Source organism: Anastrepha obliqua, chromosome 4, assembly GCF_027943255.1.
Source record: "Anastrepha obliqua isolate idAnaObli1 chromosome 4, idAnaObli1_1.0, whole genome shotgun sequence".
In the NCBI taxonomy this organism is placed as follows: domain Eukaryota; kingdom Metazoa; phylum Arthropoda; class Insecta; order Diptera; family Tephritidae; genus Anastrepha; species Anastrepha obliqua.
Window position 1 is genome coordinate 94,803,217 of NC_072895.1, and position 144,179 is coordinate 94,947,395.

General features: G+C 35.1%; 1 protein-coding gene and 1 non-coding gene across 3 annotated transcripts; both read left to right on the forward strand.

The window, feature by feature from the left end:
- Positions 1-8,384: 8,384 nt before the first annotated feature.
- LOC129245751 (rho guanine nucleotide exchange factor 25) lies at positions 8,385-105,805 on the forward strand. Of its 2 annotated transcripts, XM_054884117.1 has the most exons (7): positions 8,385-8,908; positions 19,031-19,183; positions 19,561-19,894; positions 101,322-101,408; positions 104,747-104,851; positions 104,931-105,062; positions 105,135-105,805. In XM_054884117.1, the coding sequence occupies exons 1-7, from the start codon at positions 8,637-8,639 to the stop codon at positions 105,561-105,563; spliced, it is 1,512 nt and encodes a 503-aa protein (XP_054740092.1). In that variant the 5' UTR covers positions 8,385-8,636; the 3' UTR covers positions 105,564-105,805. The 2 variants fall into 2 exon arrangements, with proteins under 2 accessions (XP_054740092.1, XP_054740093.1); XM_054884118.1 differs by lacking the exon at positions 19,031-19,183.
- On the forward strand, positions 69,842-70,055 carry LOC129246611 (small nucleolar RNA U3). Its single transcript, XR_008582486.1, has one exon. It is a non-coding gene; the product is annotated as a small nucleolar RNA U3 (small nucleolar RNA).
- Positions 105,806-144,179: the final 38,374 nt, after the last annotated feature.

A 144,179-nucleotide genomic window follows, 5' to 3' on the forward strand; every position in this document is an offset into this window, starting at 1 on the left:
CAATTTTCATCTCTGTAAGGAAGAGCTCGAGCTCATCTGGCATGAAAGAAAATAAAGGAAATTGCAGGAATGGTTACAAATTTTGCACAAAGTTTGAAATTTGGATTTGTGTGCTTTTTGCTATAGAAAACATGCACACATATATTGTTATAGAATATAAAAATAATAAAAATTAATTTAATAAAATATATATTTTTATAGTAAAAACTTCTCAAACTGGGTTTAGTGGTCATTCGATACTACCTCAGTATCGATACTTTTACTTTTCTTGGTATCGAAATGAAGTATCCAGTAGCGAATAAACAGCGGAAAAAATATCGCATATATTCAAATATTAAATGAAAAAAATTAAGTTATAAAAATCTATTACTTTTTTCGACGGGCAGCTAACAGGTACAGCACTCAAACCCAATTAAGTCCATTGTACTGCACTCGGGTTCCCTTTTTAATTTTCTTTAAGCCTTTCCGACCGAAGATGGTCGCTTCTTAACACATCAGCGCCAAAGCCCTCAAACCTGATTCGAGCGAAGGTCGTGTAGATGCACAGAAAGTGGTCCGCCGTCTCATCCTCCTTTCCACATGCTGGGCAGATTGCACTGTCTGAGATGCCTACCTTTTCCATATACCTCGCCCATGGAAAGTGGCCCATCATCAGTCCAACCAGCTGCCTATAGTCACTTCTGGTTAATGACAGAAGGATCTGCGACAGTCGGTCGGGCATGACAGGTAACATCAGTTTTGTCTACCTGTAGCCTCTCTCAGCCTGCCAGGCTTGCTGGTGGGTTCTGATGGCTGCAGAAGGGAGTGGCAGAACGGGCTCCGGGCCAAAGAAGTTTAGAGCCCATCCAAGCTAAAGAGATCTCGTAGCATAACTTATTAAGCATTTAAATCATTCTCACTAACTGAGGCGCAAACGGGCAAATTCTGTAAATATTTGCTTGCTTGGCTATTCCTAGCCTATGTAATTAAATATCCTGCTTTCGATAAGGTAATTCGCGAGGGACAGAAAATTTCAGTCTTTTATTACATATTTGGCGCACTGCCATTTTATTGGAGTAAATTTTTTCGAAGTTTTTCCAAGCAAGAAAGGTATTGGAGGCTTTATAAAATCTCAACTTTTCAAAATCAATTACGCACTGAAGTTAGAAGAAAAGTAAGCCTGAAAAAATTGTGGAAAATTGAAATTTACATCACATACAAGTGCAGGTATCGAGAAATCATGTGGTGATCTTATCCTTATGTCACTCCCTATTTTTTTAGAAACATCTAGCGAACTACAAATTAAACTCTGCATATTTACAAACGCTTCTGGCGTCATAGTCTGGTGGAACTCAATAGAGAGGACGAAATTGGTTAAGAAGCTGGAAAGAGTTCAGAGGTCGGCACTTATTGGAATCAGTGAGGCGCCTCGAACGACTCCAACTCCGGCGCTCAACGCAATGTTAAATGTGGTATAAGTAGACATCGCAGGCAGTATTGCCATTACACGTACCGCAATCAGACTGAGGAGCTCGGGCCATAAGCTCAACTTCACTTATGAGCACTCAAGCATCCTTAGAAACTTCGAGTTCGTCCCCCCTGTCAACAGATCAGTGTATACCCTCGCTTAGTCCTACCGGAACATTCTCCACTCATATTCCATCAAGGGAAGAGTGGACGGGAGGCAACACTTGGGGACAGGATCTGGTGAATCGAAGTTGGAAGGAAAGGTTGGCAGAGTAGTTTTTTGCGAAGAGCTCCCCATCAGACTCAAATTCAGGTTACCGGTTACCACTGCAGTGCGTTCCAGGCAGAGGTAGCCGCAATCAAGGAGGCAGCTGATTAGCTGCTCACATGCGTACTAACAGTCAGGAAAGTAAATATTTACTCCGACAGCCAAGCTGCAATAAGGGCTTTCGGGTCATTGACGGTGCATTCGAAACTCGTCAGGGAATGCCTGACCTCACTTTCGACTGCGTCCGCATTCTTTGACATAATGCGCGAGGAATGCATGCTGTGAGACTTGGAATTACCTAAAGTCCTTTTTGCGATGGATATATGGAGCATGAGGGGGAATCATCTCAGCACCTTCTCCTTAGCTGACCTGCTCTGGCGGAGCTAAGATCCAGGCATCTTGGCTCTTACTTCTTTGCTAAGCCTGCTGATATAGCTGGCGTGCAGATTAAAAATCTGATGAATTTCATCAGCAGCACAACGCGGTTGACGCAAACGCAGCACAGCCATCGTTCGTAATCCGCACGCTCGTAACCATACCAGCACCACCTCTCCCCGCCCTCTCCCTGCATCACATCGGTCTTCCTCTTTCACCTCACCTCCTTCATAATGGTACCACAAGGGACGAAACCGTTTTTCCTCGTCCAAGTGTGCTCATTCCTTGGGCAACCATACCAACCTAACCTACAAACGCTTCTCTTGTTTCGATAAACATAGAAAAGGAACACTTCACCTCGATACTTCACCTAAGTGCTCCTGAAATTGTAGACTTGTAGTTGGAGTGATATCGTGACGCTTAGCTCGTAAAAAAGTTAGTGCCTTACAGCTCTGGGCGCGGCTTCTTTGGTTCATTAGTCTTTTCTACATTGAGGGATATTGCGTACCGAAGGTTCAACTATTTAATAAAACTCACGAAAGAGTGCAATAGCAGTATTAAGTCGCAGGCTTCGGCTTACGGTTCCATATCATAGCATAGCAACACTAAGGACGAGTTCTGGTCTAAGTGCGATCACTTGATCTCTCGGTAACATAGGATTAAATCTTACATTCCAGGTTTTAAAGATAGTGTGGACTCTTGGCAGTACCAGAGATAAATTACAGTCGCAGAGAATTTAAGGAAATTCTTCCCATGAATCCTAGGATTCCATACAACCACTTGGCGTCAACCTGGTGCCTGTTTTGTTCTTAGTGATGTCAATGAATCATCTGGAATATTCTTTGCTCTCTTTGCAACACTATCGATCAGTACTACTTTACATAAGTCCAATGCTGATCAGTAAATCTAACCTAGTCTAACCGCTGGTCCCAATTATCGAGAACGCACTGTAACTCTAAAAGCAATATTTGCCATGAAGACGAATCCAATCTAAATAAACAAACAAAACAAATCAAAAATTGCTAGGCATTTTGATTGCCTGAAGATTTCAAGCTGTGACAACGAATGTAAACAAATATGTACGGGATCACGATCACCCCCAACTGTATGCCCCCCTTCGTTGTCACTTGCTCTTGTGCAGTCACGCGCCACTCACAGCAATCAGTGTGCGCTTAAATGTTTCTAAAAGTTGCTGCGGATCGCTTATGCCAGCGGGGCATACTAGCGATCGTGCCGCGATCACTTGTTGCACGCCGCCAAATTTGCAGTCCGGCTATTGTTTGTGGACGCATGACATCATTGCCAGGAATTAATGGATACACAAATTGAGAAAATACTCACAAATAGTGGGAACTATTTTTTTTTTTCTGCAAATGATCAGTCTAGATTGCTATTAAAATGAAAATAAAATATTTGGGTACTTCCTTGAATTCTAGCAAAAGTTTGTCGCCACACATTCTTCACTAATATTCAGGCTTCTCTTATTGTTGTGTAGCTCGTTAACAGCATCTGTCGCTCGGCTGATCGTGTGTGTGTATATGCGTGTGTATTTGACAGCCCCGCCCTCGCTCACTACATAAAATTTGTATAAATGTGTCAACACTTGATGGCAATAATTTGTTGCAAGTGTTTTGTTTTTTCGCTTTTGCTGCCTTTCTCGTTAAATTTTCGATTGCGCTGAGATCATTTCGCTTACGAGTATTTAATGCCATGCGTTAAGTGTTGGCGCAAATGTTTTGGCTCCACTTTTACTCGTAGTATTTACCCACATCCCTCAATATTTTGTGCCGCGGTGATCAAGGTTAGTAAGATAGGTTTATTTCTTATTTAGATAAATGTACAGCTAACACCTTGGAGGTACATAGTTTGACACATAAGCTTTTGAAGTATCCATATCTTCCAGTTATATCGGATGTTTTTTAAGCGCTTGAGAATTTAAAATGATAATACAAAACAGAAATATTGCTGGAATGATTTTTTTATAATCTGGTAGATAATTTCATAGCATTTATATAATATTTTGAATATAATATCTGGCATATTTCCTCCGCGGCTATGCGTTGCATCGTCCATTCGTTCAGTTTTAGGGGGGAGCCTGGTTTATAAGGTCAAAAAAATCAATTTTTTTTTTCATTTTAAGCGATTCCTAATACATTTCAGAATATTCACACAAAGCTACAGAGCCTAATTCTCAATATTTCCGTAGATACAAAGCCAAAGGTAGGCGAGCGCTAGGTAGTTACGCTGTGACCGGACAGCTATAGTACAAACTTTATATTCTTTTCTCGACTTTTCATTTTTATGATTTCTTTGAATTGGCGTACATGAATGAAAAAAAAAACTAATGAACCTTTTGAAATGAATCATAGCTTGTTCCCTTCAGTATTAAATTCTCTTCTATTTGAACTAACAAAATAGATTAAAAAATTTTTTTCAAGATTTTTATACCAAGTTGAAGTGAATTTTTTTTTTATAATATAGAAAGGAATTTTTTTCTTTAAAACCTCCAAAAAATTTTGGAATTTCTCTCAGTTTTCTTAGTTCATCTAGAATAAAAAATCATGATAATTAGAAATCCATTTGAATTTTTTGCTTTAGATAATAATTACGAGCTGTATCTTGTACGCCAGTTGGAAACTCCAGCGTTGCAGCGCTCTTCTAATTTCTATGTTAAAAATTTTTTTCAACTTATTTTAACCAGTACAAAAATTTTTTATGCTTTTAAAATGTTCATTAAAAGATAGAAAAAACTTTGCAGTGCTAAATTAATTTTTTCCTTAAAAAAAAAAATCGCAAAGAGATGCAATTTTTAAACCTCTTAAACCAGGCTCCCCCCTTAATTTTTGTCTACTTTTTCCAATAAGTCTGGCCATGTGGTGCCAATGGTGGCTTGTGTACTGCAATAAATCGATTATTAAGCGCGCTGTATGGCAAGTTGCGCCATGTTGTTGGAACCAAATGTCGTCGCTGCTTAACTGATTAATTTTTGAAAACGAAGATTCGGTCAGCATAGCTCGATAGCTGGCGCCATACACTGTAACAGCAGCTGCTTCTTAATTTCAAAAGAAATATTTTCATCTCAATCCCCTAATCGCTTTTCGCTGAATTCAAAAAAGGCATTCCTTCTTTCGCGCGCTAACTGGCTTCTAGTAGAAACACAAATTGAACCAAGTTCCTCTCCACATAGCCTTTCCAGCGCAGCGAAGGCCGTTGGTTACCTCTGCTACAAACGCATAGAATAATTTTAGTTCTGGAACATTTGCAGCTCTTCAGCGGAACCAGTGGTTCTACAAGGTGAACTCCAAAATAAACAAGACTGGCGTCATAAAAATGTTCTTGATGGCATCATCTTTTCCTAGCTGACTTCCAGTGAAAGCGTGGAGACATTCGGCTCAGTGGAAGCGAAGTTATTGCATCTAAAGTGTCAGTATGTTTGTGTCATCGGTACAAAAATGAGTTTCGAACAAAGAGCTCATATCAACTTTTGTTTTCAAATCGGTAAAACATTTACCGAAACATTTGAATTGATGAAAAAAGTGTATGGCGATGATTGTCTATATCGTGCAAGATTTCATGAGTGGCTTACACGCTTTAGAGAGGGTTGTGAGAACATAAATGACAATGAATATACGGTAAAAATCAGTAATTACCCAAAACTCCATCGAAATTGTTCGTAAATTAATCAAAAATGAACCGAAATCATCGTTTAAATTCGTGGAATCGGAGTTGAATATCTCCAAAACATCGATTTATCGCATTTTAACTGATAATTTGGGCTTACGAAAGGTCTGTGCTCGTTTCATTTCGCCCAAGTCAACTGAGGACCAAAAATTACTCAGAATTCAACATTCGAAAGACCTCATTAAAGAAGCTAGAAAAGACGAGAACTTCCTTTACAACATTGTAACTGGTGATGAAACGTGGTGTCTCCAATATGAACCTGAAACTAAGCGTCAAAGTGCCGAATGGATAGTCCCAGACGACCACCAACCAAAAAATCGCGTTTGGCGAAGTCAAAATCAGGTCGATGCTCATTTGTTTTTACGTTTCCAAGGAAATTGTCAACAAGAAGTTCGTGCCAACGGTCCAAACCGTCAATGCAATTTTCTATCTTGGCGTTTTGAAGCGTTTGTTGCACCGCATTCATCGAATTCGCACTGAATACCGCGAAGGAGGAATCTGGCGCTTATTGCATGATAATGCACCATCTCATCCATCCATTCTTGTGACTGATTTTTCGACTAGAAATCGCATTTTAACCATCGAAAACTCATCGTATTCGCCCGATATGACTCGCTGTGACTTCTACCTATTCGGAATATTGCATTTGGCCATGAAAGGAAAACGTTTTGCGTCCGTAGGGCCATCTAAAAGATTTGTACCGACATCCTGAAGTATATTTCGGTCAATGAATTGAAACACTTTTTCGAAAAGCTTTTCGCGCTAAACAGTGTATCGAGGCCAGAGGGGACTATTACGAATAAATAAACTCGAAGTTATCAGAACAAAGCTCCTGTCTTTTCTATTTTAGCTCAGTCTTACTTATTTTGGACTTCACCTTGTAAGTATCACACATGTCCGTATAAAGTATCGTTCATATCATAGCCAACAGACGAAGGTCCGTAAATAATACGTAAAATCTTACTTTTGAACACTTCGAAGGATAGGTCGGTTCCATAGCAAAATTTTGGTTGGAAACCGGCGTAGCTCTCACTGTGCCACTCTAACTGTTGGATGGAAGGATGTTTTCTAAATACAAGGGCCGCCTTTTATATTTTGCGCCTTTACAACACTATGTGTGCTGAGCAGGAAACAAAACAGCAATTGACAGTAGGGTTATTCCAAGATGGGCTTAATCTAATAAAAGAAGCACCTCAATGCAAACGGTCGCCTGCTTCGGAAGTGTTCGGAAAATCTGGTCATGTCGACACTGTACCACTAAAGAAATTTAAAACAGTCAATTCTGAATGGTACACAACCATTTCTTTGCCCGAAGTTTTTTGGAGGAAAACCAAGCGCCGAAGACAAATCATCCTTCAACAAGGCAATGCGAGGCTCACACCAGAGAGTTTTTGAGCATTCGAAATATAAAACTAATGGGCCATCCGTCTTACATCCCCGATTTGGCAACTAATGATTTATTTTTGCTCCCAAATATTTAAAATAAAATGCATGGCTAATATTTTGCAAAGCCTGGATAAGCTGTTGAAGCTTTCAAACAGCTCGTTTTGGAGGTATCCACTTTTGAGGGGCAAAAGTGCTTTGTAAATTGGTTCAAGCGAATGCAGAGGTGTATTGACTTCCAAGGAGGATATTTTGAAAAACAATGAAACTTACAGTGTCTTCATTATTAGGAGAAAAGTATAAATGGCATAAATATAGGGCATCGAGAGAATAATAGTTTCTGCCGGCTGGTTGGGAACTCACTTGGAAAACTTTTGCAATCTATCTAACTATTAGTCCTGCTTAGATGAAAACTTGTGAAATATTGATGCTTTCAAAACTAATTTTTTCCTTCACTAGCTTGAGAAAATCTTGCAACCTCAAACTTATGTATCTATATAGCGTCAGGCTAGGGCACCAGTTTGTTTCGACGGCGTCTGTCGAATCTGCTGTTTATTAATCATTCACTGATGGCAAATCAACATCAATTGGTGACGGCTGTAGTCTTTTTAAGCGCATACCGCCCAACGTAACCTATGCCAATGTAAAGGCATTTTTTTTATTCGCATCACCTTTAAAGTGTTCCGGGCATTATTAGCTAATGAATCTACTTGATACAAATATGAGCATAACAGATGTACACAAACAAACACCAAAGAAATAAAAGAAATGGCATAGCGGTAAATACTTGACTGTGTTGATTGATATAATTGTTTATAAACAAAATGAAACAACAATAAACATTTCGCTCGTTTCACCGGCTGATAATAAAGTCGCTATAAAAATAGAGAGCGAGCAACAGGTTAAGCGAGTAGCAAATGCAGAGAGTGAGAGTGAGAAATTGTATGTTATGGAGCGCATATTTCGTAATGAAAGGTGGCACTGTTGCGATCTCGCTTATAACTGCTCCATTCATGATTAGTGCTCTGAGCAAATTAACAGATACATATTTATGGATTTCTGTTTTGGCATTTTCCTCTCTGTTGTAGAAAGCTCAAATGTGCAATTGATTTGTCAGCAGTAGCCATAAGCACAGACCTACAAACATATGAAAACTTTATGATTGTTATGGCAAAAATTAATTAAAATAAAAATTTATAGCACAGCAAGCATTCAGTTGAGTTTGCGATCTCGTGTTGACGGTATCGATGTTGGCAAGAGCGCGATGTGACGCGTGCGGTTATTGTCACATTGTATTTTTTTGTCGAAAGAAGCGCAAATAATATACCTATCAACCAGCTTGAATAGAAGTGCTTAAGTGAAGATCAATTTTTTCAAAAATAAAAATAAAAAAATTGTTTAAGTATTTGAGTAAACTCTTCGACTACGAAATCGCGATCGACACTACTACTTACGCCTACTCTTTAACCGACGCGTTCCGAAAATGTTATACGGCCTAATACAGTTGTCGTGGTTTGATGCCACCACTGCCGCGTTGCCCTTTATCACCGTCGCTTTGTTACAGCTTTTGAATGCGTTTTTAACAGATCAAACAACGCGTCAAGTGAAGGCCGCTAGTGAGTTAACAACTGCCGCTAATTTGATAGCCGAAGATGGCACAACAACAGCAGCAGCAATAAATGGCAAAACACCAGCAGCCAGTAACAGTGCAGTGAATGGAAAATTGCAAAAACAAAAGAGTGAACATTGTGAAGAGTAGGTGTCTGGGTGGGGAGGAAAAAAAATTTGAATAAATAAATAAAAAAATTTTAATTATTTAGAATGAAATATTTATTTAGTGCTTACGATTCAAATTACATATTAATATTCATGTTTAAAAGAATATACAAAATTTTTTTTTAAATAAAAAAAAATTAATGGCGGCACTACTGCTGCTCAAACGTGACCCTTTAATTTGCGCCGTGGAATTTACAGCCTCTTATAATAAACTGAAATCAACCAGACAAAAATGTTTCACTAAAATAAGTTACTCCGCTTTGCACGAAAAATCGAAAAAAAATGAAAATTTGAAGTGAAAAAGAAAAGAATTGTACTTTTTCTTTATAAACAAGTTGATCAATACAATATTTTTAGTGATAATTATTAAAAAAATTGAGGTATATAGTATGCTAAGGCCAATATATTAAAGAACATTCCAGTAAAATTTTAAGCTGATATCTTGATTACTTTTTGAGTTATATTCGACAGCGCGGAAAAAAAACGTATTTCGAGAAAAACACGGTTAAAGTTTTCGTTCTTACTCATCTCTCGTTCGACGCTCATCACTTCACTGACTTTATAGGGTCTTTATAGACTTTATGTTAAGCATAAAACATTGAAAAATTATTTTTTAGATTATAAATGAATTTTTAATGCAAAAAAAGGGAGTTTTGAAAGTGAAGGAGCTGCCCCCACCCCTTATATGCAGAACTATATGCGAAAATATGAATTTTTATGAGCAAATTGAAAAATTGTTTTTCAATGCGAAAATGTAATAAAGGTCAAATGAAATGGAATTCGATTTTGTCTAATAATTTTATTTTTGTTTCTATTGTCGCTCAGAAAACCTCTTAGGCAGATGAAATGTTGAAAAAATTAAAAGAATATGAAAAAAACTGCGTTTTGGAATTAAAAATTAAATTTTTATTAAATATAATTTAAAAATGTAGTAATAAATTTAATTTATGATTTAAAAATTTAGTAATAAATTTAATTAAATTAAAAATAATTTTAATCAAATGAAATTGTTACCAAAAAATCTAAAGCTGCAAAAATCGTTTTGAAAAATTTTTGTACCGAAAGAGATTCATGCAATACTTTTTTTTTAATTCTCAAAAATTGCTACTTTTATATTAAAGATTAAATGAGCTAGAGCGTTAAAGAAGGTGGCTCAAAATTAGTCATCAATTTTGTTTTTAAATAATTTTATTAAATAAAAAAAACATGATTTTGAGTGACGAAAATCTCTATTTTGACCTTTACGCGCTCCTTTCCCGCTCTGTTTGTAGGCGTATTTCAGCTGTCTAATTCATAAGTGTCAAATATGACTGACGTACGCCGCTGCAAAAATTAAAAATCTTTCGATACGGTGATTAATTTTGCGCCCACCTCGTTGAAATACATTTTATCAACTAATTTTATTTTTAATAAAAATGCGCTCAGTGGCTTTGGAGCTTTTAGCTGAGTTAACTTATTAAAAGGCCAAACCTGCGGTGAAATGGCTTTTTTTAATGGAATATTTTTATGAATTTTCTATCATGAATAAGTTTCAATAAAAAAGCTTTAAAAATATATAAAAAAAGGAGTTTTTTTCTGAAATAAATTTAATGCAAATGAAAAAAGTTTGCACAACCACATAAAATATCAAAAACTTATAAACTATTATATTGCATTAATATCGTTTTTCATTAAAACAATTTTTTGCTTACTGTTTTTTTTCTTGCAAAAAAATCATATTACTAAAATGATCTTAAATTTCTTTTATTATTTCAAAATGGCACTTTTTAATTTTATTTTCTTAAAAAACTTGAACAAAAGCTTAAAATATTACACTTAATTGGATTTAAAGATTAAAATTTTACAAAAAATAAAAAAAAAAATTGTTTAAAAATAGCGACATATTTCAAAAGCTTTGGAGCCAAAAATCTAATTTCTCAAGTTCTTATGTCCCAGTTTTATAAAAATTAAAAGATTTATTTTCATAAAAGGTTTTTAAATCATCTTATTAAAATGATCTTAAATTTTCTTTAGTTATTTCAAAATGGCACTCTTTAATGTATTAAATTTGAACTTTTCCTGGAATTAAAAATTTAAAAATCCAAAAAATTTAATTATTTAAAAAGTATAAAACTGTATGTTGCAATGTTTAGATTTTAAAATTTTTTTAAATTAAATTTTGAATTATATTTTAGTGAAACTCTGTTAGAAAAATTGGAAAGTTAAAATTATAAAACATTAAAATCGATGATTAATTAACTTAAAAATTCTAAAATTTAAAGTTTTAGGTTCCAAATTTTTTACTTCTTTGTAAATCACGTTTTGAGTTATGTTTAACTCTGGAACAAGCAAATACTAAATTTAAGGGGGGCGGGGGCTGCTTTAGAGGCTTCAAGAAATCGATTTTTTCGTGAATTTTTTTTTTTTGGGAAGGAAAGAAATATTCGATTGAAACGAAACTTTCTGGTTTTATTGTTGTATTTTTCAACAGTCTTCTCAAATTTTTTCTTTAAAATATATGTCATATTATGCCTGGTACAAGCAGTTTGCCGAGGCGGCTCGAGTGTGCATGTCTCGTGCAGGTCGCAATTTTCATCTGAAACCAAAAACCCAAAAAGTTTTTTAATTTGGTATAGTATAGCTTATAGTTAAACCAAGAAAATTAAACAAACGTAAGAAATTCAACAATTTTCCGCTAATTAAAAAAAAAAATTAATTTTTTTGGAAAAACAAATTCACTTCAGATTGTTTAAAAAGTGGGTTAATTATAACTTAACTTAAGGTTTTTTAGGTTCAACTAGAAGAGAATTTAATTCCGAATACAATTAATGTTCTCTCGTTTCGATAGAACTTTTAACTTTTTCCCTATCTTTTCCGCCAATTAGGAAAAATCGTAAAAATAAAGAACCGAGAAATCGCACTTCGAGCGATCCGGCCGCTCGCATACCTGCTAGACGCTTGCTCATAATTTCTTCTGTAACTCCGAAAATATTTTGAATTTGCTTCTGAAATTTTGAGGACACATTCTTGGATAGTTTGGGAAGACATTTATGCAAAACAAAAAAAATCGATTTTTTGAAGCCTCTAAAGCAGCCCCCTTAAATACGTTTCATATTTTTTGATATTTCAATATGTATTCAATCAATATTCGGTATGGCACATTTTAATTGATTAAAGTTTAATTTTTAATGAAACTTTGAATATGGGATATAAATAATGTAAAAAAAATTGTAATATATATTCTAAATTTTGAACTGAATTAGAAATTTTCCAATTTTTTTAATTTTTTATATGGTTTTATTCTAGTGAAATTAGAAATTTGAAATTTAATATGAACGTTTGAAAACTTCAAAATCAAGATATTAATTGCTTAAAAATTCTAAAATTTAAAGTTTGAATTTTGAAATTTTTTAAATGCATTATTTTTTTAGACTAAATTACAGAGACTATGGGGCACAAAAGGCCAAGAGGTCGATGTACAAGCCTCAAATCTATCTATCTAAGGACGTTTTAAGAAAAGTTGATATCAGTTCCATGTTATGTTATGTTAAAAAATATGTTATGGCGCTTTCGAATAACATTTTAAGGGGACAGATACCCGTAAACGGCCATATTTTCCCTGATTTTTATTAAAACTATTTAAAGTGAAGAAATCAATATATTTTTTTCAAAATTGGCATACAGTTCATTTATACATTAAGATAATATAACATTTTTTTTTTATTTTAATCATTTAAAATTGCGGATGCACACTCAATTCTTCCAGGAAGGTCGCAGCGGGGCTTCTCAATCGGCGGGCATTGTAGCATCGACGTCAGTGACCTGAATACAAAAAACCAAAATTTTTTTTGTTTATTAATGTCATAATTTCTATATGAATTGAACAAAAATGAAAAAAAATCGCGTAATAAAATGCTTTAAAAAAATTAATTTATGGGCGAATTTTCTTACTATTTTTGCTTCGAAAGCTTGTAAATTCACATAGAAAGTAATATCATAAAAAAGATGTGTGCAAAACTTCAGGGAGATCGGTCAATAACTTTTCGAGTTATCGTGTACGCCAATTCGAAAAATATAGTTTTGAGAAAAACGCGCCTAACGTTTAAATACATGAAAATTCAATGATTTTTGTGACTTACCGACTAATCAGCAATTCCAGCGCCATATAATTGTCCTTCTGAAGCCCCGTAGAACTCATTCTGTTTTTATTTGTTGCTGTTGACGCGCTTTACGACCTTCTTTGGTGGCTAATGAGCTGAGCCGATTTCCTTGAATCACTCTCTTTTTATCCAGTTTTTCGGCGTAAGATTTATATTGTCGGCCAATTGTTATATTTGAGGAGTTCCTTTTTTCTAAAATCGATGTATATCCTTCATTGAATAATCCAGCAGCAATGTATGAGACCATTTCAATAATTTTTGACCTCGAATGTAGGTATTTTGGAGCGAGACCCCAAACGGTAGAGTTGAAACTCTCATTTGCGTTTTGCGTGTGACCAGCCAAACATCTTTCGAGCAATTCAGCTCGTGATAAATCTAGAAATATTAGCTCTACGTGCTGCTGAATATCTGGATGTATGATAGTGGTGCTGGGTGATTCAAATTTTCTCCAGAGGCTTTAGCTTTTTGCCATTTGCACCAGCTGTCAGGACCAGGTGGACAGTACTCATGGTTTGGCTTGTCATCTGTGGAGCACAAATGATAATAAGTGCCATTACAGTTTTTTTCATATTCTCTGCTCATACGAGTTTTCAATAATGGACAGGTAGAAAGGTGAAGAGATTCAAGAGGCAGGTAAAAAGTCGGCAACGTGACCATACCTCTCCCAGCGCTCGAAAGCAAAGAATAGAGTCGTCACGGTTGACGATCTATAATATAAGAAATACTTAAATTTACGTTCTAAAAATTGGCTGACATATTCTTAAATGATTGTATTAACATTTTATGAAAAAAAATGTTTTTTCGAAATTTTACAGGTATCTGTGTTAAACACACGAAGGAACTTTTATTGGAAAACATTTTTTTTTGAAAACAAATTTTTTTGAAATATTTTCTTTTGTTTTTCATAGTTTAAAAATTATAGACAGAAATGCTCAAAATAATCTGGAAACTAATTGCTTCACGAAAATGAAAATATTCAACTCCTATTGCTCAAAAAAACTCACAATTTGAACTGAAAAGAGAAATCGTAAATCATGACTTGACTCAGATGTGGTTTAAGCAAAACAGCGAAGAAAAGAAAAAAGGAGTTCTGATTAAAACAAAAATAAAATCCAAAACTATAATAATTGCAATTCAAGTGAATCGTGTTTAGGCATTTTTAAATAATAAATAAATAAACGTGAAATTTAAATTTGTTACAACAAAAGTTTAAGTGGAATGAAAATTGAATCGAAATGTGCTAAAAAATAAGCGAAGTGAAAATTTAACTATAAAGAAAACAGAAATGTTTAAAATCATATATTTTTAATGAATATACGCAACAATTAAAAAACAATAAAAAAACTCTTTTAATTGAACAAAAATTCAAATTCGTACTCAAATGAAAAAAATTGAAATTGACAGAAAGTTATGTTATAAGTTAATGTAGGTTGGAAGAGTAGAAAATTTGGAGTAAATTGAACAAGTAAAAAATGTTAAAATAATAAATTTAAATAATTAATAAATTTACATAAATTCTTGCATTAAAACTAATGAATCCACATTTTATATAACAATAAAAATTAAAAAAACCAAAACTGGTATGAGTGCCGGTGAGAAGTGAGAATAAATTGTAATAATATATAATAGAAATAAAAAAATCGTGAAAATTCAAATTCTTTATACATTTTGTTAAATAAAAAATAAATTAACAAAAGATTTTTTTTCGCCAGTTAAAAAACAATATTTGAAAAAATAATAAAATAGCATTTAAAAAAGCATCAGTAACGGCCAGCTTAAATATAAACACCCTAGCTCTTGAAATATGACTCCTTTTTCGCTTTAACAGGAACCACGAGCACAAGGAAGAAGTGAGAGTAAGAGTGGAATTAGAGTGAGGTTAAAGTGAAAGTGAGAACAAAACAGTTGGCTGTGGTCTCAGCTGTTGAATAACTAAACAATAACAAAGTTTTGCTGTTAAAGAGACATCCAAACTAAAAGAACCGTATAACTCCCTCCCTTCTATGTAAATTCTCCTTAAGAAGTGTTAAAGTGCAGCGCAAAGTGCGATTAAGCGAAATTTTTTAACAACTGAGTCATAGATTTATTGTTCTTTGCTGTTAAGTGTATAATTATGACTTTCAGCTGATAAGATAACTTTTTTTCTGTGTATGTCTAATCTTTTTTCTCCCCTTGCATAACGACAGTGTTTTTAATTGTTTTGGTTGAAAGTAAACCTGCATTTTCTTATTGTATACATTCGTGCTTTCTTCTTGCGTTTCGCAATTCATGGTTTGATAATCAGTTGTGTACACCTCGCCGTGCATTGATTATGGAATATCGTTCATTACCGACATGCCTATATTTTCATACATACATATGCATGCATATTTTTAATTTTATAAAACCTTGTGATAACTTTTATTTTTTTATTTGTTTATTTATTTATTTATTTGTTTAAGTCTATGATTATACGAATCTTGAAAAATTAGATTTCTCCCTTCTAAAGCTTTTGAAATATGTCGCTTTTTTATGAAAATAAATTTTTTAATTTTTAGAAACTGGGACATGAGAGCCTGAGAAATTAGATTCTTGCCTTCAAAGCTTTTGAAATACGTCGTGTTTTTTGAACATTTTTTTTTGGTAATTTTATCTTTGAATCTAATTATGTAGAATTTTTTAAGTTTTTTAAGAAAATACATATCATATTTTGCATATGAATGTATGCACGTGTGTATGTATTTATGTATTTTAGTCTACTTGCAAAAAAGTTTAAACGAATTTAAATTTTTTCTTCGAAGAAAAGTTTGAGCACTATTTTTCAGCATTTTTTCTTCTATTTCTTCCTATTTCAAAAAAAAAATAATATTTGGCAACAAATTATTTTATATTTTTATAAAAAAAATATCTTGAATTTTAAATTATTAAAATTATAATTGAAAATTAAAATTTTTTTTTTATTTACTATAAAAGTTGTTTACAAACTTTCAAGAAAAAAGTGCTTAATTTTTTTATTTTGGCATGAAAATTAAGTTGGTAAGTAACCTATGAATTTCTTTTCACTCAAAATATTTTAATATACTTTTGTTTTTTATAATTCACAAAATCAAAGTAATATTTATTAATAATTTTGGGTTCGACCCTTTAGTTTTTTGTTTACTTTTTTGACGAAAATTAAAATTAAAATTAATTTAAAAATTTAAATTTTCTGCGCATAAAAGTGATAGTTTTCTTTTCGAAAATCAGGGTTTTGAGCTAAATTATTGTATTTAATTTTAATTTTGAAACTTTTCATATATAATTTAAAATGTTTTTTTTTTTTCATTCAAAAGAATTCCTTTTCCTCATACATACTTCCCATCTTTCGATTAGGTTAGGTTAGTCAGGTTGCTTGTCCAAGACAAGAAAATATAATTTTTTTCTAATTTTCAACCTTTTTTGTATATCTTTACATTTTTTAAACCAGGCTTTTAATGAAACTGATTTCTTTTTTGTTTAGTTTTACATAATTGTATTTTTTTTACATTTTTTTTTAATTTTTACCTATTAAAAAGTTTTTCTAAAAATATATAATATTTTAAATATAATACAATATATAAAATGTACGTTTTTTTCGAATTTATGTAAAAGTAACTGAAATTTACATTGCAATAATGGAAGACTGTAAACTAATTTTAATAATTAAGCAAACTTTGAAATAAATTTTTTTTAAATTAAACTTAAAATTAATTTCAAAAATTCAAAAAAAAGAACATTATTACAGTATTTGGTTGGTTATTTCTTTTAAAAGGGAAATATTTTAATACAAAAAATTGTTTAATTAAAAGTTCTTAAAAAATAAACATTTTTTAATACAATTTTTTATAATGTTTTTCTTTATTCATATAATTTCTAAATTATTTGGCATAAACCCATCGTTTGCTTTCTAATAAATTTTTTTAATTTTTATGAATTTTTCTGAATTTTTTTTTTATTAAAATCCATATTTTTTAATTGGAACAAATATTAAAATTAATTTTATGAAATTGAAAACATGTCCATTTAAATTTGTATAAAGATATTTTTTTTCTGCGAGATGTGACAACTTGTTTTTCTTTAAGAAATTTGTATAAAATTTTATTTCAATTTTTATAAAAAATTTTTTTTATTCATTTAATTTTGTATAAATTTTATATTTTATATTTCAATTTTAAATCAATTTTTTTTATGAAAATATTTTTTATTTTAATTTCAGATTCATAAATTCATAACCTTAATATTTTATATTTCAATTTTAAATAAATTTTTTATGATTTATTTTAGATTCATTTTTTTCCTAATGAAAATATTTCGCATAATTTTGTATAAATTGTATATATAGGGTTGTTCAATAGGTGCGCTTCAACTTTTTTCCGATAGAGAGGGCGAACGACGCAATATCTTTAATTTTTCGCTTGTCATTTGTAAACTTCATTAGTATACATTTCATCATGGAACGCTACACACTTGAGCAACGATTGCAAATCGTGCAAATTTTTTATGAAAATAATCGTTCTGTTGCTGCTACTTTAAGAGCATTACGGCCATTTTACGGTCCATTTAACAAGCCGTCCCGTTTTGGGGTTATGTGAAGTCATTGGTCTACAGTAACAAACCGGTGACGATTTGTGAGCTCAGAGCCAATATTGAACGCGAAATTGCTGGAATTTCGGCCGATTTATGCAAAAGAGTGGTCGAAAATTGGGTTCAACGATTGGACTTCGTAAAACGTGCACGCGATGGTCATACAAAAGAAATCGAATTTCATACTTAAATGTATATGTTCAAACTCGATAATAAAAAAAAAATTAGTTAAAAAAGTCAAACCGTTTGTGTTTTATTCAAAAAAGATCAAAAGTTGAAGCGCTCTTACTGAAAAACCCTATATTATATTTAAATTTTAAATCAATTTTTTTATGAAAATATTTTTTTTCAATTTTAGTTTCATTTTTTTCCTTACGAAAGTATTTTGTATACCTTTTATATTTTATATTTTAATTTTAAATAAATTTTTTGTGAATTTTTTTTTAATTTTAGATTCATTTTTTTTCCTTATGAAAATATTTAGTATAAATTTTATATTCTATGTTTTAATTTTAAATAAATTTTTTTATGAAAATATTTTTTTTTTCAATTTTAGACTCATTTTTTTCTTACGAAAATATTTTGTACACATTTTATAATTAATATTTCCATTTTAAATCAATTTTTTTATGAAAATATGTTTTTTTTAATTTTAGACTCATTTTTAAATTTAGATTCATTTCTTTCTATTTTATAAGCCAAGGTTAACTCATTTCTGTTAATATAAAATTCATTTTTTTTTTTTGTAAATTTTTTTTTTATTTTATATTAATTTTTTCTTCTGATAATAATTTTTAATAATTATTAGAGCATTAAATATCTGTATATTGCATTTTTTTAACTAATTTCATAAAATTAAAAGAATTTTTCTCTAACATTTTGAAAATTAATTTTTTTCTTTAAATTTCTTAATTTTTTATGCATATTTTATTTATTTAATTTTTTTTTATTTTTATTTATCATATTTTCTAAATTTTAAATACAGTTTTTTTCTTTGAAGTTTAAGTTATCAAAAAACTTGAGCCCCATGAGAAATAGTTGAGCTTAAACTCACATCTAATGTATATTCCTTAGCTGTTTACCCTTTTTTTTTACAAGTTATCAATTTTTTTTTGCAATTTCAATATTATTAGGAAAGCCCCAGGCGATAATTCTTATCACGGATTATTACTATTTACTTTCTAAGATTTTTCTGCCAAAAAGATTTTCCCCACAAATTTAAATAATAATATATACTAATACATACATGCATATACACATATACATATACTACACATATACATAAACGCATACATAAATCCATACATCTCTTCTTTTCCCCAATCTGTTGTTTTTTAATATTTCTTGTGCCTATGTCGTGTGCCTTTGTTTTGTATTCCAGCTCTATAACAGTTATACCCTCAGCGCCGGTGTGTTCACCATCGCCTCCCTCATCTGCACGTAATTCCATCAATCTATTATACAACAACAATGGCAACAATCACACCATCATTCCACATACGCCCTTTCTGCCCGAAATACTCAGCGATGAATAGTAAGTGTTTGTTTGTTTGTGTTTGTATTTGTATTTGTTGTTATTCGCATTAGTCAGTGTGGGTGTGTTTGTCTAGCTTCATTTTGTTTTTTTACATTCAAATATTAAATGTTATAAATTAATTGAATTGATTTGAATCATTACATAATTGCCTTGTTTGGGGGTAAATACAATTTTATTAATTGGAATGTGTGAAGAATTCAAAATACGAGGATCAATAAATTCAAAAAATAAATATCGTTCTTAGATGCTAGATAAAAATCGGCGCACATTTAATTTAGTGCAGAATTAAAGCAAAAAAAAAAAATACCAGAAGTTTATTCGAATAAAATTGCCTTTAACCGGTCAAACATTTCTCTCCCTTCCGCTTTCAACAGTCACGAGGATGAAGACACACTTTCGCTGGAGAATCTCTTTCCCTGCGATCAGAGTGAAATTTACGCTTCGAAGAAGATCAGTTTCATCATTGATGAGCTGATACAGACTGAGGTGAATTATGTGAATAATTTGCGCAAAGGTCTTAAGAATTATGGCGAGGCGCATGCGCGTACGGATGCACCCGAGGCATTGAAAGGTGCCGACAATCGGCTGCGACTACTCGGCAATGTTGAGGATATTCTGAAGCTACATGAGGAACAGATTTTACCGCTAATGTTGCGCAATCAACGAGACTTGAAGTCGATGTTCGATGAGTTTGCGGCGTACTTTGATGTGAGTATGAATTTTTGAAATCAATTTGCTTTAATCAAGAATGCAGGCACGTATGAATTTGTATATAAATAATATACATATATGGAAATTTTATATTAATATTAAATTTGAAGTTAGTGGGAAATACATAATTACAGTATGGGTTAAAGAACCGATCTGGCGCTATTTTCGAAATTTCGAGTTTGAATATTTTTTTTAAATGCCTCTACCGCTTATAGAACGTTAGGATATATTTGTATATTAACCGGCAGCACCACATAATTTTATTATTACTATTGAATGTGTAGCAAGTACTAGTATTGCGACCTAAGCAGCTTTTTTACGCTGTACTTTAAAAATAAACTCACCTAAAAATCTGAGGCTACCAGATAACTGAGTACTTTGGAGGCGGTCGTCGTCTAAAAATTGTGAAGCATTTCTCCACCCTTAGCTTATTTAGAGAGCCAAGTACTTTGAGGGGTATCATGTTCCAAATTCGGGTGGAGAGTATTGACATGGAGACATTAGTCTCTCCCCAATGTGTATGAGTATATGGCTTGTGATACGTGAGCACACACATAAGATACGTTCTCGCATTTGCTAATCTGCAGCGTCTAGTCAGAGTGCTAAGAGTCGTTATATTACTGCAACTAAATTCTAGAAATTGTTGAGCTACCCTCCGATAAAGAGTCATGAAACTCTTTGTTTGCATTTTTTTTCTTTTTTTGGTTGCGTAGCTGGGGACAAATTTACTCAAAAAAGGTATAGACCATTTAGACGTTGCTGAAGAGTAAGTTTTGTTGGCCATAACTGCCTTATGCTTACAATAGATTCAAAATAATTTTGCAGTCATCCACAAAAATTGTAGTCATTTTATGTAATACTAAGGCCTTTCTAATAGCGATCGCATCTCGGTAGGCAACGACAAACCTCTGAGTGTATTTCTGCTATGAAAAAGCTACTCATTAAAAAAATATCTGCCGTTCGGAGTTGGCTTAAAAACAGTAGCTCTCTCCCTTTGTGGAACACCATCAAAACGCACACCACAAATAGGAAGACGAGCTCGACCAAACACCCAATAAAGAGTGTAGACCTTCATTATATACTCAGATTCCTTTTGCTCTTCTATGCAGATGCTCGATAGCACAGATCTCGATTGCAAACAATTTTCCCTGGAGTGAATATGATTGATCCTATTAGCGGGATTTTTTGAAACTAATATACGAATAATTTTTCTTCGAGTACTCCCATCCAAACTTCGGATTCTTATCGCTTTACAGCTATTCATTTCAAAAATTATTAGCTTCATTGGCTTTCTGCAGGAGAAATCTGATAGTTTGATATCCAAGCATCTGATAATACAATTTTTGAAGACTAGAAATACATTTTAATGAGAACATAAATATTGTGGGCTATACTGATAAATTAGGACAAAATTGGAGCTGTTCTATATAGGTATATGTTGAGTGCTTTCTAGTCCCGGAAATACGAGCGTTTATTGCACCTTTCGTATGGTCTTATCGCTCACCAGAGAATAGAGGCTTCAACAAAGTGCTTCATAGTATATTCTTTATAATATTTATGCACTTTGAGTAAGTTCGAATTGTGAATTCACTTGCGATCGAGCGCCTAGAAAAAAAGGTGTAAGATATGCAAGCTTTGGTGATGATAAGGTAGGAAGAGAAATAAGGAAATGGCAGTAGTTATATAAAGGAATACTTTGGTACTTGGCGATGCCTAACATCAGAATTTTTGCAATAAAGTAGAAAACCATAAAAAACTAATTTTTTATATTATTCATATCTGTTCTCATTGATCCCTTTAAGGCAATCTCTAAGTTAACCGAGACACATATTCCCTCCACTTTCCTTTGGATAAGCACTTTCTGCACTTTCAGCCCCTTCTGAGAATTCTCCTTTATCGCCTTAAAAATCCCAAAATGCTTTCTGCAAAGTGGCAACTTCAGTTGGGGAAATGGTAAAAAGTTCCATTACCATTTCAGGGGACTACTGAGAAAGCGGAATGGTAGTCCTTTTTTTTTTTAAATAGCTGCGTTCAAAATGAGATGTGTGAGCCAATGAAAAATCGTGAATCCTCAGTGTTTGATTTTACATTCTGTTTTATATATTAAGAAAAAAAAAGGAGGTTTATGAAGTCGATGTGCGACCCTGAAGTTTCTGGTTTACACTACCATAGTTTAGAATGCACTCCGCGGTATTCGCTTATCCATTTGACCGTCTTAATATGTGTATACCAGGCCACGTCATTAACAAAAGTTGTAGTTTTTCACTCGAGTTATAAAACGTATTATATTATTATACAATATTTTTATTATTATTTTACGACCTCCGCCAAAATTTTTGCGAAAAATATTAAGATTTACGTTAGCTGGCGTGATTCGAGGAGTTTTTAAAAATAGTTTTTCTAAAAAATCATTTCAATTGGTAGAAAATTCTGAGCTTCATCATCGTTATCATCGGTTCCTTTTTCTCCCAACACTGAAGCATAGGCCCTCGAAATTTAAGTCTAAAAGGGATTTTTGTGCCAAGATATTTTAAAATTGTATCAACTGATTCAAAATAATGAGATTTTTGATTTTATTTTTGCCTTTTTTTTAGAAGTCTGGTGCACGAAAAACTTGAATAACTCAGCAAAATCTCAACCGATTTAAACTTGTAGGGTACCACTAGGGTATTTTTTTCTCGCTTTTCGTTTTTATGAAAATTAACTCACTCACTTTATCCCGAAAGTATCATAATTCTGATTCTGTTTATAAAATTTTCAAATATTTGTATGCAGAACTTTTAAGCTTAAACTCCTCTATCATCTGAGATGATTTTTTGGGAAACATCTTAGGTGCGCAACTTAGTTGTCGCTGTTTTTTTTGATGAAAATACAAGTTTATTCTGAAAAAATGGTTATAAGTGAATCATTAAAAGTATTGCCCATAGCTGGCTACTACCTTTTCCCATCTTTCTGGTAGTTCTTGTATACCGTCGCGGTAAAACCGTTCATCTTTTGAGGCTATCGACGGATCAAGCCATTTTTTGATGTCTTCATATGAATGGAACTGCTGGTCAGCTAGGCCATGTGCCATCGATCGGAACATGTCGTCCCCTTAGTATTAAAATAGCCTATACATTTTTTGATGTTTTGAGAAAATGAATTTCAAACTTTTTGTCGAAAGTAACTCTCACTCAAATCTCGTTATGTCTGTAAATATTTATTATTTTTTGACTGACGTTTTGACCCACTTTGTGGAACTAGAATTTGACAAAATTTTGACCACATATAAAATCGACGATGGAGAATCCAAAAATTCAATAAAAAAATAATAGCCTATGAGCACATAGGCTATTGTTATACTAAGGGGACGATGTGATAATCGGACGGCGCAATATTTTGAGAATATGGCGGGTGGGGCAGGATTTCCCATTTCAGTGTTTCCAGGGAGGTTTTAACGGGCTTCGCAACGTGAGGCCGAGCGTTGTCATGCGGTAGAATCACTTTTTCATGCCTCTCCGCGTATTGCGGCCGCTCAATCGCATCAATTGAAGTCGATACCGATCCCCAGTGAGGGGTTCGCTTGGTTTTAACAGTTCATAATAAATAACACCAACTGAATCCCACCAAATACATAGCGCAACCTTCGCAGCGTGAATATTCGGCCGAGGTGACGACGTAGACGCATGACCGGGCAGTCCCCATAACTTTATTTTCTTTGGATTGCTGTAATGAATCCATTTTTCATTACCCGTCCCGATGCAATGAAGAAAACCCTTCCTTTCTTGCCGTTGGAGCAATTGTTCACACTCGAAAAAAGTTGAACGTCGTTTTTCGCCTGTGCACAACTGCTCCATCCCTTGGTTTTAACTCATAAGGAACCCAAGTCCCCTGTTTCTGAACCATTCCCAAATCATGAAATTGCTTGGAAATGGATTGGCGGGTCAGCGGGTAACTCCTAATACTGAAGCAAGCTCGTCTTGCGTTTGACACGGATAGTCATTGAGCCCCCAATTCAGCGTCTGCGAAGGTTTTTGGTCTTCCTTCACGGGGACGGGACAGTCGTCAACATTAAAATCACGGTCTTTGAAGCGACGTAACCAATCTCGGCACGTTGTTTCACTTAAAGCAGCATCTCCATAAATTTTTTGTAGCTCTCGATACGCTTCAACCGCCGTTTTTTCGAATAAAAGAGGAAAATCAACACTTCCCGCAAATGACGATTATTCGGCACAAAATCAGACATTTTCACAAAACCAAAAGTATATGACACCAAAACAAATACACTAATGTGTGGGAGCAGTTTGTTTACCTTGGTTTATGACGTTTAGGTTATGTTAGAATCGACTAGCACCAGGCCCGACGAGAAGGGGGGGGATCGGGTACTTTTTCCCCCGGGCGCAAAGTTTTCAAAGGGGCCCGGACTCGAGGGTAATTCCAAGAAATTTCCTGCTTGAAAAAATATAGTAAATAATACTTCTACCAGAGTTCCGTCACAGACTTTTGATAAAGAATTAAATGTAGAGATAGCAATAATACTTTTTATAGACTAGAAATTTTTGATTTTTCACTGGGTATGTTATTATATAAATAATTTTTTTAATTCGTTTCCCCAGTCAATCTCACACTTTTATTTTATTTTTTTATGTTTCGGCAACTAATGCGTAGCCCCTTTCAAGAAAAGTTTGCTGTGTGAAATAACGTTACATTCTGGTAATCTTGTCAATTATTTTGAGTTTAAAACATATACGTTCTGAACAAGTGAACACTTTTCGCATTTTAGATACTTCATAAAACAAGTTATTTTGAATATTTATGACAATCCAGTGTACATAAATATTCAACATGACTAGTTTCAATTTTGCTAAAAAATACCCTTCTGATGTGTCGGAAGAAATCTCAATTGAGATGTGTCACTTGAAGAGTGTATATAAGGCGAATTTTACTGGAAATTCGGAATGTTGCATGCCTCCGTTCGACTTGTTGAATGCCATCACAGCTAAAATCTTGGATACTCTGTTCCCGAACATCTGCATTGCTTTGCGAATATTCTGCACCCTGCCAGCATCGGTTGCCGGCGCCGAAAGATCGTTCAGCGCTTTATCAAGGATCAAAGACTACCATCGTTCTTGTTCAACTCAGAGTCGAGTAACAGGATTGGCAACTTTGTATTTGGAATCTGAGTTAGCAAGGAAACTCGACTTCGATGATATTATAAGAGCTTTTGCCTCAGCTAAAGCAAGAAAAGCAAAATTCTAAGCATCGTGGCAGTCATTTTCAAATATTTGTAAGGCTCACAAAATGAATAAAAAATTTTAACTTTTTTCAGCTGCGTTTTTTATTTCAGATCTGCTGAAGAGTTATCTAAAATTCATTTTAATCAATATTTCATAATTAATTCTATCAAAAATTTTATCAATGAGTTTTTTAATGTTTAAATGTTATATCACTATAACATAATACGCATTTTGATAAATAAAAAAAATTTGAAGGGGCCCGCATCTCAAGTTTTCCCCGGGGCCCGAATACTCTCTCCACGGCCCTGACTAGCACACATTGCTGCCGGCATCTATTGACAAGCAGAGGGAGCTTAGCTGCGCACCTAATATTTTTAAAAACTAATTTTAATTCAATTAAAAAAAACTCAGTTTGCGGAAGTATTTTTAAATCAATCCACTCAAATAAGTCTTAATATTTTTCCGAAAAAATTTTGCGAAAGTTTTAAAGTATAATAAATTTAAAAATTCCACTGAATAAACAGTGTCGATTTTTTTTATGTATGTATCTTTGTGTCCCTTAATGTAAACATATCTACTCGTACGTTGAGCTTCGACCGTCCACTCAGTCGAACAAACACACCTCTTAATTCGCCACATCTAAGCAAATAATCTTTGGCAGTCAATCAAAATAGTTTGTTCCTCACACAGAAGGCAAATTTCGCCAGTAAGAAGTAAAGAGGTTTTACGCGAAAAAAAGCTTTTTTAATAACCCGTATTATACATACTTATGCACGTATATATTCGTATGTATGTTCACCCATTTACATGTTATTTCGCAACGAAATATAATCAACACTCTTAATACGCCTAAAGAATTAACAGACAGCAGATGTCAATAAGAGACATGAAACGAAAATCCTTGAACTAATCAAGCAAAGTCAAACCGACAAAAGCTGGCTGAGCCGAAAAAAGGCAAAAAGACGAGAAGAATTAAATCAAAATAAAGCCAAAATAAAAAATTGTTTGTTTGTTTATGTTTTTTTGGTTAAAAAACGAAAAGGGAAATTACTCACAAAAAATCCATTTCAATGTTACATCTGAATAGAATGAAAACTTTATGAATGCACCATTCTTAGATTCCTGGAACATAAATGAAATGCATTTAAAAAGTACTTAAAATAAGGAGTGTAAAAAATGAATAAAACATTAGAAAATAATGAATATACTTTTACAGCACTTATTGAAAAGTAAAAGCGGCTCATCATGACGTCTCTGGCATATTTTATGAAGCCACGCGTATTTTATTTAATTTTATTCATTGAAGTGCTACGCGCGTACTGAGTACTTTGTATGTATTAGTAAAGAGTCTCAGACTTTCACTTATATGGAATGGAGGATATGTTTCTTTGGTTAATAAAAAAAAATTAAAGAAAAAAATTACGTAAAATAAATAAATGGGCAATTCCATCATAACTGATCCATGTACTTTGGACATTGTCGTCAATTCTTCTGAAAATATGTTTATTTGTAAAGCTTTAGGGATACCCACATGGAGAGGACGATGAGGTAGCGCCTATCGCGGTGCCGTTACTTTGCTCTCAGCAAATTTGACAACACAAGCTGATTTGCGCGACATTATACTATCCACCATCTGCTGATCCAGCAAAATACCGCTTGCTTGAGCTTGACACACAAGCTCTTGACGAAAATTATCGCTAATCGAATATATGAAGACTGTGAAATCAACTGCATTTTATGTGAAAAACAGAAAGGTTGCAGGAAGCGCTCTATGGGCTGTAAAGATCAGCTTATGATAGTCACTGTAATCACACAATCACGGCCGCCGTAGCCGAATGGGTTGGTGCGTGATTACCATTCGGGATTCACAGAGAGGTCGTTGGTTCGAATCTCGGTGAAAGCAAAATTAATAAAAACATTTTTCTAATAGCGATCGTCCCTCGGCAGGCAATGGCAAACCTCCGAGTGTATTTCTGCCATGAAAAAGCTCCTCATAAAAATATCTGCCGTTCGGAGTCGGCTTGAAACTGTAGGTCCCTCCATTTGTGGAACAACATCAAGACGCACACCACAAATAGGAGGAGGAGCTCGGCCAAACACCTAACAGAAGTCAACGCGCCAATTATTTATTTATTTATTTAATCACAGGAGTAGCTCTAAGAAGAAGGTAGAATTTAAGCGTCGCGTTTATTGACTACAAAAAAGATTTTGATTCAATGCCGCATGACTACCTATTAGAAATATTATGCTGCATGCCGTTTAAGCTGCACCAATGAAATCGCCATCCGCAGTGACATTTTCCAAGGCGATTCGTTTAGCCCTCTGTGGTTCATAATAAGTATGAACCCACTCAGCGAAATACTTAAGAAAACGGGCTATGGTTATGGATTAAAATACGGTGATGCCGGAAAGTTTTAATCAACCATCTCTTTTACGAAGATGACCTAAAGCAATATGCTGGCAAAGAAAAACACTAGGAAAAATTTATAGAATGATTAAATAGCTTCTCTAAAGATATCTAAATGCCGATAGGATTTGATAAATGCTGAAAAATAAAAATTGCAAAGGGCAAAGTCATAAATACTGAACCGGGTGCAGAGGACATCACCACAGTGAACATTAAGGAAATGGAAAAGGTGAAGTTTATACGTTGGTGTATTACAAAACAACAATGTTGAAACAATGCAAATGAGGAAAAAGCTTATAGCCGAGTACAAAAGACGCTTCCACGTACTTTGCAAAACAAACCTGAATGGCAATAACCAGATCAGAGCTATCAACTCATTTGCAGTACCTGTAATTTCGTATAGTTTTGGCATAGTAAAATGGTTAACAACTGAACTGAACAACTTGGATGCGGACAATAATGACTAAACATAAATGTCATCATTCTAAAAGCTCTGTATTGAGATTTGCACTGCCTAAGAAAGAAGGAGGTAGAGGTGCAATTGACGTGGGAGCACTGCACGACAAGCTGATCCTGAAACTTAGAAATGACTTCTATGGAAACGCCGGAAGCTCTGCACTTCACCATGCCGTCAGTGCAGCTGGTGATAAATTTACACCTCTTAGAATGATGCACGAGTTTAACAGCAGGAACACTACAACAAAAATGGACAAAGTTGAATAATGGTCACGAATGCCCATACATGGCGTATATAACAACGAATTGAAAAACCCGCATGCCGACGCGAAACTATCGCACTTATGGCTAATCAATAAAGGAATTTTCGCGGGAACAGAAAGTGCTATATTTGCTATGCAAGATGGAGTAGTACCCACGCGAAATTATGTAAAGTACGTCATCAGAGAGCCCAATGCCCCGGCAGACATATGTCGTAGATGTTTCGATCACGGCGAAGCTCTAAGCCATGTTTTAGCTGGGTGTACGCTATTAACAAACTCGTTCTACCTTGAACGGCACAACGATGTTGCAAAAATTATACACCTACGACTTGCTCAAATGTACGATTTTCACCGTGAGAAGACACCCTATTACAGATATGTTCCAGAACCAGTGCATGAAGATAAGGACATGCTTCTCTATTATGACAGAACAATCCTTACGAATACGAGGGGTGCCTTTTATTTGGCAGGGTTTGGCAACCCTGGTGTTGCAATCTGGCAACTGACAGCTGTATCGCAAAGTTTGACATTTTTTGGCTTTTACGTACTCAGAACGTTTTGAAATACCAGCACTATTTGTGTTGTTTACAGTAACTTAAAAGATTCATCTCGGTCCAAAAATGGAATTAAATCGTGAACATTTTCGTGCTATTATTTTTTACAACTTTCGACGTGGATTAACTCAGCAACATTGCATGGATGGACTTAATTCATTTTTTGGCGATGAAGCTCCATCAAGGACCAGTGTTTATCGATGGTATGGTGAATTCAATCGTGGTCGTAGTTCACTCCAAGACGAATTTCGTGAAGGTCGTCCAAAATCAGTTGTTGTTCCGAAAACCATTGATGCTGTGCGCGAACTGATATTGCAAGATCGTCATGTGACCTATCGTGAGATTGAGACAATCTTAGGCATTAGTGGGACCAGCATACATTAAATATTGCATAAACATTTGACTGTCAAAAAAAATTTGTTCGCGTTGGATCCCACACAATTTGTCAATCGCTCAAAATAAGGCTCGTGTCGATTGGTCGAAGGAAATGCTCAAAAAATACGATCGCGGGGCTTCGAAACACGTCTATGACATCGTGACAGGTGATGAATCATGGATTTACGTGTATGAGCCCGACAGTAAACAGCAGTCGACTGTATGGGTGTTTCAAGATGAGCTAAATCCAACAAAATCCAACAAAAGTTGTTCCCGCACGAAGCACTTCCAAGCAAATGGACGCCTGTTTTTTCGGAAAAACTGGACATGTCGCAACCGTACTACTAGAACAACGCAGAACAGTAAATTCTGAGTGGTACACAACCATTTGTTTGCCAGTTGTCTTCCAAAAAATTAGGAAAACCAATGGCCAAAGACGGATAACTCTTCACCAGGACAATGCGACCTCTCACACATCGGCTCAAACAACTGCATTTATGAGCACCCAAAACATCAAATTAATGGGTCATCGGCCGTATAGTCCTGACTTGGCACCGAATGACTTCTTTTTATTCTCGTACGTAAAAAACAAACTGAGAGGTCAATGTTTTTCGACACCTGAAGAAGCGGTTGCGGCATTCAGAATGCATGTTTTGGAGGTACCTCATTCAGAGTGGCAAAAGTGCTTCGACAATTGGTTCAAACGCATGCAAAAGTGTAAAGATCTTCATGGAGAATATTTTGAAAAACAATAAAGTGATTTTCGATGATTAAAATTTGTTTTTGTTCTCTAATCCCGACATATAAAAGGCACCCCTCGTACCACAAGAACTCATAATAGACCTGACATAATTGTGGTAAATAAAAATGACAACACTACGTTTGTCACAGACGTTGGTGTCGCATTGAACAAAAATATCCATACAACGTACATAGAGAAAATCAGCAAATACTCCGTTTTGGGGACTGACATCAAGCGGCAGTGGAAACTCAGACAGGTCCTTATATTGCCACTGATCATTTCGACCCACGGACTCGTTCACGTAAATCTGACGGAAAACCTCAAGAAGCTCAAATTGGAGAAGCACCTTATCTATGACCTTCAAAAAGCGGTTCTGCTGAATTCTTGTCACATAATAAGAAATTTCCTTCAGTAAATTAGTATATATTTATTGCTGCAATATTCACACCTGTGCCTCTTAGTTCTATTTTAATTTAGAGTACGATAGTTAAAAACTTATTAAAACAGTGTAAGCATCTGAATTGCAGCTAAGCTGTCGCCAAGTTGTGTAAGTGCCTCCCGAAGAATGGGATGTTTGAACAACAAAAAAAAAAAAATAATAATAATAAAATAAAATTTAAAAAAATTCAAAAAAAATACAAAAACAAAATTAAATAAAAAAAAAAATAAAAAAATAAAAAAAACCTAGACGGCATATAGGCATAGGCATATAGGCGAGGTTTAGAAACAAAGTTGTTAATTTTTTTATTTTGAGCTTTAAAAAATTATATTCGCGGTGCCCAAGGTCCTAATTGGCTACTTTAAGTCTGCAATGCAAAAAAAAAAACAAATTAAAGAGCTCATGCGGCTGAAAAAAATTTCCCACTGCTTTGCACTGTATAAAAGTGTTTAAGCTATCAGAACAGAGCATCAGGTGCAATAGCTATAGATTTTTAAAAGCAACAAATATGACTCATATACAAAAAAAAAATAATATAATATATGTAATGACAAAAGATTAAAGAAATGAAAATGTATAATAAGCAATCGGGATTAACACAAAACGTTTAAACGGAAAATCAACAAAAACAAAAATGTGCACATTTTATACGCCCCGCGTCAAAATGATGGGAGGCCAACATTTGACCAATTTTCACTATTTTTCTTTTTTTCTGATTTTTTTTTTTAATTTTTTTTTCATACGATTTCTATTAGAAAAGCTCTACTTTAACATTTTCTAATAGAAATCGTATGAATAGAATTTGCACATTTCGTACAAAAATTAGAAAAATTCCACAAACTCTTCATCCCAATTCCTTGGTTTTTAGTAAGAATTTCTGGAATTTGTAAAATTTTTATTTTTTTCTAGAAAGTTTTTTGGTATGCAATTTTATAGCTAATTAAATTTTATTAAAAGAAAATGCAAGTTTGAAGTTACTGTCGAAGTTGAAGTCGCGCTGATTTTTTATAATTTGTTCGCCTGGTTTTTAATTAGAATTTCTATATTTCTTAAATTTCTAAATTTATTTTCCAGAAAGATTTTAGGTATGCAATTTTACAGCTTATTAAATTTCATAACTATTTTATAATAAAATGCAAAGTTTAAAGTTGCTAAAGAATTGCCCGATTTTTTAAATTTCTTTTTCAGACGGTCTTGCGCATTTTCTCTATATAAAAAAAATGTTACAGATTTTAATTTTTAGAGAATTACTATAACGTGAGACTCAGAGAATTCAAACTTACGGTTTTTATGCTAAAATGTAATAACCTATAAAACTGCATAACAAAAAATTTTCTTGAAACAATTTTTCTTTAATAAAAAACTGTGTAATTGGGTTGAAAAGTTTGTAGAATTTTTCTAATTTTTGCATAAAACTACCAAATTGAATTTGCATGGTTTTTGTTAGACAAAGAGCTATACTTTAATACAAAAATAGCTAAAACTCAAAAAACAAAGAAAAAAAATTGTCAAAATTAGTGAAAATATTGAAGTGCTACCATTTTGTCGCGGGGTGTATATATTTACTTGCAGATTTTCATGAGTCAATAATATATGTGAAAATATATTATACAATATGTGATACATGACAAACACATATACATATATACATGAGAGGGCATCAATGAGAATATTTTTTGTACTATGTTTTGCCAAGCTTCTCCTCCGATTCTAGTCCGGCGCCTTGCTGTTGCCATATAAATAGAGTGACCTCTAGTTTTATGCCGCCTCACAACGGCAAAGAGCTTATGTGAGAGCTTCTCATCTAGAGGTTCTTCACAGAAATGCACTCAGGGGTATGAGAAAAGAAATTTAGCTTTTTCCTATCTACAGTGGCATAGAACCCAGTACCAATTGAATGCTAGTCGTGACCAAAATCACTCAGCTATGGCAGCTGGTGTACACCATAGATGATTACAGAACAGAAAAAAGTTGAAATAAAGAAATTAAAATATTAAAAAATTAGCTGTCTGAAGTGTTGCCAATTTTGTTGCTGATTTGTTATTTTATATATTTTCATATTTTTATTTTTTTTTTGCTTCAAATACACATACACACTTACATACATATGAACATAAATTCATATGCATTCTCGCAAATTAGCAAGTTTTCCCCTACCCTTCAACCTGTGGTTCTATTATTCGTTTTTAATTTTTTTATCTGTGATTTTTCTTGACTTGTGTCTTTTAATCTTTTGTATGCCGTGCTTTGAAAATTTATGCATTTGTTAATAGTTTAAAATTAGGCACTTACGTACGTGCATAGTTGCATTTTTGCAAATAAATTTATTTCGAAAATAAAGTGAAAATAAAAAATAAATATAATTTAGATGATGAGGTACTTTGCAAATAAGCAGAACAAGCGATAAGTGTAGTAGAACACTTCGACTATTTAAGATTTGGCATAACCAACCAAATTAATCATACAGAGTAGCAAGAGATTTTAAGTGAGCAAAATTTTTTGCTTCACTTCATAGTCTCCCCATACATAAATCCCTACCTAACATGTGTAGAAAATCTGTCAGGATGAGAACATTTGATGAGAGGTGAGGATCAGCGATAATTCAATAAATCTCGTTTGCTGAGAGAGCAGCACTTGGTGGAGAGAAGCTTAACTCATTCCGATACGTAGACCTCAAGCGTGTGGAACTTCATAGCCGCCAACCATGATTCAATCATTAAAGGTTTGCTCACTAGTGACATTCGATTTTTGACTCTCCCTTACAAAAGGTTTTATTTAAGAAGGTAAATAAGTGGAAAATATTAAATCCTTTTAGGTAAAAGTGGTAAAAATGTATTTTCTTACTTAAATGGAAAGAAACTGCGAAAGGTTTAAAAAATAAATTTTAATTAATATTTCAAAGTAAAGAATGGTTCAAATAGAATTTATTAGCGGAAATTGCCAAGTCTAATATTAAAACAAGAAATTATTTCACTTAATCCAAGAATTTATTTTGTGAATTAATTTTTAAATTTAAAACAGATGGCGAAGTTTCGCCAATATGAAACTATTTTGTTAAAAATAAATAAATAATTGGCACGTACAATTCTGTTAGGTGTTTGGCCGAGATCCTCTTCCTATTTGTAGTGCGTTCCACAAATGGAAGGACCTACAGTTTTAAACCGATTCCGGTAGATGGTTTTTTATTAGAAGCTTTTTCATGCTGGCACTGTGCTTTGCTAAGCCTCTTCTGGACACTTCATCCATCCATGGGAAAGTGGCTCATTGGAATTAAGTTCCGTTAATCCCAACTTTTTATAATGAGGTATGCAATGTTATCGATCGCGTCGGGACTACCCAACTATTCTCCCTGTCGTAACTCTTTGGGAAATGCTAGCTCTTTGCCAAACATGAATTCCGTCTAAATCACCACATCATAAGAAATAAAACTTTGTAAATTCACCACTCATCGATCTCAAATTGCGTCAATGTCCTGACTTAAGTGGTATGTATTCCATGTCATACTACCATGGTCCTGAACATACCGATGAAAACTATTTAGCGAGTTGTTGCTCGTAAGCAGACCATTTTGAAAATGAAATGTTTTTGTACACATTTTACTTTTCCTCTACTTTTACTCAAAATTTCTAGAGCTAGCAACCCAGTGTCTTGCTAAGGGAGCCGATTTGTCAAGAGAGAACGAGAAAGCTGCTTACTGAGCACACCTTTTATTATTGAATCATGGGCGCCAACAACAAAAACTAGCAGCCTACGAACTGCCTCTTTGGCACTTCTGAGAGAGTGCCGATAATGGGGAGGTGTGTAGTTGGTATTTGTCGATAAGGCTGCAAGTCGCGCATGCTGTTACGCCGCTATAGCAGAACTCATGAGAGTTTCCCCTTCACGATTTGAGAGAACGACTTATGAACTCACTAGAATAGAATGGAATAGAATTGTCTGGAAACAAAAGTAGCCAAGTACAAACAATCAATATCTGAATATCTTTTCCTAAAAATTTAAGTTATTGATTGTATTCACTTATTATTTTACTCGATAGAAGTTCCATTTATATGTACAAATTTGACTATATGCCTATATACAGTCTGCGAAAAAACTATAGCACGAGCTTTAACTATTTGCCTTTGGTTGGCTTAGGTTAGGTTAGGTTGATCTGGGTCATTTGCAGTCATCCATAGACAGGTTCGGTCCATAGGGATACCAAATGGAGTTGAATAGTTATGCGTTTTGAAGTAGTTCAGCCGCATGGTGCCTGATTCTATTGCGAATTTATTGCTGAGATGTCTTCCATTGTCCAGCTGTGGTACACCCAAATATTTTAAGTGTGTTTTGAATAACGCAGGATATCCGCAAAGGAGTTGCTCTACATACCAATACAATACAATACCATCCAATTCTGGCCATAAAAAATCGTTAATCATCTCTCGATAGCGCACTCCATTCACCGTAACTGTTGCTATAGCTTCATTTTCGAAAAAGTAAGGTCCAATGACTCCGACGCACCGTAAACCACACCAAACAGTCACACGTTGAGGATATAGAGGCTTTTTAACAATAACACTTGGATTTTCTGAGTCCAAGATCCGACAATTTTGATTGTCGACGATGATGATTTTTCGATGGAATTCCGGATCATTTTAATGCATTTCAACGACCCAATCAGCAAAGACACGACAATGTTGATGATCGGCCGGCTTAAGTTCTTGTGTTAACTGGACTTTATAAGACTTAAGAGCCTAATCCTTAATGAAAATACAGTGTTATGACGATTGTGGAATGCCTGATTCCAAAGAACGATGAGTAAAGGACAAACTTGAGTTTTCTTCAACTCTTTCGGCTACAATAGCAATATTTTGCACGGATTTTATTCTTCACATCACTAACTTGCCCCAACAGCTCGAATTTTTTCACCAATTTCTGTTCTGTGGTCCGACAAGGTGCTTCACGCTGACCCAAAAATGTTCGAGTTTTCCTAACCGATTCTGCCAAATTTTCATCATTTTTATAGTGAATTTTAATCATTTCAATGCGTTGTTTAAGCGTGGTTCGTTCCATTTTTATTAATGGCGTAGTTTCTACTTGTCAAATATAAAAGAATGACAGCTTCAAAAGCGACATCTACCGAAATAGCAGGCTATTCAAAATAACACCTGTTGGAAAACCCTTTATTACGCAGTTGCTTTAATGGGTGTCTGTCCGTCTATGTAAAAGTTAACCTTGGAGTTGGCCCCAGTAGAATCACAAGCTAAATCTGCAATCTTTCCAACTGCGAAAACCTCAGTCTGGAATACACTGCAGTAGTCTGGCAGCTTATACGACCTCCTTAGGTCTAACTCTGTACAGTATATCCCAGCGCCTACTCCACTAGTCATTTTGGAATCGTCCGTATAACAATTAAGGGTATTGGCTTTGAAGGTAAAGCCCTTACGCCATTCTTTTTTTCGATAGTGATCTTAAACATTTTTCCCCTTTACAAACCGGAGCCATAGGTATATTCCATTTTGACTATATTTTTCACGCTTATTGAGTTATGTCCATAGGTCCTGTATGAGAGTTCGATTAGGGCGTTTAGTCTTCCTGCAAATTTCGCTGCGAGGTTTTCGGCAAAGAGATCTATCGGTGATAAGTCAAGTATGTATTCGAGGGCAGCTAGTCTTTGAGCCTTCGTTTTAGGCGCAATATTTAAGGCCAGACCAGAGTACCATAGCGAAATAGTTCAGTTGACTTAATAGATGGTACTTTTTTTTAATAAATTACAGCTATGTAACCAAAACCATATAAATCCATATTTTGAACTTTGAAAATAAATTAGAAAAATCAACAAAACTCAATTATTGGAATTTGTACAAACATGTTTGGTATGCAGTTTTTTTTATAGCTCATTAGATTTTATTATAACAAAGTGCAAATTTGAAGTTACTAAAAAATTACCTTGATTTTTTATAATTTCTTTCCTTGGCGGTATTGCGCATTTTCGCTATATAGCAAAAAAATATCGAGCATTTCGCGGGCTGTAGTATTTTTCATTTATTCATAAATAAATATCCCATAATACTTCGAAAGGCAAATTAACTGTTTAAAAGCATTATTTTCTCCTGATTTGTCATTTTTGGCAAGCTAATCTATGTACAAATAATATATAATCTTTTAACAAATCTACATGGGATAGATGTATGTGTTCTATGAGTATACAGTGGCGGTAAAAAAAATAGAGGTGATTATACATCAGAGGCAAACAGTGGAAGCGTGGCTATTAAGTAACATGAAAAATGTTGCTATAGAAGAGTTAAGCAGGCGCCAAGTAAAAACGACCGCCAAGCCTACTTTTTGAAGGCAGTGTCACTCGCTTCGGTACAGAAATCTGTGCTGGTAATAGTCATCTTCCGCAGTAGAACGATGTTTGGATTGATAGAGTAATAAATTATAAAATTTCCCAAAAAATTTCTGGAAACAGAAACTAACTTTGATGGTCAATCTAACTGCCATCATTACTAGCTTCACATTTTTGTCAACCCTGTGAAATAATAAAAAAATAATCACTTCATTTGTGGATGACCAAGCCATGCGTTCTCTATTAAAACAATGTTGCGGCTCATTGCTTTTTGTCTGCCAAGAGTTTTCAAATAAATGAAAAAAGTATGTTTTATTTGCCGGATCTTCAGCCGTGTGGCCTCTATGTATTTCCTAAGCAGAAAACTACATTAAAAGAAATAAAATTTAAGTCAATTAAAATTATAAAAAAGACGTGTCGAAAATGCTGACTTTTCCACAAACACAACATCGCATTGCTGCCGCGTAAAGTAATATTCCATAGGGCAAAATATTATTGAAGGCCTCGCTACCTGTGGCAAGACTTGACAAAGAAAGATCGTCGTATGAGCATCAGAAGGTTTTTGAAAATGAGACGAATTGAAGCGTGACTGACTCATGACTGACTCATGACTGCTGATCCTTTCACAAACACTGCATGACATTGTTTTCGTTAAAGTAATATTCCTTAGGGCAAAACATTATTCCAGGCTTCATTACCTGTGGCAATACATGAGCCTATGAAAAGTACTTGGAAACGAACCAACATTTACAAGAATAACACTTGTGGGACGAGTCCAACTGCGAGACACTGCACTAAGTTGATTCTAAATCAAAGTTTTCTTGATTACATCCTTTGAGCTGCCGAACTCCTCCCGTTTGATCAAAAAGTAAATAACGAGTATTATTTGAGTGTACCCTGACACAGTGCGCCCAGTGATCGGTGCGATAGCAATTAATCATCATTAAGACCACTTGAATATACTGAAGCCTTTAAGGGGTTACATGGGTTTCGTCGAATAAAAAATGCCTATTTTCAATATTTTTGAAGTGAAAACTTCTTTAGAATCGTTGGGAGTGATTTGAGAAAAAGTGAAACGAAAAAAGCGACACTCTTGGCTACGAATATTACATATACACGTAGCGACGAACTAAATAACTTTTAGGCCAGCGCCGACAGCATGGCGCGATAGCCGAGCGGCTAGCAATGTGAGCTTCCGATCCAAAATCCTTGGTTCGAATCACAAGAAAAAAATTTTTTTTATACAGTTATTTTATTTTATTTTATTTTATGATATGTTTATGAGGAGCTTTTTTTCATGGCAGAAATACACTCGGTGTTTTGCCATTGCCTGCTGAGGGGTGAGCGCTATTAGAAAAATAGTTTTCCTTAATTTTGGTGTTTTCACCGAGATTCGAACTGACGTTCTCTCTGTGAATTCTGAATAGTAGTCACGCACCAACCCATTCGGCTACGGCGTTTGTTTAATTTTACTGATGCAAAAATGAGGAAAAATATATGAATAAAGTTTGCTTACTGTTTACACATTTTCCAAAGGTGACGGAGAACCAAAAAAAAAGTCGATTTTCAAACAAATACGAGTACATATGTGTAATTGTGTTAGAGTTTCGGTCACGCCCCAGCAAAACCTGCGTGCATATGTGTTTGTAACATTCAAAAAAATGTAATTGTGTTAGAGTTTCGGTCACGCAGGTTTTGCTGGGGACGCTCATAATAGCAACCGCGTGTGTATTTTTATATTCGTAAATATTTTCATTTTTAAATATTTACCGCAATTATGCCGAAAAATAATGCAGAAAAGTGTCGTGAATATCGACAGAAAAAAAAATCAATAAATAGCATCACGGAATTCATTCACGAAAATTTAATAAAGTATACACCAGAAGTATCGCGGATACTTAGAAAAGATTACGATAAAGTTCCAATGATTTTAAGTGGCGATTTTAACGTAAATTTTGCATTGGACACAGCGGTTCCTTCAATTGACTTTCTCAATACAACATTCAATTTAAAAATGTGTAACAATCGCACTGAATCGACAACACGATCAAAAACAACCATTGACGCGGTATTTCAAAGACATGTTGACAACATCGAAACCAAAGCATTTGTATCATATTTTAGCTATCATAAGCCACTCGTACCGTTTGTTGAAATTGAAAACATTGAGGATGAATAATAATAAAATGAAGAAAATAAAATATGAACTTTATAGCAATATTATAATGAACCTATAATTATCCCGCCCCTAATGCTGCTTGCGTCTCATTCTCTCTCAGTTTGTTTTACGGAAGGTTTCACTTCTATCGCGTCTAACCGTTAGACTGGTGTTTTTTTTTTATTTATGTAAAAAATTATTTATTGAATTCAAACTTTTTTCTGTCTTATAGATACATATTAAAAGAATAATTTCTGAAATTTCCACAAAAAAAAAAATGAAAACTCCTACATTGTGACGTCATTTCCGGTGACCTCTCGAAAAAAGGTGCGTCCGCGTTGTCAGCATAACTCCTGACAGGATCTCAAAAATGAAAAAAAACAAAAATAAATGTTTTAGTTAAGACCATAAGCTCGTGCTTGAACGAAGGAAAGAATACAAAAGTAAAAATTGAAATTTTGGCAGACATTTTCCAAAAAATTAAAATTTCGGTCAAATTTGCTTGACATTTTTTTTTTTTTAATAATTGTAATTGAAAAAAAAGAACGAAATCCTTCGGTCAAGCACGAGTAAATTGTATCTTGAACACCTGTGTAAAATTTCATCAAGATCGGTTGAGAACATTTGACAATCGACTTTGAAAACACGGTTCCGAGAAAAACGCGTTTAAGGTTTTGAGTAACAATAAAAGTGGCTTGGAGCGCACACATTACAAAGGCTGTATCTCCGAAACTATTACTCAGATGAACTTAAACTTTTCTTGAGATGTTGTAAAAATTAATAAACCAAAAAAACAAATCAATTTTGTGAACCCACGAAACCCATGTAAACCCTTAAGGGAAGCGATAAAGGGAAAATATTCGCAGTAAGAAGCCGGATAGTGAGGCAGATAACTCGTGGTGTCTTTACTGTGAAAAATCATCTGTTCTTGTACTCGACTGTTTTGACCAAGAACAAGTTTGATGCCATTCCGCAGGATTATAGTAGGTTTCTGTGAAAAACTAAATGTTTTCTCGGAATGAGCTGCTTGAAATTTTCACAGTCCCTACCAAAGTAAACTCTAAAAATAGATCTATGTAATCCATCTTTCATTATTAGTTCTTTTTCTGTCAACGTTGCACTTTAGATGCTTGCAAGTTTTTGATAGCCCCCTGCAGTTTATTAAGATATCTACTTTTTGAATTTTACCGCCCCTAAAAATATGCCGCCCTAACCAGTTGCTTGTGCATGTCGCCTACTTGTAGATACGCCCCTGTATCTACATACACTTAGTTACTCAGTGAAAGCAAAGAAGTGCGTGAATCAAGCGCCAAAAAATTAAAATACCACCAGATGATACGTCATGAATATATAAAACTTGTCAAAAATACTAAAGCACCAACTAATGCAACAGATAAAACAAGGGGAAACCGATGTGCACATACTACACAAGTGTGACTAAACAAGTATTGGGTGCTTCATTAAGGTCGTATATTTTGAAATAAAAAATTAAAAATGACATAGTGTTTATTTTAAAAGCTCATATGCTTTTATTGCAATAAAGCCAAAAAGGTAAAAACAAAATAGGTATTTTCTTACAAGGTCAATGCCCTTAGCTGTTATTGCCTAATGGGATTTATTGAATTTATTTATTGAATTAATTTATGACCTTAATACAATAAATAAATAAAAATGCATTTTTTTAAAGATCTGTCAATAGCGTTAAACCAGCAAGAAATAGAGGTGTGGTGGTGGTTGATTTTTTGATTGGTAGTAAAGGCTGTTATAGATTTGTGGGGATTTTTCCTCTACTCGATAAAGAAAAAAATATTCCCATTACTCTTCTAAATTCCATATCTTCCTTTTTTAAATTTTATGCATATGAATGGAACTCTTGATCTTGCCTTCCCACGCTTAAGGGGGCCTCTTATCAGTGGCTTCAAAAAAAGGTGTTTCTTCTCAATTTTTTTTCGAGGCGAAAAAAGCGGCACACAGGAATAATCTTTCATATTTATTTTAACATAAATAAAAAAACAAAATGGTGGACATATGAGGGATCACGCACAGCTTCTCGTTGGGCGCTAGTAAAACGGCGTGTAAGATTGCGGTCGTAGTTTTCACCTGAAACACAAAAGAAAATATTGTCTTATTCAGAAGGCTTTCCCGCATATAATAGACTACTCTTGTATAAAAATATGAAAAAATGAGAGAATGAGAAGAAGTATTGTTGCCAATCCAAAAAGGAAGCCGTAAGAAGCTCTCGGCAGAAAAATAAAAGATTTTTTTAAGCTACTAGCAAATACCCGCCATACATTGATTTGCCTCTAAGGTGAACAACGTCCATAGTCTAATGATTTCCAGCATAAGTATTAAAAAAATAAAATAAATAATTGGTGCGTACACTTCTGTTAGGTGTTTGGCCGAGCTCCTCCTCCTATTTGTGGTGTGCGTTTTGATGTTGTTCCACAAATGGAGGGACATACAGTTTCAAGCCGACTCCGAACGGCAGATATTTTTATGAGGAGCTTTTTCATGGCAGAAATACACTCGGAGGTTTGCCATTGCCTGCCGAGGGGCGACCGCTATTAGAAAAATGTTTTTATTAATTTTGCTTTCACCGAGATTCGAACCAACGACCTCTCTGTGAATTCCGAATGGTAATCACGCACCAACCCATTCCGCTACGGCATTGTTATATATTTTTTATTTCACAACGATTTGTTTGCTGTTTGGCAAAGGTTAAGTATTCATGCGATAGAAATCTTTCTGCTCTACAAAACTATGTTAATTGTATTTTTGAGTTATTTAACTTTTCAATATTGGGTATGGGAATAAGTTTCCGTCCGTTCTTAGCCAAAGTTAGGAATTATTTAAACAATTAAATAATAAACGATATTATGTGAAGTATCTACCATTGGATGCTACACCTTTACTCCATCTTTCAGGCAGCGAACGAATTCCTCTGATGAAAAATTCGAGTTCTTTTGACTTGCTCCATTCATTGAGCCAGTTTGCGATGCTCTCGTAAGAAGTGAACCGCTCTCCAATAAGGGCAGACTACATTGTTCGGTACACATGGTAATCCGAAGGTGCAATGTGAAGGGAATACGGCGGGTGGGGCAAGATTTTCCAATTCAGTGCCTCTAAATATTTCTGGACCGATTTAGCAAGGTGTGGTCTGGCGTTGTCATGCAGCAAAATCAGTTTGTCATGTCTACCGTCCCATGCTGGCCGCTTTGCGCTGAGAGCTCGATTCAAACGCATTAGCTGCAGTCGGTAAAGATCGCCAGATCGCCAGATCGCCAGTGATGGTTTCAGATGGTTTAAGGAGATGACACCCTTCTGATCCCACCAGATACACAGCATAGCCATTGAAACATGAATATTTTTTTTCGCTGTCGATGGACCTGGCTCACCTGGTAGGCTCCAACATTATCGATGCTTATTGTTGTCGCCAGTAACGATGCGATGCAGAAAATCTTTTCTTTTCTGCCATTCCAGAAACATCTCACACGTCACTAAACGTCTTTCTTTATCCCTCTCCTTCAATCGATGTGGCACCCAGTTACCTGCTTTCTGGACCATTACCAACGCATGCAAACGTTTACCGACGGTTGATCTGTCAACATCCAACTCTTTGGACATACATATCATCAAGGGTTCGACATGCGACTTCATCCAATAATTGTTGTAGTTGAGTATCTTCGAAGCTTTTCGGTACCCCCTCACGATCTTTATCATTCACGTCGAAATTGCCACTTTGGAAGCGTCGACAAGTTGTATTTGATGGAACGAGATTACCGTAAATATTGATCAATATACGACACGTTTCAGCTGCACTTTTCTTTAAAACGTAATAATGAAGCATTGATTCCCGCAAATGCTGTTTTTTCGGGACTAACGTAGAAACTTTTGACGTGAGATAAGAAAGGATTTTACGCTTCAAACGAATGTCCACTACTGCGATCGAGACTTGACATACCTATACATCTTCACATCACCAGTATATTACTAGAGCGAACACAAAAATAGTATCAACAGCTCTTTTACGAGGGCGGAAACTTATTCCCATACCCATAGTTTTGAGGCTTTTGGGTAGGAGGAAAAAATCAACATTTTCGACACCTGTTCTTCTTTATTTTTGATCGTATTGGTAAAGTGTCATAGGCGAGTCTACAGCACGGAAATGCTTTGCAAAGTTCAATAGAATAGTTTGCAATAGAAATAAAGCCACCGCTGCCAAATCTCACGATCTTGCATAACTCCACAAGCTGACAAGCTCCACAAAACTCTGACAATTTCGATAGTAGATTTTCAAAAGATTTTTGTGTAATGCGTTCTTGAAATTCTCTTCGACTAAACTTGAGTGCTCATAAGCCTGACAGCTGTCAAGAAGCAATGCACAACTAAAAACAAAATTTGGCCAAATTTATTAGGCAACTTTAAAGAAACACCCTTCATCAGAATACCAACCAAATAAATCAATTTTTAAAGCATCACTGTCGTTCATTATTTTCGAAAATTCAAACTAACAGCACAAAAGAAATTAGAATATATGGAAATTCTGGCAGCGGTTTGTGGCTAAAGTGTTAATGGATCCCCACTATTTCGTCAAAGCACTTTTGTTTGTGAGGATGCTGCCATTTGGAATGAAATGAAAACTGCGTGCCAACTAAATTTTTTGCTATTTCTGCTTGCTAGAATTTTTTTTGTTTTGCTTGTGCTTCGTTTTTGGCTTTTTTTATTTTGGTTATTTTGTTTTTTTTATGTTTCGTTTTTTGGTTTTTTATTTTGATTATTTTTTTTTTTTGCTTTATTTTGGCAAGATGTAAGAAAATTCGCTTTTTGAGGAGCTAATACACTTTTTACGAAAAACATACATACTCGTGCATATATGTATATGTATGTAAAACAGGTTGAGAAATACTATAGAATAATGGAGCGTAATCTAGGCAGCAAAGCAAAAAGTTTTCGATAATACGTGCATGTGCATATGTATGTCTATATGTATGTATATACCTATTGCTGTATTACTAATTTCACTAGCCTTGACGTGAAGGGCCGCAGAAGAATATTTTTCATTCAAAAGTGTGAGAAGATATAACATCATATGAACAATGGAACGCACAAGAATACACATTAGGGATGTCAATCCCGACATCCCGGAATACATTTTTTTATTTTTACTTTTTTTGCATCGCGCTTTTTTTTCGTCTAGTGGAAGCCAGACCGGCAAAATTAAAAAAACAAAAATTAAAAAAAGGTAATTCTGCTAAATGGAAGTATTCTTTTGTGCAATTGCGTTGTGCAATTTGTTTAAGTTTTGTGAGAAATTTAAAAAGCGTACGTTGCTTTCAGAAACTAAGTTACGCGCATGAAAAACCATTTGAAGCAGCGTTTTTATGTACACACCATAAAGGTCCAAAAATATGGCGTGGATCTGCAGCAAAATATTTGAAGTATTTAGTCGAAAACGTGCATAAATAAATAGGTGAAATGATATACCGAAGTTAAAAAGGTTGACGACTTCGTCGAGTGCGCTCCAAAGAAATATACTTCACCAACATGAGATCAGCAGATCATTGAGCCAACTTATCGTTGTGTGAAGCTGAAGCAGTTTTATGGAAAAGTAGAAACAGTTAATGTATCCGAAGTCACGATTCGAGGATGATTACATGCAGAAGACTTAAAACTCCCGAGCACATTGAAAAACCCGCTGCTCTCATTAACACTCATTAGACTCATTAGAAAAAGACTTGCAAGGGCCAAGCCACATACAGAACGGAATTAAGCAAACGTAATATTCACGCGTGCATACTTCGCTCCTGGTTTTCCGCTGCTTCGGTACTGTCAAGGCATTGTTGAAATTCTGTGTCCGTAAACAATTTCTTTATCTGTGGACCGACGAATATACCCGCTTTGATTTTCTCTGTTAACAATCTTGGGAACTTGGTTTTCAAGTATTTAAGGGCTGTGTTTTCCGGTTTTTTGCCAAAGCTTTCACAAAATTCTTCATTAGCCCTCTGTCGTCGTGCACAAATTTATACTTGCAGAAATATGGCGCCACCGAAAAATATACACAGACGTACAATGTTCATACCTAGCTCTTATTTAGCTGGAATTGGTACAATGGGCAAATAAGCCTATTCTGCGACACATATATATATATATTTATTTGTATGAAATAAATAATTTTTTTAATTATAGTGAGCCTAAGAACAGTTATTTTGCGTGACTCAATACGCAGACTGGCATGATTTACTTTTGTTCGAAACCGTATTGTATGCATCAAAAGGATATACGACAGACGATGAAATGGTCTTCATTCACATAATACGTTACAACTTCTACAATTTTTCGCCGATTCAGACAAACTTAGGCTTAAAATGTAGGTGACAAAATTGTCTTTCAGAAAACCTATCTTATGCCGATATAAAAAATTGTTTGTTCCAGAAAAAACTTAATAAACTTTGATAATTTAGTAAAAACGTCAAAAATGCCTTTTTTAACTTTCAACAGCTATTTTGCGAAAACTACCACTTCCATTGACACGAATTATATATTGCCATGTAGGTTATATGTGTGCCTTTCGAAATTTATGCACTTCAAAGAAATGGCGCGCACTGTTTTCGAGATTGCAGGTAATAAGTGCACTATTGCCCAAAAAACAGGTTTTTTGGGAATATCTCGGAAACCGTTCTTTGAAAAAAAAATAGTTAAAAAAAAAAATCAAAATAGTTTAAAAAACGCTTTTTGGTCGAGGACCATTTTTGGTGTAAACTAGTGTAATCGACATCTGCAAAGAACTGTTAAACATTCAGTTAAGGTTCGTATTTGGAGAATTTTCTCAGAAAAGTTATTTGATAATATATTTTGTTTACCGCTAATTTGAATGCTGTTTTGTCAAAAAAATAAAATTTATCAAATGTTATTAAAATGTTTGGAAGAACCTGCTAATGTAGGATTTTACAAGAGCACAACAATTCCAAGTATCGAAGCTAAGAGGTGTGAGAGTGGAAACAGAAAAAATGTTGCTGGCATCTTTTAAGGGGACAGATACCTGTAAACGGCCATATCTTCCCTAATTTTCATTAAAATTATTTAAAATGAAGAAGTCAATATATTTTTCTCAAAATTGGCATACAGTTTATTTATCCATTCAAATAATAAAAAATTATTTTTATTTTATTTTATTTTAATCATTTTAAATGGCGGATGTACACATGACCTTCTTCCAGGAAGGTCGCAGCGGGGCTACTCAATCGGCGGGCATTGTAACATCGTCGTCAGTGACCTGAATACAAAAAACCAAAAATTTTTTTGTTTATTAAAGTCACAATTTCTATATGAATTAAATAAAAATGGAAAAAAAATTCGCGTAATAAAATGCTTAAAAAAATGAGTTTTGGGAGCAAATTTTCCTACTAAAAAATAAATAATTTTTTCGAAAAATTTTCGAAAACTTGTAAATTCACATAGAAAGTAATATCATAAAAAAGATGTGTGGAAAATTTCAGAGAGATCGGTTAATAACTTTTCGAGTTATCGTGTACGCCAATTCGAAAAATATAGTTTTGAGAAAAACGCGTCTAAAGTTTAATACAGCCTAACTATGGTATACCTCTCCCAGCGCTCGAACGCAAAGAATAGAGTCGCCACGGTTGACGATCTATAGGTGCGACGATCAATAGGTGCGCTTCAACTTTTTTCCGATAGGGAGGGCGAACGACGCAATATTTTTTATTTTTCGCTTGTTATTTGTAATCTTCATTAGTATACATTTCATCATGGAACGCTACACACTTGAGCAACGATTGCAAATCGTGCAAATTTTTTATGAAAATAATCGTTCTGTTGCTGCTACTTTAAGAGCATTACGGCCATTTTACGGTCCATTCAACAAGCCGTCCCGTTTTGGGGTTATGTGAAGTCATTGGTCTACAGTAACAAGCCGGTGACGATTTGTGAGCTCAGAGCCAATATTGAACGCGAAATTGCTGGAATTTCGGCCGATTTATGCAAAAGAGTGGTCGAAAATTGGGTTCAACGATTGGACTTCGTAAAACGTGCACGCGGTGGTCATGCAAAAGAAATCGAGTTTCATACTTAAATGTATGTGTTCAAACTCGATAATAAAAAAAAAATTAGTTAAAAAAGTCAAACCGTTAGTGTTTTATTCAAAAAAGTTCAAAAGTTGAAGCGCTCTTACTGAAAAACCCTATATAAGAAATACTTAAATTTGCGTTCTAAAAATTTTTTGACTTATTCTTAAAGGATTATATTAACATTTTATGAAAAAAAATTTTCGAAATTTTACAGGCGTCTGTCCGCTTAACGGCATGCCGCGTGGGTACTATGTAGTTTGCCATGAGATACATACGAAATTTCACGCATATTTCACGGCAATGCAATTTGTACAGATTTTGAAGGCCATTTCACGTAAAAGGTGAAATTAGAAGCAGGCTTTACTGAAGAAATAATTTTCGCTTTACATAAATGAAAAGATATATTTATTTATTTATTTTAATAATCTGTAGTACAAATCCTCTTACAGACTAGACACAAATGTAAAGAAAAGCAAGCCAAATGTGGCAACTGTAATACTAATATAAATACAATATAAATAACTAAATTTAAGTTTTTTTAAAAATGAAATATTTAAAAGCCATTTATTTTTTATTTACTATATTATGTACTTATATGGTAGGCGAACTGCTCAAGCAATATTGATGAAATTTTTTTAAGTACAAAATATACAAATCTTGGGACTAATCCTGAAATCCCGAAATTTTCGGGATCGAAAAAATTAAACAAATTGGCATCCTTAGTGCATTTGTAAGTATACATATTTATGTTGGCAGGTGTGAAAGTCAAGGGTTTTCTACAATTTTTGCTGTGCGTCTTCATCATTTTGTCCTACAAATAGATGCCCTTAGAATAGTAAATTGTTTTTAAAATAAAATTTCATTGGCGAAAATTCACTTGTATGGTGGTCATTGCACTTCGCGTGTTGGCCGTTGTCTGAAAAAACTTTTTTTTCACATTAAAAATAATATTTAGTATCGAAACGGCGACTTTTGACGGCATGTCACCTATGAATCATACAAATTCGCATACAAATGGCAAATAAGTCGAATGTGTTCACTATTTTTAAAACAATATTCTTAATTGTTAATTAACTTAAAAAACTTCTTAAAAAACCTCTCAAAAAATTCTTAATAGACTTCTACGTCTATTCTATTTCTTTACGTTAGTTACAAGACCCTTAAATTTTTTACGAAAGTAACCCATCTTGGTTTTGTTATTAACTCTAGCCTTACTTGGGAGGTCCATGCAAATACTGTCATATCCAAGTGCATTCAATCTGAAATATCCCGAAATAGTCGACAGTCGATTGAATGCTCAATCTGCTCATTTTTTCTCCTTATGTCTGTAGACTAGCGAAATATGAGCATACCTCCAGCTAAAGATCTGAGTTACTTGGGTGTGAAATATCTGAATACTTCTTTTGTTTTTATCTGTATAAATACTTTATTTCTCCATTCCGATTTATTTTGTATAAGACATCTGGATGATTTTTTTTGGTAAATTCTATCCATATTTGGAACTTTGTTCCAGCTTCAATTCACAGCAACTTAAGTAGGAGCAACTTCAAGAATGTTCTGTATGAGTATTTTCATTAAGTCATATAAAGTGTGTTCCAATAAGAGGTGTTATGAAAAATGCTATTTTTAATATAAATGATCGAATGTTTACTTCATTATAAAGAGGGAGGTATGCCTTTAATAGTGGAAAATAACATCAGGCAAGTGACCACCACGACCACGCTTACAGGACAATATCGCTTTCATGAAATTTTCCATAACTGAATGGCAAAGTGGCTGCCCTATGTCCTCGATAGCCTCACGAATTCCATCTTTGAGGTCTTGAATCGACCTTGGGCTGTTGGCGTAGACCTTCTCTTTCACGTGGCCCCAAAGAAAAAAGTCACAAGGCGTCAAGTTATAAGATCTCGGTGGCCAATTGTGATCACCTCTTCGAGACATAACACGGCCGGAAACTTTTCCCGTAAAAGATCAATGGTTACGTTGTTTGTGTGGCAAGTAGCGCCGTCTTGTTGAAAATAAACGTTGTCCAGATCAATACAATCCAATTCCGGCCATAAAAAATCGTTAATCATCTCTCGATAGCGAGAGATAACACCTGTTATTGGAAAACAAGGTGGCGCAAAATTCATCACACTGCCGAAAGACTTATAATAAGACAAAATAATTGTTTTATTTAGTTAAAAAAGTATTGAACAAAAAATTGGATGACTAATTTTTTTTAATTTTTTATTTTATGTATATATAAAGGGTGGTTAAATTTCAAGGGCCGATGTTGAATGTGAACCACAACTAAACGTCAACGACACCGTTGGACTTCTTTATTTGGGGTTATTTGAAAGAAAAGGTGTACGTCGATAAGCCAGCAACAATTCAAGAGCTAAAGGATGAGATAATTCGGCACATTAACGGCATAGAACCTCAATTATGCCTCAGCGTCATCGAAAATTTGGACCATCGGATGGAAGTGTGCCGCCGAGGCCGATATGGCCGATATTTTGTTCCATACGTAATTGAGCCATACCAATATTATCATAATAAAGAGAAATGACAACAATTTCTTAAAAAAAATGTATTTTATTAAAAATCAACACCGGCCCTTGAAACTTAACCACCCTTTATAAATTTTATTTTATTTATTTTTTTGTTTTTGGGTTTTACTTTATTTTTTTCATGGATTTTACTATAATAATAATTTTTTAAATAAATTAATTAAATAAATGGAAGTTATTACCAATCCCTTAGATACTTTAGAAATAGAGAGTGGTTAGGTTAGGTAAGTCAGGTTGCTTGTTTAAGACAAGACCCTAAGGCCTATTGTAGGCTGGTAGTTGATCTGTTGAATCCAAGCAGACATTTTGTCCTTTTAAGATTCAGAGCGCTTTGGAGATCCTACAGTTAGTAGTCAGAGACCACTTCCCATTGGTTTCCGTGATTACGCTCAGGTAAATCGTAGTGTATAACTCTTTTAGAGGAATGCCTATGTCCTCTACCACTCGCTGAAGTTCAACCTCAGAGCCTTACTTTCCGCTCACTCACACTCAGCCGCTCTTTCATTTCCCTCCGCTCCAGAGTGGCCGGGGACCCAACCTATAAAGTTTGGTGTTGTGTTGTTGGATGAACTTTTCATAAGAAACAAAAGGCTCATAAACTTTGGACTACAGCTTTTCTTCTCAAAATTCGCTCAGCAGGATTTGAATTTTCGCGAGTAAAGGATGTGGTAGGTATTCTGTGACAAAATTGTTGTTGCGATCTTTCACAAGTTTCACCAAGGACATCCCAAAATCGCCGTTCTCAGCAGTTGGGCATTGCTCGGACCACTTTACAACGAATTATCCGCATTGATTTGCATTTATTCCCGTATAAGATTCAATTGACGCAAAGATTCTTGCCTTCGGACAAGCCTCGTCGATTGGAATGGGCCCAAAGAGTCATCGAAATGGCTGAAGATGACGAGCAATTTTGGAACAAAATCATCATGTTCGATGAGGCTCATTTCTTATTGAATGGGACGTTAAACAAGCAAAATTTCCGTATATACGCCTCTGAAAATCCTCACGAAATTCAAGAGGTACCTCTTTACAACGAAAAAGTCACTGTTTGGTGCGGCGTTAGTGCGAAAACGATTATTGGGCCGTTTTTCTTCGAAAATGAAGATGGTCAAGCTGTTACCGTCAATCAGGAGCGTTATCGCGATATGATAACCACTTTTGTGATGCCAATTTTTTTTTTTTTTGTTTTTTTATTGACAATTGTATTTATAGTTAACTACAATATAAAATACAAAAAAGCTTATATTATTCTTCGAAAGCGTGTGAGCCAGTGCTGGTTTCAACAAGACGGCGCTCCATCACACACAGCTCGCACCACAATCAATTTTTTGAAGAAATTTTTTCCTCGTCGTTTGATGTCGAAAAATGCCGATTTTGACTGGTCACCGCGTTCGCCCGATTTAACGCCATCTGACTTCTTCTTGTGGGGATATTTAAAATCAAAGGTTTATATTAATAAGCCAAAGGCCATAGAAGAGCTCAAGAACAACATTTGTGAGGAAATAGCCGCTATTCCAGCCGAAATGTTAGTTAAAACTATGGAAAATGTTGAAAACGGGCACAATACGACGTACAGGCTCAAGGCGGCCATTTCAGAGATATCATATTTAAAAAGTAATGCCAACAAATCAACTCGAACCAAATAAAATGATTATTATCGTCAACATCAAAAAAATTGTGTTTTTGGGTCCGTCTAATATGGGCAAGCCAGTATTAGCATACGAGGGTCGTTTGAAAAGTACGTGAAAAAATAAAAAAGATATTTAATTATTTGGGGCAAACCTTTTTGATTTTCAACATAGTCTCCTCTTAAGCTTATACACTTCGTCACGCGCTGTTCTAGTTTGTTGATTCCTTCCGAATAAAAGAATTTGTTCATGAAAAATAGCCATTCGTTTTTGCGCTCACTTCCTCGTTTAAATAAAATGTTTTTCTCGTCAACCATTTCTTCGAATTGGGAACAAATAGTAGTCCGAGGGACCCGAGGGAGCCAAGTCTTGTGAAAAGGGGAATGTGAAACGAGTTGGAAATTTCATGACCACAACTGGCGCGTTGCCGTGGTGGAAAAGGAAAATCACTCGACTTCCTCGGTTCAAACGAACGTCAAACGCAAAGAAGTAGGCCGATCTGGCTGAAACTCGGTGTGTATTCTTCCAAGAGACACTACTAGCTAAACATAATCTCGATACACGCCAATAGTACCATCTCTTTGGCTTTGCATGCACTTTTCAAACGACCCTCGTAATTGTTAATTTAATTGTATTTATATTATTTATTATTAGTTATTATTATTATAAATATTTTATTTACTTAATTATTACTGTAATGCCGCTAAAAATATTTCTGAATACATTTTATCCATCATCTATTGACATCTTCATTGTCAACGCATAAATAATTCCAGTCTCACGGTTGTCTCGCAGTCTTTGCAGCACAAAAGCTTCACACCTTCAAGCAATCCGTTTTGGACTTTTAGTTGTATTTACTTCCACTTTATTATTTATATTTGTATTTGTTTAAATTAATGATAGTTTATTCTTCCGTGACGTTTTGTGTATGTGCTGCGCAAACGCCACTTTAGTCAGACATATCTTGGTCAAGTGCATAATGACTTTTGAAGCGAACATAATTTATGAGCGAAGCGCACTTGGGAAAAATTTGAATTTACATTTTTACTTTTTATTTTTTTTTTGTTTTTTTAGTAATGAATTTCGGTTTTTTTTCTGTTTAATACAATGCTGTTTATATACAATTTTTTGCATGTGAGCTGTGAGCATGACGGATTTCTACATTTAGTATGTAAATTCAGAGATAAGAAATTATTGGCTGTAAGCTACAGCTGCTTTTATTGTTCGCAATATTTCGAAGGGAAAACTTTGGAATTCATAAATAGAAAGAAATTAGTTATTTTTATTTAAATAATATTTTACTTAAAAAATATTTTATTTAAAATATGTTTTTATTTATTTTATTTTATTTAAAAAAGAATTTATTAAAAAAAAAATTTATTTAAGAGAAATTTTATTAAAAAAAAATTATTTAAAAAATTTTAATTTTTATTTAAGAAAAATTTTATCTAAAAAAAATTATTTAAAAAATATTTAATATTTCATTTATATTAAAAAATTTTATTTTAGTTTATTTAAAATATATTTTAATTTATTGTAGTTAAAAAATATATTTTATTAAAAAAAATTTATTTAAAAAAAATTTTTAATTTATTTTATTTACAAAATTTTATTTGATTTTATTTTATTCAAAAAATATTTTTATTTAAAAAATTATGATAATTTGTGATATTGAAGACCACTGCGTCCCATTATTAGAATGCGCTAAATAATTTCAGATTCTCTGTTTAAGACGACTGGGAATCGAATCGCCTGTGACTTGCTAAGTAATTAGTAAAAAATCGTATATCAATTCTATGCAATTTCTGTTTAAAGCATCAAAAAAACTCGTTTGCGTGCATCTCTGTAGCCCTAATACTAATTTTACTGTTAGTCTATTCACTCACTAGTTAATTTATTCGACAAAAACCAGTTGAGTGCATAAAATATTTTTGGCCAAAATATTGCAAGCCCTCCGATAAGAACTAAAATATTTGGAATTTAATCTGGATCGAGGTTGGATACAAAATGTACAGGGTGAACGATATGAAGTGTTACCTATTCAAAACACCATAACTTTTTTGTGTGAAATTAGTTTTTATTGATTTGAAAGACAAAATTGTTCAAAAATAATTACAATTTTAACATACATACATTCACTTTAGCTCGATATGACCACCTTTTGCCTTGACTATAGCCTTCAAACGGTCAAAAAATGAGTTGCATGCTGCACGAATGTGATCTTGAGGTATTTTGGTCCATTCTCGTATAATCTATTTTTTCAGCGCATTCTATACTGGCATATTTCTTAGTCCACACCTTGCTCTCCAAAATGGACCAGATGGAATAATCCATCGAATTTGCGTCTGGCGAATTCGAAAGCCATTGTGTGGACGAAATGAAGTGTGGAACATGATTTTTTAACCATTCTTGGTTCACACGAGCTTTATGAGACGGTGCCGAGTCCTGTTGGAACGTCCATGGTATACGACCGAAATGTTTGGGTGTCTACGGCTCTAAAGCAGCTTCTAAACCATTTTCCCGATAATAAGTCGCATTCACTTTGACACCAGGCTCGACAAAAACTATTGGAGAGCATCCATCAGCGGTCACTGCGGCCCAAACCATTACTTGCGATGGGAAATTGCTTCGAGTGGCCATACGTAGGCTCAAATTCTCGTATGAGCGTTCGGTCAAGTAAACACGATCGTTTTGAGTGCTCAATTGGGAAATTTTTTTCATCTGAAAACACAATGTTAGGAAATTCGCCACGTTCGTGTACGCGCAACAACTCCTTTACTCTTTCGCACCGAACTTGTTTTTGCTGGGGCTTTTTGGAACTTGTAACCTTGAGCTCATTTTTCAATATGCGTCGAATGCTGTCTTGCGATATTTTCAGTTCTTTGGCCATTTTTCTGCCACTTCGACATAGATTTCGTTCAAGTCGAGCCTTCTCTTTCCGAACCATTTCTGGCGTTGTTGCGGTTTTTTTTGGTCCACCCCAAAGCGTTTTGCAATGCTATCAGTAACATTGTAACGTTTTATAGTGCGACACACAAACATTTTTTTTGCTTTGAAGTGACTGAGCTCAGGAACAATGGCTGGTTGTGATTTTCCAGCCAAATATAACGCAATCACACTATTACGTTTGAATTACAGAAAAAAAAAATTCAACAAAACTGAGACGCAAATGCTTTTGATGGCTTATAAACAATATATTGAACTGTCATTAGAACAATTTTGACGTTGATGTCATGAGCTGTTTTACAGGTACAAGCAGTGTAAAGTTAGTATCATATCGTTCACCCTGTATATACAGATGTCTTGTTGTTGACTTCTAGACAAAGTCAGAATTATAAACCTGTTCAGAGAAATTGGAATTCTGAACGACTGTGACTGGCTAATGACAGATTTTTATAGTTCTCACCAAGAGTTAAAACTCGTTCAAAGACCTTATTGCCACAGCCGAATATGCAGATGTTTAAACGCTAACTCGGATTACGTCACGGAAGGGACAACTTTCAACGCACAGTTCCAAAATGGAAGAGGGTATTGGAGCCGCAGTATTCTGTTCGAAATTGGGTTATCAACAGTCATACAAATTACCAGACTACTGCAGTGTGTTTCAAACTGAGATCTACTCAGCAACGTAAGCAGCAGACTTAACTATAAGGAACACTCCTTCAAACTTTCAAACAAACTTTTACATTGACAGCCCGCAACGCAATAGAAGCTGTAATGTCAAACTCACACTGTGTGCGACAATGCCGGAACAGGATGGATGAACTAGGAACTGAGAAACAAGCCACCACCATCTACTTTGTTCCAGGACACAAAGGAATTGTAGGGATCGAAAAAGTGAAATACTAGCCCTAATCTTCCAGTAGCTAGCCCGGCCGGTATACAACCACCTCTCCGCAAACAATTACTAGATATAAATATAGTAATGATTCAAGAAGTGAATTCAAGATGGGAAAGAACCGGCTCATGTAGGATCGCGAAAATCATGCTAGGCAAGCACAACGTCAGGTCTACAAACTATAATTTATCTCCTCACAGGAAAGAACGTAAACTTGTAGTGGGGATATTGAGTTTACTAACTAAGAGTTAAATGTAATATCTAGGGTAGAGCGTAATGATTCAGGTGCTATTAAGTGAATGCTTAAAATCACTGTTTATAAATACAGGGTGGGCCATGTAAAATTTGCTTTTTGAATCGACTATAAAAAAAAAACTAATCAATATTTTTTTGAACCTTTTTTTTAATTTTGAAGATTGAACATTGTCATTTATGAATAAAAAATAATATCGTTCAAATGACTGCCACGACTGGCTTTACAGTAGGCCATTCGATCAACCCAATTTTTAAGCACATTTTCGATTGTTTGGGTTCCAATTTCATGAATGGCAATTTCGATTTCGTATTTTAAAGCATCAATCGTCTCTGAATGGTTCGCATAGCATTTGCCGTTAACGGCTCCCTACAAAAAATAGTCCAACGGGCTTAAATCACAGCTCCGAGGCGGCCAATTGATATCGGAATTTCGGCTGATTATTATTATTATTATTTTCAAAAACGGTAGCCAAAAGTTCGGGTGTAATTTTGGCAGTATGACAAAAACTCGTTGAGAATGTCACGGTAACGCTCGCCATTTACTGTAACCGCGGCTCCTCGCTCATTTTCGAAAAAAAAAAAATGGCCCGATGATGCCGCCAGACCAAAAACCGCACCAAACAGTGACTCGTTGTGGATGCATTTGCTTCTCTACAGCAACGAGTGGATTTTCTGAGCCCCAAATCCGACAATTTTGCTTATTGACGTAGCCAAACTTTTTGGTTACCTTTTAGTAGGAATTATGTAAGCTGGTTGAATAGGGTCGACTCGCAGGTTCCTTCACAGATTACCCGACCAGTTATCTCACCGGTTACATCACTGGTTACCTCACAGGTTACCTCACTGGTTACTTCACCGTTTATAATCGCCTGCACTTGCGTCAGCATCGTATGGGACTATCTGCTGAGACAGAATGCCAACAATGTCTCTGCGAGAATGCGTTGTTTGAATACAATTTACGTGAATGTGCGGTCTTTGCTAGAAACAGATTAATATATTTAGGAGCTGATCGTATAACTATTGAGAATGTGGATGCCGAGCATCACTTAAACTTCATTTTAGAGTACAAATGTGGATATTTAGATATTTAGACAGATTCCTTTATACAGGGTCTGCCAAATAAGACCTACCAATGTTAAACACAAGTAACGTTTGCAATAATCATTTATCTTGTTTAATTGTTTTTATACATTTAATATATTTTATGGAAATTATGTATGAAATAATACATCAGACAAATGTCCACCATTTTTCTCGATAAAAAGATTGGCTATTTTTAACGCGTTTCCCATTACACTACATAATGTTTCTGGTTGAAGGCTCAGTATTTCGTCTCGAATATTTTGCTTCAGCTGTCTAATAGTCTCTGGTTTATTAATATACACTTTTTCTTTTAAATATCCCCATAAAAATAAGTCGGGCGCAGTCAAATCTGGCGAACGAGGTGGCCAAGAGAAATCTGAATTTTTGGAAATCAGACGTTCGCCAAAAATTGCACGCAGCAGGTCCATAGTTTGCCTGGTAGTATGCGCAGTTGCTCCATCTTGTTGAAACCACAAATTAGGATACTGCTCCGCCACTGGCCGCAAACAGTTTTCAATCAATGTTCTGTAAGAAGCTCCTGAAATCGATTCAGGCGTTTCATCCTCATTTTCGAAGAAATATGGACCGATAACTCTAGTGGCTATAACACCGCACCAAACAGTACATTTAGATGGGTGCAACTGATGTTGGTGTGTTGCCCTAGGATTTTCAGAGCCGGGTATTTAAAGTTAGTTGTGCACTCGCTATGTGGAGAAAACGCGCAGCACCGTCAAGGAAAAAAATTATAAAAAATCAACAAGAATGTTGACCAAGTTGGAACTTGCACTTTTTTATACTAAAATTAAATAGGCTATAAAACTGTGTACTCACAAATTTTCTGGAAATTCTTAATAAAAAATGTTGATTAAAATTTGAAACTTGGATTCAAATGGTTTATCTCATGGAATCCAACATAGTTTTACCGGACTATGAATAAGTTCGTGCGGTTTTACAACAGATGGCGTAACTTGATTATTATTCCATCGATCCACATTTCCAAACATTCATTGGAGAGCTACTGTCGTAAGGCACAAACGTCAGTATAAGTTTTTTATTTGAAGCGTAAACAACAATATTTTTACCACACTTGAAAATGTCGAATTTCGTGCCAAATAATGTGTTTTTGCGGGGAATTCTTTAATATGAAGAAAAAAGCAGCCGAAAGTCATCGTATCTTGGTGGAAGTTTATGGTGAGCATGCTCTAGCTGAGCGAACGTGCCAGAAGTGGTTTGCACGCTCGGAAGGAATTGCTCGATCAAGATCCGGCTCAAACGCAAGAAGAGGTTGCAAAAACTTTGGGAGTTGATCAATCAACCATTTCCAAACGTTTAAAAGCCATGGGAATGATCCGAAATTCAAATTTCGAAAAAAAACCGCACGAACTTATTCATAGACCTATTAAAAGAAATAATTATAATTAACTTGTAAAAAACATATAGCCAAAACTTATTTTACAAAAACGTAGTTTTACAGCTTAAAACTGTAGGTCCCTCCATTTGCGGAACAACATCAAGACGCACACCAGCCAAATACCCAACAGAAGTGTACGCGCCAATTATTTATTAATTTATTTTTATTAAATTTACAATTTTTATCAGGAATTCATTACTTCGTTTATGTTATCTTTATTTAATCTTCGTGTTTGTTCTGCGCGCAGGCTCAAAGGCTGGGCATATATGAGAGCGCACTTGCTATAGAGTGTTAAAATAATGCTCATCATACTCAAATCACAATTTTTTTTTTCAAATATTTTTTTTTATAAATTTTGGGAGTTAAAATTTTTACACTCTACATTACATAAATAGCTCACCATTATTTTTTCCTCAATTCCACACAAACCCCTTTCAGTCAGTTAGACAGTTCTGATTATTCGAAGGGCTCACAGTTTGTAATAAAATATTGAACACTTGAAATTTCGTGTTATCGAGGTTCTACTCTATTTGATTACATCATAATTATCTAACTGTGCATTTTAAATTTGTTTTAGTTGTATTCACACTCATACATGTTTCGTGTTCTTTTTTGTTTCTATTGTAAAAAAAAAGTCTATAAATTTTAGTTTTTCAACAATTTGCGCGTCCACCATAAATGAAATGCTGCTGATGCAAAGTATTGTATTAACATCAAATACAAAAGGCTTGTATGTATGTATGTTTTGCATAAGCAGGCGCGTACTTTAATTGTTTATTGTTCACAAAGTGCGGAAAGCTTGATTGAGATCAGCGTCGACTGATTAGTCAAACAACCCAACAATGGCGCATCAGCAGGGGAACATCACCGGAAAAGGAGAAACAAATATTACTAGAGAGACATGTGCACATACCTACTCGTATGCTAATAACAGAGATGAGCACTCGAATAGGTTTTTAAATTCCGAAACAATGCCGCTAAGCCACAACAAAAAATAAACGTTAAATTTCTAAACTTATTAGAGTTATAAAGGGTAACTAATGTCGGAGTTTAAAATGTAGTGTATAATGTATGTGTGTACGTAAGTATCCATATTAGGGTATGTATGTGCGAGTATGCATGCCATTAGAAGCTGGGGTTATTCCATTGGTATTATTCAACTCGGTATATTTTAAGACATTTTTTTTTTTAATTGAAAGGCATTTTGCTTTACATAAAATGCGTTAGAGAAGGACTTTAAATGTCGTTGATTCTCTTTGATCTCCTCTATCGACTGAAATCTCCTTCCACGAAGTGGTAACTTTGAATTGGGAAACAAAAAGAAGTCGCATGGGGTCATATCAGGCGAATACGGCGCTTGCACGATGGTATTTACTTGGTGTTTGGTCAAATAATCCAGCACATTTTGGGCTCTGTGCGATGATGCGTTATCTTCTTGCAAAATCCAAGAATTGTTTGTCCACATTTTCGACCGTTTGCGACGTATAGCATCTCTAAAACGCTTCAAAACGGATAAATAATATTCTTTATTGACTGCTTTGCCCCCATGGAAGGTACTAATTGGTGCAGTACGCCTTGCTGATCGAAGAAAATAGTGAATTAAACATTCCCGATACTTTTTGATCATAGGGTAAAAACTATATAAATAACAAAAAATATAAAAAAAAAACAAAAAACAAATTGCATATATATCCAATATATAATAAAACAACAACCAAAAATTGTATGCATAAAAAAATGTATAAACAGAAATGGAAGGTAGGTAGGTAACATGGCAAGAGTACCCCAGGCACACTTCAAGTAGCATTTCCATGCTGTTTTGATACCATAATGTGGACCACTACCTGGGAAGAGAAAAATTTTGGGTAGGGAAAGCCTTCTACAGCCAACCAATGCTGTTGATGTAGTGAAGGAGAGAAAAGGGATATAGGCTAGAGAATTTCTTCAAGTCATGCCCAAAGGGCACGCTAAGGATTCTCAAGCGCCTAGCCGCCAAAGCCGGACATTTGCAGAGAAAGTGTGCAACAGTCTCTTTCTTTGCACGATCCCCACAGCTTCTGCAATAGGGGTTGTACGGAATTCCAAGCTTCTCGGCATGAGTACCGATCAATCAGTTACCAGTGAAAACTGCACTGAGTTTGAAAATTGAATGGCGGGGGGTTCCCATCACCTTAAGCGTTCTGTTTATATCGTATTGAGGCCATAGTGTTTTCGAAATAGCACACGATGAGACAGACTTCCATCTGTCTTGCGCTTTTTTTAGAAAGAAATTGTTTAGTTTCCCATTAACGACGGCCAAGGGGACACCGATGTCTGAGCGGTGAACAGCTGAAACCGGCTCTGTCGATCCCTTCCTGGCAAGCTCGTCGGCAATTCTATTTCCCTCTATATTCCTGTGCACAAGAACCCAGATAAGGGAAATGTTTCCTGCACGTTCCGACGTATGAGTTCCTCCTTGCAGGAATTCACCAGAAGAGAACAGCAATACGGCGACGACAGGGCTTTGATCGCAGCTTGACTATCGGAAAAAATATTAATATCTCCCTTCCAGCAGCGATCCTGAAGCATTTCGCATGCTTGCAGGATCGCGAAGACCTCTGCTTGAAAAACGATGCTCGTTTCCGGCAGTTTAAAGGAGACCGATATGCTGGCTGATTTAGAGAAAATCCCCGCTCCCACTCCAGATTCCATCTTAGATCCGTCAGGGAAAACATAGGTACCTATATCCGTGGCGACTCTGCCCTCTTTCCAATCTTGCCTGCTTGGAAAGATAGCCCTAACACAACCCTCAAAACCCAGTTTGCGGATGGAGAGATCAGTGCGAAGAACAGAGAAGGAAGGGGAGATCTGCTTCAAGATGCTACTATGTACTACAGGAAGTTGTCTCCAAAGTTCAATCCCCTTCGACCTAATAGCGCTCTGAGCAGCAATGGATTTAACTTGCAGATCCACAGAAAGTAAGTGCAGAATAACGTTGAGCAGCAGGAATAGAGACAAAAAAAAATAAAAATATTTTGGAAAAATCTTAAGATTTACATGAACGAGTCCGTTTTGAAAATACCTTAAAAATCATGCTTTTATTATAAATAATTTTTTTTTAATTTTTTCTAAGAAAACAGTTTTTCCAAGAAATCACCTCAGATAATATACAAGTTTATTCCTAAAATGTTTGTATAAAAATTTTTAAACATTTTATCAACGGAATCGATTTAAACGAATTTCACGTGAATCGTAATATTTTGGCGGGCGTCTTGAAATATAATAACTAGATTTCATAATTCCGATGAAAAACAGTACCGATTTATTTTTGACTTCGTTAGGAAAGCGATGCACCCTAATGTGCGTACATAAATACATACCATATATGTATATGAAATTGAGTATTTCAATCGCACATTTGTTTGATACAAATTTTACGAGTTTTGGATTAGGGAAGCAGTTAAGGTATTTTATAATTATTTTTATAATATCACTGAATAAAAAATTTAAGTTTTTTAAGTATTTTGGTTCATCACTTATGATTCTATGGACTACCAACCTTGACGGTTTTAATTGGTTGTGGTAAACTTTTTTTTATTCGACATATTCACATTTTAGGCTTATACACTTCGTTCGACGCTGTTCTAGTTTATTGAGCCCTTCTGAATAATAGGATTTGTCCAAGTCTGAAAAATAGCCATTCATTTCTGCAATCACTTCGGCCAGCCATTTCTTAAAATTGGGGAACAAAATCAAGACGCGCACCACTAATTGCAGGGAGAACTCGATCAAGCATCTAACGTATATAATATCTATATATGTATATAATATAATATATATGGACGTGGGTCCGTGGAAAAGTCCATGCAAGTTAACATTTGGGTTTGATTTGATTAAAGAACTTTCTCACAAAAAAATGTACTTGGATATGGTATAAAAAGTTGTTTAGTTCATTTTTACTTCAAAGAGCACAGAATTTAGCAGTGAAGAGAACGACGTACGATTCATTCGAAATTATTTATAATTTTTTTTTTGTTTTTTTTTTTTATTGCGCCCGCCAATTCAGAGAAACCAAAAAAAAAAAAAGGAAACCAGCTACAAATTTATAGTCTAGCAGTTCGGTCACACTATAACTAACTGACGCTCAAAGGCAAAAGTATTGTATCTACGGAAACATTGAGAGGTTCTTTAAAAAGTCCGTGAAAAATCAGCTCCTCTGGAACTCGAGGAACAACTGTATATGTTTTTCAAGTGTTATTCAAGAAATTTATTTCACTGGTGGTTCCAAGCTCTATTGCTAGCAATTCGTTTTTGCTTGTGGCTTTATACAGATCCCTTTCACTAAATCTTGATGAACCTGCATCAGCTGTATCAGGCGCGCAAGTTTTTTTTTTATTGATTCCCGCTTTAGTTCTGTAATACACAAATTCATTTAATTAATCTTCATAATTTTTTTACGATTTTAAACACAAATCGCCTAGTTCTCGCATTATTTTACTACTTCCTTTGCGCATTAACTTTCAACAAAAAAGAAATTCGGTGTGATTGTTTATAGAGTTCGACATTAGAGAGGCCAAAAGCAAACTGTTGATAAGTCTATTTTTGGCAATTGAACTTTGACAAGACTTTGCAAGAATTTTTGCTTGAGAGCAAAGAAATTTTGGTTTTAATTTTTTCAATCAAATTCGTCATCATCATCATCAAGCCATTACAGTCTTGTGCAGGCCGTTGCTTCCACTCTTCCAATCTAATTATTCTAAAGAAAATCAATTATTCGAACTATTGCAACTGTGAATTAGCCAGTTCATACAGATAAAATATAAAAATCATCATACAGATAAAATATGAACAGGTAAAGCGTCAAAGTTGTGCGTAATTAACTGTAAGCTTTTTCGTCAATTTACCATTTTCATCACTTTTACTACTTTTGCCGCTTTTTATGAATACCTGCATCGTTTAACTGAGGAGGTTGTTCAAAAATTCTTGTCCTCCCTCAAGCCTTCTCATATACCTACTTACATATAGGTATACATAAATTTTGCTTTGCCATTTTTTGGTACACATTTCTTTTTTATTAGTTTTTAAACATCCATTAATTATAGCATTCGCTTGTTGACAGGCAATTTTTGTGTGGGTTCAAGTGCCACTGAACCATTGACAAACTCAGCGAAATTCAATATGGCTTGTTGGCGGCTTTTGGTATAATGGAGTGGAATTTCAAGGTAGAAACAAAAAAATTCTGTTCGTAAAAATTAAAAAGAAAAAAATTCTAAAATATTTAATCACGACATGCATAAAATTATAATAAATTAAAAAAAACAAAAAAAAATTAATATATAATAAAAAAAAGATTTTTTTTTTGTTTTTTTAATAAAATAATATATAATATATATATAATATAATAATAAAAAAATTTAAATAATACAAAAAAAAACAACAAAACTAAAAAACAAACAAAAAAAACAATCTTTTTTTTATTAAAAAAAATTTAAAACAGTCAGTTTTTTTGTTGTTATTGTATTATTTATTTATTTTTTTTTATTAAAAAACAAAACAAACAAAAAATAATTTTTTTTTATTAAAAATATTGTTTTTTTTTATAAAAAAAATTGGCCCAAAGCTCAGACACATTACTATTAGTGTCAGTCGAAATGTTTTCTGGTGACAAAAATCTTTACTCACTGGCTAAGAAATTGTATAGGCTGCAGCTGTTTTGATAACCATTCGTATGAAACAAAATTTTTTTATTTAAAAAGTATGTATTTTGATATTTGACGTAATATACATATTTATATTGCATTATTTATCGAGTAAACTAAACGAATATCAGTTGCTAATGAAATTCCCGCTCAATGCAACGCTGAAACTCAAGTAATTGCTAAACAACTACATATATGTACATACATATGTATGTGTATACAAACTACATATATGTACCTTACATATATATGCACATTTGTGTATTAACTTTAATGCCGTTTCATTTACTTAATAGTTTATTTAAATTCAGCAGCGTGCATTTGACGTGCGGTCAAGCGTTTCGTTTGCATTCGATAGTCGGCACTTGAGCCGCTTCTGGCGATTGCCGCATCAAATATTAAATCATTTTCACATTTATATTTAGACAAAAATTAGCAATGCTTGTGAGGTGCTCTAAAAACGAGAGCAATAAAATAAAATAAAAAACAGAAATTAAATATATTAAAATAATCAAAAATTCACTCAGCCAAATATCGAGTAATAAATCAGCAAGCGAGCAAACGCTGATAATTATAATTGGCAAATAAATGCAAATGGCACACACACACACACACCAACGACATCATCATCAATGATAATTTATAAATATTACGAGTTCGCACTCTACTCGTGTAGAGCGGAAAAAATTTGGAGGTTAGAGTTCAGCGTGGTTAATAAATTTCTACGATGATGTCAGTTTGCTTTGATGCTAAATTCTGCGTATTATTACGCAATTAGCAGGAATATTTAAAGCTCTCCGTTGATTGCATCTGAGATTTACCCCTCAATTTTATGCGCTTGACAGTTTTGCTCTCACTTATTTGGGATTGCCACGAAATGGGATGAAATTGTGCATAGCGGGAATTTTCGAAGCACTATGGTATTACTCCGGGCGCCAGAGGTCGATTTTGGACTGCGTTTTTATACCGTTAAATTCTTGACGTGATTTAGCTTTCATGAATAACGAAAGTGAACGTCAGCTGGCGCACCCGCGGTGAGTGTGATTGTGGAAGAGTACGAAACGTGTCGAAAAAAAATGTCTACCAACTCATTTTATACCGGCTGAAATTTTTTTCATGTATTGTTGACATTTAGTAGAATAAAAAAAACGTAGTCAGCTGCGCCGTAGAGGGGGGAAAATACGTCAGCTGAACGCAATGATACATTCTTGCTCCGGCTGACGGTCTTCCCACCGCTATAAACGCAGCTAACCATCATTATTATATTTTCATATGTGTCCAAAATTATGTAAAAAAATTTCAATCGGTATAAGTAGTTTTACTTTTTAACTTATTTTAGAAGTTCGCCTGTTCAGCTGACGTATTTTTCCGTCTCTACGGCGCAGCTGACTATTTTTTTTTTATTCTACTAAATGTCAACAATACACAAGAAAAAATTTCAGCCGGTATTAAATGAGTTGTTAAAAATTTTTTTTCGACACGTTTCGCAGCATCCCACGCATGTACCCACCGCTACTGGACCAGGCGACGGTTGGTTTCGTCATCCATTGGATGGCGTCTGCCTTTAGTATTGAAATCAGTCGGCACTATATTTAATATTGCCCGTTGTACTTCAGAGTAGTGAAAGAGAGACGATTGGTGAGAGTACAGAATGGTATCTGAGGTTACCGTAGACCTTTCAGCTTATAAAATACTTTCGTACCTTAAAGAAATGCGCCGCCTACAAATACAGGTAGGTTTTTTTTTTTTGGAAGCATACAAAATAGGAAATACATTTTTAAATGTAAGTGGACGGTTTATACGATTGCTGGTAGGATATTTTATATTTTACTATCTAACACCAGTACTTTCGTACTTAACACAGAACTTTCTTACTAACTATACCAAAATTGCACAGTTTTCTGCTGCATGAGAACTATCGAAATCGATAACTTTGTCTTGCTGAGAAGGGCAAGCTGTGTTGACAATTCTGTTTAGTAAGGTTTTCATCATGAATTGTTTGACGCCAGAACAACGCTTCCAAATTGTGGAACTTTGCTTTGAGAAAATGACTTCGCGTATAAAGCATCATGTCGGCATAATTGACCCTTATTTTTTTACGGTGAATGGCGAGCTCTATTGAGTCATCTTGACTGATTTTTGGTTTCAAAAAATTAATCAGCTAAACCTCGAAGACATTTGGTTCTAAAAAGATGAAGACGGCGCAACTTGCCAAATAGGCCGCTTAACAATCGATTTATTGCAATATTCAAGTCACCATTGAGGCCGTACGGCCAGATTTATTGGAAAAAATAGTCAAAAATTGGACTAAGCGAATGGAGCATGTAACTCACAGCCGCGGCGGACTCATGTCGGATATTATATTCAAAACATAAATGCCATGAAATTAGCTCCCAGATTATAAAAAAAAGAATTATTCCAACAATATTTCTGGTTTGTATTATAATTTTAAGTTCTCATGTTCTTAAAAAACACCCGTTATCTAATAGTTACTTTAAAAGTAATTTAACAGAACCCTGCTCAATATCCCTCCAGAAATAAAGTTTTATACAGGGTTTGATTGAAAAGGAATGAGCCTTCCCGCGGAGCGTCTGCCAAGCGATCAACCGAATCGGCTGGTGGGGGAAAATGATCGTTGGACCTTCCCCTGGCAACAGCGGTGCAGTCAACATCGTTCCGCGCGTGAAATCTGTTTTAAAAGTGTGTTAGGATTTTGCAGTGGCGAAAATGTAGCAATCGTTGGAGCAACGTTACTCGATCAAATTTTGCGTAAAGCTAAACAAAACGAGTACCGAAACCATTGGGCTACTCAAGGAGGCTTACGGGAACCAATCTCTGGTTTAATAAAACCGCTTAAAAAAGTAAGGCTCATTACTTTTCAATCAAACCCTGTAAGAGCTCGGCTGATGGGTGCATTGATGGCATAATTTGATTTGGCTCTGAAAAAGTAGAATAAGTCAAGGTGACGCAAGTTCTTAGTAGGAACGCCGAAGTGAAAAGCTCTAAACTTTTTTTCGCTTAATTCGAAAACGTTTTTTTTTTTGTTCTTTATATCGATAACGAAATTATTATAATTATCTCTATGCAAATCGTTCCAAACAGTTTTCTAACTTTTCTTCAACTCCTGTGCAATGGAATTAGCTCAGGCTCCGGCTCGACTCTATGACTTCTATGATTTTATCAACATTTTTGTTGATTGGGTTAACAGAGTTTCAATGCCTTAGCTTCGACGTCTATATTACCAGAAAAGATTCACCAGAAGCATCATTTTGCATTCGGTCTATAAACAGCATACATTTTCTTGGCCGCCTGCTTCCGCTTTTCATCTTGATCGTAGCGGTACTGAAGAATGTATCGAATTTTCTCTTTATCATCTGCATTTTGGAATGCCTTAACACAAAACAGACTTCAGAAAGCACAAACCTCTCAAATAAATTTTTTGAAGTTTAATTTCTCCTTTGAAGCTCTCTATAGTAAGACCCTGTTTGGCTCACTAAAGAAACGGCGGAAAATTCACAAAACTTGTTATTTCATCTAATACTTGAATGTAGTCGGTGTGCTTGAGAGATGCTATCCTGCTTCGTGGTGAAAGAAAAGGTGAAACATTTTTAAACGGCGGGGAGTTGCCTAACTGAAATTTATATGAAACTTTTGCAATATCTTGTGGGGTGATCATCTGAGCTTTCCAATAAAATACAATTTACTCTATTCTATTCTTAAGCCGGTTAGATTTTAAGAGTGATTTATCCTGCATGAATTGCAATATGTGCACATTAGGGTGGATCACTTTCGTATAAAAAAATGGGTACTATGTACTATTATATTTATTTCAAGTCTACCACCAAATTGTGTCTAAAAAATGTAAAGATTTATGTGAGCTGAGTCGATTTGCATGCACTAGAGAAATTTGCATTATTTTTATTCCGTTGATACAATTTTTATATATTTTTATGGAGACATTTGGAGAATCAACTTTTTTAAGCTGATTCAAACTTCAACTTTTTTATGCTGATTGTTATTATAAATTGAGTTTTTGGAAACAATTTTTATAGAAACTGATTCTCAGATCGGTAAAATTCGCGTAAATTTTAATATTTTCCAAAATATATTTGGCCAAAAGTCTTAAAACATATAAATAAATTAAAATAACGGTGTGACACTCTAATGTAGATATTTCCTTAAAAAAAGGACAACTTTTAATGTGAGTAATACTTAAACAGCCCGTCCTAACGTATGGCGCAGAAGCGTGGACGATGACAACATCCGATAAAGCGACGCTTGGAGTGTTTGAGAGAAAGATTCTGCGTAAGATTTTTGGACCTTTTCACGTTGGCAGCGGCGAATATCGCACGCGATGGAACGATGAGCTGTATGAGCTTTACGACGACATAGACATAGCGCAGCGAATAAAGATCCAGCGGCTACGCTGGCTGGGTCATGTTGTCTGAATGGATACAAACGCTCCGGCTCTGAAAGTATTCGATGCGGTACCACCTGGTGGTAGCAGAGGAAGAGGAAGGCCTTCTCTGCGTTGGAAAGATCAGGTGGAGAAGGACTTGGCTTCACTTGGGGTGTCCAACTTGCGCCGATTAGCACGACAAAGAAACGACTGGCGCGCTTTGTTAAACTCGGCCTAAATCGCGTAAGCGGTTATAGCGCCAATTAAGAAGAAGAAGAATACTTAAACAGATATGATAAATATTCTGCTTTATTTCCAATTATTCTATTTGGTATGAAATTTAAATAAAATAATTAAAATATTTTTCTATTAAATTTTTAATGCTGTCTATTCTAAAACACAACAAAAAACACTTAAAAGTGTTTCCGTTGAAGCTTCTGCGGAAAGTTATCAGAAACGTACAATATTTTTGTGTAATAAATCAACTGTATTTTAATGAGCACCTGAAATGCCATTTGTGGACGCAAACACTCTAACGAGTTGCTTTTTTGAGAGCATTGCATAACTAATTGGTATTAAAAAGTTAAACAAACCAAAAATTTGCATGAATCAAACACAAAAACATGTGATTAAAAAAAATTAAAAAAAACAGTAAAAAACGAAACATTTAAATGAAAAAATATAATAATTTTTGAAAGTAAATACCGCTAAAAGAAATAACGCATACAAAACTGAAATTCTTTTGAGAATAAAAAACTGGATTGACCAGAGTGAGCACAGGGTACGCAATCAGTTAACAGCAAGCACTCTCTCCTTGAATATGGAAGCTATCGTTAGAAAGAGAGCGAGCATTTTTCGCTAACAGACAGCTATGGGCTACCTATGGGTGGACTAAGCTCATGGTGATCTCAATACTTGATTAGGAAAAAGTTTTTTGTTGGGTACCAAATCTCATTTAACATATTGTTTGGCTTGTAGTTGAAACTTAACTGTTCGAAACTCATAAGTATGATTGGCATGCCTATGTATAGGATATATGGACATGCTTAGAGAACAAGAATGGCAATGCTTAGAGAAGTATGAGTAGTCTGTGTAAATAGCCAGCATAGCAGTATACCGTAGGGGAAAGCGATATTGACTGGCGAGCTCTCTTAAAGCTCTCCGACTGTGCCCAATGCCGCTGATCGAGGCCCAATCGACATTTCTTTTGAAAAAAATTCCACTACTTGAGACTGAATTTATTATTTTTTATCACATTTATTTGTGTTTAATTCATGCAAATTTTTGGTTGGTTTAACTTAGCTCAATTTCTTTTTAATACCAATTAGTTATGCAATGCTGAGATCAAAATATTTACATATAAAAGTGGTGTTTATTTGATAGATTTGATATCTATTGGTAAAATATTCTGGTTATATAAGAAATATTTTTAGCCTGGAAAGAATCATCAAAAATTGGACAGACCGTTTAACGTAGCGGATATTTGAATGTTGTGCTATTGCATGCATAATGGCATGAATGCAGCTTCAAAAAAGCCGGAATCAATTTGATATCTCATACGATTTTTATTTGCTTTAAATTTCTTTACCTTCATTCTTATGTGGTCACTCAACTTTTCTCAACACGTCGGCAAAAGTTAATCCATTTTCAAAACTGTATTTAATCATTTCCATTTACACATTTGGCCTACAAATTGTCAGTCTTTGTTTATAGATTTTGACATTTTAGAGGCCAAAAGCAAAAGCAAAATATGTTGCTTTTGTGTTTTTGTTTTTTCCTCCACTGCCACTAATTCTTCATTGTGCCTTGGCTATTAGTTAGGCTGTGCGTAGCTATGTACGTACCCAAACGCTACTGCGCACACTTGTACGGGTTTGTATGTGTGTAAATATTTCTACCTACACAAGCATTTAGCCAGCAACGCAGATAACATCCCTCATTTTTGCATTTGTTTATATTCTTTTGTTTAACAATAATATTTACCTTTGCCTTCTTCGCCTAGCAGTTTTCGCCTTTGACTTCTCATCCACTTTATGTGGTTTTCAGTTGAAATGTTGGTTTGTTGGTTGTGTTAAGTTAAGACTATACTTCACAGGATCATTTCTGTAGTCAGTCTTCATTTACTTTCAATGCAAAGTGAAAAATTTCTCACCCGCGATGAGGAGATATATCGTTTTATCTGGTAGCGTGAGGTTTATGAACATTATTTCTAATTTTGTCCTATGGCATATTTGAGATTTTGTTTCTTCGATGATCGCTCGGTTCAAACGGATAAAACGACTTCTGAGTGGTGTTTTTTAATTAAATAAATTCTAAGGTATAAATAAACGAGAAAATTATATTATAAAATGTAGTAGAGTAATTGGTTAAAATTAGCCCGATTTTATGGAAGATGTGTGAAGCACAATTGCCACACATTTTCAATTGGTGAACAAAATTGGTAACTTTCTTTCTTTAGTCAGTAACTTTAAAATCATAGTTGCCAATTTGGTGGTTTTAAGATATAGATTTAGTCATTTTTGAAAATAAAACGCCAAAAAATGGTTTCGGTCCCTTGAGCATGGCGCATGATCCTTTTTGAGTCATGAGCACGGTGTACAGAATGCACAGAGGATGTGGTCAACAGCAGACCGTTAATCGGCTCTCAGCGATTTTCAAGGGATCAGCTGATTGGTTGACGTAGTCGGGGTAACGATAGCATTTTGAGGCCGAGATTTGTGTAGGTGATATACGAAAGAAGCACAACGCAGTCGTTACCCATTTTACAGCAGACCGTTAATCGGCTCTCAGCGATTTTGAAGGGATCAGCTGATTGGTTAACGTAGTCGGGGTAACGATAGCATTTTGAGACCGAGATTTGTGTAGGTGATATACGAAAGAAGCACAACGCAGTCGTTACCCATTTTACAGCAGACCGTTAATCGGCTCTCAGCGATTTTGAAGGGATCAGCTGATTGGTTAACGTAGTCGGGGTAACGATAGCATTTTGAGACCGAGATTTATGTAGGTGATATACGAAAGAAGCAACGCAGTCGTTACCCATTTTACAGCAGACCGTTAATCGGCTCTCAGGGATTTTGAAGGGATCAGCTGATTGGTTGACGTAGTCGGAGTAACGATAGCATTTTGAGACCGAGATTTGTGTAGGTGATATAAGAAAAAATCAACTTAATTGCCGTTTGAGCAACGGCTGATTGGACGAGTGTGTGAAATGAGAGCGTAGGTTCTGTTACTACTCGCTGACGTAGGAGCCGGAGTTACTCTCACAATTTTACTTTGGATGGCTAAACCTGGTAATCTTTTTTAGCCTTGGAGCCATTATGCTACTACTAATGCCTCTGAAACCGAAAAATTCAATTCGTTAATTAATAATGACCAATTACTTTTTATGAGGTAAAGCAAATATTTTCTACAAGTTTCGATTGTGTAGCTAAAAATTGAACGCTTGTCACCGCCATGCACTGAAATTAGCATTTCAAAAATCGATTAGAAATCCAGCTTACACGAAATTTTTGCACTCAATGCGAAATAGCAACAATAATAACAGCAATAACTCGCCGAATCGGCATTCAAATCAATTTTAGCGACAAAAGTCACGTTGACGAAAATTGTGTAGCACACCTTCACACATGCATACATACATACATATTAGGGTGGTCCAAAAATGCATGGGAAAAAATTTATATTAAAATTTTTATGCTGCCGCCCCCCATAATGGTAAAGAATGAAAAATAAAAAGACCCGTATTTTTTTTTTTTTAATCAGACCATATTTAATGGTGCCGCCGGGGCTTTGAAATATCCCATGTATTTTGCATGGGAAAAAAATACTTTTTCGTAGATTTCATGTAAAAACCTGGAAAATGAATATATTTTAACCGGATACCTCAGTTTCTCTTCATAGTTGGTCACGGAATAACAACCAATTATGAAATAATTAATTTTTTTGTATTAACTATTTTTTATAGAACCCCAAAAAGCCCCCATAAAACGAAAATCTAAGAAAAAATCGAAAAACAATATTTTATATTACTTTTATGAAAATAGTTAATACAAAAAAAATTAATTATTTCATAATTGGTTGTTATTACCTGACCAATTATGAAGAGAAACTGAGTTATCCGGTTAAAATATATTCATTTTCCAGGTTTTTACATGAAATCTACGAAAAAGTATTTTTTTCCCATGCAAAATACATGGGATATTTCAAAGCCCCGGCGGCACCATTAAATATGGTCTGATTAAAAAAAAAAAAATACGGGTCTTTTTATTTTTCATTCTTTACCATTATGGGGGGCGGCAGCATACAAATTTTTTTTGGACCACCCTAATACATATGTACATAATATGATGGATAATACATGCACCGCTATGTACTTAAATGTTCACCTACCTGCATATTTACACTGAAACTTGAGGAATGTGTACAAAGTCAATAGACGCTCAAAAATAACCGGCACGCTACGCTTGCTGCCGAGCCAAAACAACTCGAAGCGTAGTGCAATGACAACAGGCAAACAAGCAAACGCGTTGTAGTTAATGATGATGGAGTATGTAGATACTTACATACGTACAAACACATACATGCACACATACGTTCTATACATACATATGGGTATTCTCGAAAAACGCTTTGGGTTAGATGACGTCACTTTAGTTGATAATCGTAGAGCGGTTGACTGGCTCCGCATTGTTCGGTTGGTTGGTTGGCGCGCGTGCAAAGCTACCGCCACGAAATGGAAGAATGTGAGAAAGGCATGAAATGAAACAATGGATTTAAATACATAATAAAAAAGCACACACTTAAGTAGGCACTCATGAAAATGTACGAACTGAGCAAATTGTACTTGAAAATACATTTCCTTTTGAGGAAAAAATATTTAATAATCAACAGAAAAAATTGACTAGCAGAAGAAATTTTTTTTTTCAATAAATGAATATGCACATGAGCCCTGTATACAGTGTTGTGCAAATAAATGTGTGTAGCACTACTTGCATTTTGCTATTCTCATATTTAAAACGTCGCTTATTTTTCAACCAGCCTCTTACAATACAGCTCAGCTTTATAATGCCGATAAACAATTTTTCGCTCTCAACAAAACTTAAAAAAAACAGGTTGTCTGTAAAGTCGGTTTACTGACGATAGTTTAACGTGACGTCATAAGAAAATACTGATGGAATGGTTGCATTTTTCAAAAGAAAATTTTAATTTTTTTTGTTTGATAGATATTTTGTATGGATATATAGAAGGAGGTAAATGGAATCACAATGGAATTACTCAACACATTTACACAAACGTGAAAAATGACGAAACATTTATCAAATTCATGAAAGATATCTTCAATTTCGATTGTGCATCTGACGTTAATAAGTCAACAACACTAAGAGGCAACATCATCGATTTGCCTTTTTCAAAACACTTTACACTCGAAACACTCCCTTTCATTTCCTACTTTTCCTATCATCGTCCTATTCCCAACAGAGAAATGCTTCATTACCATGCACACAGGAAGAAGGTATATGCAAATACAAAAATGTGAATTTATATACATATGCGCATATACATACATATACATACATATATATGCTTACTCAAGTAGGACAGAGCCAGATGTCGAACGTTGCCGAACGCGGGGGCCGATTGTTCCTCTTTGTCGTTCGTTCCGCGCTCTCGCTTGCAGTTCAAGCAAGGTAACGGCGCATGAGCAAGATAACGACGCATTTTTTGGTGCGTGCAGCCGGCTACATCGAATTATAAGACATTATCACGTCAAAAATGCCATTGCCAAGTTAAATATAAGGCGCTTTTGAGCCTGTTGTGTTCTATTCTCTTGACGAAAAATTAACATGTGAAAGCAATAACAAAGTTTTCGAGCAAGATTCATTGCTAGCGGTAGAACTCACTACTTTTAAAGCTGCCAACTCTCTTTTCTGTTATTAGACAAGTCGCATTAGAGTATGTAAAAGATATTACATACTAAACATAACAGATTTCCCCTCACTTGGCTCTTAGCTTAAAGGGGCATCATCTTCCTTCCTTTAACTGTCCGAAGAAATGGGAACGAAAAATATAAAAAAATGTGTACACCCTGTAAAGGAATTTATATGTACATATAAACCTCAGCTAAACTAACTAAGTCCAATATGAAAGAATGGGTTATCATCTTCTCAGTAACTGTACCACTCCTGTAAAAAGCATTTGGGGACTTTAGATGTGCTAAAGAAAAACTACAATCGGAAATCGTTGAAGCGTCGCTTGCTGAACTTTCGAATGAATTTAAAAATTATTTGGATAAAAAAAAAACATTGACCCAATCAAATATGCGCGAGGCGATGTTAAAACTGTTACAAATCGAGGATTCCGATACAATTCAGGAGTATTCGAGTCTGCTGCAGCGTAACGTTAAATTGCGAAAATATGGAGGCGAATATATTGTTAAGGTGAGAAATTGTAATATGTTTTATGATAATTCCGTACTTGATGTCGACGTTGATAAGATAAGATTTAGCTTAAGAATAGGGTCATGCGATATTCAGTTTTTAACTACTCTCAGTAGAAGTAGTAGTTGTTATTGTTCTATTATGTATTAGTTTTTGTATTCGGCTGGCGGAAATCGGATCGCATGCAGCAAGCCCTTTCAATAATAAACAAATGGTGCACGGAAAAAGGGCTCTCCATTAACCCATCCAAAACAACACTTGTACCGTTTACTAGGAGAAGGAACATAAATCTCAAATGTCCGACCCTTAATGGAACAACACTTCAACTCTCGACAGAAGCGAACTATCTTGGCGTCAGTCTTGACAAAACGCTTACATGGAATTCCCATATTGAGAGAGTTACTTCAAAAGCCACAAGGGTATTCTTTGCCTGTACAAGGCTTTTTGGTAAGACATGGGGTCTGAACCCTAGAATGACCTTCTGGACATTCACCACAGTTGTGAAACCCATAGTCACTTATGCATCCTTAGCATGGTGGCCCAAGGTCAAGCAAAGAAAGGCAGCAAACGAGTTAAACAAACTGCATCGCCTGATATGTGCATTGGGTGTGCTCCTGAACATACCACCGCTTCCAATTCTAATTGAAAGGGAAGCTCGCTCGAGTGCCTTAAGATTAAAAGGTATATCTGAACTTAAAAGTGGGGATATGAAAGGGCATTTAAAGATCTTGGAAGACTTCCTACATAGTCCCATTCTTCATGGGATGATATACTATCACCCAAACCAATACTCTTCAGGAACTTCCAAGTTATAATTAATGAACGAACAGACTGGAGAACTAACTCTATCACTTTCAAACCTGGCTCCCAGCTATGGTTTACTGATGGGTCCAAATTGGAAAATGGTAGAACAGGGGCAGGAATTAATGGGCCTAAATTCAAAAAATCGATTCCGATGGGATTCTACCCAACAATATTCCAGGCAGAAATACATGCCATTGAAATATGTATGAGAGAATGCCTTAGCAGGAAAATTAGAGGTACTCACATCTACATACTTTCAGATAGCCAAGCGGCTCTAAAAGCCCTTCTATCAACAACTATCACCTCTAAATTGGTAAATGATTACCTAAACCTTCTCAACATAGTAACACTATGCTGGATTCTGGGACATAAAGGACATGAGGGAAATGAAATGGCTGATGACCTTGCAAAACAAGGAGCAAATATGCAACTTACTGGTCCTGAGCCTTTCTGTGGACTCACAAAAGGCCACATTAATGAATTCCTTAGGAAATGGGAAGAAAGAAAACTTGCCGCACACTGGCTAAACTGTGTCGGTCAGCGTCAAGCCAAACTATTCCTAAGTCCCAACAAAGGAATATCTGACAAACTTCTCTCACTAAACAGAGTAGATCTGCGTCTTTTAACAGGATATCTTATAGGTCACTGCAGCCTGAGGTATCATCTAAATAATATTGGTCTATCTGAGACCAATGCCTGCCGCTTTTGCGAAATGGACATAGAAAGCTCAGAACATGTGCTTTGTGAATGTCCTGCGTTGGGCAGACAGAGACTTCATCACCTTGGTGGTATCGTAGTATCTCCATGCAATCTTTGGAACAACAAACCCAAAATTGTGTTAAAATTTTTAAAAAGCCTAAAACTCTAGGGTTACAAAATAGGCCTTTCACAATAGATCTGTTCTGGTCGCAGTGTGTAATGGCCTTCTAATAATAATAATAATATTGTTCTAGCAGCAGTAATAAATCTTACCATAAGGTTTCGTCGCCGAATTGGCTATTCGAAGTAAACCATTTGCCAATTATTGACACTGACAAATCATAGACAGTGATAGAACGGAATTTCTTATTTTACTCCTTTTCAAACGGTCTCCCGTGATTTATTGTTGTTATATGATATTAGTGTGCTTCTAAGTTCGTTGCGCTCTCTATAGCGGTTACTGTAGTAACAACATAAAATATGCCCCATAAGTTTTTGCCGAAGTCGCGGTGGAGAAAATACAAACGATGGCGACATCTGCGAACCGTTATACCGTTCTCAATGAGAGTTTGTTCGAGGCATGCAATATAAAAGTGGCAGCATTGCAGCTCTCTTAGCCGTTTGCATATTTTGTACATTTTGTTAGAAGGTAAAAACGTAAATAAAAATAATAAAGTTTTTTGTAAATATTTTTCAAGGCGCATTCATTCAAGGTGGTGGCACTAGACCAACAACAATGCTCTGTAGGTTTGATTGTCAAAGCAAAGTATTGAGAAACTAGAAAACAAATAATGAATTCGCCTTGTTTACAAAAAAAAATATTTTTTTTTTTTTAATTTGAACTTCCTAAAATTTATAAGTTTGAGCAGCTTTGCTATTAGCTATTCCACTTCATTGGGTGGCAATGTTCACACGTTTATAGGCTTATATCTGGATTTAGTTTGAAAGTGATTAGTAAATCTAAACGAATTTTGCATATTTTCTCAACTTTTATGAATTAATCAGAATTTATTAACAAATTAACTAAAATTACATAACACAAAATGCAAATATTCTTCGTAGATTTTCTCGTTGAACAAAAAATAATATATTCAGGAATGTAAACAAATTATTTAAAGCATTTTTGATTGATATTCTTAACATTTCGGATGATTTTATCTGTGCGCCCATTAAGTTTTTATTACTTTTTTCATTGCGAAACTGTGAATAAAAATATCCATGAGGAAATGTAGAGAACTAAATTGCCCAATCAGGCGCTTGTGAAGAACTTTTGCAAGATTTAAACTTCTGACACTAATAAAATTAGAAATAAATAAAGAAGAACGAAATTCTGTAGAGACGCTGTAGAAACAATTAACATTTTTACGGACATCTGTGTGCAAAGTTTAACATTTCTGTTATAAAAATGGTAAGAATTTGTTGTAGTCCATGATATTCTACAAATCCACTACTTGCACCTAGTGACCTGGAACACATGTATTTGCCTGCATAACCACTACAACTGCGCAGGCATTCATCAGTTATTACATTTATGGTGAGATTTTATGGTTAGTTTTTTTATAGCTGTGCCAATTAATATTTTTTGCCGCCATAATTATTCGCAGTCGAATTTGGTACGATTTGCTTAGTGAACCGCAGATATGCAGGACAAACACCCTACAATGAAAAATGAAACTATTCAGCAAACTTTCTAGTTCATGAACTGGTATTTGGTGGAAGAAGTCATACTAGTCCGTGCGTGACTAGAATTGCACTAGTTGCAAAATGACCAATTAGAGATGTAAACAAAAAAATATATGCTTCGATTACGTTTTATTTTTATTTGTATTGCTGTTGTGTTTTTAAACTGCAATATTATTCTTATTTACTCAAAGTTACTGAATTTTAATTTGAGTTTGCTTTTATTTAGTTCTGAAATAAAGAAGATATTGAAGTATAAAATTTTGAAAAATGAAATCATGTCAAGTTGAACAACAAATTTAAAACACGAAATTTTTTTTATAAAATTTTTAATTCCAAAAAACACTTGTGAAACGTTGATTTGTATTCAATTTTTCAACTAGTCCCAAACTGGTGATATTCGTCTAAAATTGGTGTAGACCTTTTTTCGGCTCTTACGAACTAGTTCAACTTTCATTTTTTTAATCATTTTTTTTTTTTAATTTCCATCATTCAATTTTTTAACCATTTTTTTTTATTTTTAATTCCCAAAAACCCTTTTGAAACGCTGATTTTTTAATTTTTATTCACTTTTTCAACTAGTCGTAAAGTAGTGATTTTCGTCTCAAATTGGTCTAGACCTTTTTTCGTCTTTTACGAACTAGTTCATGATTCACTTTTTTAATCTTTTTTTTTTAATTCCCAAAAACAGTTTTGGAAACAGCGTTTCATTTTTATTCACTTTTTCAACTAGTCCCAAACTGGTGATTTCGTCTAAAATTGGTTTATACCTTTTTTCGGCTTTAACGAACTAGTTTATCTTTCATTTTTTTAATCATTTTTTTTTTAATTTCCATCATTCATTTTTTTAATCATTTCTTTTTTTTTTAATTTTTAATTCCCAAAAACACTTTTGAAACGCTGATTTTTTAATTTTTATTCACTTTTTCAACTAGTCGTAAAATAGTGATTTTCGTCTCAAATTGGTCTAGACCTTTTTCGTCTTTTACGAACTAATTCATTATTCATTTTTTAATTATTTTTTTTTTTAATTTTTAATTCCCAAAAACAGTTTTGGAAACAGCGTTTCATTTTTGTTCACTTTTTCAACTAGTCCCAAACTGGTGATATTCGTCTAAAATTGGCTTAGACCCTTTTTCGGCTTTAACGAACTAGTTCATCTTTCATTTTTTTTATCATTTTTTTTTTTAATTTCCATCATTCATTTTTTTAATCATTTCTTTTTTTTTAATTTCCATCATTCAATTTTTTTAACCATTTTCTTTTTATTTTTAATTCCCAAAAACACTTTTGAAACGCTGATTTTTAAATTTTTATTCACTTTTTCAACTAGTCGTAAAGTATTGGTTTTCGTCTCAAATTAATTTAGACCTTTTTTCGTCTTTTACGAACTAGCTCATGATTCATTTTTTTAATCACTTTGTTTTTAATTTTTAATTCCCAAAAACAGTTTTGAAACGCTGTTTTATACATTTTTATTCACTTTTCAATTAGTCCCAAACTGGTGATTTTCCTCTCATATGGGACCAGACCATTTTTTGTCTCTCACGAACTAGTTCCTCATTAATTTGTTTTTTTCATATAAATTTTGTGTATAAAATACGCTTCTTACAGCCTATCGGCAAAAAAAAGTCTATTACTAAAAGTAGTAAAAATTAATTACAAAAACTTGGGAAAAGAGAGTAAGTAAGTAAGAGATTAAAAATAAGAGTTTAAAGTATTAGCAAATTCATATTTCTCTGAAGAAAGATCAATTCATATAGAACCCGAGATCATTAAGTGTTATATTGCTGATGTAGACGCTAAGCAACTCGTTGATTCGTACAAGAGTGATGGAAACAGTGCCAACTAACATCTCGTAGGGCCTTGCCTTGTTAAAAATACCAGTTGGTAGCATTGAAAAAAGATAGATGACAAACTACTTCTGCTGCAAAGCAAACTGCTTCAGTTCAGAGCCAGCTGGTTTAACTGCAGGGCATGAAAACATGCATATCGATACGTTACACATAGAGGGGTTTCGGTAATTGATAGCGTTGGACTTTGCAATGCCAGCGAAACAGTGTTTTATGGCATTAACATACATATGAACACACACATTCATACATACATACATATATTATATGTGTAAATATTCACTTTCGCTCGATCATATCGCATAATTAGCAACTTCAAATCTGTGTGGGCTGCGTGGCTTACTAACCGAGGAGCGCCAGCTTTATGCGATAGTAATTGCACACTGATAATAAAGATATTTTGCTAATTCTATACAGCATACAGCCCTAAGCGGCGATAAATACGTTTTGATATCAATATAAAAATAACTAAAGCCAAAATATGCAATTTTTTGTCACGTTTAACTGATTTTTATCTTTTTATGGAAAAACCGCGCCACGCCTGAGATGTAGTAATTAGAGTCAATTAAATCCTTAATATTGCAGACTGAAATTTTTCGTGCATTTATTTTGCCGCTTTTAATATTATTTTTATTTTTACTGCTTATGTATGAATGTGTATGTGCGGTCACTTATTCAAATTGGCTGCCTGCCTCCCACATAAAGTTGTGTTCATAACAAAACAGCTGGCTAAAATTTCAGCTGGCTTTCAATTTGTTTGTGAATTGAATGACGACAGCTTATGACCTCTCAAATTACTTGAGCAGAAATGGAATCTCAATTTTCGTTAAGAGCAATAAAATTCAAAATTATTGAACAAATAAAAAACTTAAAAGCAAGTCATAATAAAAAAGCTATAAAAGAGTATTTGGGTACGGCGGCAATAGGAATTCACCCAATGCAACTATTTTATATGCGCAAGGCGGTCTTTTGTCAACTCAATTAAGGCCTTGTGCCTCTTCTCTAACTAAATTATGTTAGAGGTGTGAATTTATTCACTAATAACACCATAGTTTGTCGTTCCTCTGGCAGTCGGTTCTACCTTATCGAAACGAGCCGGATTCACTAAATACATACATATATATCCGACCAAGGACTATCGCTGCAGCAGCACTCCCCGTGCCTGTGTGGGGAATGTTTATGCTGCTACAACAACAACAACAACAACAACAGACTTTTTTTTAAGTGGAGTGAATAGATGAAATAACTGGCATAAATAAACAGCTGCCGAAAATCACATTGTGCCGCGCAGAGCTTGAAATTGCTCTGTTACTTCTTAGTTCTTAATTTTTACTCTCGCTACTACTCTGAACAGATGAGTACTGGAACAAGCAGGGATCAATTTCCCCGCTCCAAGCTACGTTTAGTTATTACTTGTCGCTCAAAGTAGTAGTAAAACAACATTTTCAGTACTCTCTGTAGAGGGGAGTAGCAAAAAACTTGCAATCGGCCGGAGCGCTACTTGCGAAATTATTCACAATACTCCAACTACCGTTACTACTCTCACTTCTGTTACGCTACGACTACTTTCAGAGCTGCTATTTGAGCAGTGTTCGTTTTTGTTGTGAATGTGCTTTTGCGGGGGTACAAGGAAAATAAAACCGACAATTAAGCACGGCAGTATAAGTAGGTTCTAGGCATAGTTGAATACAACTTAAAATAATAATTTTTATAGTCCTTGAACCATGCAAAGTTCTATGTAAAAAAATTCCCGATATGATGCACTAATCTCTTGATATCGTGACTATTTTTTTAACGATCTATTTATTTATATGTACATATCTAAAATTTGGAATATGGCGCTATATTATATTCTACGTCAAATCATAAATTATGTGTAAAAATATGTAGAAACGCAAACAAACAGAGGAATATTTCTGCTTGAGAATTTTATTTGAACATTTTTTTATTTAAATATTGAGTAAGCAGCAACGGTTTGCAAACAAGCTGGATATTTCCAGGAATACATATCACACATCAAGTCATTAATATTTATTTACTACAAATAAAGGTTCCCTTTTAGAACACGAAAGTACAGGCAGAGAGATGGGGCCCATTTACACACGGAGACATTTGGAAAGGAAACATTTTGTTCGTTGAAGAAGGACAGACGGGGAAAAGAGAGGTTATTTTATCTCCCGAGCTGCGCTCCATGATGGAAAGAATAATGAGGTGGCGCCTATCGTGGTCCCGTTACTTTGCGCTCAGCGAATTTGACAACTAGTTACGTGATTTTAGCTCCAGTATGGCCAGATTACCATTTTCGTAACTTCATTTATCATTTTTTTTTTTGTTGTTTTTATTATTTTGTGTCTCGGAGTTTTAGTTCTTTCTTCATGACATTTTTCTAGTTGTTCTAATTAAAATGTCATGTTTATAATTTTGTAAAATATACATTTTTTAATAATTATTTAAATAATTCACTCAGTGTTATTTAGCTTTACTTTTTTTTAACATCTGGTGGCATTTCCCGCGATTGCAGGTGTTGTTGGTGTTCTTCTGCTTTCGGCAGTCAAATCTCTCTCTCGCTACTGCAGTGTTGCCTAGCTTAGGATATAAAAACGTACTAAAATGCCCATTCAAAGAAAATAACCCAACAAATTTCTATTGAATCACTTAAAGAACTTTGTATGCGTGACAAATTGTCTTTAAAATGTGCGTTTTCTTAAATAAATGTGTTATGCTTATGTATAATTTAATTTATGAGTTTTTTTTTTAAGCGAGACTCTTTTGTTAAGGGAACGACTTTTTTGCTATATTTGAAGTTATATAACTAGATAAGGTACTCTTTTTGTAAAAATGTCAGTATGGTTTCTTTAGTATTTTCTGGTATTTTGTTGTTTATTTTTATAATGAATATAACTCTTAATGTCCTATGTCTCACTAAGGATTGATGACCGGAAGAAACGATTAATATTTTTGCATAACCTTAAATGGAGCCAAAAATTAAATTCACACTTTCAAAATATCAAATTTTATAAAAACCAACTAATTTTCATTAGCACTAAAATCTTCTCAGAGTGACCTTTTTTAACCTTTTTTGTTTAATAATATAGTTTGTTTTTTAACCTAAAGTTTCGGTAGCTTTAAATTAAAAAAAAGAAACAAACACGAAACTTCAAAATTTTCGCATTTTCGGTATAAAAAAGCACTAAATTTATTGCGAAGAGCAAATGGTTGGCAATACTGCACAACTCAGCAAACGTGACGTCACGTACGCTCTGATGGGCGCAATCTTCTTTCTATCATTCTTGCATTAGCAGCAGCAGCTGGAATCGGGCTTTGCGAGAAATGAGAATTGTGTTGTTAGGATTCTAGACGTTGAGGTGCTTAAGGGGTTCGAAGAAACGGTATGGGAGAACTCACTTGAGTACTACAACAGAAACAAATATGTAGCAGCGCGATATCTAAACATTTTTTTTATTGTATTCAAACACAAAATCGTTATGCCCCTATAGAAAACCTCATTATACGAAACTGCAAATATGTATTTACTATATTTTCATACACTTAATCGCATGTAAATATTAAGCTGAATAACCAATAAATTATGACATACACCCAGGGGAACCACATTTTAAAGAAGCCTAGACTTTAAATCTACTGAGCAGAGGGCAGAGCTAAAATTCTCTATGTATTTACATGCGCTCGTATGTCAAGTATTTCTGTAAATGCTGGCACATTTACGACTATGTAATAAAAAATATGAAACTAAGAACGAATTGCACTGGATTTTATACGTAGCCTTTAAGCAGTTGGTTCACGTAAGTAAATATGGATATCAGAAATTAAATAAATATAGTACATACATACATACATACATACAACGGTACAAGTAGCTACATATATACACAGCTGCTCTTTTCTCCATTCTTCTTTGCCTGCCTGCCTAATACTTACAAATATGGGATAGCGTTAATACCCTGCTGTTAACCTACCAGTTCTGAACTAACATATCATACTTTTCCACTAATTTGCTTTGCAACTGAAGTAGTCCTTGCAACTGTAGTAGTCAATGCTAGCAACTATTATTTTTAACACGGCGATGTTCGAAATGTCCATCGTCAGCTTATGCATCAGCATTATACTAGTTACCGCACTGGTTCATAATAGACCCGAAAGGTACTAGTCTTATTTGTCGCGAAAATCATAGTTTCGGACTAGTTGGAGAAGTAAAAAAAAATTTTTAAACGAATGTGTCAAAAGTATTTTATTGTGCATCACCAGTTAATGAACTAGTCAGTCCATGCAACAGTCTTGTACCAATTCACTCTTCAGTTCCCGCTCTCACTCACAGATGACAGGAGTTAAATAAATAAATTTTTTTTATACAAATTGTTACTAGAGTAACAAAAAAGTTGGGCATACCTTCTATGCGCCTTTGTCTTATAACTATTTTTTAATATAAAAATTTTTATTCGTCTATTAATTTTAATCAAAACAGTATTGCTTAAAATTATTTCAAAGCGTATTTTCAAATGACGCAAAAACAACACATATAAAGAAAAATATTTCTTTTACATACAACTCTAATTGGAAATCTTGTAACTAGTACACTTCTAGTCACTCTAGAACTAGTACGATTTCTACCACCAAGTACCACTTCATGAACTGGAATGTTTGCGTTGGTCGGTAGTAGTTTGACTTGTGATTGCAGGTTATGCTATTACATATTTAGCCACATGCATCTGTTGCGTCTGTTGGATGTCCTGTGCTATTATCCCACACACTGCATATTGCATGTAAGTATAATTTTAATAAAGTCATTCATTTTGCGACAGGCAGGCTGCATCAAATATTTGCTTTTCGATTTAAATTCCTCAACTGACTGCCCATAACCCGCACAATTGTACGGAATTATTTGAATACCCAGCTGGAAATTTTGGTGTTTGGAGAAGAGGTCTCGAAATAACGGCATTTGAAATTTTCCCTTGGGCCACTCAGTGAGTAAATGGAATCACTGCAGAGCGATAGAATGAAAATTGGCAAAATCATCCATCTAAAATGAAGCAAATCCATAAAATTATATTGATTTGAATGGAAAATCTAAGATTTTGAGTAATAAACTAAAATTAAAGACAAAAATCCAAATCCAAGAATCAGACTACCCTACGGTTTCTGACCTGCTGTATCCGAATCTAAACTCCCATTAGCCCCAGCAGGTCACGCATAAAGAAATTCGTCAAATAGTCTTAACTTAGCTTGCAATTTCACTGCACTTCGAGACACTGTTGCGATATTTAAAAAACATTTTATTATTTTACATAACCTCAAATATAACCACTCTTCTTAACACAATTAAGGGGTTAGATACACCTGTAAACGGCCATATTTTCCCTGATTTTCATTAAAATTATTTAAAATGAAGAAATCAATATTTTTTTTTCAAAATTGGCGTACAGTTTATTTATACATTAAAATAATATAAATTTTTTTTATTTGAATCATTTAAAATGGCGGTTGTACACTCAATTCTTCCAGGAAGGTCGCAGCGGGGCTTTTCAATCGGCGGGCATTGTAGCATCGGCGTCAGTGACTTGAATACAAAAAAACTAAAATTTTGTTGTTTATTAATGTCATAATTTCTATACGAATTAAAAAAAAAAAATACAGGAAAAAAAATTCGCGGAATAAATAAAAAAATAAAAATAATTTTGGGGCGAATTTTCCTACTATTTGTGCTTCGAAAAAATAATTTTTTCGGAAAATTTTCGAAAACTTGTAAATTCACATAGAAAGTAATATCATAAAAAAGATGTGTGCAAAATTTCAGGGAGATCCTTCATTAACTTATCGAGTTATCGTGTATGCCAATTCGAAAAATATAGTTTTGAGAAAAACGCGTCTAAAGTTTGAATACAACGTAACTATACCTCTCCCAGCGCTCGAACGCAAAGAATAGAGTCGTAACGATTGACGATCTATAATATAAGAAACACTTAAATTTACGTGCTAAAATTTTTTTGACATATTCTTAAAGGATTATATTAACATTTCATGAAAAAAAACTTGATTTTTTCGAAATTTTACAGGTCCCCTTAAGGGGTTTCGAGTTTAGGTTCGGATTTTGCTCATCAAAAACTCCAAAAGCCCGATATCAAATATACATGACAATCCAATGAATTGCGCATATAGACGCTGCAATAGATAAAGTTTTCATAGACACAATGTCCTACTGGATATGCGCATGTTAAAAAATTGTTAAGCTCTATTTTCCTATGGTGTTAGAAAACTCCTTACCCGCCCTCTGCTTTCCGACCGCCTTCCCAGAGATTGTCTACTCCTAATAATTAAATGGTAGGAGGAACATTTATAAATCCATTATCTCAATTGTCGTTTGTCGTTTCTCGTTTTATAACATTTTATCATCATAATTTCACACACACACACGCACACACCCACAAACCATAAAATGGCCAGCACAACTGTAATTTGCATACAACAAACTCTGTGACTCTATTGCTTTCAAGCTACAGCCACTTACTCACTGCTCCTCACTCATTGCCTCTCAGTTCCACCCACTTTCCCCTTTCGACACCAGAGTGCTGTACTGTGATCTATGTGTATTTGCAGAACGATTGAAAGAATGTAGATGAGAGAGTGTGCACTTTGGATATAGGCATAGCTCTACACACGCACATCCTTCTTTTGTTTACTTTGTATTTGACGCCTAATACACAATGCAAAATTGCAATGCAAATACACAGTGCTTTGTGGTTGGCCGAATGAGACTTGCGGATTTTCTCGATTTGCTATGAAGCGTAGTAGGGGTAAACATCTATATAGATAGGTACATATGTATGTATGTATTTGCATATAAAATTATGCGGACTGAGTCTGATTTAATGTGAAATAATTTGCAAATATTTAAGTGCTATGATGTAAAACATGCGCAAAAAGTAATATGAAAAAAAGTTACTTTTATTTAAATTTATAAATAAATAGAAGGTAGTGTAAATAAGTTGATTAAACAGAAAAGCGTTAGTACGCGTAAACCCACTCGCTCAACGGTTAAATAATGCAAAAACCAAATATTTGCAAAGAAATCAGTTTCACCAGGCCCTATAAGTCACTGCGCAGAGCCACCCGGCAATGCACATACATATGTATGTATACATATATGCAATTTCTTTTGTTAAAAAAGATGTTGACATAAAACAAAAATTTAATTTAGTCATTGAAATATAACAAAGGCAGAAAAATAGTAGTCGGTTTCACCTGACTTTTGTTAAACATTTCTTTTTTTAACAGTTTTACGTGCCTGCAACTAATAAATAGCACAGACACACACATCTTTGTAGGTACATGCGAGTATCACCTATCATTTGGAATACAATCACGCAATACCGCGCATAATTTTTCCCCGAAAATTCCCACTAACTTTATTATTATTCCAGTAAGGCAATTGATATGCATTTATGCGATGCGCAGTTCCCGTACGTGATATTGTTTCATTGCATATGTGACGGTGAGATTTTTTGTGCAAAATTCTCATAATATAATAATTTAAGACTCGTTGTAGTTTTTTCAAGATGTATACATTACGTTTTTCACTCATAACATGCAGCCTGTCACACGTTCCCCTGTGCAGTTATTTATAATAATTATCTATTTCATGTGTATGTATGTGTGCATGTTGTGGCCTGACCTATTGAACTATAGTATATTGTTTTGCCAAATGCATGCTTTGGCAGCATAAAATATTAAATTTATAATGAAAGAAAAATAAGAGAAAATGTATGAAAAGAGAGCTGCACGAAAGATCCGAAACAATAAGCAAATCATTACAGCAATGCACTGGTACGTGTGTGTATCTATACATCGCCGGTGGAATGAGATGTGAGATCTTACAAGGGGAAATATAAAAGAGTACCAATACTACTAAAATTACTAGTTAGAAGAGAAAGGAAGATATCTTTGAGATCTCCCAAAGTGAGAGACAAAATAGTACTCCTTTTGATCAAGAATAATGGATTACAAGATTCCGAAATCTGTGAGAGTAGTTTTGCCTGTGACGTAATAAGTGGGCAAACATGAAAGGAAACGACGTAGTATAATAATTTTGCTCCTTAATAGCAATGAAAGTGAAAATAAATCACAACTAATTACGCCAGGTCTATAATAAATAATTCTAATTAATTCTTCCTTTCTATTTTTGATATTGGAGTGAGGCTTTATAGTGGTAAAAGGAAGAATTTTTCAAAGACTCTTGAGTCGAAATCCTGTAAGAGATTCTCAATTATTTTTGAATGATCGATAAAAATATTCTCAAAACATCACCAAATAGCGTCGTAAGTGTAGATAAATCAGAGAAAAAATCTAAAAAAATATTAATTTATATAAAGAAGCAAGGCAAAGCAAGGTTGTCTTAATTCAAAAAACGAAATAAAGAAAGCAAATGTCTTGGCTACGTACCATCAGAGAGCCGAAAGGAAGAAAGATTGGACAGTTGGTTGAAGCAGCACGAAGAGGGATAAATACCATAATACAATATAAAATAATATAAAATATTTTATAGTTCTGTTACGAGTAAAAGTAAAATGAATTTTTTGAAATTTAAATTTTGTAAAATGAAATTAATTTAGTATTACTATGGTTGCCCACATTCCGTATTAAGAAGAAGAAAATGTTGAGAAAAACGGCTTAGAAGTTTGAAAATTTTCAATTTCTACGTCTCCCAAGTAGAAGTAAAGCCATATTTTCATCTAACGAGATTCTGTTAATAGATATCTCCATGAATTTTTTACACAGCATAAGAGAAGAGAAAAGAGTGATCATATCTGCATACTTATCTAAAATATATATATTGTATTTTTGGATTATGGCACTGTTGAAGTAAATCATAACGCTCGATCATCAGGTTACACTTTTGAAGTGAAACTTCTTAGGCGTCGATGGACGAGCGAGAATGGAGAGTAAAATTTCAAGACCATGCAACGTTTTGCGCATTTTCGTTCCGCGAGAGAGAAAAAAGATATAACGTAGAGGAAAAGGAGAGAGAGAGACCTATACCTTATATAGTATATAGCTTAGACACACTTTAAGCTATTTTTCCTGAGGTTTTCCTTGTGGTTGCTAATTTCTAGTGAGAAATAACACTGTCTACTTTTTGGCGCTTGTTTGTTGGTGCAAAATTGTAGGAAGTATATTTTTGGTGCCTACCTCTTGGCGTTATATTTCCTTGGTGCCTACTGTTTGGGGAAGTTTTTGGTTCCAATTTTTTTGTCGTTGTTTTTTTTTTTTTGGTGCGTAGTTTTTGGTGCTTATTTCCCTTTTCTGGCTAGTGCTTGTGCGTACTATAAAGTGTTATCCATTCCAGCGTCGGATTTATTGGTATTGCCTTGCGGTAATTTGTGCCATTGCTGCGGTCCTGGAACCGCTGCGTTTGTGCGGGTGATAAACGCTCGGAGCAGTGCGCGTTGTTGCCACGGTTTGTGTCTGGCATTTACCTACACCGGTCGACCCTTCTCCGTTTTTTGTGAATTTTGTATATTTGTATTCTCTAGAAATGTTGTGAATTTATTTAGATATATATTCTTTCTCTGTCTCTCTCTCATTCTCTCTCGGGTCTCTCCCTCTTTCTTTGTCTGCCTTGAAAGTTTCACTTTTGTTATGTGTACTACTACGTTACACGCACTTTTTGTTTTCAATAATGTAAACACACACATTTTTTGATGTAGCGTCAAATCGACAATTTTTGAAAGTCGATTTGACGCTACATCAAAAAATCAAGTTTAAACAAAGAAAAATGGAAAAGTAAATGAAATCTTCATGAAAAGCATAACATGAAAATATTAATATATAATATATTTATTTACAAGGTGGCGCAAAATTAATCAGCGAATATTTTTTTGCTCGAATAACTTTTTAGAAAATAAAAAAAAAACAAGATTTTGAGGATGGAACTTTTTATTTTGATCTTTACGCCCATCATTGGTTCTGTCTGGTCTGCTTGTATACTGCAGCTGTTTAGTTCGCAAGTGCCAAATATGACTGACCCCATTTGCAAAAATTATAAATCTTCCGATAGGATGGTTAATTTTGCGCCACCTTGTACATTGAAAAATAAATACCAAGAAAAATTTTTAATTGGTTTCACATTTTTTTCCCACAAAATGCAACGAAGTTGTTGATGTGATTTTGAATCAAACAAAAATGATTAAAGTTTTTTTTTAACGTAAATCTCCGGAAATGGGCAGGGAGCGAAATACAAATACTTAGACACATACATAAGTGGCAGTAACATTTTTAGTTCAATATTTGCCAAATTTCTCTTACCATTAGAAATATGCACCTCGATGTTATGCAACAGATGGAGAGACTCACATTTAAAAATTTGCCGCTGTCTGCCTCTCATTTGATACTTCACCATCGCATGGAAAGAAAAAAGCTGCTTATTGGGAATTCATTTATAATCAAAATAGTGGATTTGTCCAAAGTATTTTTTGTCAAAAAAGCAGTGTTGCGTTCCGAGTGCTGCTACGTTTCATTAAAATTTCCTTAAAAACTTATGCGTATCCATTTTTGATTTAAGCCACCAAAATTACTAATAAAGTCATAAGGCACATAGAAAACCACAAGCCACAAAAAAACCAGGTTTTTCCTACATTTCACTAAACAAATGTACAAGTATGTAATTATTCATGTCTCATTAAAATAGTCATAAAATACCAAGCACTCATCAGATTGGTGACCGTCACTTGTCACTGTTGGTGTGACCGGTAATGCGCACGTCTGCATGTCAATGAGTGGAAGTGGAACTAAGATAAATGAAAAATAGATAAGTGAAAAAAAGAGTAAATGAGTAGAATTGCAAAAAAATTTGCCTAAGGCTACATCAAAATTTTATAAAAAAACTCAATAGGCTGGCGCTCAATTAGCATAAGAATTGTCACTTAACTCTGCTTTTTTTTGGAGCGCAGGTGTTGAACAACATTTATTGGTAACAGTATCCAGTTCGGGTTTTATTGCGGGTATTCCCACCCCATTTTAGGCTATTCATTACACCCGTTTAATTTTCATGGCTGTGGATAATACATAATTTCATTGATTTTTTCTACTTGGCGTAACTTTCAATTTTGCGCAGGGTTGCGCGAAGCAAAGCAAAGCACAGCTACATTACGAAATAATCGCAAGTTTTTGGCTGATTCGCATGCTAATTAAGCGCGTTTCGCAAAATACAACTTAAAATTAAATAAAATTAGCACGTGCACAAATGTTTAAGCTAGAAAGTTTGTGCGTTGCTATACTGACATACATACGCTCACCTGGGTTATGTGAATTACTTAGTTTAAACTTTTTTTTATTACAATATTATTTAAAATTTTTTTTTTTTTAATTATTATTTTTAAGTTTTTTTATATTTTTATGCAAGTATAGTGCATTTTACAACAAAAATTATATAACTTCAAAGTATAAAATGCTCAAAAATTTAACAAATTAAAAAGAAAGTATATCGAAATCTCCAACTTTTTATACAGAATTCTTAGAAAATTTTTCTGATTATTAGTTTGACAAAGTGCAAATGTTAAGTAGCTCAAAAATTGCATTGATTTTTGACAATATTTTTCGCTGAAGTATTGAGCGTTTTCTTCCACATAGAAGGCCTTCGAACAAATTTTTATATAAAAATAATCCATTCTTTTCGACGCTACTTTCATTAATCATTCCAGGGTTACATAATTCTTACAACTAAGTTAACAAATATGCGCTTAAAAACTAATAGTGAGAGTCAAAATGTAAATTGTTGTTGTTATGTAACAAAGAGAAATATATTGGTTTAGATAATGTCATGAAAGAAATGATCCGTTAGTAAGTGCGCACATAGGGAAACGTGCAAGATGGAGAGAATAATGATATGGCGCCTATCGTGGTGCTGTTACTTTGCGCTCAGCGAATTCGACAATGAGTTTCTAGTTTTGGCTCCAATATGGCCAGATTACCATTTTCGTAAATTGATTTAGCATTTGTTTTTTTGTTATTCAGTCTCGGAGTTTTATTTCTTTCTTCATGACATTTTGCTAGCCTAGTCAAATTAAAAGTAATGTTTATAATTTTGTGAAATATACATTTTTTAAAAATTAGTTGAATAATTCACTCAGTTTTATTTAGCTTTACTTTTTTAACATCTGGTAGCATTTCCCGCGATTGGTTGGTGTTCTTCTGCTTTCAGCAGTCAAATCTCTCTTGCGCTACTGGAGTGTTGCCTAGCTTTGGATATAAAAACGCACTAAAATGCCCATTTAAACAAAATAAAACACCCAGTTTTTATTGAATTACTTAATGATCTTTGTATGCGTGACAAATTGTTTTTAAAATGTGCGCTTTTCTAAATAAATGTGTTATGGTTATGTACAATTTAATTTATGAGTTTTTTTTTGTTAAGCGAGACTATTTTGTTAAGGGAACGACTTATTTGCTATATTTGAGGTTTTGTAACTAGATAAGGTACTCTTTTTGTAAAAATGCCAGTATGGTTTCTTTAGTATTTTCTGGTATTTTGTGGCTTATTTTTACAATGAATACACCTCTTGATGCCCTATGTCCCACTAAGGATTGATGGCCGGAGGAAACGATTACACCTCTATGGTTTTAATTCGTATTCAGTAAGTTCAAACGTTTTTTAAAATGTGTAGAAAGGCTTTCAGTCTTAAGAAGAGTTGAGAGAGGGGTATTTAATATTCTTGCATAACCTTAATGGAGACAAAAATTAAATTTGAACTTTCATCAAATTTTATAAGAGTAAAAAAATTTTCATTAGCACTCAAATCTTCTCAGAGGGACCTTTTTAACCTTTTTTTGTGTAATAATATAGTTTTTTTTTAACTTAAAGCTTCGGTAGCTTTAAATTAAAAACAAAGAAACAAACACGAAACTTCAAAACTTTCGCATTTTCGTTATAAAAAAGCACTAAATTTATTGTGAAGAGCAAATGGTTGGCAACACTGCACAACTCAGAAAAACGTGACGTCACGCACTCTTGATGGGCGCAATCTTCTTTCTATTATTCTTGGGAAACGTGGAGAGGAGATGTGAGAATATAAGTAGGAGAGGTAAATGGTGCTCACACTCCCCAACGCATCGTAGTCCCTTTCCGTTGCTCGTAGAACACACAAAATTGAGCAAAACTTATCACGTAGAAAACAGCTGCGTTCTTTTAGTTACATATTTACACAATAGATCGGTTTGTGTGTGTATGTGTTTGGTTGTATCTACACAATATTGCCATTGATATTTTTGCTTACACACTTTTTCACACATCCGCGTTATCAGTTACAATTTTTCATTGTATAATAAACCAAAGCCAAAAACCAACAAATGCATTTAGTTCATTTGTATATAATTAACATTATTCAACATTGTTTTTAAGTTATGTTAATAAAAATTAACACTTTTCTAAGTTTATTTTGTAAATGAGTTCGAAATGTACTGCTTGGCACCACTATTTGGTGAAAGAGCAATCAGCTGACACGATTCTACGGAAACTATCCAAAATCCTACGTCAACCATCTACGATACTACAGAACAGAACGGTGTTGAGAATTCATTTACAGGGAGCTCTGATTAGTTTATTCGTGTCAGCTCATACGGGCGTACGTTTACGTTGGTGAGTGTGAGCACCAAAAGAGAGAATAAGTAAGGAAGTGTGTGTTGTTGGTAGTGGGAGCATGGTTATGTGACTATATGGAAGAAGGTTCTCAACATTTTATGCAAAAAAAAATTGCGAAAAATCAACATAACTCTCGGCGAATTCAAACTTGCATTTCATGATACTAAAATTAAATGGGCTATAAAACTGCATAGTCAAAAATTTTTTTTTTAATTCTGATAAAGGAGTTGAAAAAGTTGATAACAATTTTTTGAAAATTGTTAAATTTTTGTGAACTTTGATTTGTGAGATTTTTGCTATACCGCAAACTATAGTTTTATATAGAAATTTGCGAAAAACATTTGGCATAAATTTTATTACGAATATTGTAAATTTAATAATAACAAAATTTAAAAAAAATTACTTAGTAGTGTAAGCACAAGTGCACATGTTTTAGCAGACATTCCAAACTGCTTTATATTTCACTGAACTCCCTCATAAGTTCACTAAATGACTTTGCATGGCATTTGGCATTTCAGTAAGTAAATATTTGCTTATTATTTAGCATTCACAAGATGTACTGACCTCGCCATGAGCGCTTAATTTCTTATTTTATTTCACACACATACACACGCATGTAGTCAAGTAAAAATGTGTTCGATCCTATTAAATTTATTGCACGTTGTAGTAGGTCAACATGCAAATAGAACAGAATTCATAAACAGTTTTGCAAGTATAAATAAATAAATTTTACTAAAAATGAGACGAAAAATAAAAAAAAAAGAAAACAACAAAAAAACAACTATGAGCAGAGTTAATAAAAAAATGGAATAAAAGTGTGCCCGTGGCATGAGTCTACTAAGTAGTTGCTAAGCCTAGGGATTCTTTCAGAGGAAATACATATAGGAAAATACACGTACATCTCGTCCTAAGTGGAAGGTGGTCCTTTTTTTTTGTTTTTTGTTTTACTGGTTCACTCCTCTCGGTAGCATAGGGACTCGACAAGACTCAGTCTTGCGTTGGTTTCGTTAATCTGTTTTGGTTTCTGACATGGTAGGTGATTAGACAGCCGCTAGTTGGTCCAAGGTGGTCCATATGCAGGTTTTTTTTCACAAATATTTTATTTACCCCACTCACAAGCTCGTCAGTCTGCAGCACAAATGCACGGAACCAAGTGAGTCACTTTATATTTGAAAAACGTCGATGAATATTGCAAACTTAGAAGTCCCAATAGACAGGGCTTATCTTTAGTTGATTCATTATTTAAAATTAGTTCTCATGTAAATAAATAAAGATTAACTGAATAAAGAAATAAAAATTGCAATTTATTTGCAGAGTGAGTGTTATAATATATTGTACGTTAAAGGTATTTTACGCACTACTATTTGCCACCTTCTTTTGATTATTAAAAACAGTAAATAATACAGTCCACGAAAGGCTATGCTGCCTCAACATTTAGACCAGTTTTGACAACTTTTTTTTTTATTAATTTTCATTAATTTTTTATAATATTGTAGCATAGTTATTGCTACAACAAATATCATGTAAACTAAAGTTTCAAACTTTGTAACAAATTGATAAAAATTCAACAAATTTTGATCAAAATTCTGAACTTGTTAAACTTGAAAAAATTGCAAAAGGGTACGCAGTTTCATAGCCAATTAATTTTTAATACAATAAAGCGCAAGTTGAAATGCTCTGAAATACTCGATGATTTTTAATTTAAAAAATTTTTTTTCGCTGACGGTGTTAGGACTTTTTTCCATACAATGAATGCAAATAACATTTTTCATATGGAGCAAATGCGCAATAGTGTCTGGGGAAAAAAAATTAAAAAATAACTGGGTTTTTGAGCAACTCGAAATGTACACTTTGTTCGACTAAAAATTATTAAACTATTAAAATGCATACTCAAATTTTTTATGAAAATTCTAAAAAAATGTTAAAATTTGCATGAAAATTTATTGAATTTTTATTAACAAAATTTTTTTTTCTTATAAATTTTTTCTTGTACAATTTCCTATATGATTATGAAAAATTTATCAAAACTAAGAAGAGTAAAGAAATGTAGTAAAAACTGGCTTCCCCGAGACCTCTTTCAAAATATAGAGCAGTAGGGCAGCCTAGTTTTGTTAAATGAAATGCTAGTATAATTATTAATTTTTGACAGCTTTAATTCAGATTTTTTACTTTTTTATGAAAACAAATTCTTTTATAAATTCTTTGTTAAAGAATTTTCTATACTTTTATAAAAAAATTTATTAAAACTAAAAAGATTAAAGAAAAATAGTCAAAATGGGCCAAAATGTTATGTTAGTAAAGCTTTTTCGCGGGCTGCAACAAAATATGGAGGAGTATGGTTGCCAACTATTTTTTTTAAATAAAATGCTAGTATAATTATTTATTTTTGTCAGCTTTAATTCAGATTTTTTACTTTTTCATGCAACATTTTTTATTTTTATAAACTTGTTGTTGTGGAATTTCCTTTAGTTTTTGTTTTTATTTTTTAAAACTAAACAGATTAAAGAACAAGAGTCAAAACTGGTCGAAATATTATGTTGGTAAGCCTTTTTTACGGGCTGCACCAAAATATGGAGGAGTAGGGTTGCCAAAACCCAAATTTTTTATAAAAATTTTGAAAAAATTTTGAAATGCTCATGAAAATGTATTGAATTTTTATGAATACATTTTTTTATAAATTTGTTGTTGCGGAATTTCCTTTAGTTTTATAAAAAAATGTATTAAAATTAAAAAGGGAAAGAAAAGTAGTCAAAACTGGTTAACATTTTACGGTGGTTTAGTATTTTCGCGAGCAAAATTTCTATGTGGCTGAGTATGGTTGCCACCTAATTTTTTTTTAATAAAATGCTAGTATAATTATTTCTTTTTGTCAGCTTTTCACATGAAAGTTCAACTTAATTTATTTATTTGTTGTTTTTAGAATATTTATATATTCAGATACACCACAATATATAAGTACATATGTATGTACGAAATGCGCAAAATGAATCACCCCATTGAAAGATTTGTAATTTTTGCGAATATTTACATGTTTGACACTTCTCAACTAAATTTAAAAAAATTCAACAAATTTTGATCAAAATTGTAAGCTTTTTAATCAGCATTTCTGAAAAAATTGAAAAAAAGGGTAGAAAGAGTATACAAAGAGAGAATAAAAATAGGACGCAAAAATAAAAATAGAAATTTTAACTTCTCAAAATATTTTTTTGTTTTTCATTTAGTAAAACGTTATTCAGAAACAAGATTACATGATTATTTTTGCGCCACCTTGTATTTGTAGGTTATAAACGAAAGCAATATTTTATTGTTCAAAATTCTCGGAAAACTCTTTTTTTTTGCCATTTTTGAATTCTTTCATTTCGCAGATTTTTTTTCTTATTTTTTTTTTTTTAAAGCTAAAGCTGTGCTGAATAAACCTTCTAAGTTTCATGCTGGGATTCCCATAACTTTTTGAGTTATAATCATTTGTTCATTTAAGGCGGTATTCTGGTCTAGACGCCTTAATTTTAGATATTTTTAAAACTACGGTAAAAGAAAAATGAAAAACATTTTTACTATCCATTTTTTTATAGTTTTTATTAATATTGGAAAGGTATAAAAAAAATTAATAAAAAATAAATAAAAAAATCGTGGACTTACAGGCCGGTTCAGTGAAGGCTACATAAAAAACAGTGCTCCATGGTTGACATGAGTCCAACCCTTGTAGTGATCTAAAACAAACAAATTAAAAAAATTCTTCATTCGTTGGGATGTCGCTATCGGATTACGCCAAATCAAAGAAAAAACAAAAAAAAAAAATTCACTAAATGGCGTCAACTTGAAAAAAAATTTTTTTTTTTTACCTTTTCAAATTTTTTAAAAATACTTCAAACTTAAATTTTTCAAAATCCGAGACAGGCGCGATAGACAGATGTATAATAAAAAATTCTCATCAAACTTCAAAGCGATCGGTCAAGTAGAGCTTGAGATATCACGACGACCATCTCAAAAGAAGTAGTTTGGAGAAAATCGCGATTGAAGTTTGAGCTACAATTCCAAGAGAATAACTTGGATCATAAGATTTACTACTCACTCTGGACTAATCGGCGATATATTTCCAGGTGCATATTATAGAAGTATAAAGCATATATGTATGTATAGAATAAATAAAGGTTGTGTGGAATATAAAAGATTTTCTGGAAAGAACGAGTCCTCAAGTCGTTCGGTAACATCTGCCGTTCATTGTGCGATTCGCACCACTCGGTCGGCTTAGACGCCACGTCACAAATCCGCCGTATCTCCGAAAATAATTCGAGTATTGAAAAATCCGTTGGAGGGCATATTTTTGAACGTCTAAACTTTTGAAAATATGCAAACAAAAATCGAGTTTTTCAAATTTACCTTACTTTACTTTTTACTTTACTCGTGCCTACAAATTAACCAATTTTGCCTATGCTTTGTGAATAAGAGATTGGATGACATCCGGAAAAAATGGGTTAGTTGCTAAACACTGATTTCAAACTTTTTCCTACAAAGGCACTTCGCTTCTGGTATTTCCCATACAATTTTCTTGTCTAAAGTATTTTTTTGACTTAAATATTTTAATATTTTTTATTTTATTTATTTATTAAAGTCAAACAAAAAGCGAATGTACAATTTTTTCAATGATTCATATTTTGTATATTAACCACTGAGTGCTTTGCATATTTTGCGCTCCATAATCATGGCACAAATAATTTTTTTTTTTTTGTTTTTTCCTTGTTCACTCCTCTCAGGAGCACAGGGCCTCGTCAAGACTCTTCTATAGTACACTGTTCTGTGCTGTTTTTTTTTTTTGCACCGTCCCATGAGATGTCGGCATCTGCTCGTTCGCGTAACATCGACCTTCTCCAAGTGTTTTTGGGTCGACCACGACCTCTGCTCTCTTGCGGGTTCATATTCAGCGCCGATTACTAAAAATCATTTGTTATAATTTTGGTGGTGTACCCATACTGAAACCAAACAAGGCAAAGAACCTGACAGAAGGGTATAGGCCTATTTTCCTTCTATATTGCCTATCAAGAGCCATAGAAAAAATTATATCTCTGAGACTTATGTGGTACCTTCACACTAATAAGTTTCTGTCAAGTAACCAAACCGCCTTTAAGCCTGGAACCAACACATTAAACGCATTACTTCGCTTAGACGAATACATAGCCAATAGTATTTCCAGCAGAAACCACACGTCTCTTATATCCATAGACATGGAAAAGGCATTCTATAGAGTTGGCTTACACTCCATAATGGATCAACTTTTAGCTTGGAAGTTAGGCCCAAAATTAATAAACTACATTAAAAACTTTATGATAAACCAAAAATTCCGCGTTAAAGCAAACCAAACTATAACAGATTGTTGGCCTCTGGAAAATGGTATACCCCAAGGTTCCTCCCTATCTGTCACCCTCTTTCTAGCCTTCTTTGACAAGCTCAGTCGAGGAATCAATGAGAACAAATACTTCAATCATGTCTTATATGCAGATGATTTATGTATATACCTATGTCAAAGTACAAGACATAGACATTCCAATCAAAATTCAATAGCCGTTTCGTAGAAATAACCAACGGGCGCAACATCAGCGGAGCTAAGATATCCATAGCCAAATCTAATCATTTACATATATGCAACAGAAATACTTGCAAAAGCTTTGTCGTAAATACAGAAGATGCACATATAAAAAATTGTACATCACTTAAAATAATAGGTATATTTTTAAACAACAAATACAAATGGAATGATCACTCAAACTATTTGCACAAATCACTACAAAACAGGCTTATGCCCGAATTCTGTAAGCGAATATCATCTCAAATCTCAAGTCACTAAAATTGTGATTATAAATTAGTGACTCTTTTTGTGACTTGAGACGATTTTGCTATTCAGTAAGGGAAAGTCACAAGAATTTCACCAAATATCATGGTGAAAATAAATAGAGACAGTCAGCTGATGGCACGTATCGGTAGAGATAGTCTAAAAGTTGAGCAAAAATTCACTTATCGATTCCATATGTAATGGAATTTTTTAAACTCATTTATCAAGCGAAATTCTTTATCAAAATCGGTTTATCAACAATTCAATTGAGACAAACAAAATTAATAATCGATAAATGTTGAATTGCATCTCTATATACATTCCGTTAAAATAAACGAGCTGGGAATTCCGCTCAAACTTGTCAACTGGCTTGAGATCTTGAATAACTTCCCAGCAGAAGGATTTCGGGAATCTTAAAAACCTCCTGAAAACGTCTTCTTCCAGAAGGAGTGGGTCTTCCGTGCTGCGTAAACTTGCCGGAAGCCGTCTACGCATATTTCTAAAACGTCAATAAATACACAATTATTCGTGTTGTTAAGAAATTTTTACCCAAAACATATTACTTCGCTGCATTTGCGCGCTTTTTTTGCAATATATATAAAACAATTAATTCCTCTTCCATATTTTTCGTTTTGTGAGCTGCTCAGAAGTAGATCACTAATTAGTGACTTTTTTTGAGACTAATGACGTGAGATTGCTTACTGAATTGCGACTAGTCTCAAAATCAAATTTCACCACGAAAAGTCTCCATTAGTGACTTGAGACTGCTTACAGAATTCCGGCATTAATATAATAAAATATTTAAGCAACATCAAACTTGAAAGCAATACAAATGCACTACCTAATATTGTGAGAGCAGCAATTCTCTCGAAAATCGATTATGGATTATCTCTATACGGCGCTGCATCACAAACAAATCTTTCAAAAATTGCATCTATATAGCATTCTGCGATTCGTCTGGCGTTAGGCGCTTTTTGCACCACTCCCATCCTCAACATTCTCGGCGAAGCGGATTTTCCGCTAATCAAAAATAGAATCAGTATATATCTGGACGAACGGCAATTAAACTAACACAAAATGATGACACTGCCTTAAAATCGATAGTAAAAAACAGGCAGAAACGATAACGAAAATGACGTAAAAAACCAGCAATAAAAAGGCTAATAGAGGTAGCGAAACACCTTGACATGCCGTTGGAAAACAATATCACTACCAACATAAAAAATCCTCCATGGATACTACCGACGAACAGCATTCTACTGCAGTTAACATAATATAAAAAAGAAAAAAGCCCCGATGCCCGTATTTCTGCAAAACTTTCAACGTACTATATACGCAACAATTATCATAATTGGTCCACACTATATACTGACGGCTCCAAACATGAAGATGTACTCGCCTTCAGCGTTGTTAACGAGAATGCAACACTATCTTTCGCCTTATTACCCTATTATGCATCCGTTTTCACAGCAGAAGCAACTGCCATCTATAACGCCTATAAAATAGCAGAAAAAAGCGAAGAAAAATGGCTTATCTGCGGTGACTCACATTCAACTTTGACTTCAATAAAAAAAATAAACAACAACGATATATTGATATCTCAAATCAGAGTACGCTAATATCAATCCCCGAAAAAATAATGTTTTTTTGGATCCCTAGCCATATTGGAATACGTGGAAACACCCTATCAGACGCAACAGCAAAACTTGCCACCAAGTCCCCGTTACACACAACACACAGCTTTAACAATGTCGACCTAAAAACGCAACCAACAAAGCAAATCGACAACAAATGTCACAACGATGGCCAAACATAAACCATTATTGTAAATGCATTATTCCAAGCTTCATCCCTCCAATCTTCCCAGCAACAACCACAAGGCGAAACACGATTATATGTAGCCGTTTTCGGCTTGGACATACACGCCTGACCCACAGCAGCCTCTTTCGAAACAACAATCCACAAAACCACGTTTGCCAATTCTGCAACGAAGAGATATTCTTTATCAAACACATCGTTACAAATTGTGAAAAATTACATTCAATAAGGCAATCAACATCAAGCCACACAATAGAAGAGCTCCTGTCCGAAGTAAACGGAGAAAACTTTAAAAGATTTATACACTTCATTTGCAAAATTAATTCTTACTTTGAAATATAAATGATATACGAATATGAATATACTTATAAAAATACTTATGATACGTAAAGCTGATGGCCTAGTCGCTACTGCTCTTTAAAAATTGTTGTGATTGTAATTTATTGTATTACTTTTCCAATTTTAAATAAAAAAAAAAAAATTTTGCCCATTACTGTAAATCTGTGTACTTTATTTTCCGATCAATGTCTAAACAGCTTGCGTGGTATTTAAGCCTTTGGGAGCGGTTCAAAAATATGCACTTATGAACATATCTACTTATATAGAGTAAAAATATATGTATGTATAAGTGCATATGTACATAAAGTGTGCCGTATTTCCACTCATATCAATTTTTATATTTTTCTGCAGAACTTAGCTTTATGTGTTATCGCAGCGGATGTGTCTGCCTTTTTATTGCAAATGAGCTCGTTTTTCAATAATAATAATTTTTTTTTCTATTTCTTGCAGAAAAACGACTTCTATTGTTATGTGATATTCATGATGAATAAAAAGACATCGATGCAGCTGCGACAGGAGCAACGCGAATGGTTGCAGGTAAGAATGCAGAACTCAGCAATAAAGGCTAAAAAAATATGTTTTGAAGTACTTCGTGACACATTTAAATATACTTTAACGCATAAGGAAGTATTACTAGAAGTGTAATGCAGAAGAAGAAGAAGAGGAAATAATGTTTGCCCATGGCACCTCTAGCTCTGATATAATGTCGGTGTCACAAGAAACTATGCACTGCATATTGATAAGTTTTAACTATTTATTCAATTATTTTGTAATTTCAATTAACTTTTTATAAAAATATATATAGTTCGTACTACAACAACAACCATGTAAAAAATTTCGTTTACAATTTATAAAAATTCGGCAAATTTTTATCAATTTTTTTTTTTTTTTTGTAGAAAAATTTCAAGTACACAGTTTAATGACTTATTGAATTTGGGTATAATAAAGTGCAAGTTTTAAGTGGTTCAAAAATCGCGTTGCTTTTTGACCATTTTTCTGCCGGCAGTGTTGGGTATTTTCTTCCACATACAAACAATTCTGGAATTAGCGTTAAGGGGTTATACTCGTATACATATAGAATTTTCAGAAAATCGATTTTTTAAATTTTATTTTCTTCATTTACGTATAAAGGGTTTTCCAATAAGAGGTGTTATTCCCGTAAAAGATCAATGCTTTCGTTGCTTGTGTGGCACGTAGCGCCGTCTTGTTGAAAATAAACGTTGTCCATATCAATACCATCCAATTCCGGCCATAAAAACTCGTTAATCATCTCTCGATAGCGAAATCCATTCACCGTAACTGTTGCTCCAGATTCATTTTCGAAAAGGTAAGGTCCAATAACTGCGCCGGACCGTAAACCACACCAAACAGTCACACCCTGAGGATAGAGAGGCTTTCCAACAATAACTCTGGATTTTCTAAGCCCCAGATCCGAAAATTTTGCTTGTTGACGAAGCCACCGAGGTGGAAATGGGCCTCATCCGTCAAGATGATTTTTCGATCGAGTTCCAGATCATTTTCATGCATTGCAACGACCCAATCAGCAAAGACGCGACATTGTTTATGATCGGCCGGCTTGAGTTCTTGTGTTAACTGGACTTTATAAGCCTTAAGACCCAAATCTTTATGCAAAATACGCTGTAATGACGTTTGTGGAATGCTTAATTCCAAAGAACGACGAGGAATGGACAAACCTGGGTTTTCTTCAACACTTTCGCCTACAACAGCAAAATTTTGCAGCTGTTCTTGAGCGACGTGCACGAATTTTATTCTTTACATCACTAACTTGTCCCAACAGCTCGAATTTTTTCACCAATTTCTGTATTGCGCTCCGACAAAGTGCTTCACGATGACCCAAAATTGTTCGAGTTTTACGAACCGTCTCTGCCAAATTTTCACCTTTTTTATAGTGAATTTTAATAATTTCAACGCGTTGTTTAAGTGTGTCTCGTTCCATTTTTATTAATAGCGTAGTTTCTACTTGTCAAATATAAAAAAATGACAGCTTCAAAAGCGACATCTACCGAAATAGCGGGCTATTCAAAATAACAGCTGTTATTGGAAGACCCTTTATTTAAGAATGCACACAGAAAATTTCATATCGTTCCGGTAAATATTTTTGAAGTTACACCCAAATTTGAAAATGCGTTTCCTATCCTATGTAAAGTGTTTTTCAAACTTTAAACTCTTTTTTTTTAATGGTGTTTTCAAATGGGTGAGCAACATTACTCGGAAACGGCTAAACCGATTAGTCTCAGATTTTAACACGAGCCTCTTAAATATATTTTTTAGTAATTAATCGAAGATTTTTTGTCACCGATACAAATTTTTTTTTAAACAATTTAAGGTCGAAATTTTGGTCAAAAATCGATTTTCTGTTTTTGTTTTTTTTGAGAAACAGCCATTTTGACAAAAAAATTTATTTTGCTTGTTCATTCGATTAATTACTAGATTTAAAATTAACTTAACGAAATCTGTTTGGTTTTTTAATATCAAAGGATACTAGTACAATTCAGACATATAGGGGTCACCGGAAACCGTGGTTTTTGAGAGGAGCTCCCGGAGATTAACGGTAGCTCCTTTCCAAATAAATATGTTTACTAATACTATGTCTTAAAATACAGTTAGAAGGTAACATAATATACAGTACATATGCACACATTTTTAGATCAATAAATTCATGGGGGAACCCCACTGTGAATGCGTGAAAATTAAGTGATTTTCAGGAATTTTTTTTATACGTACGGATAATTATTTGAGAATATGACAAATTATAATTTATTTAACATATTTTTATGTTTTTACCCTTTTTCTTGTTTTCGAAAGGCTTGAAAAAATATAAATTTTTGGAATTTTAAAAAACGGCTATGTACGACTGTACGAGTAGCCAATACATGTACAAAAAAAAAAAAAAGAATTAAGAATTAAAATCGGTTCATAAGTGTTCGAGAAATCGAGGCCACCGTGGTCAGAAAAGTCGTTTTGAGAAGAACGCGTTTAAAGTTTTCATTTGCCGTTGTAAAGGGTGGTTAAGTTTCAAGGGCCGGTGTTGATTTTGAATAAAATACAATTTTTTTAGAAATTATTGCCATTTCTCTTTATTATGATAATATTTGTATGGCTCAATTACGTGTAGAATAAAATATCGGCCAAATGGCTGCCGTGGCCTCGGCGGCACACCTCCATCCGATGGTCCAAATTTTCGATGACGCGGAGGCATAATTGAGGTTCTATGCCGTTAATGTGCCAAATTATCTCACCCTTTAGCTCTTGAATTGTTGCCTTTTTATCGATTTACACCTTTCTTTCAAATAACCCCAAAGAAAGAAGTCCAACGGGTTGTTGACGTTTAGGTGTGGTTCACATTCAACATCGGCCCTTGAAATTTAACCACCCACTCACTACCTGCACTTATTGTATTGGGCATAACTTTGTCAATTTTCAAGATTTTAAGTTAAAATTTTTTTTACATATTTTTGAATATATCTTTACTTTAAGAAAATATAAAAAAAACAAAAATCGATTTTTTTGAAAAATCACAGTGGTATTTCCCCTTAAAAGTTTTCTCGAAATAAATTCCGGAAAATTCGCTTTTTTGCGGCCTTCTAACTGTGCACAACCCCTTAAATGAAGAAAATGGAGCTATAAAATTAGCTACTTAAAACTTTTCCAGAAATTCTGATTAAAAATTTTGAGGTTTTGATGAAACTTTGCCGAATTTTTATAACTCTTGCATTATATGGTTTTTGTTGCAATATGAAATATGTTTTTATATAAAATTAATTCAAATTAAAAATGAAATAAATAAATTTAAATAGTTTTAAAAAATTTATTAACTTTTAAAAATACTAATTTAAAATACCCGCTCTTTCCAGAATTTGCAAAATCAAATTAACGACAAATTGGGCATCGACAGTTTTCTCGTGCAGCCCATACAAAGACTGACCAGATATCCATTGTTGTTGCAGCAATTCATATCTGTAAGTAGCAGCGGACCAATAGCAAATTCTTAATTTCCACACAAACTAAATATTTCCCCACACTTCCCCTCCTCCATAGGAATTCTACAAAAGCGGCATTAGCTGCAAGCCAGTGCTGGCGTCTGTATGCAAATTGGAGACGCGCTTGCGACGATTACTCGAAGTGGTCAATCAGGCCGAAGAAGTGCCAGCTATAGACGAACTAGGCGAGGTGAGTCGAGAAGAAAAAGAAAGAAAAAAAAGCGAAAATTCTCATTTAATTTTACGCCTTTCATTTCTCCAGCTAAATCTACCCGCGCAGGGCTACTTTCGTCGCGCTACTGAATTCGAAGCGTATCATCATCGTTCGCGCAAGAAATACACCGCGAAAGTGTTCCTTTTCGATCGTTGCCTCATCTGTACAGAGGTGCGCAAACGTCGTCTCGCTTATCGCCATCATTACGATTGGTCAACGCTGGAGTTGCAGTTGAATGGTAGCAAGAGTATAACGGTATTGCTGCGTTCGAGCGGTATAGCGAGTGCGACTAGGGTCAAGGAAGAATATGAATTCACGGCGTCGGAGGCGTGCGCGGTGACGCAATGGATACGCTGTGCGCGCAAGATCATCGAAATTGATCGTGTGGAGGCGGCGATGCGGGGAAAATTCACGCTGCCAATGGATTTGGTGCTCGGCGTGGGGACGGCCATATGGCTGATATGGAATTATTTATAATATATTAGCTTGTCGGTGCTTTGCCTTAGTGCTAAGTAGAGTTTATATATTTTTTTCCGAAAAATTCAGGGCGGGTTCGAGTTACTAGTCGAATGAGCGGGTAACTATATATTATTGATTTTATAAAGAAAAAGTAGACAATACATAAATGTTGCTTACTTAGTTGTAGATGTGCTTGAAGCATAAAAATATTTAAGTTATTTTTTGAAGAAAAACCAAATATACATTTTTGGAAAAAGACAGTTTTTTTTAGTTTAAGGAAAACAAGTATTATGGAGGCAGTGCATTTTTCGTAAATACAAAAGTGAGTTATTCCAAAATAAAATTGGATGATTAATTTTGCGCCACCTTTTATGTGATACTTAGTCACATGAATTATCATTCTTACAGCCGACCCTCTTTCCCCAAACTACTTAGGTATAATATAATTGGTGCTTACATCCTTTGTTGGTTTTTTGGCCGAGCTCTTCCTCCTGCCTGTTTATGCTTTTCCACAAATGCAGCTTTTTGTGAGAAGCTTTTTGATGGCAGAAATACTAACTATTCGCTTCCACGCTGCAAATTGTGGGGCACACAAGAAGAAAATTAATAATTTTGTAAAAAAAAAATGTTAACTACAGGGCTGCCCATATTCGACGGACCCAACGGATTTCGATTTTGGGCTCATTCCAATCGACGAGGCTTGTCCGCAGGCAACAATCTTTGCGTCAATTGATTCTTATACGGGAATAAATGCAAATCAATGCGGATAATTCGTTGTAAAGTGGTCCGAGCAATGCCCAACTGCTGAGAACGGCGATTTTGGGATGTCCTTGGCGACGTATCAACACTGGCCCGTACAAGAGCAATATTCTCAACCGATCGCCTTAGTCGGTTTTGATTTGGCCTCTTTGGATTAGAAAAAGCATTACCAATCGAAGATCTTTCGTACAAACGTTTCATGGTGTTCTTTGAAGGCGCACTTTTCACATTATTTAATTTTTTACACGCACGTTGAGTTTTCTCAATTGACTTCTTTTGTTGAATGTAAATTTCAACAATTTGGGAGCACTCGCGTGGCGTGTACTGTTCCATGGTAAAACTCTGCTTGGACTGGTGCTTCCAACGCGGTATGTCATTAAGCGATCTGACGTCTCTGTCAAAAGATACAGGGTTGCCAGATGGGTCCTTCTTGGTTTCGCTGTGGTTTCCGCACTGCTTCAAGCTGCAGAGGCCACGAAATACTGATATGTGGCCTGTTCTAACTTTTCTCCTACCTCCTTTCATAGCTTCGCGCCTGAAAATTTTAGCGCCCTGCGGCTAGTTAGAATGTCAGTTGCAAAGCTTCATGAACATTCCCTCGATGCATAATTTTCGTCGGGATGTTTTACTTCACTTATTTTTGTTCAATTTGGGTTTTTATCTTCGCGGCATTTTACTAATGTGTAACAAAAATTAAGGCACATACAGCGAATTTTATGCAACAATTTCTGACCACGAGCAAAATCGTACAGTTCCGCACAGGCCTCGTATATCGCTCCACGACATTTGGCTGCTCCGAATACAGTTTAAAGAACTCTGACTTTGATGAAAAAGAAACGATTGACGATGATTTAGCGCTGATATTTTATTCAGCTGATGCACTTTTTCTGCGTATGAACAGTTTTAGATCTCGACGCTACACATAATCCTAGTTCTTAGCTCAGGTGCCTTAGACCGTGCGTTATGCGGTCTGCGCTCCACCTGGAGTTTGGGCGGAAGCAGGTCAGCAGGTATTGATTTTTATTATTATTAAAGTCTATACCAAAACTCAAGTCACAAGACTGTTCCAAACATGGAAAAATATGTGGAAAGACCTTGTTAAGGCAAATGGGCATTACTTCGGAAAATGTCACCAGTCCGGTGGTAACAAAATTGCACCTGTAGAGAAAACCTCTCATATGTTGGCTGACAGGATCTGGCTTCGAAAGAAGCTGCCTAAAGTCAATCATCAAATATTGGTTCGCCTAAAAAGGCTCAGTGGAAAATTGAACCTGGAAATAGGAACCTTAAACTCCATTTATTTAGTTACGCTACCAACTCTAAAAAGTATTCGTAAAGTGGAAATTTGTTTATTTAGTAGTCAACGAGGAGTAAGAAATTCTTACTGGCCAAGTTGATTTAAAACTGCCCATGATTAAATTTTTTACTAAATAATCAAAGGTCAAACCTCAACGAAGATCAAACTTTTTTTCGACCAAATTATTGGCATTATTTAATGAAAAGTTAGATTACCGTCATATAATTATGTCAAAGGTCCCTCGAAATTTCAAGATATCCATTGTAAATTGGGCGTTCTACCCTACCAATGGGTGGTTATCCCGTCAAAGAAGTACAACTGCGAAGGGCATCGACATTTAGTCAGAGATCCAAGCAGCCTCACTTGCACTTTAGTCTGATATAAATAATATCATACATTAATTCGCTGAGGAATACTTCACTGTCCTCAATACTCTGAGAGCAAGAAACACCATCTTGAAAGTTATGGCGGCAATGAATAAGCAATCTGCTTAGCGAAATGAAGCAGTGAATCAAAATGTCATGGACTTTTTTGAAGGATAACCAAAGCCCACATAAAGAAAGTTATCAACGACTGGAAAGACAGCGCATCCACACGACACTGGATGAAAAGTGCACGAAAGAGACAGGCGAAACAGTTTATGCTTCCTCTTAAGAGAGCATTAAATAGACTGCTAAATATGGATGGAGAGAACTTACGAGCTCTCACTGGATACTGGATACGGGACGTGGTAGTTTCCGTTATCATTTCAAGAACATGGATTATGTAGTAGCAGCAAGTGTCTGCCGTTTTCCCGAACTGGATGACGAAACGCCAAGGTGGGTCGTCTGCGAATGTACAGCTCTCGCTAAATGAAGACTCGCACACTTAGGTTATGTGACTCCTAACCCATTGGCGTTATGCGGAACAAAAAAAGTGTTTAAATTTATGAGAAGCCTCTAATTGTAAATTCCCGGTCAAGCACAAAGGAGAGGAAACAGGAGCGAAAAATGATTGTTGGACAATATAGCACTCTTTCTTAGGAAAGTTTAGCAGAATTTGCTACAGGTACACTTATTTTGACTTTAATAAGTGATCGGAACAGGATACTCACTTTTTCTAGGCACCGATAGAAAACTGAGATGAGAAAACTAGATAACTTTTTGGTAGAAATTTACATTTACTTTTACGTATTGATTAAAAAAGTTAAAGCTACTAAAGGAAATAATTAAAGTGAGTATAAAAATTTAGGGAAGTACGTTTTGTATTAATTTTTGCGACATTTTTAGTTTAGGCACCAAAAGGAAAAGAGCTTTCTGATGATTTAAAAAAAACTGATTATAAAGTATCACAAGGAACATAAATAATTGCGAGAAATCGGTCGTTTGATAGATAGGAGTTTTGCTACAGTTTGTGGGCGTCCGCCGCTCTAAAGTCCCAGAGAAAAAAGCTTAGTCGTAAGGAAAATCAGGACAAACCCCAAAATAAGTGCCCCCAAATTGAAATCTGAAGTTGAAAATGAGACTGGAAAACAATTTAGCGCCCAAACTATTCACCGGGTTTTGCATAGTGCTGGTTATCATGGGCGCAATGTTAGGAAAAAGCCCTTCGTGAGTAGTGTCAATCGGAGTAAACGAATTTCATTCGCAAAAGATCATGAAAAATATGACGAAACGTTTTGGAACCAAGTCATATTTTCTGATGAGTGTAAGTTCAGTATCTGTGGATCTGATGGCCGTGAAAACGTTTGGAGAAAAGTTAAAGCGGAATTGGATCAAAACAATATGACCGGACACTGTAAAGCATGGAGAGGGCTCTGTGATGATTTGGGGATGTATGGCTGCGAACGGGGTTGGAAACTTGGTATTTATCGAAAATATTATGGACCGATATGGTTACTTAAATATTTTAGAAGAAAGCGCTACGAAATTGGGCCTTGGAGGAACGTTTATCTTCCAGCAGGATAATCACCCCAAGCACACATCCAACATTGTACGAGAGTGCCTGTTATATAATGTGCGAAAACAGCTGAAAACACCGCCACAGTCCCCGGATACCAACCCAATCGAACATTTATAGGGACTTTTAAAGCGGCAAATACGTAAACATCCGATTAGAAATAAGGAAAAACTGAAAAACTTCTTTCAAGAGGAATGGAATAAAATACCACCAGCTGTAACTGAAAACTTGGTAAAATCAAGTAGAGTCTAATGGTTATCCTACCAAATACAAGGATTTGATTTTAATTATGTTTTTGATTTCACAAATTAATAATATGATGAACTGTTAACTTACTTTTGAGACATGAATTTTTATGAAGTTTAATATAAAAAGCTATAATTTTGTTCCTTTTCAAAATTTTGTCATTATTTGGATTAAATATGATTTTTGTATTTCATTCATGTAAATACAGACTGGGCCATATAGCGTTTGCTTTTTGAACCACCTATTTTTTTTGAGAATGGTAACACAAATGGCATGTGAAATGTGTTCATAATTTACTTGAGGTTTGACATTTACGAAATGGGACGCTAATCGCTTGAACAAAATTGGGAAATATTGAAAACCTATTTCCAAAGTGGTGAGTCTTCTTCTTCTTTTCTGATTTTCACATCGGTGGCTACGTCAAAAAGCAAAATTGTCAGATTTGGGGCTCAGAAAATCCACACGTTACTGTAGAGAAGCAAATGCATCCACAACGAGTCACTTTTTGGTGCGGTTTTTGATCTGGCGGCATCATCGGGCCATTTTTTTTCGAAAATGAGCGAGGAGCCGCGGTTACAGTAAATGGCGAGCGTTACCGTCACATGCTCAACGAGTTGTTTCCAAAAATTGAAGAGGATGACATGGACGACATTTGGTTTCAACCGGGCGGTGCAACTTGTCACACTACCAAAGTTACACTCGAACTTTTGGCTACCGTTTTTGAAAACCGAATAATCAGCCGAAACTCCGATATCAATTGGCCGCCTCGGAGCTGTGATTTAAGTCCGTTGGACTATTTTTTGTGGGGAGCCGTTAAGGACAAATGCAATGCGAACCATCCAGAGTATACTTACTTCTGTTACTAACTGTAGGTCAAAAACAACATCTTAACAAAGCCTCAGTCGAGATTTTTATCGGATTTGGTTCCCCGCAAATTTTTTCCTGTTCTACCTAAAACTGAAAGGGCTCCTGAAAATACGAAGATTTGTCATGAGCGAGGCGAGTAATATCGCACCGCTGAACGAGCTCACGGCCATAGCAGAAAGGCATATCAAAGGTGCTTCGAGGATTAGAAAAAGCGCTGCCATAATTATTACATCTGAGGGGAACTACTTTGAAGGGCACAAAATAGATATACAGTCTGTGACAGCAGAAAAGAACCGGTTCTTTTCTTGTAACTTCATGATATATTTCGTTCTGCTTTTTGCTGCGTAAGAGTCCCACTCAAGGGCTACGACGCCAGTGCTAACTCAGGTTAGTGTCGTTCGAAAGTTTCCCGTAAACGCAACCAAACAAAAATGAGTGAGAAGTACGCGAAGCGTTTCGAGGCGGTATTTTTATGCACGCATTCGAAAGGGCCGAAATTAGCTTACGCCGGGGCTGCAAAAGTAGTTAAAAAATCAAAAAAGTTTATTATGATGTGGCGTCTTGAAGCGAGTGACGACAAAAAAGTAGCATAAAGTGATCGTCCAACATTTTAAGCGGGACCCTTCTTTGTGACTACGCCAAGCGCGATCAGTTCTTGCTAAAACGGGAATAGATGTGAGTATCAACACCATCGAACGTCGACTGAAGGAGGCGAACATATCCTACCGTCCCACATCAACAAAACCACTTTACCACTTACTTTCATATAAAAAAATTTTAAATATATAAAGGGTGATTTTTTAAGAGCTATAGGAAAGTTTTTCAAAAAAACACACGTAAAGCTCAGAAAAATGCATACAATTTTTATTTAAATCGATAGTATAGTGCATATAATTTAATGTTTGAAGATTATTTCATGCAAATGTTGACCGCGACTGCGCTTCAAATGGTCCATCCGCTTGGTCCAATTTTGGCATACTCTTTCCAATGATTCGGCCGGTATCTCACATATAAATGCTTTAATGTTGTCTTGCAATGCGTTAATTGAAGCAGGCTTGTCTGAATAGACATGAGCTTTAACATAGTCCCACAAAAAATAATCTAAAGGCGTTATATCGCACGATCTGGGTGGCCAATTGACAGACTAACAGGTCCCGAACGTGAAATAAAATGTTCACCGAACTCGCTCCTCAACAAGTCCATTGTTACGCGTGTTGTGAGGCATGTGGCACCGTCTTGCTGAAACCACATGTCATGCATTGTCAAGCTCTTGCATTTTGGGCAAAAAAAAAGTTGGATATCATTTCGCGGTAGCGCTCACCATTCACAGTTACGTTACGATTCGCAGCATCTTTGAAGAAGTACGGTCCAATGATACCTCCAGCCCATAAACCGCACCAAACTGTGACCTTTTCTGGATACCTTGGTAGCTCTTGCAATTCTTCTGGCTGATCCTCACTCCAAAATCGATAATTCTGCTTATTTACGTACCCATTGATCCAAAAATGAGCTTCGTCGCTGAACACAAATTTTTCAATAAAAAAGTGGATCTTCGGCCAACTTTCCAAGGGCCCTTTCACCAAAAATTCTGCGTTGCGGTAGGTCGTTCGGCTTCAATTCTTGCACCAGCTGTATTTTGAAAGGCTTCACACCTAAATCCTTTCGCAAAATTTTCCACGTTGTTGAGTAACAGAGGCCCGATTACTGCGAACGGCGACGAATCGATAATTGATGGCCATCATCTACACTGGCCGATACAGCTGCTATACTTTCTTCAGTTCGCACTCTACGTAAGCGAGTTGGTGGTTTGATGTCCGATAATGTAAATTTGGTTCTAAATTTAGTCGCAATAACTCGAATAGCCGCTTCAGTGGATCGATTAAACTGACCATAAAAGAGAAGAAGCGCCCGATAAACTTTCTTAACAGAACCCGCATTTTTATAATAAAATGATTTGCTGATTGGCAAGCGTTGTTCGTTTGTAAGACGATTCATGGTTAAATTATAGACCAAACTGAAGATGTTTGACAGTGAAACAAAACACGAAACCCTTTATCTTTTATACTTCAAGAATAATCGCGGTTCCTGTTTTCTGACACAGACTGTAAATGAACAAACCATGTAACTGTATTTCTTATATGCCAAAAAATTTAGCCCACGTTCAGAAATTCTTTTAAAATTTTCGCCGCCAAAATTTGTCAGTTTTTTTTATTGCTTCACAGCTTGTTAGCCACAAATTATGATGTTTACTGATGTGATTGTTTTTTGCTTTCTTGCTAGCCTTTATTTGCATGTTAATTGCGTGTGTATAGACACGAGTATAAGTATGTGAGCCTGCAGAGGAGTGCATTTGTCATCCGCGAGCATTGAGGACATGCATCATTATGCGCCACTGCTCGCCAGCCATCCAATCCAATCAGTCGCCTCCAACTATACCACACACTTCGCCCTTCCCACGAAACATTGCTACTTTTTAAAGAGACAGGCAAATAAAGGCGAAAACAAAAATAACAAAACAATATGCACTGCAGCTTGTGCGCTGAGCCGTAAAATAACTATGTTGCCAGCCAAGACAGTGATTTTTTCGAGAGCGCATTGCTACTTACATATCATAATTCTCGGCTCTCCACTGTAATTCCCAGGATACGCACCTCTGCTTCTCCACTCCTCACATAACTGCATGGTTTTTGTTTTGCTTTGTTTTTCTTTGTCTCTATGTTGCCCGCCAGCCTTGACAAATATTTATGATAAATTGCCTCTTGCGTTACTCATTCAACATACACACACCCACATGCAATCGCCACACACATAGAGACACCATTAATCGACCGACCGACCGACCGCTGGTTGGTCTCATTTGCTCGCCTGGCGGGTGTCCTTTAATGTATGTGGCCACTGCATCAAATGCATACATAAATGCAAAATATAAACAGCTTCTATTATTCCTCCTCGATTTCTTTTTCACTTCTCTTGCCACTTTTTTCCTCACCATCTTGCTTCGCTTTTATAAGCTGCTTTGTTTATTTTGTTGCCGATTTTGTGTGCCTGCGTATCATCAGCAGTTTATTTGATTATGTAAATGTACGCAGCATCTTAAACCCGTGTGTGTCAATGGATTTGTGTGTACTTTTTGTCAGGCCGTTCTGCATATATGGCGCATAGATATATATGTGTGTGTGTGCGTGTATGTTGTGCCTTTGGCCATCAGACATATGCAAAATGCGCAAATTTTGTGTATTTTCTTGGCGAATGGGCCAGCAAAAAGGACAATCTTTACAAGGACAGTGGACCGGCAAGAGAAAACTTTGCAACCGATTTTTTTATATATAAATATATGCGAATGTATGCATACAAGGTCTGATGCAAAATTTACAGTACTGCCTTCTTATCTCAGAAACCAGAGGCACCACCTTTTAGATCACTTGCTCGTATGATCCCATCCTATCTATCAAGGAAGTGGTGCCAAAAATAGGTTAATATTATACATCTGGGTAGCAGATTATTTAATGTTTTTCAACCGAATTAAATGAATTGGTTTTGTTAGTGGTAAATGCCAAATTAATGTTGAGACAAATTACAGAAAAGGACTTAGCGTTTAACCCTAAAATTAAATTTTGGGCAGCCTCAAGTCTTTAAATCTTATAGGTCCCTTGTGATGCCACTGTGCGACATGGGAACTTCAATTATTTTTCTTCGTAGAACCATTTTGTAGCTCTTATAAGTGCAGGATTGGTACCATCCCCACGCCAGACAGTTGTGTAAGAGAATTGAAAAAATATTTTTCTAGAAAATCTGCTCTCATTTTCTCTAGGGCTGGACAACTGCAAAGGAACTGCCCAACTCTGCCTTCCTCTTCCTCAGCTCTATAACTTCTACAATATTCATGGAAGAAAACTCCTAGTCTCAAGGAATGGTTGCCGCATAGCCAATGACCGGTTATACAAGTCCCGACCTTCAAGAGGATACTCTTGAGAGGCTAAGCAGTTTTTTGTCTTTTTCTTGTTTTTCTGGCTGCCACAGTTGCTTGGCTGTTACGCATGCACCTCTCTCTCCATGGCCTAATGGCCTCTTGTCGGAGACCAATACACGCCCCAATCATCTTCCGAAGAAATCAGTGATACTCCCTTTGGTGGTTGAGGGAGCTTCAAGATTCAGATTTTAAATAGTATTAGAGAAACAGCATCACCCTGCAGGTTGCCCTGCCTGGATAGTTGGATAGTGGATTTCCGGTAATAAGGGAACCCACCTATTTTTATATGCCTTTAAAAGAGCAGAAATCCTGGTAGCACAAATTTGTGGCAAGTAAAAATAATATATATAGAAAAAAAAGTACACATAACGGAAGTGAAACTTTCAGGGCAGACAAAGAAAGAGGGAGAGACCCGAGAGAGAATGAGAGATAGAGAGAGAGAGAGAGAGAGAGAGAGAAAGAATATATAATAGATCTATGAATAAGTTCGTGCGGTTTTTTTCGAAATTTGAATTTCGGATCATTCCCATGGCTTTTAAACGTTTGGAAATGGTTGATTGATCAACTCCCAAAGTTTTTGCAACCTCTTCTTGCGTTTGAGCCGGATCTTGATCGAGCAATTCCTCCAATTCGGTATCCATGAACTTTGGCGGCGCGGCCAAAATCACCACTTTTAAAGCGTGCAAACCACTTCTGGCACGTTCGCTCAGCTAGAGCATGCTCACCATAAACTTCCACCAAGATACGATGACTTTCGGCTGCTTTTTTCTTCATATTAAAAAATTCCCCGCAAAAACACATTATTTGGCACGAAATTCGACATTTTCAAGTGTGGTAAAAATATTGTTGTTTACGCTTCAAATAAAAAACTTATACTGACGTTTGTGCCTTACGACAGTAGCTCTCCAATGAATGTTTGGAAATGTGGATCGATGGAATAATAATCAAGTTACGCCATCTGTTGTAAAACCGCACGAACTTATCCATAGACCTATTATCTAAATAAATTCAGAACATTTGCAGAGAATACAAATAGACAAAAGTTACAAAAAGCGAAGAATGGTCGACCGGTGTAGGTAAACGTCGGACACAAATCGTGGCAACAACGCGCACTACTCCGAGCATTTATCACCCGCACAAACGCAGCGGTTCCAGGACCGCAGCAACGGCACAAATTACCGCAAGGCAATAGAAATAAATCCGACGGCGGAATGGATAGCACTTTATAGTACGCACAAGCACTAGCCAGGAAACGAAAATAAGTGCCAAAAAGTAGGCACCAAAAATATATTTCCTACAAGTTTGCACCAACAAACAAGCGCCAAAAAGTAGGCAGTGTTATTTCTCAATAGAAATTAGCAACCACAAGGAAAAACTAAGGAAACATAGCCTAAAGTGTATCTAAGATACATATAAGGTATACTTCTCTCTCTCCTTTTGCTCTACGTTATATCTGTTTTCTCTCTCGCGGAACGAAAATGCCCAAAACGTTGCATGACCTTGAAATTTTACCCTCCATTCTCGCTCGTCCATCGACGTCTAAGAAATTTCACTTCAAAAAGTTATTTATAAATTTTGTTTTTCCTTTCCGCTTAATTTCACTCCACTTTTACGTCATTCCGTTCTTCCACTTACCTTGAAGGGTTAAAAGGCATAGGCTTGAATTGTCATACGATTTTTTAAAAAAAAAAAAACAATTTTTGAAATATTTAACACCAACGCATATTTTCGCTTTTCTACCCACTGTCATTCTTCGTTTTTAAGCTTCCAAGCAACAAAGACTTCGTTGCAACTGTCTTTACCATGATGGACCGCCTCTAATCATAAAATCTGTTTGACATGGCACGTTTCGGACCGGTAGTGTTGTGCATTGCGCTGATTTTCCGGCCAGTGCTTTGCCAAAAAAATTAAATGGAATATAAATAAGACTAAATCTCAGCAATAAGCCGAAATTGCAGCAAACAAATTGTTTGAGAAAAAGGTAAAAATAATCTGAAAATCATAAGAGAACTTAAAAGGCAAACCTCAATAATGTTTGCTTTAGAATTAGAAGCGAAACTAACGAGCTGTGGCAGGGATTTAGGGAATATAAAGCCAAAGAGAAAATAAATAAAATACTGCAATGAAATTTCTAATGCAGAGAAAAGTTAAAGCGTGACCTAAAATGCACACGCATATTTGGTGAAATGTTTTTGGTGTCAACATTTAAGGTGAATTAGCACAGAGTTGGAAGCCAATTGAAGAAATGATCAGCCAGAAATGCTGATAGCGGATGCTTTGCAGTACTCAACATTTGTAACAGAAGTGGTGGGTAGATTTTGGTCCTTTTTTATGAAGTTTTATAACTCCTACAAAAGTTACACTCTGAAGCTTCTGCGAATCTGTAGTCCATATGTAGTGTGGTCCTGAGCCACCATACTACATTTTTTTTTCCTTGTTCACCCCATGGGTTAATGGGAAAGTGGTGCGAATAACACAGTCACTCGTCTTCAAACGAAAACCTTCACCTACTTTCCTAAACTTCTTGTCCTGGACTTGATAACCCCGGTTTTTGTTAACGAGACTCTGTCGACCGAGTCAAGGCCACCAAGGTTTACCATAGCAGGGAAGAAATTCCTATGCCTTGCCAGCCTGGTGACAAAGCCGGCAGCCGCGGACCCAGACTCGGATGCAGAAGGCTAATCCCCTACTCATCTTAAACTTAAGTGGTTCTGGTGGTCTAGAGCTCAAAAATTTAGGGATTTTTTTACAATAAAAGAAACTAAAAACGATATTTACATTTTTAGGCTTTTTATTGAACTTCTTTTACATACAAAAATGAAAAAAAAATTTTTTTTTTAATATTAATAGTTTTATAAATTTAAAAAATGGCGCTGGATTTGATCCACCCGAAAAATTGGACCTGCACGGTGTTGTCCATTTTGGCCATTCTATTTATCGGAAACACAAAAAAGCTATTTCCCGTACTTGAATAAAAAAAGTTTGACAAAATGACGCGGTTTCTTTCAGTTTCTTAATCACAAAAATACGAAATCATTGAAATAATAATATGATTCTAGTACGGGCCATTGATGTTGTGAAAACAGATGAAAATTTCAGACGATTCGGCTGAATAGTTTTTTTTTTTTTTTTGACAACACCAGGACGAAAAAAAGAAGTTTTGAGATAATTCAGTTTAAAATTTTGAGAGTGGCCGCATGACGAAATTGGCTCTACGTGCTAAAACAGCTGTAGAATCTGAAATACTGGGAATATCCTTCCAAAAATTTGACAGTATATTCTTAAAAGCCTATACTTTCGAAATATAGAAAACAAAAGAAATCGATTTTTTGAAAATTATGGACCACCGGGACCTCTTAAGGATTATTGAAACCGAGAGGCTGAATGCTCCACCTAGGAACTAGGGGAAAATATATATACATATATGTCAGGTGGATTTGTGTGTGAATAACATTCGGTTGGTTCCACTAGAAAAATATATTCAATACTGGTCGGCAGGCCATAACCTCCGCGTGCGTTTCTGTGATAAAAAAAGCGATAAAGCTTGTACAGGGATATACAGGGTGAAGTCCAAAACAAGACTGCCATCATAAAAATGTTCTTGATGGCGCCATCTTTTTTGAGTTTTTAATTAGTTAGTGCGTTGGAAGTTACATCCCTAGCTGACTTCCAGTGAAAGTTTCGTGGAATTCGGTTCAGTGAAAGCGAAGTTATTGCATCTAAAGTGTCAGTATGTTTGTGTTATCGGTACAAAAATGAGTTTCGAACAAAGAGATAATATCAAATTTTGTCTTGAGATCGGTAAAACGTTTTCCAAAACGTTTGAGTTGATGAAAAAAGTTTATGGCAACGATTGTCTACCTCGTTCCAGAGTTCATAACAGATTTACACCATTTAGAGTTGGTTGTGAGGACACAAATGACAAACGCACTCTTGTGACTGATTTTTTGACTAGAAATCGCATATTATCAGGTAAATACCTATGAAATGCGACTTTTAGCTATTGGTCCATAGATGTCGCTAGGAGTATTTTTAAACCTTCCCAAATGTCTTGTTCTTTTCGTCTGTCATCTGTCAACAATATTCAGTTGATTGTTTGTTACGTTTCATACAACAATGCATTTTTGTCGCTTTTAAAAATGTCGAATTTCGTGCCTTCAAGCTATGATTTGCGGACATCGTTGATTTTCTGTTATCAATTGAAGAAAAACGCTTCTCAAGCTCATCAAATTCTTATAAAAGCTTATGGTGGACATACTCTAAGTAGAGCACAGTGCTTCAGGTGGTTTGAAAAATTCCGAAGTGGTGATTTTAGCGTGGAGAACGAGGACCGGCCACCGAAAAAAATTGAGGACGCAGAATTGCAAGCATTGTTGGATGAAGATGATGGTCAAACGCAAGAAATGACGGCAGAGCAGTTGAGAGTGACCCAAAAAACCATTTACAAACGTTTGAAAGACATGGGCATGATTTTAAAGGTCAGAAGATGGGTGCCGCATGAACTGACTGAGAGGCAGCAAGAGAACCGAAAAACCACTTGTGAAATGTTGCTCTCCCGGTTCAAAAGGAAGTCTTTTTTGCATCGAATCGTTACGGGTGATGAAGAATGGGTGTATTTCTCCAATCCCAAGCGTAAACGATTGTATGGTCCGCCCGGCCATTAGCCAAAAACAACGGCCAAGCCAAATCGCCTCGGCCGCAAGGCAATGCTCTGTGTTTTCTGGGATCAGCGTGGTATGATTTGGCACGAGCTATTAAAACCAGGTGAAACAGTTGACGGTGCACGCTACCAACGAAAATTGGCCGATTTGAACAGCGCTATACACCGAAAACGCCCAGAATATGCCGATCGGCGTTATAAAGTAATTTTTCTTGATGATTTTCTTGCTGACAGTGCACCGCCACATCGAACAAGAGCGACCCGGGAATTCGTGGAGACGTACGATTGGGCACCGCTGGTGCATGCAGCTTACTCACCAGACTTGGCGCCTTCCGATTATCATTTGTTTGCATCTATGGGCCACGCACTTTCCGAGCAGCGCTTCGATTCTCACGAAGAAGCCAAAAAATGGCTCGATGATTGGTTTGCGGCCGATGTTTGGCGCGGCATCCACAAATTGCCTGAGAGATGGGAAAAATGTGTCGCTAGCGATGGCTATTATTTTGAAGATTAAATTTGTAACCATTTTTTGTTAATAAACGTTTGAAATTGAAAAAAAGTCTCATCAACCATCACTCCCCGTAGTCGCCTGATATGGCTCTCTGTGACTTCTACCTATTCGGAAAATTGCATTTGGTTATGAAAGAAAAACGTTTCCGGAAAGACCATACAAAAGGCTTGTACCGACATCCTGAAGGCTATTCCGGTCAATGACCTGAAACACTCTTTCGATAAGCTTTTAGATCGAGGCCAGAGGGGACTATTTTGAGTAAATAAATTCGAAGTTATCAGATCAAAGCTGCTATCGTTTCTATTTTAACTCAGTCTTGTTTATTTTGGAACTTGTAAAATGCTCATAGATAAACACACTATCGGTGCTGTCAACAGGCTATGGTCTCAGTCCCTGACCTGTGCAACTACATAGTAGAATGACGTGGACGGAACGGAATACGGGCCGCACAAACCGACTATTGAAACTAAACAGGAAAAATATGAGAAGTCTTCTCGGGGTCTTAACCGCGCATTGCCTGATTGGTAGACATGCCAAAAGACTGGGAGCACCGCATAACGACTATTGCAGAAGCTGTAACGACATTGAAGAAGAAGAGACCATAGAACACTTTCTATGCGGGTGCATGGCTCTGGATAGAAGAAGGTTCAACATTTTAGGAAAAATTTCCCTGAATAACTTGGCAGAAGTAGCCAATATAAAAAGAACAAGTCTTATTAGATTCATTAAAGCCACAGGTTGGTTCAATGAGGACAATGTAAAGTGAGGAGAGGGGACAGCCCTGGCGGTATCACAATGGGACTACAACAGGCCTAGGTGTGTCATGTCAACCGACAACCACTTTACCTACCTACCTCCCCTTTTTATTTTGGACTTCACCTTGTATTAACACAAACCCTCTATCAGAGGACAATCGCGGCCCAGCAAATGCATGTTCCTCCAAATGCTTCATGTGAAAGCTTCCCAAAACCGTTGTACCGTCATTATGCGGTCATCCAGGCCAGTGATGCAAATTTTTTTTTCACAAAATTATTTAAAATTTGATTCATTATTTACGAAACAACCTTAAAAATGCCTATCCTCAATCCAAAAGTTATATTTCCTAGAAATTTTCCTATTATCAAAAAGTGGTGACTCAACAATTTGCCTTTGGCTATGTAAATGTTTGGCCATGCCATAAAATTATCTCATCCAAAGTGGCATCGTTTCTGTACGAAAATATATTAAATTGTATTTAGAAGACTTAAATTGTTGCTAATCCAAATATAAACAATCAACACTTGCTACACAACGAACGGACAGCCAAGAAGTCTAACACAGAGTCAAATTCTCATGTGTGGCGGCAAGTGCCAGCAATCAAACGCCTTTGAGCGAAGTGGAAGGACTAGCAGTTGGAGTGTATTCTGTTTTCTTAGTTTTGACAGCTTCATCAAGTCATCATTACGCTCAGCGTTGACGACAACATTAGAGCAAAAGTACCCAATAGCTGATCTGCATATGTGGCAGACTTCGTCTTCTTATTCATGCTGCCATATTTTCTCTAACCTTAGTGTCGATGCTGTTTTTTTTTCTCTTTTAACTGTATTTACAATTTCACAAGGATTTCACATTTCACAAGCTAACAAAATATAATATGGCAGCTGAGTAAGTTGAGGAAGTGGACATGGATGTGACAAGAAGTAAGACATGAAAAATCAACAGGATCTTCGTCCACAGGAATTGCTGCTGCTGATGGTGCATTTTGTCAGCAACGACAGAAGTTTTGCTCAAGTGATAATCGACAATGAGTAAATATGTACATAATTGTTTACCTTTGTGCTGTAAGAAAATATTTTTTTTATTCTATTTTAAAATTTTTTGCACTGGGGGAAAAAATTTAGGGACCAAATAAAATTTCTAAATTTTTGGCGATTTTTCAAATGGCGGTTTTTCAACTAAAAATAGTCGCACAGAAGTTTTCGAAAAGGCAATTTAATTTTTGAAGTCTCTAATTTTGAGATCTCTTGACGAATGGGTGTCATGTAATCATAAAAAGTAGCGTGAAAAAATGTCTATTGATAAAAATTCTAAAACAAAAATTTTTTTGGGTTCACGGACATCAGGCAAATTTAGGAAGTAGCGTGACAAAGAATTTGGAATTCGAAAACAAAATTTTCGATTTTTCCGCCTTTTTCTGGATTCACGGACATCCTATATTTCGAATTCGAAAACTAAATTTTGGATTTTTTCCTTTTTATGGATTCGCGGACATCCTGCAAATTTAGGAAGTAGCGTGACAAAGAATTTAGAATACGAAACCAAAATTTTCGATTTTCCCCTTGTTTTTTTATTCACGTACATATTTCGAAAAAAAAAATTTTGATTTTTTTCGCTTTCGTCATCATGCAATCCTAAAGAGTAGCGTGAAAAGAATGACGATTTTGAAAAAAAAAAATTGGATTTTCCCCCTTTTTTTGGGTTCACGGACACCTAAAAAGTAGCGTGAAAACAATTGCGATTCCGAAAAAAAATGGTTTTCCCCTTTTTTAGGTTCTTTCCTTTCTGGAATCACGGACATCATAAATTTTAATTTCGAAAAAAAACCTCGATTTTTCTCATTTTATTGGATTCATGGGTTTATTAAGTTCATAAAACTTAATTGCAATACCTCGTAAATGTTTCTTTCCTACAGATGGTTTTTTATCCGGTAATTTTGTACGCAAATATTTTCTTAAATTGTTTTTTTTTTTAATAAAATTTCACATTGTCTTCTGCAAAAAGGCTTGAAATTCATTCCATAAAAAAACGTCCAAAGTTTGCAGATTTGCTACCTTTACTTATTTTTCTTTAAAATAATTCGCTTTTCGGACGTAGCAAATCCTCGGCATACCGCAAACTGCTGTTCATCCAACATTACTTTGTATTTGATATGCATCCTCTTTGTTTTTGCTCTTATTTTATTTTAATTTTGACTTCTACTTTGTCATTTTAAATGCGATTCTTGTTGTCTTCTTGCTTAAGTGAATATGTAAAGATGTTGACTTTGGCAAGCAGACTCACTGCCTGAATAATTTTTACTTCCGCTCTGCTCTCTTTATTCACTCTACTTGCTTTTCCTGCTCTACTTCACACATCGTTTTCATGCTTTGCAGTTAGCTTACCATCATAAATTTCCTTTTTTCATTTTCAATGTCTTTGTTTAGCTGCTGCTTTTTTATTGTTTATTATCCACAGTCTCCATGTACGAGTATGTTGATATTATTAGTATGCAGATTCGATGCTGCTGTTGTCTTAAAGGATAATACAATCACTATACATGTGGCAAACAAGAGTACAAATAGATTTAGCAATAAAGCATGTCATACATGAACTACAAGCACTCCTCCTCTGCTGTTTTGTTGTTTTGTTTGCTCTACAGCTTGCTTATCTGGTGGGGAGGTGGTACTCCACTGCGTATGCGTAACATTGTGCTTATGCAATTTTTAAGTGTATTAATGTCTTGTCATGTTTGTCAAGCGCGTGTCACTGGCGCACTTGTCACTTTGTTGCCGCCCCTACTACGCTTTCAACTGTTGATGCTGTTTTTCCGCTGAGCGCCATCAAGTGGTCTTGTTTTTATAGAATTTTTCTACTGAACATATTTTGACATTCTCATTTCGGTGGCAAAGCATGAAAAGTAGATGTGTGTATGTGTGCTAAAAAGTTATTATTCTCAAAATTGTTGACTCAGAGCGATGGATTTTTTGTCAAACGAAAATAATGACCCCGTCTCTGGTGTCTATTATAGAGCCATGCTGAACCATTGTTTTATTCGCAGAAGTGCGTGAATTTGACTTGAAAGAGGTGTGGCTGTAAAGATACGAGGCCGCACTGCTCGCTACATTAACTATTTCCTTAACTATTTAGATCATAAGATTTTAAATATTGGTTGATGTATCAGGTCAGTCCATAAGTTCGTGCGTACTTTTCCCATAATTTCACTTTTGTACGATTTTTGCATACAAAAAATTATTCGCGGAATATAACGGAACTGCATACGAGTATTTATATTTTCTTTGATATATTGGGCATTCAACACGTGATCTAAATCGCGGATAGAAGCACGTGTTGTTAAAATATTAAATGGAATCTTCGAACGCGTATAAGAGGCATATTTTGTATCTTTTTATAAAAGTGGTAAAAATGCAACAACTGCTGCTGCAGAAATAAACACAGTTCACGGAGAGGATGACGTGAGTGCAAGGACTGCGCAAAAGTGGTTTTCAAAATTCCGAAGTGGTAACTGAGGCGTGGAGGATGTCCCACGCGCTGGTCGTCCTGAAGTCTTTAACTCCGACGCCTTGCACGAACTCGTGGAAGCTGAGCCAAATTTGACAGTCGATATGTTAGCTCAGAGGTTAAATTCATAGCATGGAACTGTTTACAGGCACCTGGTTCAGTTGGGAAAGGTTTCAAAGCTGGGAAAATGGATTCTGCATAGACTTTCCGTCGCCAACCTTCAGCAGAGAGTGCGTTCTCAGCTGCTGCAACGGCTTGAAAATGAAAGTTTTTTGAACCGTATCGTTACTGGTGATGAAAAATCGGTCCTTTACAATAATCCTGTTCGCAAACGCCAATGATTAGATAAATATGAAACACCAGAACCGACCCCTAGAGATATGGGATATGGCCGGTATTGTTTATTATGAACTTCTGGAACCAACCCAGACGATAACTGCTGATTATTATTCCCATCAGCTATCAAACCTGAATCAGGTACTTAACAAAAATCGACCATCTTTAGTGAAGAGACGCAAAGTTTTGTTTCACCACAACCACGCAAGATTTCATATCGCAAGGCAAACATTAGGCAAGCTGAACGAGCGCGGATGGGAGCTAATGCCGCATCCACCATACTCTCCGGATATTGCACCTTGTGATTATCACCTTTTCCGAGGACTTCAATCCCATATGAGTAACAAGAACTACTCCTCAAAAGAAGCTATAAAAAGGGATATCGAAGCGTATTTTGGCTCCAAAGAAGAACAATTTTTTGAGCAGGGAATTACAAATTTGCCTCAACGTTGGGAAGCCACTGTAAATAAAGAAGGAAAATATATTATTGATTAATAAATACTTTGAACATCTTTTTTATTTTTTATTTTTAAAACCACCTTTAACAAACGCACGAACTTATGGACTGAGCTGATACATATATGAAAAACTATGGAGCCTTAGTTGTAAAAAATATGTAATAATTAATTCAAATTAAATAAAAATTGAAATTGAAATTGAAATACCCTATAACCAGAAAGTACCGGGAATGTTTAAATAAAACAAAACAGAGTTAAATTTCAGGCAAATTTCCCCTTCAAAATATAACCTATCTGAAGCAACACACATATGCCAACGTTTAATCCAATCCTCCATGCACCCCTGGTAGGTCGACGAAGGGATGGTCCTCAGTTCCTTCGTCGCATTCACTTTGATCTCCTCTATCGACTGAAATCTCCTTCCTCGAAGTGGTAACTTCAACTTGGAAAAAAAGCTGTCGCACGGGGCCATATCAGATGAAAACGGTGCTTGCACACTGGTATTAACTTAGTGTTTGGTCAAATAATCTAGCACATCTAGGGCTCGGTGCGATGGCGCGTTATCACCATGCAAAATCCAAGAATTGTTTGCCCGCATTTCCGGCCAGCCAGGCAGACACTAGTGATCCGATGGCAATAAAAAGTGACAGATGTGTGTCTTACAGTCCTCCCAATATATGAAAAAAATATTGACCGGTTCCCACGGGCGCGGTTCGTTTAAATTAAACATTACCCGTAACTTTTTGATCATAGGTACTTTAATCAAAGTAAAGTTACTTCAAGTCGCTAAATTATGTGAAATTATTGGACTACGGTTTGAATTAAAATAAGAACTATACATACGAAAATTCTCTGCGGTGATCTTTTTTTGAAATCATTTTTAATTTCTAATTAAAATATTCTAAAATAAAAAAAGAGTTGCTGAATTGGACTTCAAATTCTTATTCTTTTGCCTTGCTTTATCCCATATCGGGTAGGTTCTCCTTGTGCGATATCGCCAAGTCACATAGTACTGTGTCGTCTCTTCACTCACGTTTCTGCAGCGCATGTCGTTTTTTATTGTATTTTCCCATGTTTGTGTTGGTCTGCTTGGTCTGCTTTTTATCTGCAACACTTGCCTCATTGCGTGGTCCCTTGATTTTCTCATAACATGGCAAGACAAGTTTCTTGCAGTTTTGCGCTACTTTGGCCGATTTTGCTGCTACCAAGAATAAAGTTGTTCGGTATCTTGTCCAATAGTATTACGCAGTTGGTCCATCTCAGCATCGGCATTACTGCCACGTGCAGTTACTGTTCTAATTTGCGGAGTATAGTGCAGCGCTGAGAAGCGTAGGTATGTCATTGTTCGCAACTCGTTGCTGCAAAACGGAACTCTATAGCTTCGGCTTTTGGGCGGCTTATTCGTAGCCCGTTAGATTCGAGGGAATGTAAGAATGCCCTGGAGGGGACTTCTAATTGAGGTGAAAATATCGACAAGCAAAGTGCACTCGAAATGTAACCAAGTAAAAAGGCCAGAACTTTAGTTTGGAAAATTACTTTTATTCAATTCAAAATAAAAAATGTATCAAAATAATACAAAATTAAGAATGAATTTAATTTTGCTCGATATGACCACCTTTTGCCTTGCCTATGGCCTTGAGACGGTCCAGAAACGAATCGCAAGCTGCCCGAATGTGACTATTTTTCAGCACCTCTACACTGGTGATTCTTTTAGTTCGGACTTTGCTCTTCAAACTGGTCCAAAGAGAATAATCCATCGGACTCGTGTCTGGTGAATTTCAGATCCATTGTGTGGACGGCATGAAGTTCGGAACGTTGTTTTTTAGCCATTCTTGATTCACTCGAGCTTTGTGATACGATACCGAGTCCTGTTGAAACGTTCATGGTTTGCCACCGAAATGTTTGTCTGCCCACGGCTTCAAAGCAATCTCCAGAATACTTTCTCGATAATATTTCGCATTTACCTTGACGCCAGGCTCGATTAAAACGATTGGAGAGCGGCCATCTGCGGTTACATCGGTTCAAACCATTATCTGTGACGGGTGCTGCCTTCTGGTGGTCAATCGATAACACTATAAACGGTTGATCAAATAAACTCTATCGCTTTGCGAGTTTACGATTTGCTCAATTTGAAAAATTTTTTCATCAGAAATTACAATGTTCGGAAATTGACCGCTTTCGGCCAAGCGAAACAACTCCTTCGCTCTCTCAAGTCTGATTTGTTGCTGCTTTGGTGTGAGATCATGCGCCTTCTGGATCTTGTAAGGCTTAACTTTGAGATCATTTTTCAGTATGCGGCGCATGCTACGTTCAGGTATTTTCAGTTTTTTCGCCATTTGATTGACACTTCATCGTGGATTTGGCTCAAGTCGCTTCTTCACTATTTAAACCATTTCACGCGACATTGCAGTCTTTTGATGATCACCTCCATGACGTTTCGCGATCCTACCAGTATCATTGTAACGAGAAATGGTTCGAGAAAAAAAGCTTTATTTACTTTAAGGAGCTCGAACTCACGAACAATCGCTGGTTGCCGTTTTTAGTAGATGTTTAGCAGCTCTCGCAGCTATTCCTTCGAATTAAAGAAAAACTACAAAAAAGAATCTGCTTGAAAACTTATTTTACTATTCCTTATTTTTCTCCTTAAAGTTCTTTATCATTGAGTACAAATTACCTACCGTTTTCATTGTTTCCTATCTTCAAATGCTCTTGAAACTCAGAGCAGGTGACACGAATGGGTTCGACTGGTATTTTGTTCAAAATTTTCTTGAAGTGTCACGTAAATGATACACTTTATTCCACCTTTTCTTAAGGTTTTTGATTGACCCACCATATATCGCCATTTACTGAAATGTGATGGGTTTAGACACGGAGAAGCTGGAGACTATCCATCCAATGGAACAAAATATGGAATATTGTCTTTGCACTACTTCAGAACAATTTTTGCCTTACGAGCCAGAGCAGAGTCTTGCTAGAGGCAATATGGCTCTTCGCCAAAAAGTGTGGACGTGTGAGGCAAATAGGTGTGAGGTTGAAAAGGACTTTGTCCAATTAACACTGGGCATTCAGTTTAACTCTTTTGTCGATAAAAAGCAGGGAAAGCTTGGCAGATATGGCTCCCGAAATAGTGTCAGATGTGGTGTTGTGATATCTTTTAAGGAGAGGGTAAGGGTTTCAGCGGAAAAAAACACTATTTGTGGAAATTTTTTTCTTAAATATGGATTGGGCAAATTTATTAAAACCGTTTGCACATTATTAAGCATACTTTTAACTATATTCTGTATATTTTTCATGCGGAAATACTTAACAGACCATGTACGGGAATGTCTTGAAAAAAAACATTTTGCAGTGATCACTGTATCTCGGTCGGAAATTATCTGAAACCAAAACCAATTCAAATTTAGTCAAAGTATCATTAATGTCTTTCTTGACTGCTGGAAGAGCTGTTGTATTCGTTTCATACACAGTAGCATTCTGCGGGTTATTCATTTTTTGCAACAGCGTCCGCTGAATATTGTACCGCTTATATCTTACAAACATATATGTATGTATATAAAATATAAAATATATAAAACCTATATATATATATACAGATATATCATTGAAACCTTCTGCAAAATCTTTTTTATCAACAAATTGTCTAATGACCCGAGTCCGAGGACGTCCATGGTTAACCTGGCTTGACCAAGCCATAGCCACCTGAAAAAACTACGAGTTAGGAGCTGGAGATCTGTTGCTATGAACCGTGCAAATTGGAAGAGGATTTTGGATGAAGCGAAAACTCACAATGAGCTGTAATCGCTGCCTGATGATGATGATATAAAATTACTATTTGCTCCTATTTTCATGTCCGCCACTGTAAGCCCACAAACGGGTATTTTATTAGATTCGGTCTTTAGCCAACTTTTTTAATTTTTCTTATGCAGCGACATGTAAATATAAATATTCCTATAAGTCAATTTGCCAGCATTAGCATTGCGTTTACTCAATTTAGCAATTACTTGCGCCTAAAACTGCACAACACACAATTTGCATCGGCTTGAACTCACAATGCATATGAAAACGGAAACGGCGCTTAAGGTGCGTGAAATATAAAAAGAAAACATTTTCACGCATATAAGCGTGGCGAATGATAAAAAGAAAACATAATTACACAATTGAGTGAATTTCGAATGCTACACAGAAATCAATTTGGGCCCTTAAGAATACTAAATTTTTGGCGTAAATAATTTTCTATTTCACGCATGTCAAATTGATGTGAATAAAAAGAGCCTTGAAAAAATAACAATAAAAACAAAAAATTACAAAATGGAAAAGAGCTCCAATTATGTTAATGTTAACAAAAATGAAATATTTAAAACACAAAATAAAATGAGCAATTTAATTTGAATGGAATTAGAAAAAAAATTAATACAATTTAAAAAATTTTCATAGTATTATTGTAAAAAAAATTATTATTGCAAAAAAATGTATTATTGTAGAAATAATTTATTATTGTAAAAAAATGCCTTTAATGTGCCTTGCGCTGCGAAAAACGAAAATATGTGGCTGAAAAGATATCACGTACAAGGCGCAAAAGCATGGCATTTTCCCCTCTTTTTTCCAAAAATCCTACAGTCTTTGTCATCCATTAGCCAATCGTCCTGTAAATCAATATATTTGCTCAAACATTGGTTTCGCACATTTCTGCTACATGCCACATGCAACTGTTGCTAATACGTGTGTTGATGAACTGTGGTGTAATAAGTTCACAAGGGTATTTAGCTTGGAATGGGAGTGACTAGTGACCCACGAATTTGCCGAAAGATATTGCAATACCATAGGAAATAGATAAAGTGTAATGAAAAAAAATATTTCGCATATATAGAAAACAAAAACAAAACTAAGCACAAAACTATGAAAATCAATACAACCAAACAACATAAAAATCCTGCAGTCAGAACCTAAACTACTCAGCAGGCATTTTTCTTCATTAACTGGTATTTGATGAAAGAAGTAAAACTAGTTCCAAAGTGACGAGAATTGTACCAGTTGCGAGGTGCTCAATTAAAAATGTATTTGAAAATAAATATTCTTCTATTCTTCCAAACAGAGGTGTTATTTTGATATTCAAAGATAAATGCTATTTTTTAATATAAATGATCGGATGTTTATTTCATTATAAAGAGGACGGTATGCCGTTAATAGTGGAAAATAGCATCAGGCAAATGACCACCACGACCACGCCTACAGGACAATATCCTTTTCTGGAAATTTTCCATAACCGAATTGCAAAGTAGCTACCCTATGTCCTCGATAGCCTCACGAATTCCATCTTTGAGGTCTTGTATCGACCCTGGGCTGTTGGCGTAGACCTTCTCCTTCACGTGGCTCCAAAGAAAAAAGTCACTAGGTGTTAAATCACAAGATCTCGGTGGCCAATTGTGATCACCTCTTCGAGAGATAACACGGCCCGGAAACTTTTCCCGTAAAAGATCAATGGTGTCGTTGCTTGTGTGGCACGTAGCGTCGTCTCGTTGAAAATAAACGTTGACCAGATCAATACCATCCAATTCCGGCCATAAAAAATCACTAATCATCTCTCGATAGCTCAGTCCATTCACCAATAACACCTGTTATTGGAAAATGCTTATTAAATGATAGTGTTTCAAATGTGAAAGATGCACATAATGCGCATATAAATTTCTAAGTCGAATAACATATTAAAGATAAGAAAACATGTAAAAAATTGCAATGCATAATACAAACTTTTTGAGTCAAAATGGTGTGTAATATTTTAATTCACAAGTTTTGAAACGTTTATTTGTTTTGATTTGGTTTTTTTGACTCGTCAAAAACTGGTGAAATTGAACTAGTACTTTTTGGGTATATTAGAAACTAGTGCATAACTGATCCAAAATTGATGTGTAGATCAATAATTACTTCTTTTCAACTCGCCCAAAACTGGTGATTCTATTAGAAACTAGTTAACTAAGGAGACCAAAATTGACACATGGATGCCATGGCGAATTTCGTCACAAAGTTATCAAGTTTTTAGGTCTATTATAAACTAGTATGTGTAGATCGCTAACTATTTCTTTCCAACACGTCCAAAACTGGCGATTTCGTCAAAAACTGTAAGAGGTAATTTTTGACTCTATTAGAACCTAGTTAACTAAGGGGACCAAAATTGACACATGGATGTCATGGTGAATTTCGTCACAAATTTATCAAGAATTTTTTGGGTCTATTAGAAACTAGTTCATTAACTGGTCCAAAACTGACACATGGGCTCACCGACTACTTCTTTTCAAATCGTCCAAAACTGTTGATATTTCGTAAGAACTTGGTCTAGCAGCTTTTGGGTCTATTAGAAACTAGTCCATTAACTGTCCAAAACTGATGCTTTCATTACTTTTCAAACCGCCCAAAACTGGTGATTTTCGATAGAAAATGGACTGGTCATTTTAGGGTCTATTACAGACTAGTTCATTAAGTGGCTCAAGACTGATGCATGTTGAACTCGTTGACAACTGGACGCATAGGGCAGCATCATATTAAAACTACAAGTTGCATTCAGCATTCAAAAAACTAGAAGACGAAATACTACAGTTGCTAATCGAACTGGTAGTAAAATAGCTCAGAACTAGTAAGTTTGAATACAGGGTAAATTGTATAGAAATACAAATACAAAAAAAAAATATGTCTACAACATATAAATATAACCAAACATTGTAAGTGCCTTTCCTTCCTTACTCCTAAAGTTATGTGACTATTCCGTGAGACAAAGAAAAGGCGCCTTGTCACCCATATCAGTGACATTTTCTACTTTCCATTTTCCACTTTCCATTTTGTTTTCGATTTTTATTTATAAGTGAAATGTATTGTCTGAATTTTTTATGTGCTATTTTTTGCGAACTTTTTGTGTACATTTCTACGCTTTCATCAAAATACATTGAAATTTACGCACTCACGCACAAATCCTCACATCATTTTACACATGTTTCCACGTAATTCTCTTTAAATTCACTATCAGTCCTACATCGCCTCCACACATGCAAGTATTCGCTGCCCCGCACCTCAACGCCGCATTTGTTCATTTGTATACCCATGCGCAATACTGAACAGGTATATCTCAGCTTTTATTATATAAAGAACTAAAAAAATTTAACGCATGCATCATATGGAGAAAATCCAAAAAAAAAATTAAAAAGTCCACGCTTTGGAGCCACTCCAAACTTGCACTGTACTCAAACCACCACTTTATCCAAATATCAAAATTCAATGAGCTATAAAACTACATAATAGAAATTTTTCTAAAAATTCTGACTAAAAAGTTAGGCATTTTGATGAAAATTAAATCAAAATGTGATTGCAAGTAAAAAAAAATGTTTGTGCAATTTAAAAAAAAATTAAATCCAATTTTGATGAAATTTAAAAAAAAATGTATTTTTATTTTCAGATTTAATTTTTATTTCCAATTTTATAATCCAAATCAAACTTTGTGAAATTTGAAAAAGAGAAAATAAAAATAAAATCAAATTTTGATCAAAATTAAAAAAACAAATTTAATTTTTATTTTCAATTTTATAAATCCAAGTCAAACTTTGTGAAATTTAAAAAAGAGAAAATAAAAATAAAATCAAATTTTAATCAAATTGAAAAAAATTAAATTTTTAGAAAATAAAAATTAAACCAAATTTTGTTCAGAATTTAAAAAAAAATTAAATTTTTATTTTTAATTTTATAAATATATGTTCAATTTAAAAAGATAAAAAAAATATTAAATCACATTTTTAATTTATAGAAAATAAAAATTAAATCAAATTTTGCTCAAAATTAAAAAAAAAATATTTTTATTTTCAAAATTAAAAAAAAAATTATTTTTATTTCCAATTTTATAAATCCAAGTCAAACTTTGTGAAATTTTAAAAAGAGAAAATAAAAATAAAATCAAATTTTGATCAAAATTATAAAAGAGATTAACTTTTAGAAAATAAAAATTAAATCAAATTTTGATCAGAATTTAAAACATTTAATTTTTATTCTAATTTTATAAATCCAAGTCAAACTTTGTGAAATTTAAAAAAGACAAAATAAAAATAAAATCAAAATTTGATCAAAATTTAAAAAACAAATTTAATTTTTATTTTCAATTTTATAAATCCAAGTCAAACTTTGTGAAATTTAAAAAAGAGAAAATAAAAATAAAATCAAATTTTAATCAAATTGAAAAAAATTAAATTTTTAGAAAATAAAAATTAAACCAAATTTTGTTCAGAATTAAAAAAAATTAAATTTTTATTTTTAATTTTATAAATATATGTTCAATTTAAAAAGATAAAAAAAATATTAAATCACATTTTTAATTTATAGAAAATAAAAATTAAATCAAATTTTGCTCAAAATTAAAAAAAAAATATTTTTATTTTCAAAATTAAAAAAAAAATTATTTTTATTTCCAATTTTATAAATCCAAGTCAAACTTTGTGAAATTTTAAAAAGAGAAAATAAAAATAAAATCAAATTTTGATCAAAATTATAAAAGAGATTAACTCTTAGAAAATAAAAATTAAATCAAATTTTGATCAGAATTTAAAACATTTAATTTTTATTCTAATTTTATAAATCCAAGTCAAACTTTGTGAAATTTAAAAAAGACAAAATAAAAATAAAATCAAAATTTGATCAAAATTAAAAAAACAAATTTAATTTTTATTTTCAATTTTATAAATCCAAGTCAAACTTTGTGAAATTTAAAAAAGAGAAAATAAAAATAAAATCAAATTTTAATCAAATTGAAAAAAATTAAATTTTTAGAAAATAAAAATTAAACCAAATTTTGTTCAGAATTAAAAAAAATTAAATTTTTATTTTTAATTTTATAAATCCAAGTCCAACTTTGTTCAATTTAAAAAGAAAAAAATTATTAAATCACATTTTTAATTTTTCGAAAATAAAAATTAAATCAAATTTTGATCAAAATTAAAAAAAAAATATTTTTATTTTCAAATTTAAAAAAAAAAAAATTATTTTTATTTTCAATTTTATAAATCCAAATCAAGCTTTGTGAAATTTAAAAAAGAGAAAATAAAAATAAAATCAAATTTTGATCAAAATTAAAAAAAAAGATTAATTTTTAGAAAATAAAAATTAAATCAATTTTTGATCAGAAGTAAAAAAATCAAATCAAAGCTTGTGGATTTATCTGGTTTTTGTAGTAGAATGGAGTGTAAGGCAAAAATTGAAATTAAATAAGAAAAAAATAAATTGTCAAAACTTTTCAATAAGTCTCTGTGCTATCGACATGAAACGACCTGTAAATGAGATAAGGTAAAGGTGAGGTTTGGCACGATGGGTCGAAACAAAATTTGCCTGTATATCCTTTGTTAAATGCGCGATCGATCTTTTACTCTCCCATTCGCTTACAGCAGGCGAAAAAATATACTCCTAGACTAAAATATTTCTAACTGCCTCTCGGTCTGAGCGTCCAGTTTCATTCGTTTCAAGAATGGGTCGACTTCGTTACATTTGGTCCGAAAGGTGTGCCACTGAGCTTCTTCTTGAGACCAACCTTTACCAAAAGACTTTAAAAAGTTTTCTGATTTCTCTTCTGTTCTCGAATAATGTAATATTTTAAGTGCTTACTTGCCCAACTCCACGATTTTCATCATTTTGTCAACATTTTCAACGATTGACCTACCATAGACTGCCACATTTTCGATGCCCATTTTACCAGAATGAAATTTTTGTTGCTTCATTGTAATCCTGTAAAGACTTCATAAGCAGCATAATTTTTCTTTTTACGCTTGCTCTGAATCTTCAGCTTGCTGAATTTTCTCCTTTTTAACCTCCATTGTGGGCATTTTAACGCGAAACTGGCTTCCGCAAACGGAAAACTGAATAAGAATTCTTTGAAGCATAAAATCACCTTTAAGTAAGCGCAAACATAGTACGCCCCGTTGCAATTATATTGTGCCATAAGGCTCACTGAAAACAGTATTGGACCATGGAAGAAAATGCCAAAAACTTTCTACTTTACTTAACATAATTCTTAAACGATTTTAACCTCCCAGCCTTTCACTAAAAACCTACGTTGGGTATATAAAATTCTCAAGCTTACATAGACCCCTCTTAACTTGTTTTCAACAATACGATCAACCTTTTTGTCCATCACAATTTTATCTACCTCATTACATGTCATTTTTTTCACACTTCCATGCTTCGGAAGTGTAAAACAAAATTTTCTCAACACACATTTAGGCCTGTTAACACGCTTTCTTCGCTACGCACGCACACAAATTACACATCAACATATAAATTATCCAATTCACGCTTCACATATGTTCGCATAATAATGCAGCCCTTCCATGCTTGACACACCTCCTCAACACCTCGCCTCCTGTTGACACGCCGAATTCAATTCACTTACCCCCATTGCGATGGCATTTGCCCGCCACTTACGCACAATTTGCACAAATTTGGCATACTTTTTGTTTTCTACTTTTTGCCTAGATATATCTATTTTTTATTTTATTTTTTTTTTTTTGCTGCTTAAGAGCCTTAGGCGTTAAACAAAAGCAGACAATGATTGGTTGGAGAGTTGCTCGAAAAAATAGCGGAAATTCGTGCTGGCATGCTTAGTCTCGTTTTAGGCGCTGCGGCTTATAATAATTGCCAGCATATATGATTATATTTGTGTAAGTGTATGTAACTGTTGATGGCAAATTTTTTCGCTTATAATTTTTTTCTATTTTTATGCGCCCTTTGGCATAGTGAAAACGGAAAATTGTATTATCCTGTCGGCAGCATAATAAAGAGCGTTGAAACAATGCTTCGGGTAAATGTTGCTAGAAGAAAAATGTTTGTGAATAGGAAGATGAACTCGGTATGAGTACTTGTGTCAACTAAGAGCATATGCCGCTGGTTGTTTTGCAAATGTATTTGTGTGCTAGTGGCGGTGTTCTTTTTTCTCTAGAGGAGACAATACTGGGTAGGCTGAAGGTAGGGTTACAATTTCATTGCAGTTGTAAATGAGCTATGAGGGGAACTTTTCATTGAATGTTGGGATAATGGAAATTCTTCGCCAACTACAGATTTTCAACTGTTTTCCTTGAAGTGTGCACCACGGGCGAGCAGTGTGTTGAGTGCTGCCTCGCTTTAGGTGGCTCACATATTGAAAAAATCTTTGACTAATACTTTTTAAAAGCTTGCGGTCGCTGCTACCCTCTAGCTTTTATTTTCGATATATTTTGAATTTTTTCTAAAATCGCCCTACGCACTGTAGTGGTAAGATATTGGGCGCTTGCACTCAACCCAACTTCTTTTGTATTCTTCACTACTCCAGATGAGTACCGCTTTAATTTCATGTTCGAATGTCGTAAATCTGCAGCTTTCTATCCATCTATTATCCCGACGAAATTGTTGGCGTCCCGAGAACTCGAAGAGGAGCTTCTTTCACGTAGTTGCTGACTGTGTTCAATAAAAAAAAAACATCTACGGAAATGTGAATTGCATCCATCTCTTTTCACAACCATCAGCCTCATCAAAGTTAGGTAAAGCAGACCCAAAGCATTCTGAACCAAACGTGGGGTTTATACATATATATTTTTAGATCGAGGGAAATTACTGCAACACCTTCGCGAATAAGAAATTTATTGACAACAAAATTTGTTAAGTCACATTTGAAAAGTAAGTTGGTTTCGTGATGTTGGCTTCATCATGGCCATTATATAACTGTATTCCACGATGTCAAGAACCGATTTACATCCGCAAATTAATGACGTGTACCTATAGAAGATGGTGTGAATAGAGTAGTTGATTTCTTCTTCTTCAATTGGCCTTTGATTTAGAAATGCCAGTAAAATGGAGTGATGGAAAGTTGTTCTTATGTTGTGAATGCGCGACAAACTAATTTTATCTATTTGTCATTCATTCGATTCCTCTATTTTTCTTCCCTGGACATTTTTAACTTAAAAAATGTAATATAATTTAAAATAATTTGATAACTTTCGAGTCCTACCATCTTTTATAGATTCGCCTTGGTGTGTACTGGTATTTTTTCTTGGCTGTTTCACCAAAAAAAAAAAATACAAGACTACGCAGATTGAAGACGAATTTCGAGAGTAATTTCAACGTGATGTAATTTTCGATGGTTTGCGTGAATAGTTAAGTTTTTTTTTTTAATTAAAGAAAATAAAGAGAAAAGAGTCTTTTCTGAATAAAAATACTTAAACAAAGTTCTAGAGTTAGGTCAATTCAACAACTGATCGGTCAAATGTGCTTAGTGAGCGGCAGTGTCGCTATATACGCAACCTTCCGTATTCTTCCAACAAAATGTTAAGCATGAAAAACTTGGTACTAAGAATAATTTACTTACTGTGGTTGGCTTAACACTAGATTTACCAGAGCAGTCATTTTGACTGGTTGTGCGATTTCAATTCAAAATTCCTACTACATATAACATTTGATTTCTGAAATGATGCTATGACTTTTCTAGCTATAAGTGGATAATACATTTTATGAACTTAATGTTACTTTATATATATTAATAACAAAGATATTTTTTGCTATTGGCATTTATACCAGTACCAGTCAAAATGACTGATGCATGTTTCTATGCAGAAACGTGTGATCTCGGAGGAATCATGAGAAATACATATATCGGCAAGTGGCTTAGTTCATCTCGTTATCGCCATTGAGCCGTTGCTATTGTGTTCGTATTACAACCATATTTTGGAACATACTTGTACTGAGTTAGAAGCCTCTCGAGTTTTGGGGAAAAACTGGATAATTACGCAAGCAAAATTGAAGGTATTTATTGCAATATTGTTCGCACTTGGGGCGTCCGGAGGAAATACTTTGAGGCTTCAATATTTGTAGAACAACAAGTGGGGACCATCATTTTTCTCCAGCTCTAGTTTCAGAAGTTTCTGACAAAGTTATTGAAAACAGTCAAAACTGCTTCAAACTTGGAGCTCATATTGCCATGGATAAGCAACTGTTTCCAACGAAGGCCAGATACAGATTTACTTCGTATTTGCCAAACAAACCACATAAATTTGGCATAAATTTTGGGCTGGCGTCTGAAGTAGAGACGACATGTGGCTAACCGTATTTAGGAAAAGACGAGTCTCGAAATGCACCAGCCTCCTAAGCGAGTTTATTATAATGAAACTTCTTGAAACGTATACCAAAGTATTCCTTTGGCGTTAAAATTAAATCTAAAACTACTTCGTTGCTTGGACCAATACGTGCAAACAAAAGGGAATTTTCGAAAACTTCCACATTTCTCAAACTTGTTGTACCAATCCATGCACACTAACCGTTTATAAAAGCAAACCAAATAAAAAGGTGCTTATACTAAGTACAAAGCATAAACACATCCAAAATGATAAAGTTGCTAAGAAATTACCTGAAACTGTATCGTTTTATAATATAGCCGGAATAAACAGCTGAATACATTGTACGAACACACAACAGGAGAAAATATTTCACATTCTCATAGACTATCTGTTTAGATTTGTTGTTGTTGCTATTGTTGTTGTAGCAGCAAAAAGATTCTCCACACATGTACGAGAAGTGCATGGACCATTAATCTGTGTCGTTCCGGTAACGTAGAACCGACTGTCGGGGGCACGTACTTAGATTAGTAAAAAAACTTGCTTTACAATATCAGACTTCACGGCAAAACCTGCACGAATATGATTTTCCAACTACAAGTGTCACGGTTTCTGTACGCAAATGATGCCAAATAGAATATTGCAATAATAATCAGACTACAAAAATTTGTGAGACATGCAAAAAAAATATATACGGAGAGTGTATACTAGGGCGGGTCGAACGAAAAATCCCACTTTGACCCATTTAGAGTGCTCCAATCGAGTCCAAATGTATGACTGATCCCCACTAACTTTGGACGGCCGATCCACCCATGCCAGTAGCACACCCCCTGGAACTCCCCTGGGGGGTTCCCCATACAATCATTTCAAAATATCACTATTTTTGGCCTTCACATGAGAAAAGAAACTAAAAAGTTCGACCCAAATTGGGGGGCATCAGAATTCGTTTTAGAGGTATGGTTCCTTCGGCAAAGTTTCTTATTTTGATCCCTAGAATATGATTTTCACAGAACAATGGGCGATTTTTTTGCCTCCCCACAAATCGACCCGGCCTAGTGTACACACATGAAAATCTACCTATGTAGAAATTGTGACCGATAAACTGTAAACAATTAAGTATTTTGCTATTTGACGATGTCACATATAAATTCATTTATCTATTACAACTAATATTGTTCAACTTTTTTTGTATTTTTTTAGGAGTGGATAAAGACTGGAAGTCATAACAAGCAATTTTTCTTATACACCAGTCATTTTGACTGGTTTTGGTAGAAATATATTAGGTATATTTAAATAGCTGGTAAATCTATTGTTAAAGAATATAAGAATCTTTCTTTAGTGTTGAATGGAGCTAAAAACAAAAATACTAGATTAGATACCTGCATTCATCCTGTACTCCGTGGATCAATTCTTGATATGAGTACCTATAAGTTAGGCAGAATATTCAGGTCAACAATTTGTTTAAGTGGATATTCTTACTCAATCACGAATGGTTTTTATTCTTGGTCTAGGCGTCTAGACGTAGACGTTGCTCTTTCCTTTCTGATTTAGAAACCGTCAATAGATACCAGTTTCACCTTCTTGCCTCCCCCTCCTGGTGGTCATCATCATCCTTGATAGGTACTACTTATAGGTAATACTTATAGGTAATGACCGGAGTTTCCCCTATCCTGATTGGCTGGTTCAAACGCTTTGCTAAATAAGCTCAGCGGCAGCTAGAGTGCCAGTCCACTGGGCTCAAAAAGCTTTGACCACCCTGTTGAAAGATTTATAATTTTTGCAAATGGCGTTGTACGGCAATCATATCTGATACCTGTAAACTAGACAGCTGTGAACTATACAAACAGACGAGCAATCTTGCGCGTAGAGGTCAAAATAAATATTTCTATCACTCAAAATCATTTTGGTTATTAAGTAAACAGGTTCACAAGCAAAAGTGATCATTCAAGGGAAGCTCAGAGAGTCGTTCCCTATTGAAACAAGTGTAAAACAAGGTATTCAATTTGATGCTGCACTTTGTCGTAAGAGAAGTCAACAAAGGTGATACCCTGATGACAAAAACAACCCAATTATGTGCTTATGCAGATGACATCGCTATTCTCTCAAGAAGTAGGAATGACTTCGAAGAGTTTTTCTTAAAAATTTACAAAATTCCGAACGATATTGGCCTTTTTGTAAACGAGGGCAAAACCAAATATCTGTTGAAATCGAGGCGGCCTGCACAGATGCCAAATTTCCATGTGGGAGCCTATACTTTTGAAGCAGTGCAGCATTTTAAGTACCTAGGAGTTATGTTCGCATGTAGCGGTGATTCAACTTCCGCCGTCAGGGATCGCATCAACGCCGCCAACAAAGCGTATTACGCCCACCTTCACTTGTTCAAGTCCCGACTTTTGTCTAAAGCTACAAAGTTCACTATGTACAAGACTCTTATTCGACCAATCCTAACATATGGTTGTGAGATATGGACTCTTAAGGTTGATGATTGTGCTCAGATTGCTCGCATGGAATGAAAAATTTTAAGAAAGATCTTTGGCCCAATAAGAATGGATGAGGGTACCTATAGAATCCGATTGAACTCGGAACTGAACGATCTAACTCAGAACGAGACAGCTGTGCCTTTTGCTAAAGCGCAGCGCATAAGATGGCTAAGTCATGTAATCCGTATGCCTGTTGACTATACCGTGAAGAAAGCCTTGACAGGAAAGCTAATGGGCGTGAAGGCCAAAGGCAGACCGAGGAACCGTTGGATAGACGCAGTGGAACACGATCTTAAGAAGCTGGGAATACGTAACTACAAAGCAACAGTCAAGATAGGCCGCTATGGAGGAGCATTTTGAAGGAAGCTTTGACGCACCCCGCGTTGTAACGCTATGAAAGAAGAAGAATTAAACAAGTTGTTCAAAAATAAAATTGGATGATTAATTTTGCGCCAACTTTTATCTTATACCTGGCCACATGAACTATCATACCTACAGCCAACCTAATTTTACTACTCTGCTGAAATTCACAGCAGCCGTGGGGTCTTTCTTTAATATCTCAAACGGGTCTTCAACCGTTCAGCCAAAGTGCACACACCACCAATAAATGACATAAGCGCCAGCTCATGCGTTTTTTTTTCATTAGTACGCCATAACTTTTTACAATTCGCATCAGGTTTATGCAAAAAATGCTGGGCGTGTATTTACACGTATGGGCTCATCTATGATTGCTATAAATAAAGGACAAATGTAATAAGAAAATATCTGCAATAACTAATAAATTCTGCTCATATTAACACTCCATTTCTTTTTTTACAAAAGACTCCCATTACCTCCAACTACAAAGTAAATAACCTTTTTGTAGCAAAGGTTCTTATAAATTTTCCAACTGTATGTAATTTTCAGCAAAAACAACACATGAATCAATAAAATTCACTGCTGAAAAGGATAAACTGCTTAAGCAGCCGACAATTGCGAAATCAACAGCTTGTGAAACAACGGTGAAAGGTGATTGAAATGAAGAAATTTTTTTGTGCCGCAAAATTATACATACAAGAAATATACAAACTCATGAATTGGACAAATGAAACTGTTTTCTAAAGAGTGTGAAGAAAAATAAACAGTTGGTGAAGCAAAAAAAATTTGTTTAAAAAAAATACAAAATTCGTACAAGAAGCATAGAGAAGAGCTACGAAAGCGAGTAAGGACTACCAAAACAGCCGATAAAAGCAAAAACGATGAACAATGAATAGTTGGTAGAAGAAATCAGCCAACCAACCATGAAGTATTGCAAGTGAAATGAGTTCAAAGTACATAAGTGCGTATGTGTGTGATGAGGCTAATGAGACGTGTCAGCTACTCAAACGAACTTCTAACCCGCTTGAGTTTGTGATCGAACTGAATGCGTCAGCTCTGCAAAAGCAAAAGTGTTGAGCGCAATCTTCAATGAAACCCCGAGCTTGAGTTCACAGTAGAAAAGAAAGAAGAAAAAAGCAAAAAGCAAAAACAAATTGCTTGTTTGAGGTGTTGAATGCTGTCAAAATTTTTGCACCGAATCGGTATGAAGAAGCAGCAAAACTCAGAGGTGCCAAACAGGCGAGTACGGGGTGTTAGCAGCAACGAGCCAGAGCTGGCACATTGAAGTGAAGCTCCTTTACTGTGCCACAATGCATTGGCAGGGTGTTGAATTGCTGAATTGAGTTCAAAAAGAGCTAGCGGCGTAATCGAAACACAACGTAATCATATAAATGCGTTACGCCTGTAAGTATGCTAGTAGAATTGTTTGTATGTATGTAGATATGCGAATGTGTATGATTGCTGTAGTGGCTTTAATGCGCCACTGATGGGATCAAATCACGTATGAACAGCAGTGTGAATGATGCCCGAAGGCTGATGATGAAGGCGGATAAGTAGAAGTGAGGGTGGCATAAGGTTTCACGCTAAGCTGAGCTAGTGAATTGAATGAATTGAGTGGATTGAGGTACACATAGGGAGTTGTGTGAGCTGCAAAGAAGCAAGTGGGGAGCAGAGATGCATATCTACCACAGTTTTTTCGCCTGAGTGCGTGTGGTAAGGAAATGTTTAGCATGACATTATATAATTTCACGTAACGGTATATTCTTCTGAGTGCCAATAGATGTGCCGGTAATGTTGTGGGTGCCATTCTTACACATTTTTACCCAATTTTTCGTGTTGCGGCAAATGCAACTTAGAGTGGTAGAGTAAAGGTGATACTCTCGGGCGTCAAGTTTTCTCTTTACATGCTGTGGTGCTGTTGAAGGCTGCATGAAGCAAATGAGAGAGGTATACATATAGAGAAGGGAGGTTGGCCCAAGACAATTCTTGAGATTTGTAGCAACTTAATAACTCAAATTTTTTAGTCGCTAAAAATATACAGAAATTGCGATGCAATAGTTACGGAAAATGTATGCATGAAATTTTTATGTGACCGAATCTTTTTTCGAAGAAAAATTACATGCAAATTTAAATAAAAAAATTATAAAAATTTAGAAGCCAAGTCTAGGTAGGGTTGAAGGGTTGAAGTGTCATTCTGGCACTCCCCAAGTAGCATTGAAGCGCCGTTTTGACACCATTTTGCGACCTTCAACGGGCAGATATCTACATCCAACCAAAGCTGTCGATGTAGTGGGGAAGGTTGATGGGATTTAGGTTGACGCACTGCCCAAGCTGTCGAAGAAAGGAGCACCCAGTGACGTTAATCGTCTAGCTGTCAAACTCGGACATTTACAAAGAAAGTGCTCAACAGTCTCCTTCTCTGAAAGGTTCCCACAGCATCTGCAATGGGGGTTAAATGGTAAACCTAGCTTTTTCGCGTGTGAGCCGATCGTCCAATGACCGACAAACACAACTACAAGTTTGAAAATTAAGTGACGTAGACTCCACGACTTTCTAAGTCCTGCGCTTATTGTACTGGTACCAAAGGGTTTTCGAAATAGCAAATGAACAAATGGGTTTCCACCTCCTCCACCTCCACCGTGTCTGCGTTTTCCTGCGAAATAGGTTGCGCAATCCTTTAACAACAATCAGGGGAATGCCGATGGCCAGATAAGAGGTATCTGAGACCAATTCAATCCCCTTCTTGGCAAGCTCATCAACAGTTTTACTTTCTTCTATGTTCCTACGTCCTGAAACGTAGATCAGAGAAATGTTACCTGCACCCCCAAGAGATTTGATCATCTCCTTGCAAGAGTTGATTAATTTGGATCTGCACCATGGTGACGTCAGAGCCTTGACCGCCGCTCTACTGTCGGAAAATATTGAATATCTCCAACGCGCTCACGTTCCCTAAGCATTTTACATGCCTGCAGGACTGCAAAGACTTCTGTCTTAAAAAAACCAGCAGTAATTGACAATTTTGTGGAAAAAGATATATTGGCTGATTGAAAGCAAACCCCTGCTGCGATTCCCCATTCCATCTTGGAACCGTCAGGGAGGTATCGTAGACAGAGGTACGAGATTCGGTGCAGATTTCCCCCTCGTTCCTATCCTGTCTACTTGGAACGATTGCCCTGGCACCACCTTTAAATTCTACTTTGCGGATAGAGAAATCTGTCCGAAGTTCAGAGATATAAGCTGTTAACTGCCGAAAAATGCTACCATGTCCCTTTAACCGGATGACACTTTGAGCAGCAATGGAAATAACGTACATAAATATCGTTGGAAGTAGGTGCAAAACGACATTCAGGACAGCACTGAGGCGAGTCTTACATGCTCCGATGATGCTAAAGCATGCC

Coding starts and splice junctions, on each gene's coding strand:
- LOC129245751 (XM_054884117.1), top strand. CDS start 8,637: ATGTTATACGGCCTAATACAGTTGTCGTGGTTTGATGCCACCACTGCC. Junction 19,895..101,321: donor AGTTTGCGGCGTACTTTGAT/GTGAGTATGAAT, acceptor TATTTCTTGCAG/AAAAACGACTTCTATTGTTA. Junction 101,409..104,746: donor AGCAACGCGAATGGTTGCAG/GTAAGAATGCAG, acceptor CGCTCTTTCCAG/AATTTGCAAAATCAAATTAA.